Source organism: Hippopotamus amphibius, chromosome 7 (assembly GCF_030028045.1).
Source record: "Hippopotamus amphibius kiboko isolate mHipAmp2 chromosome 7, mHipAmp2.hap2, whole genome shotgun sequence".
NCBI lineage: Eukaryota > Metazoa > Chordata > Mammalia > Artiodactyla > Hippopotamidae > Hippopotamus > Hippopotamus amphibius.
The window spans coordinates 82,063,546-82,207,724 of record NC_080192.1 but is presented as its reverse complement, the minus strand read 5'-3'; the positions used below and the strand labels follow the sequence as shown (position 1 = coordinate 82,207,724).

Genomic DNA, 144,179 nt, shown 5'->3' with positions numbered 1-144,179 from the left:
TCTATCAATCTCAGCTGAACCCTTCACCTGCTCCCTTCTCTGTGCGGAAAAAGCGGATCTTCCCTACAACATAATTACAGGGAGAGATTTCATGCTTAACCAAAGGAACAGATGGTGCAAGGAATTTTTTTTTTAATGTGTGTTTTGAGGTTGAATCAGTTTAAAATTGTTCGGGCTTCTGGGCAACAACTTGTCTCAGATATTTTAATTTAGTGTTGTGGTCACAGTCCTGTTGTTAATACCCAAATCAACAGCACTTTTCTTACCAAGCACTCGAGCACATTAAAGATCAAAGTGAGAGGTAACAGGCAAACAGGGAATGTTCCGGGACCTTCTTTAGCCTGAAGTATCACTCACCGCCTCTCTGGCGGTTTTCGCTCCGAGGAGTGGAATCGTGATGGGGGTTAAAGCCGAGGAAGAAGCAAGTTGGGAACGGAATTATTTCAAGGTGCTTACTGTAGCTCCCATGCAATCGATCCCACCTTGGAGGTGGGCGGTCGTGCAGGTGCTGAAGATAAATAAGCACCTTGAACTGAGGTTTAATTTATGAGTTAAGGGGAGGCAACCAGCCTGTGCCCTAGTATGAGCAGGGGTCACTGACTGTGTTCTCAATGAGCTGTGTCTACACAAAGGATGGAAGGAGCTTTTGGCCATGAGCAGAGAGGAAACACTGCCATCCATACACTGAACTGAACACAGCATTGTCTAAAGCTTCTTTGGCCATCCCCACGGCCCTGCTCTGTGCAGAGACCCGGCCCTGCCCGCCATCCACGTGTGCCCCCTCACTGAAGGGAGGCCGAGAGGATGAAAGGCAAGCTCAGACGCAGCCACGACCAGCTCACCTTCACAAAAGCTGTGCCAGGACCCAAGGCCAGGTTTCTGGTGCTGACAAGCACGGAGTAAAGACAAGCAATCCCTCCACGGGAAACATCCAAGATGAGGTGCAGAGAACCTTTGGGTGAGAGCAAACCTTCCAGTATGTGAAAGATGGTGGATGATCCTCTGTGAGGGCGAGGGGAGGGTCTTTCTCTGTTCTGTAAATATGAGAGCTCTGCGGGGGCCCACCTGGTGGTACCCTGAGGAATTACCCTGGACTGGCTCAGCCACAGGATGCTGTGAGGCCCTGGGAGCTGCCCTGCCTGCCTGCCTCCCTTCCTCCTTCCCTCCTTCTTTCCTTTTCTCTCTCTCTCCCTCCCTCCCTCCCTCTCCTCCCATCCTTTTTTTCTCTCTCTGTGTCTGTCTCTTTTTCTTTTCCAGCTTTCAAAACCTTTTTATGATGATACATTTCAAACCTATACAAAAGTAGAAAAATTAGTATAGTAAAGCCCCATTTGGCCAAGGTTTTGAGATATGTTTTTCCCACTTCCTTCCACTGAAGTGGAAGCACCTACTGTCCTAGCTTTTGTTTCCAATAGAAAAAGGAGATTCTGCCTGGTTTTCTTGGATAGAGGAGAGCAGGCCAGGAGTGCCCTGATAGACAAGGAGAGAAATGCCAGCCCAGGAGAGGTTCCTAGGGCACAGGCTGGCGGGGAGGAGGTGCACAGAGGAGCAGGGATTCTAGAACCTTTCCAAGCTGCTCCAAGGATTTGACCATCCTAATAATGCTGGTCCTGCAGCCACAAATGAGTCCCTGATAGGACATCATCAACTGTTGCAAACTTGTAGTTACAGGTAGCAGATCTCCTCTTAGCTGGTAACATGCAGCTCTGAGTTGATGGGAAGGGACAAAAGTATGAAACGTGTTTCTTCCTTTTTCATGTTCAAGGTCAGACATGAAAAGACCATCCAGGCTGTAGCGGGATGGAGCGCGATAGAAGCAGGAGTGGGGAGGGAACGCAGCGTATGGGCAGAGGCCCCCGGACTGGGCGGAGGGCAGCTGGGAGGGCAGCAGGGCCGGGCAGAGGCAGAGTTGAGTCAGGGGAGGAAGCGTAGAAGGAAGACTTCCTGGCAACTGGGAGGTTAAGCACCAGCATGGGTTTCCAACAGAGTCTCATGGCTCCTTTCTCATTGCCCCTAAAACAGAATGGTCCAAAGGCAGGTCTGCATGGAGGCAGCAGGCTGTGTTATTACATGCCACATGTAATGTTATATGACAGCTTCTAAAAGCTGAGCGTTATGTTCTATTCGGCGGACAAAATGGAGGACTTAAGCCCAGGACACAGCCTCTCAGATGGCTCTGAGGGACTGCTCCGTAGAGACGAGCAAGGGAGCCAGGATGTATGGGAATTTTTGCAAGAAAGACCAGATGGTCAGAACCTCAAAAGATTACTGCTAATTGAAGAAAACCAGACATCTCAAGTTAAGTAATTTAGTACTTTTCAATGTATGGGAAGATACAAGAGTCTGGGCTTACTGAAATCATTCCTTTGCTGTGTACCTCAGCTGTCTGGGGCCAGTGTCCTGTGCTCTCTCATCCTGAGTCGCCTCAGGGTGCACCATCCGGGTGGCTGCAGTCTGATGACTGCTAGATGTGGGGGGGCATCCTGTTTCCATCCTGAGTTCCCCCAGGGCTGTCATGTGATGGCTTGATGGCTGCAACATCCTTTGTTTACTGATGTGGCAGGTGGCATTTGCAGTGCACACTTGTCTGAGGTGGGTCCAGTCCAGAAAGCCTGCACTGTTGGGTGTTCAGGGAACTGATGGACCCTCCCCACACGTCAGCAACAGCAGCTGCTCCCCCATCTTCGGACCCCACCTGCCATCTCCCCACAGCCCCTCTGTGCATCTCTGTGTCCTCCGAGCAAAGGCAGGCACTGGCCTTCCTGGGGCTGTACCCTGGACACCTGGAGAGTGTCCCTGGGGGGGGCCACCACCTACTTCAAAGCACTGGATTGGGGGGCAAGCACTGCTCAGGGAACTATTTTCCAGAAACACTAAAAATAAGTCAAGTACTCACCACACACAGGCACATCTACATTTTAATTCACAAACATAGAAATACATATATAATCTCCAATAGAATTTGCCACCTCTGCTGGTGGGAAACATGGTGGGCTCTTTCCCCGAAGTTGCGGTTATTCCTTCAGGTAACCGATAGGCATTTGTGATACTGGACTTTTAATTCTTACTCCAGAAAAACGCAGTGGTTCCAAAGGCCCAGCGTGAGAAATGAAGTCGGTTTGGGCAGATGGAGAAGTTTGCTGTGGAAACAGCTTGACTCTGTCCTTACCTGCAGCTGCGTCACCTGTCTTTTTGATACAAACTCTCAAACAGATGGCATATTCCAATTTCGATAACTTTATTGGCAATGAAAAAATATGCACGAGCTGCCGAAAGTAATTCATCAATAGCTGTGTGTAGAAACAGGTGTTGGGCTACGTGTCTCAACTTCTAAGAGAAGTTGAGCTGAGAGAGAACAGATTTTTTTAGTTCTCAACTCAGGCAAGAGTCTTGGGGGGCGGGGTGGATTTTTCAAATAGAACAGAATCTGGGAGGTTTTAATGAAGTACATCACTACTGACTATTCTTAGCCACGCCTGAAATGTATCAGCTCTGTCATAGCTCAGTGGTTCTCTGAACCTGTGTCAACATCACATAGGAACTTGTTAAAAACGCAGGTCATCAGGGCCACCCAGACCTACTGAGTCAAAACCCTGGGGTGGGGCCCAGCAGGCCCTGTTTTAATCATCACTCCAGGGGATTTGAAGTTCTCCGTTATGGGAGCTACAGACACAACCTATTCCGTGGAACCCTGCCATTGACTCGGTTTTACAGACAGTTCTTCACCTAGAAAGTTGTAGAAAGACACGCCTGCATTAGGACCCAGGAGGACTGGTTTAACCCTGGACTATGCCACTTCCATAAGATGTGAGTGGGCGTTCACGTCAGCCTTTTATATTTGCAACAAGTTAGTATTTCGGAGCAAGAGCAACAGAAAGGGAAGAAGGGAGGAAAGTGGCTCTGAGGCTCTGTAGGACCCGCACGGGCTGGAGCGTGGTGCGGCCACGGCAGCAGCGGACAGGCGCCAGGACCCCAGCTGCCCTCGGGCATGTATGATCTGCACAGGTGAGCTCTCAGAGGTGCTTCTGGAGTGATATGGGTGAGAACTCCTTGTCCTCCCAAAGTTAAACCCTACTGGCTGCAGAGAATGTAGGATCCAACGCTACAGGGTAGCATGGAGATTGGGCTGCTATCCGGTCTGCTCAATCTATAGTGCCACCCCCATGACACATACAGAGAACATCCGTGGAGTGACCAGGCTCGGGGCCTGAGAGGGTTAAAGCTTTGACACACCCACAGCCCATTCTGCGGAGCCAGCCTTCAGGATTCTGCGGGTAGACGGGGTTGGAGACAGACTGAATTTTTGCCCTGACCAAAGAAAGAGTACTAATACCTAGTATTTGGATAAGACTTTAAAATATACAAAATGTTCCCAGGATGCGCTGTTTCCTTCCCATAGCCACCCCATGATACGTTCATATTCCCATTTACAGATGAGGAAACAAGCAAGACGTGACGTGATCTGCTTGAGGTGATACAAGTGGACAGAGGCGCTCTGCTCACTTCTCACCTCCCCTTAGACCCTCATCCTTTCTCTGTCCTGGGGGCCTGGTCAGTGACACCCACTCAAGGTGCAGGTAGGTTTCGTCGTGTGGACACACTCCTTTCTACAGACTCAGACTGCCAGCTCAGATCCTCTGACTGCCCACACTTGACCTAGTTACAGGAAAGAAGATTTGGTCATGTAAATCCTGAAAAGGCCAAATAACCCACCCAACCTTCACCAAATGCCCGTTTTTTGCATGTTTATGTTACTCTTTCTCTAGAGGAGGCTGAAGGTCACAGAGGGACCTTAGTTTCCAAGTGAATCCTTGGAAATTGTATTTGTGCATTTCACTGTTAAAAGCCAACCTTTTCCCCTTTCTGATCTAGTTTGGAGGTGTTTCATCTAAGGTGGGTTTTTTTAAGTCCCTGAACCAGGTATGAAGATTTTGCTAGAGGCACAAAGCATGTGGTGCTTGTTTAAAAATAGATATAGTTTGATGTTTTAATGAAATCTGAGACACTTAGCACTGTTTCAAGATGCACACAAAAAAAGACCTGTCAATGTCATGTTTCTCCAGGTAGAACATGTGACATCCCAAGCAACCTGTGGGCACGCCCCCCCCCCGCCCCCGCCACCTCCCCGGGCTCACCACGCAACTGCAGCTCCTTTAAATTCGAGAAATACCCAATGCAGGCCCCTCTGACTTCTCAGCCTTGCAGCCTGGCTGCTTTGCAAAACATTTTTCCTTCTCCAAAATCACATCTGCAGGTGCCCGTCCCTCCACTTTAACTTGGCTTTCTCAGAAACTATTTTTAAACTCTTTTTTGGTACCTTTGCAATTTTTCTAAGAGTTTTTGAAAAAACCTTATTCTGAAAAAAAGAAAACCCTGACTCTAATAAAAAGATGCTTTTTCATTTGTAATAAAACAGACACAGCTGATGTATTCGATTAAAATGATTTTTGTTGATACTTTAACGTTTTTAACAGCTTTATTAAAACACAATTTACATATCACAAAACGTGCCCATTGTAAATTTACAATTCAATGATTTTTAGTCAATTTATAATGTTGGGCAACTGCCACCACAATCCACCTTTAGAACATTTCCATTGCCCCGAACAAGACCCCTTGTGTCTGATTGCAGGCAACTGATTGTATTTTTAATAGTAGGTTTTTTGGTTTGTTTTTTGCTTTTTAGGGTTTTTTTTGGCTGCGCTTCATGACTTGTGGGATCTTAGTTCCCCGATCAGGGATGGAACCCACACCCTTGGCAGTGAAAGTTCAGAGTCTTAACCACTGGACCACCAGGGAATTTCCGATTTCTAATAGTGTTTTTGATTTGTTTTCCAAGAGTCCCTAATACCACTCAAGATCTTGCCAGTTGTACGGAGGGCTGTTAACCTGGCAGCCCCGGCTGACATTCCCATCTGGGTCCCCAGTGTGAGGAGGGAAGTGGTATTAAAGGGACCATCTTTGCGATAACGATGAAACAGCACAGGAATCATTGCAGTCCTTCGGCCCTGGCCCATGTGGACATTCGTGACCCCGAGTGAACAAGTATCCGTTGTGCAGGGAGCAGGGCAAACTTAACTCCTTCACCCCTACCTCCATCAGACCACCACCCAACCAACACAGGGTCACGATGGGCCAGACAGGAGGCCGTGGGGCCGGGTCGGTCAGGAAATTCCAGATCCAAACCACTGTCCTGCCTCTGCTTCTCAGCCTTGGAACCTGAGGACCGTCTGCATTTCTTCAGCCTCTGCTGCTGCTGCTGCTTCTGTAGCAACCCCACAGGGAGGTGGTGAAGATTAAATATTTAGAACAGCACCTTGCCAGTCACAAGGCAAGTGGAGGGAGGGGCCTTCTTCAGGGCAGAGGGCAAGTTCAGCGGCATTGAGCCGCAGAGCTGCTCGGGAAACACCTGCCCGGACCTCCCAAGAGGCAGAGCCAATGTGGACACCCCCAGAGAGCACATGGCGGGCGAGGGGGTGGATGGGGAAATGGCCGTTAATGCTCAGTAGAGTTCTTGTTCTGCAGAACAGGGAGCCACAGTCCCAGAAGCCCCGTCAGACCCATGGTCATGACTGCTTCCAGAGTAACTATCATCCTTTGTGTTCAACACTATCCATGGTCCCTCCGAGCATCTGGAATGACTTGTTCAGACATGTTTAATATACAAAACATTACAAATTAATTGTCACATTAAAAGAACTGGCCTAGAAATTCCAGCTTCAGGAATTGGTTCTAGGGAAACAACAATTGATAGTCACAAAGATTTGGCCGCACAGATGCTAGGGCAGTGTTGTTTCTAACACGGAGGTTGAGTGTAAGTTCAGTGACAGGAAGGTGGTGAGGAGACGCAAGGTCTGCAGCTGCAGCTCTGGGTTCAATGTTGACTCTGCCCTTGGTGAGCCTCTTAGCCTCAGTTTCCTCCTCTGCAAACGGGCAAGTGAGATTTCCCTCCCTTACGTGCTCTGGCAGGAGCAGCACTGCACCTGGCACGCAGTGAGTCCTGGACACACAGGTTTTGCTTCGCCTATGATATCCTACAACAGAACTGTGTTCCACAGCAAAAATAACCCTGTAGACCCATCTTCACTGGCTCAGAAAGACGTTCACGAGATAGCAAGGGGAAAATGAAAGTTAAAGCATAGTTTGTAGAGTTTGATCCCTTGCTAATAAATGCACACATTAAAAATGAATGTGGGAAAGGACTTCCTAGGTGGTGCAGTGGTTAAGAATCTGCCTGCCATTGCAGGGGACACGGGTTCTATCCCTGGTCCAGGAAGATCCCACATGCTGCGGAGCAACTAAGCCCATGCACCACAACTACTGAACCTGTGTGCTGCAACTACTAAAGCCCACACGCCTAGAGCCTGTGCTCTGCAACAAGAGAAGCAACCACAATGAGTAGCCCCCACTCTCTGCAACTAGAGAAAGCCCGTGCGCAGCCACAAAGACCCAATGCAGCCAATAAATAAATAAATAAATAAATAAATTTATTTTAAAAAAAAATGAACGTGGGAAGTAAGTGCACGTTTGCATTGGTCTCTCTAGCGACTTCCCTGCTTCCACCCCCTGCTCCTGCCCCAGCACAGCAGCCTATACTCCAATATGAATTATATATATAAATATATATTTATAAATATACATATGTATAAATATAAATATGTATGTTTATATTATATATATAGTTGATATATATAATATGTATATTTATATATATATCAACAGTATCCTATAAAAATTTTTTAAAAAGTGAGTAGCATTTTATCTGTATGTTTCAGTTTTACACCATTTCTGTTTTGAACTCAAGATTCATGGATGTGATGGGTGGGGGTGGGAAACAGACAGTGAGACGAAACGGGGCTGGGGAACAGGCAGAACCTGCTATTTCCGGCCACTTCCTAGCCGCAGACAAATCCTTCGCTAAATCAAAGGGCTGGAATTTAACACAACCCCTTATCAAGAAAGGCAACTTACTAATTTAAACCCAGGGCCAGAATATTTCCATACCAGTTGCTCCAACTTCTAATAATTCCCAACATCTTTTTATTGTTCAGAATTTTAATAACATCAAACACGTCTTCCCCAGCATGAGGAACACATTTAGTTCAAAAACAGCCAAGATGGAAAACATTTGAAATGCATGGCCAAGCCAAGGACAACCAGGCCCGCAGGTCAGCGACGTCCACAGGGGCTTCCCCCACAATCCACCAGGAGAAGAGTTTCCTTTGCCGTAAGGGAGGCTCAGTTCAGGTTTCTTGAGATAACGGTAAACGATCCACTCAGACACACAGGCCTGTTCTGTGTTAACCTCGTCGGGTAATATCATCCAGAGGCCTGGAGTGTGTGGAAGATGATGACTTGATTCTTACTTGGTAACAAAGATGCTGCTCGGGCAGGAGCTGTGAGCGTCCCAGAGTCTGTCTTTGCTTTTCTCCCACACTCTCCCTAAGAGATCACTTCTCTTCCAGGATTCCACACACCCGCAAGACACTGCTCAGACCCAATTCCACAAGCCAAATCCAGATCCCTTTCTTGACTCCCAGGGTCCGTGGAACATCAGCTCTTGGCTATTTCTCACCCAGCCTACCCGAATCAGAACTCAGCATCTTCACCCCAAATGGGGTCATCCCAGCCCCCGACCAGCCCCCCCGGCCCTCCAGTTACCTAAACAGACTCCCCCCGCCCTCCCCCCCCCCCCCCCCCCGCCTCACTCCATGCCTTCAAACAATTATCTACTCTCTGTCTTAAGAACCTCAGAAATTCACCCCACTCCCTTCTGTCCACAATGCCACTGCTCAAGTTTGGGGGACCGCCATCTCTCAACAAGGTCACAGCCACAGGGTGCCCCTCCGCCCTCCCACCGCAGCCCTCCCTCTGCTGCCGCTGGAGTCTCTCGCCGCAAAGGAAACCAAACCAGGTCACTCCTGGCTTAAAGCCCATCAACGGATAAAGGCCAGTCTCCCTGCCCGGACTCACAAGGGTGTGTGGAGACTCATCCTGGGAAGGCTGTGAAAACAACTTGGGGTCATAAGCAGCACTGACAAAATGAGAATAAGATGGAAACAGAGCTCTTCATGCAGGGTAAGGGGAGTGTTGCTGGTGACTGTTGTGTCATACCTACATGTATGTCCTGAGCTCTGACATAAGACGCGTGTGTCACTGTGAGTTGTAGTGAAGACTAGTTTGAAAGTCGCTAGTGGACAAGACCTTTGGTGAGCTGGCCCTGGCCTGACTGTCCAGGCCCCTCCTTCCCCCTTGCAACGTTCTCTAGTCACCTTCAGGATCTCACACACCCAGCTGCCTGCTACCTCTGGCCCTTTGCACATGCTGTTCTCTTTCCCGGAAGTGCTTTGCTTGCCCCTGCCCTGGCTTTGCAGGTCTAGTTCTCACTCTTCAGATCTCAGCTGAAGTGTCCCTCCCTTGTGGAAGCCTTCCTTGACCCCTAGGCAGGGATAGGTCACCTGCCCCATGTCTCCATGTCGTCCTGGCCTTCCCCACTATAGCTCACATCATGGTGCAACGCAGTGTAGTGGTTTGTGTCTGCTTTCCCACTCTTGGCTCTGCTGGGGCAAGAATTACATCTGTCTTCTCCTCTTTTGTCCCTGGCATGTAGCAGAGTGTCCGACATGGAGCAGGTACTCAGTGACCACGTGTTGAATGAACAAACACTTGAGCCCATTCATTAATTCAAGGCTTATGCGTCAAGGGTTGCTTGAGCCCCTCTTCTGTGCAAGACCCTGTGGACATATGGAAACAAACAAAGGCAGCACGATTGTCTGGATTTCAGAGTTAACCTTTCCCTGAGCTCTGCAGTGGGACTGCAGCTCCCCAGGAAACAGGCAAGTTCAGGAGCATAGCAGCCTATGGGGTGATGCTACAGGGTTAAAGAAGAGTCTTTGGGACCCAAAATAAATCAAACAAAACCTCCTCCAGCTCACATTGATTCTCAGCACAAAAATCTTATATTGCATATAAAATTTTTATATGAAAATTATGTTTATATTTCATATAAAATTTCACATGAAATAGATATGAAGCCTGTGGTTTACTCAGAACTTTAATATTTGGGGCAACGACAAGGTGTCATTCCTTAGGCCTAAGCCAGACACAGGGACTTCATCAAGCCTCTAATGCGTCCCCTTGGGGGAGGGAGAATACATTATAAATATCAGTTATTCACATCCCATTCCTTCATTAATTCACATTTACTCCTTTTAATCCATCTGAAATAAATGAGGTTGGGCCGAAGGGGGAGGTATTCAGGGTTCTGGCTCCCGAGACCAGGGAGAAGGAAGAGGAGGGGGATGAGGGGGAGACCCAGGGCTTGGGGTCCGAGCCTTGCCCCACCCTGCCTGCCTGGGTCTCCCTGGTCAGGGCACTGAATCTTCCCGAATCACATTCACTTACCTACACTGAGGGGCAGTCACACCTGCATGGAGCTTGTTGGAAGGATGAACACAGACAGAATTTTGAGGCCAGCTCTGTAGGTAGGTTCTGGACACAGGAGCCGCAGCTAGGGGGCCGCTGGGGAGATGCCTTCAGGGTGATGAGGGACAGAAGCGGGGTCTGTAAAACAGGGGGTCCTCCAGCCCCCAGGAGCCTCCACCTGGCAGGGCCTGCGGTGGGGATGGGGAGCTGGGACCGGGCAGCCTCTCTAACCGGGACCTGACAAGGGGTCAGAGCATCAGCGGTGCCGCGGGAGTTAGAGCCCAGGATCAGGGAGTAAGGGCCCCTGTTCAAACCATGAAGCGAAGGATGCACTTTCTGCACCAGTTTTGTTTTCTTTTTCCTTTACGTATATTGTGAGCTTTTGTGTCCACAAACATCACCCCCCCCCCCGCCCCACCTCCCGGCAAGAGGTCTTTTCCTCTGCAACCCCGTCAGTGCGAGGAACTGATTAAAGGATGCGGTCCCGCTTATCTGATATGAATGAGCTGGGAGCACACCCCCCGCCTGGGCTTCCCCGCTTCCTGAGGAGCTGGAAGCAGGAAGGGGCACCAGCTGGACCTGGGGAATCCAATACACCTAGCCCTGTTCCGAGTCACTGTAACCGACACATTGGAGGAAAAAACTAATAGAAACCAAGCGAGGGGGGCCTTGCACCACCCAACATTTAATATGAAACATGCACAAAACAGCCGATGGGCATTGAAAGAAACGTGGTTTGCATTCCTCAGAGAAAGTCTGGAGGCCAGATTTTCAGGGGGTTTCTATAAGAAATTTGTGAAACTAAGGAAAATGAGGGGCCCCCTTCACTTTGGGGTGAAAGTGGTTCAGATTGTCCTGGGGGGAGGGCTTCGGGGGTGGGTCTTCCTTTCAATGCACCCGAGGTGGTGAATTTTGTGTCACCCGGACTAGGTTACAGCACTCACATTGTTCTAGATGTCTCTGTGAAGGAGTTTTTAAGATGAGATTAAAAATTTGTTTTGTTTTGTTGGGTTTTTTTTTAACCCCCTTTATTATTTATTATTTATTTATTTTTAAACTTTTTTTATACTGAATTATAGTTGATTAACAATGTCGTGTTAGTTTCAAGTTGGTGGGGATGTAAATTGGTGCAGCCACTGTGGAGATTAACATTTAAATCAGTAGACTTTGAGTAAAGTGGATGACTCTCCATCATGTGGGTGGGCCTCATCCAATCAGCTGGGGGCCTTAAGACGAAGGGCCTGAGGTCCTCAAGGAGGAGAGAGTTCTGCCTCAGACAGGCTTCAGACTTGAGCTCTTCCCTAGGGCTCCAACCATCACACCCGGTGTCAGCTCCACTGTCACAGGAGCCGAGTTCTTAAAATCAGTCAGTCTCTCTCTCTCTCTCTCTCCAAACACACATCCTATTGGTTCTGTTTCTCTAAAGAACCCTGATTAATACAGGGGTGAACATCCCCACCCCAACCCAGGTATGAATAAGGAAGTTAAGCTGGAAAGGAGCCAAGCAGGGAAGTGGTCTGATCATCGCAGACCTTCCAGAGGATTTGTTGATGAGGGTGGATGGAGTTAGGCTCCCATCTGAGTCATGAGAATAAGAGAATTGCTTTGTGTCCCCACCAAGCTCGGGAGAGGCAAGCTGGTGCTGAGCGGTTCGGGCTCACCCATCTATCTGTTCGCCCGTTCATTCACGTAAAAAATTCTGACTCCAAGGCCCCCTCCAGGCACTGAAGATGTGCCCTCCTAGCTCTTACAATCCAGGGGGAGGAACCAATCAACAGATAAATGATACAAAGAGAAACAGAGAAAAGGATGGGGTTTGACAGGCGGCTCGTCTTGAGGGTTTTTTCGTGGCAGATGCCGTGTGAGGACAGAGAAACGACCGCCTTCAAGGAGGGTACAGCCTCCTGTGGGAGGCCAGCTGGTTCATGGGCAGTTGAAACACCGGCTCTATTCAGGGTCCATGCATTCAGAGCTTCCATCCTGTGAGGCCACCAAGGGCTCCTGGGCACTCAGGCGTGGTTCCTGGAGGACGTGGCTTCACAGCTCACCAGGAGCTCTCCCCCTTCTCAGGTCCTGCCTTTTGGGAAGATTTGTGCACCTGTGAAAGTCTCACAGGTGGCTTTGTCGGGGGAGGGGTGGCGCTCCACCTTAGCTCAGGCACCCTCTCTGGGAGCTGCTTCCTGAAGCCTTTGCCACTGAGTGAACCCAGACCACAAGGCTGCTCCTGTCTTGGTTTGGATTCTCATAGGTTTGTGTTAGCTCTAGTCTGGGATGTAAGGGACATCTCCAACCTGTACAGCAAACCCAGGACGATTAAAGAGAAAAGGAAGAGCCTAAAACTGGGGTTCCAGCGGGGAGGGAAAGTCAGGCTGGATGTCCACCTGCAGAATCCATACAGTCAAACTGCTGTGGTCTCTGGTCTCTGCAGACTCCAGAAGTCACCAGAGGGAAGCGGCTGGGACTGGCTTTGCAGCACTGGGACTCCTGAGCTGAAAAGAAAGTGTTTTCTGTTGCCAGTGACTCACCGAAAATAAAGGCTGCTCACCACGAGCGGACAGCCCTTCTCTGCCGTTACCAACTGTTCCTGAAAGGTGAGGCTCTGTCCAGCATCCGTAACATTTGTCATTTGCGTGTCTCCTTCTGAGCCCTTTCATTTCACTCAAATGCCTGATGGAAATGTCCTCTTAATTGCTAGGGCTACAGCAGTAATAAGGCCCCTCTAGGTTTCACACAGAATGACTGTGGAGGAAGCCCAGCTGGAAACAAGCTGGGCACCGGTAACAACTGCAAAGGGAATTAATGACCGCGCTCCAGCAAGAACAGAGCCCGCGAGGGAGCGGGGGACGTCGGGAACACATGAGACTAAGGTTTTATCTTGTGGACTACACCTTATTTGAGAGAAGAGATCATGCCTGTCTGCTTCTTTCCTATACTCCTTCTACAGAGGTTAGTAGGGAGGTTTGTAGGTAAGTGAGCACAACTAATATTTATTAGATTAAAATACCTAATTTAATTTTCCACATCAGTGGCAGGAACCTTTTGCAGACAGCATTAGTAGAAATAATAATAATAACAATAAGAATAATGTAATAAAAGCAACAACAATAACTAAGACCCAAAGACCTAAACAGAAGATCTGAAACCACAAAACTCCTAAAACATAGGGGAAAAGGTTCATGACGTTGAATTAGGCAATGTTCTATTGGCTATGACACCGAAAGCACTGGCCACAAAAGCAAAAATGGATGGATAAGCCTACATCAAACTAAAAACTTCTGCACAGCAAAGAAAACAACCAGTGAAAAGGCAACCTGTGGAATGTGAGAAAATATCTGTAAATCATACATCTAATAAGCGGCTAATGTCCAAATATACAAGAACTTTTACAACTCAACAACAACAAAAAACAGATTGAAAATGCGCAAAGGACTTGAATAGACATTTCTCCAGAGAAGGTACTCAAATGGCCAGAAAGCATCTGAAAAGATGCACCTCATTGCTAAGCATCAGGGAAATGCAAAGCAAAACCACAATGAGATATCACCTCACACCCATTTGGATGGCTCCTATCCACAAAAGAGAACAGAAAATAATGTGTCAGTGAGGATGTGGAGAACGTGGAACACTTATGCACTGTTGGTGGGAATGCAAAATAGTCTCTATGGCAGTCGGTATGGAGGTCCCTCAAAAAAATTAAAAATACAGTTACCACATGCTCCAGCAATCCTATTTCTAGGTCTATATCCCCCAAATTTGAAAGCAGGATCTCGAAGAGCTATTTGCACACCCATGTTTATTGCAGTGTTATTCACAATTGTCAAGAGATAGAAGCAACCCAAATGACCATTAAGAGATGACTGGATACAGGAAACACGGTATATACAGACAAAGGAATATGATCAAGTCTTAAAGAGGAAGGAAATCCTGGCACCTGCTACAACATGGATGAACCTTGAGGGCATCATGCTAAGTGAAATAAGCCAGTCACACCAAGACAAAGACTGTATGATTCCACTTATGTGAAAGATCTGCAATAATCGAACTCAAGGAAACAGAAAGTAGAATGGTGGTTGCCAAGGCTGGGGGGAAGGGGGATGGGGAGGTGTTTGGTGGGTGCAGAGTCTCAGTTTTGCAAGGTGAGGATGGTTCTAGAGGTATTGTGCACAAAATGTGAATGTATGTAACCCTACCAGACTGTGCACTTAAAAATGCTTACAATGGTAAATTTTGTTTTATATATTTTTTTACCACCATTAAATTTTTTTTTTTTATTTTTAACTAAAAAACCCCCCTACTACCACTTACTGATCACTAGGTGCCAGGTGCTGGACTAAGCTCCCAGCATATATCCTCTCGTGTAATCACGACAAAGCATCCTGCTGAGGTGAGGGCTACCAGTTAACCCGTTTTGCAAAGGAAGTAACTAAAGCTGAGTGGGTAGGTATTATGCCCAAGGTCACAGGCTCAGAAGGCTGAGCGATTGGGGTCCAGTGAATAAGTGGCTGAGCCAGGATGAGGTCTCCCTCCAAGGCTATTCCCGTAACCTCTGGAGCCGCAGGACAATCTGGACTGGGGTGACATCCTCCCACCCCCGTGGGGGACTCGACCTCTGGCATAGCCGTGAGGTGAGGCGGGTGCTGGGAAGCAGGCAGGCTGCAGGGTCATAGCCTGGAAAGGTCTGTGGCCCGTGGGGAGTATACATCTCTACATCAACGCAAAGTGTTTGGGAGAAGGTAGTGGACACGGAGGGACCCAGTTTCCAACAAATCACAGGTAGTTTCTTACAGCTCCATCTTCCGAGCGGCCTGTATTTGGGTCACTAGGAAGGGGGAAAGGAGAGCACCATTCATGTGAGCAAACTAAGTCAGAGAGCCTGTGTTGGGGGCTGTGCTGGCTCTTTTAATCTTCAGGAAAGAGTTAGGAGACAGGGTTCTAACTGCCATCCAACCGATGAGGAAACTGAGGCTCTCGGTTCTTGGGGAAATTGCCAAGGTACCATGGCTGGTGAGTGAAGCACTGGGACCAGCTGGGGATGCTGGGCTCTCCTTGCAATTCATGACCCAACCTCCAGGGGCCACTGCCACCGTGTCCTGATACACTCAGATGCCCTCTATTCTAGAATCAGCTCCTCTCTTCTTGAGTCCTATCACTTCCTCCCTATCCCTGTGCATGGTGTCTTGCTTCCTACTTAATACTCAGCAGAAGCGATGAAACAGAATCTCCCCAGACTGGCCTGAGCCCACAGAGCTCACTGCATTGGGCACAGACACTGCCTCTCCCATGGCTGACCTGTCCTTGGTCCAGAGGCCAACCCTCCCTACAACAGGACACATCCAGCAAACCTCATTTCCCTGTCCTTCCTTCCTTCCTTCCTCCCTCCCTCCCTCCCTTCCTTTCTTCCTTCTCTCTCTCTCTTCCTTCCTTCCTTTCTTTTTTAAAATTTTTACAGGAGTATAGTTGACTTACAGTGTTGTATTAGTTTCAGGTGTACAGCAAAGTGAACCAGATAGGTGTATGTGTATATATATATATATATATATATATATATATATATATATCCATTCCTTTTTAAGATTCTTTTTGCATGTAGCCATTACAGATTATAGAGTAGAGTTCCCTGTGCTGTACAGTAGGTCATTGTTGGTTATCCATTACATATATAGTGGTATGTGTATGTCAGTCCCAATCTCTTAATTTATTGCTTCCTCCTGCATTTCTCCTTTGGTAACCATAAGTTTGATTTCGAGATCTGTGAGTCTGTTTCTGTTTTCTAAATAAGTTCATTTCAGCAAACCTCCTTTCTGCCTCTTGCATTGTCCATTTTCCTTCACTCCTGGGCCATCCCTACTCCAGCAAAACTGCTCTTTCTGTGGTCACTCAGTCACCTCCACCGAGAGGCGTTCCTGGCATATTTCACAACCAAGCGGATTGATTTCAACAGTCCCTGGTCTATACAACACAATTAAATTCAGTAATAATCATTGTTTTCTTGGTTCATTCTCTACCTTTAAGGCAACAATTTAAAAAAGAACAGGGACTTACCTGGTGGTGCAGTGGTTAAGAATCGGCCTGCTAATGAAGGGGACACGGGTTCGATCCCTGGTCCGGGAAGATCCCACATGCTGCAGAGCAACTAAGCCCATGAGCCACAACTACTGAGCCCTTGAGCTGCAACTACTGAAGCCTGTGAGCCTAGAGCCTGTGCTCCACAACAAGAGAAGCCAGTGCACCCTAAAGAAGAGTAGCCCCCGCTCGCCACAACTAGAGAAAGCCCGAGCGCAGCAACAAAGACCCAACACAGCCAATTAATAAATAAATTTAAAAAAATAATAAGAATAAAATAAAAATAAAATAAAAAAGAACAAATTTCCATTGCAAAGCTATTCAAATTTAGTATTTTCATGACTAAACTTTGCATGTATCGAACAGAAATATGACACCTTGCAGTTTGTACTCTACTGTAATGTTCTGAACTTTAAGCACAAATAAAAACCTCATTTGGTCACAAGGAATGACAGAATTGAAGTTACCAAGTTCTGTTTAGAAGAGTATACATTTCTAAGTTAACATGGGGTTGTTTTAACAACCTCCCTGCCCCACTGCGCCCACATCAAATCTCCTGTTTGAATTCAGGAACGTGTAGGACCACCATGCCTGGAGACAAGAAACTGAGCTCAAACAGTTCTGGACTGTTTCAGATGACTCAGAGTCCATATGTGAGGGGCTGACTCTATAACTGGTAGTTCTCTGGAGAATGCCATGTTTACTAAAAGAAAATAACATAAATGCGCTAATTTGAAGCTTTCACATGTTATTAAAACTCAACAGTTTAATTCGAAAAGGTACATGCACATCCATGTTCATAGAAGCATTATTTATAAGAGCCAAGATGTGAAAGCAACCCAAGTGTCCATCAATAGATGAATGGATAAAGAAGATGTGGTACATATATACAATGGAATATTACTCAGCCATAAAAAAGAATGAAATCTTGCCATTTGCAACACCATGGATGGACCTAGAAGGTATTATGCTAAGTGAAATAATCAGGCAGAGAAAGACAAATACTGTATGATTTCATTTATATGTGGAATTTTAAAAAATGAAGAAACAAAATAAAACAAACTCATAGATCTAGAGATCAGATTAGTGGTTACCAGTGGGGAAAGGGGTTGGGGGGGTGGGCAAAGTGGGTGAAAGAGGTCAACCATATGGTGAGGGACGGATGGATAGATGGTAACTAGACTTGAGGTGGTGACCATGGGGCAGTGTACACAGATATCAGATTATAAGGCTGGACTCCTGAAACTTACATGTATAAAACTCAACAGCATAACCTATATGGGAAAAGAATTTGAAAAAGAATGGATATATGTATATGTATAATTGAACCACTTTGCTGTACACCTGAAACTAACACAGCATTGTAAATCAACTATGCTCCAATAAAAATTAAAAATTAAGTAAAAAAAAAAACCTTAACAGCAACTGCAAGTCTTTAGAACTTAGACCAACAAAAGGCTGTCACTGACATTGTTCAGAATGACCACTGAATGGTGATGATAAAAAGTGGACTCATTTCATCAACTATTATTTTTTACAGAAAGCACCCCCTTTATTACCTGTCACTGGGAAGGATTCCCCCGGCCCCACCATCATAGCGTGGGACACACCAGGCACTTCTTGCTCCTCACTGACCCCAACACAGAGCTGACCCCAACACACTGTCCACCAACTCCCTCCTCCTGAAAAGCTGTCCTCCTGTGGCCTCTGGCCCACCTGTATCTCTCAGTCTCCCTGAGCCCTTTCCCAGCCTCTAAATATCAAAGTAACAAGCCCGTGGGCCTCTCGCCCACTAGGTGCTCTCAAGTCCCAGAGTTTTAAGGACATCTGTGTGCCGATAGCTCCTGAAGTTACATCTCCAGGTGAGACTTCTGCCCTGAACTCTGCTACTTAAATGTAAGAAATGTAAGAAACATGTCGCTGACACCTCTGTCTGGATGTCTCACTGGCCTCTCCCTCACCACATCCAAATCCTGCTCCTTTCCTAGTCCTCTCTCTCTCTCAGCAGATGGCGACTCTAGTTTCCAGTGGCTTAAACTGAAATCCTTGCAGTAATCCTTTCCTCTTTCCTTAACACCCTACATCTAACCATTAACAAATCCTATTCGCCTTCCCTTTAAAATATTTCCAGAACCCAATACCCACTTTTCATACCACCCCCAGCTCCAGCCCACATCACACCTTGCTTGGACCATTGCAGTAGCCTCTCACCCCCATCTCGGCCCCTCTAGTCTTTCCTCACATGTAGCCAGAATGGTCTTTTTAATATGTAAGAGAGATCATTTACTCCCTTGCTCAAAACTTTTTCCCCATTTCATTCAGAACAAATTCCAAAATCCTTACCAAGGTGTTTAATTTCCAACACGCTGTAGCACAACCTGACCCCACCCCCACTCCTATTTCCCCTTGTTTACTGCCATCCTCGGCCACATCCACTCTCTACAGCCACATGGCTTTTCTAATAGTTCTCAAACTCTCCCCCCTGCAGTCCTGCCTCAGAGCCTTTGAACCAGCTGTTCCCTCTGCTGGATGCTCCCGCCCTAGAGATCTGTGAGGCTCACTCCATCACTTCCTCCCCCTGCCTACCCATCACACAACTGGCATGGTCTTTCTCAACCAGCATCTTCCCCACTCCTCTCTAGCACTTTGCCCCTGACGCAGTGGGATGTCTTAGACCACTATTTATTTAAATGTCTGTTTCCACCCATTAGAGGGACTCTGTTTTGTCACTCTTTGTGCTGCTTCAGAAAAGCTCCCAGACCCGCCTGCTATTTTCCAAGCTCGGGGAGCCAACTGCAGAAAAATCACTCAGAAAAAGCAACAAAAATTCCCAAACGCAGGTGCTTGATTTTGCTTGTTTCCTCGTGGAAAGCGGCCCAGGAATGTGCCCGGTTTCTTGGCTGAAGACCTGTGACGAGGCTCAGGCCTGGGATGGCAAGTTTGCTCTCCTTCTGAGGTCTCCACAGATGCTGTGTTCAATCATGGCCCGGGGCGTGGTCTCCCGAGCCTCTGTGAGTCACCAGGCAGCCACTGTTGGCACGTGAGATGGCGTTGGTCATCCTTGCTTTAAAAATAGTGCAACCTATGCATTTGTTCCCATGCTGGATTCCAAAGCTCAAGCTGTAATTCACCGGAAGGGTCGAGAATCTGAGACGGATTGGGGTAAGGGGAGGTGTTGACTCCGGAGCCCCTTGTGGCCCCTACAGAGATGGGCAACAGTACCGGGGCTCTCTAGAGGCCCTCAGAGCAGCAGGGGCCCCTCACCACCCCCAAGTCTGCAGAACGATACTCTTCCCTGAAGTCAGAGTCTCTGCTGCTCTGACTGTCACCTCTTCTCGCATCTCTCAAAGGCTTCCCTGCCTGACCCACATTCATGCTCTTCTCTTTGACGCAAGGGCCCCTCCAGCAAATGCCCCACTGCCCACCGACTCCAAGAGCCAGAGAGCCTCAGGGTCAGGCTGGACACCACCCTCCCTGCCAGTTCTTCACCAGTGCCTGCTGATTTTCCCATCTCTTCCACCATCCTTTTCTCTCTAGACCATGACACCAGCATGAGTTACGGCCTGAATCAGCACATAAAGGACATGACAAGTCCTGCATGAAAGAAACCCTTGACTCGGTGAACCTAGCCTTGCTCAATCCTATGTGGTCTGGGAATACTTGGTCCCTCCACCACATCTCCCAAGACTGTGCACTGTGGGATACTCTTTGGGAGACACCCGTGACCTCTCCTGGTGGGGGCGACTAGCACATCCACTCTATCCTCATCAGGAGCTGCTTCCTGTGTTTGGCTGTAAGTGTGGCTTCCTTGTTCCCACAGCAGGCCCAGAGGTAGGGACCTTCTGTGATACAGAGAATTGCTTGGCAGGGGGTTAGAGAAGCTCCCTCTATTGAAACATCTCCAAGGAGATGCTTCAGGGGCACCATTAACTGTGTCACCGGCCTCACCAGATTCCTGTGTCCCCTCCCTCATGCGAGGAGCAAGTGCATTCAAGTCATTGCATGAGGAGTGTTCCTGGGCCACTTACATGACGGATGGAAGCAAACATCAAGTGTTTGGGAGATTTCTGTTGTTTTAACAGTTGTTCAGCGGTGGCACCAGGAAGTCCTCCAGGGGCCGCAGGGGCCAGCACCCAGAGCGCCATCTGCCAGAAAGGGGCGCCAGGCTTCCCAACACACCTGGTGGCCTGGTCACCCGATTCTTCTGACTGTATTGTTTTCTTCTTGCAGGGGCACGTTTATAAGGCCCAGGCCGATCCCCAGATCAGGGAGATGTCCCCCCCACTGTCCCCACATTCTTCCCCAGGCCACGTGAGGTCTGGTGCTCCAGTCTCTAAACAACACCCACTCATTTGGCCACCTTTAACCAGCATGCTCATGTAAGTTTCTATTTAATGATATATACATTTATTTATTCACCTGGCATTGAGTGTGGAGTGGTGAAGGCAGGAGATGGAGGTGAGTTGCAGACAGACAGACCCAGGCCCCAATTCTGCTCTGCCCTTAACTAACTAGCCAGACTTCAGCTCTTCAAACACAGGTTTCCTGACCTAAAATGGGCATAAGTACACAGTGGGTTTCTGGACAGAGGCTGTTGTCCACACTATTTTATGTTATCTGATGAGACAGCCAGTCAGGTGCCGCTGCAGGAGGAGACAGAAGAGGGTCTCGGAAACAAAGTTTATTCCACTCGCAGGAGGCCCGGCCGCCATGCAGGGCCTCGTGGGGAAGATGCCGGGGTCTGGGAGAATAGGACAGGGGTAGGGGAAGTTTTAAGCCACGGCCTTTATTGGGGTTTTCCAGGAAAGGTCAGGAAAGGGCAGGCGGGGCTGGGAGCATCAGAAGATTGGCTGGTTTGGATAATCTGCGTTAGCTTTGGTAGGGAGGGGTGGTCTCCAGTTCTCTGGCCGCCCCCACTGGGGATGATAGAGGCAGAGGTGTATTTCCTGCTGGGAGGCAGGAGCAGAGGGAGGAGTCTGGCTCTGGGTTGGTGAGTCTGGCTCTGGGTTGGTGAGTCTGGCTCTGGGTTGGTGAGTCTGGCTCTGGGTTGGTGAGTCTGAAGGTCAAGGGCATGTTGCTGGCTGGGCCTGGGAGGGACAGACAGTCTGCCACCCTCTGACCCTCACGCAGGGCGTGTTGGCTGCTTGGATGACGCAGGCACATGTGGGAGCGCACGTGTGTGTGGCACCGCCAGGCTCATAGCACTCCGCACATGGCTGCAGTTGCTGTCATCATTTTTATTATTCTTTCTCAAAGCTTTCCAAACCACATGACTAGCAGAAAAGAAATCCTTGCTACCCCGCACTGCTGCTAATTTCAGAGCAAGATGCTGAAGCTTGTGTGGCCGCCCTGAGGATTCAGCAGGCGTCCCCACGGGCTGCTTCCACCTTGGGGAGCCGGAGCTGAACCTCGGCCCCCTCACTCCCCACCTGGGTCCCAGCTCTGAGTCCATCCTCCCAGACCCTCCACCTAGAGGAACAAATTGTGATGATATCTGAACTTCCCTTCCTGTTTGCTTGTAAGCTAACTAGCCACCCGAAGGGCTGAGAATCTCTGTCAGATATTTTCCTCTTAATTGATGAGAAAGTGCTTAAAAATAGAACTGTCACCTGACACATCCTGGAACGAATTGTCTTACACACAGCAAGCAGCTTAAGGCGTACTCATGGTTCACATTTGCCCCGTGGACCCCAGTTCAGGGCAGGGGGCAGATAGCAGTGGTGGGGGGTGGGAACGCCCTTTTATGCTCCCCCCACCCACCCCATCTTCTGCTTGAAGTAAGATGAAGCCAGCAATCAGCCACCCACCAGACCTTATCAGTATGTCCACTGGCCCCAGACTTTTCAGCACCTGCCTGCAGGTTCCGCTGTCATCAAAACAAGGAGACATTCAAAATCCCAACCAAGGAGTTTTAACAGGGCATCACCCATTTGTTGTGAGTGGCTAAGTTTCCCTTTGGTGTGTTTTAGGAATTTAAGTTTCTTCCATGGACATATGTCACTTTATTTTAAAAAAATATTATAAAATATTTCAAACTACAGAAAATCACAGAGGTTTTTAACATGAACACTCATGTACTTTATCCACATCTTGTTTTCCATTTACAATCAGAAAAAATCCAGGAACCACTGCAACAACAAAATCCCTAAATTTATCCTCTTTCCTTCCAAATCAGTCCTCCCTGACTTTCAGTTTCGGACAATGGTGACCTAGTAATTCAGGTGACCTGGTAATCAGCACGAAAACCTCAGAAGTGCGATTGAAGGTTACCTGCTCTTTAACTTGCAAGTCCAACTGATGGCACCTCTGTACTTCTTGAAGAAACACCCAATTTTTTCCTTTCTGTTGCTACTTGAACAGCCTCAGTTACATTGATTCTCTTCCTTTTTCTGGTCCTTTTAGGTCGGCACTTAAAACTGTCATCCTACTGTCTCTGGCTTTGCTGTGACTGAGAAATCAGGCATCCGCCCAACTGCAACTCCTCTGGGTACAACCCAGTGTTTTCCTCCCTCTCCCTCTGGATGGATTTAAGATGTTATCCTCGCTCTTCTACAGATTCTCTGTTATGCTCAGATGTACGTGTCTTTTTAAATAGTTCAGCCTCCTAAAGCAGGAGCAGCTAGTTTCCCATCGTTTCTAAAAGTTCTCAGCCCTTCCATCATCGCATTTCCTTTTCCCTCCTCCTTCTTCCTTGGCCACCTTATTAGACACAGAGGCAGCCTCCCACTTTCTTATCTGTGTCTCCCAACCTCTGTTATTTTCCATCTCATCATCTCTCCGTTGTGCCTCCTGATGATTTCTTCAGGTTTTCTTCCAGTTTACAAAGTCTTTCTTTTGCTGAGTCTATCGTGCTCTTTAGTCTGTTCAGGAAGTGTTAATTATGACAGTTTTCATTTGCCTGTTCCTGGCACAGAGCTTTCCAAGCCTTTGTGATCTCATGGGAGTGTCTTTGTGATGCTAACGACGCAGCTCAGTGTGGGTCCCTCATTGGTCAGGATGGGGGATGGGGCTGGTCACAGAAAGGCCGATCATGCCACTGGGGTGGGGGTGGGGGGGTGGCTTTGGTCATCCCACCTCCAGGAAGGAAAGGAGCTGGAGACTGAGTTCCATCACATGGTCAGTGACTCAACCAATCGTGCCACCTGTGGATCCCTGATAAAAACTCTGGACACCGTGGTTTCCTGTTGGTGAACACAGGCCTCAGAACTCACCTCTCTGCTCCTTGTATTTGGCTGGTTCTCCTTACCTGTGTCCTTTATAATAAACTGTGATCATAAGTGCAGCACTCTCCTGAGTTCTGTGGGCTCTTCTAGAAAATTGCTAAACCTGAGGGGGTTATGGAAACCCTGGAATTTGTAGCTGGTCAGTCAGAGGTCCCAGTGGCCTGTGAAACAAGGGTGGCCTTGTCAAGGACCAGGTCTTGACTTGAGGGTCCTCTGCTAACTCCAGGTGGTCAGTGCCAGAAGGACACTCGGTATGTACAGCTGGGCTTGAAACAGAATAGAATCCCAGTCCTCCTACTTACTGTGTATGAGACTCTGGGCAGGTCACAGAGGCTCTTTGTACCTCAGTTTCCTTGTTTTAAAAATGAGGGGGATAGGATCAAGATGGCAGAGTAGGAGGAGGTGCACTCACTCCCTCTTGCATGAGCAGAATTACAACCAACTGCTGAACAATCATTGATAGAAAGACACTGGAACTCACCAAAAAAGACACCCCACATCCAGAGACAAAGGAGAAGCTGCAATGAGATGGTAGGAGGGGTGCAATCGCGTTAAAATCAAATTCCATAAATGCTGGATGGGTGACTCACAAACTGGAGAACAGTTATACTGCAAAAGTCATAAGTCCACCCACTAAAGTGAGGGTTCTGAGCCCCACGTCAGGCTTCCCAACCTGGGAGTCCAGCAATGGGAGGAGGAATCCCCAGAGAATCAGACTTTGAAAGCCAGTGGAATTTGATTGCAGGACTGCCACAGGACTGGGGGAAGGAGAGACTCCACTCTTGGAGGGCACACAAAAAATTGTGCTCACCAGGACCCAGGGGGAAGGAGCAGTGACCCCATAGGAGACTGAACCAGACCTACCTGCTGGTGTTGGAGGGTTGCCTGCAGAGGTGGGGGGCAGCTGTGGCTCACTGAGGAGACAGGGGCACTGGTGGCAGGGGTTCTGGGAAGTGCTCACTGGACTGAGCCCTCCCAGAGTCCACCATTAGCCCCACCAAAGAGCCTGTGGGCTCCAGTGCTAGGTGGCCTCAGGCCAAATGACCAACAGGGTGGGAACACTGAGCTCCATCCACCAAATCATTTTAAAGTCTTACTGAGCTCCACCCACCAGCCCTTCCCACCATCAGTCCCTCACATCAGGAAGCACCCAAGAGGATCCTAGATAGCTTCCTCCACAAGAGGACAGACAGCAGTATCAAGCAGTATCAGCAGTATTTCGTCTTGTGGAACTGAAAACCACAGCCACAGAAAGACAGAGAAAATGAAAAGGCAGAAGACTTTGTACCAGATGAAGGAACAGGATAAAACCCCAGAAAAACAACTAAATGAAGAGGAGATAGGCACTCTTCCAGAAAAAGAATTCAGAATAATGATGGTGAAGATGACCCAGGACTTTGAAAAAAGACTGGATGCAAAGATTGAAAAGTTTACCAAAGACCTAGAAGAATTAAAGAGCAAACAAACAGAGATATGCAACACAATAACTGAAATGAAAAATACACTAGAAGGAACCAACAGCAGATTAACTGAGGCAGAAGGGTGAAAAAGTGACCTGGAAGACAGAATGGTGATAATCACTAATGTGGAAAAGAATAAAGATAAAAGAATGAAAAGAACTGAAGACAGCCTAACAGACCTCTGGGACAATGTTAAATGCACCAACATTCGCATTATAGGGGTCCCAGAAGGAGAAGAGAGAGAGAAAGGACCTGAGAAAATACTGGAAGAGATTATAGTTGAAAACTTCCCTAACATGGGAAAGGAAATAGCTACCCAAGTCCAGGAAGCGCAGAGAATCCCAGGCAGGATAAACCCAAGGAGAAACATGCCAAGACATATAGTAGGCAAACTGACAAAAATTAAAGACAGAGAAAAGTTATTCAAAGCAACAAGGGAAAAATGACAAATAACATACAAGGGAACTCCCATGAGGTTAACAACTGATTTCTCAGCAGAAACTCTGCAAGCCAGAAGGGAGTGGCATGATATATTTAAAGAGATAAAAGGGAAGAACCTACAACCAAGAATACCCTACCCAGCAAGGATCTCATTCAGATTCGATGGAGAAATCAAAAGCTTTACAGACAAGCAACAGCTAAGGGAATTCAGCACCACCAAACCAGCGCTACAACAAATGCTAAAGGAACTTCTCTAAGTGGGAAACATAAGAGAAAAAAGGACCTGCAAAAACAAAAACAAAACAATTAAGAACATGGTAATAGGAACATATATATCAATAATTACCTTGAATGTAAATGGACTAATGCACCAACCAAAAGACACAGATTGGCTGAATAGACACAAAAACAAGACCCATATATATGCTGTCTACAAGAGACCCAATTCAGACCTAGGCACACATACAGACTGAAAGTGAGGGGATGGAAAAAGATATTCCATGCAAATGGAAATCAAAAGAAAGCTGGAGTAGCAATATTCATATCAGATACAATAGACATTAAAATAAAAAATGTTACAAGAGACAAGAAAGGACATTCCATAAAGATCAAGGGATCCATCCAAGAAGAGGAGATAACAATTATAAATATATATGCACCCAATATAGGAGGCCGTCAATGCATAAGGCAAATGCTAACAACTATGAAAGAGGAAATCGACAGGAACACAATCATAGTGGGGGACTTTAACACCCCACTTACACCAATGGACAGATCATCCACACAGAAAATTAATAAGGAAACACAAGCTTTAAATGACACAATAAATCAGCTTGATTTAATAGCTATCTATAGGACATTACATCCAAAACAGCAGATTACATGTTCTTCTCAAGTGCACATGGAACATTCTCCAGGATAGATCACATTTTGGGTCATAAATCAAGCGCTGGTAAATTCAAGAAAATTGAAATTGTATCAAGCATCTTTTCTGACCACAATGCTATGAGATTAGAAATCAATTACTGGAAAAAAACTGTAAAAAACACAAACACATAGAGGCTAAACAATACGCTACTAAATAACCAAGAGATCACTGAAGAAATCCAAGAGGAAATCAAAAAATACCTCGAGACAAATTACAATGAAAACACAATGATCCAAAACCTATGGGATGCAGCAAAGGCAGTTCTAAGACGGAAGTTTATAGCAATACAATCTTAACTCAAGAAACAAGAAACATCCCAAATAAACAATCTAACCTTATAGCTAAAGAAACTAGAGAAAGAAGAGCAAACAAAACCAAAAGTTAGTAGACAAACTGGGACATTCTTATAGACATAGATGGACCTAGAGACTGTCATACAGAGTGAAATGAGTCAGAAAGAGAAAAACAAATATCGTATATTAACACATATATGTGGACTATAGAAAAATGGCACAAATCAACCGGCTTGCAAGGCAGAAATAGAGACAGAGGTGTAGAGAACAAACATATGGACACCAAGTGGGGAAAGTGGGGAGGGTTGGGGGGGAATGAATTGGGAGATTGGGATACCAGATTGTACACTCGAATATATGCTGTTTATTGTCTGTTAATTGTATCTCAATAAAAGTTCTTAAAAAAAAATGAGGGACTTCCCTGGCAGTCCAGTGGTTCAGACTCCGCACTCCCAATGCAGGATACACAGGTTCAGTCCCTGGTTGGGGAACTAAGATCCTGCATGCCTTATAGTTTGGACCAAAAAAAAAAAAAAGATCACATCAGCAGCACCTGCCACATAAGATGTATGAACGATAAATGGGACACTCAGCATCTGGCTGGTCAGAACTCCCCTGAGAAGTGGGAATGTCCCAGTCCCTTCCTCAGATGTCATGTAACCAGAAAGCCTGCCACACTGCCTATAGCAGAGGTCACTCCTCTTTCTCTGCACTGTGGGTACCCCTATCCATTTCTCTGCTTCATTTCTGTTTGACCTGATACCTGTATTAGTCAGCTCTTCCAGTGACGATGCTCTGTAACAAATCACCCCCAAATGGTTGTATCCAGGAGCAAGCCTTTACACTCACGCTTATGGGTCCACAGGTTTCAGGACTGGTTGATCCAGGAGGGCTCAGCTGAGCAGCTCTGTTGCCACCTCTGATCTGCTGGGCATGTATCCACGCTGTGGGTTGGGGTCCAGTTGGCGCCACAAATGTCCCATTATTCTGGGACCAGAAACTACTTGGGGCATGTTCTCATGGCAATGGCAGAAGTACAAGAAGCCAGCCAACCCCCATGAGCACTTTCAAAGCCTCTCCTTACATCGCCCACCAATAGGTCCATGTGTGTCACCTGCCAAGCCCAGTGTCCAGAGGCCGGAATGGACTCTATTTTCCGGCAAGGAGCTGCACTGTCCATGGCAACGTGTGGTGCTTAATTCTAATTGGAGCAGGCTTTGGGCGATCTGGGAACGATGCTCCCATCTACCACTCCCTTTGGCGTATTGTAGTTTTACTGGTTTTTATCCAGAGTGCTTTTCCTGCCACACAATAGAAGCTCCATGAGAGCAGGGACGTTGGTTGTTCTGTACACAGTTCTCTCCTGGGCCCGTAAACAGTCACCCTTCAGCAGGTGTCTGTTGTCTACGTGTACGATCGAAGGAATGAATGAATGAACAGATGAGCAGGTGAGAACAGTGGCAGCAGTCACACCTCTCACCTTCTAGGGCACAGCTGGGGATGAGCGGAGAAATGGCCAAAAAGAGGTGAGTGGGCGGGGCTTCCTTAATGCGGAAGGGAAGGGCCGTGAAACACTGTCGGCCAGTTGCCTCCTTGTACCAGAAACTGGCCGTGGGATAGCAGAGTCATAGGTTCCTGGCCAGGCTGTGGTTCATCCATGCGGTCACTGTATGTTCGTCCCCAAAGCCAGATGCTAAGCAGGAGCTACACCACAGCTACCAAAAGCCAGTGATGAGACATCCCTTCAGTATCCCAGTTCCCTTGGTTTTTCAACCATTTGTTGTAAGAAAAAGCTCTAGTACTGAGTTAACCTCCCTAAATAACATTAACCAGCTGGCTGACCACAGAATTACCAACCTCATTCACTAAGTAGGATCCTACACCCAGAGTTGGAAATATTGAGTTTGGCCTACTTTTATGTATTTTTTTTTTTTTTTAACTTTCCTCAAGGAATGACACCATGAATGGAAAGAGCCCTAAAAATACAAATTCTCTGCAATTTAGCAAATGCAAGGACAATGAAAAGTCTAATAATAAACTTGAGACAGACTAAATACCACATAATTAACACACTTGAACCAAAGGCAGAAGAAAAACATGTAATTAAATCTGAATACTTTAGGAAAAAATAAAAATGGTCCAATAAGAGCTAAATCAACCAGAATGAGAAAGGTTATAAAAAGCAACCTCTGATTGACTTCCCCAATAAGGAGATGATTTGGGACCAAACAGCAATGGCTGGAAGAAGAGGAGGAAATTCACTACAGATACAGAAAAGTGAAGCTGGTAATTTTCAAGAGCAAATGGTGGCTTCTCCACAAGCACCCTGAAGGCTGAGTTCTCTTATGGTTGGTGAGAACAAAAAGCACAGATGCGTAAAACTCAGTTCACATGTAAGTATGAGTTATGTAAAGCCCTGTGGTTCCTGGAGCAGCCAAGAGCGTTTCTACTCCAGGGCCTTTGTACGGAGGTTCCCTGCCTGGAGAAGTTTCCAAATTATGCTACGACTCACTCCTCACCTCATCCCCAGTCGCTCTCTGTGCTTCTACTTGGCTTTATTTTTCTTCAAAATAAAGCATAACCTCCACTCAACACTATATTATACATCTGTATTTTTTTTTTTTTTTTTGGCCACACCACACAGTATGTGGGATCCTAGTTCCCCAACCAGAGATTGAACCCTGGTTCACCCCCTGCATTGGAAGCACAGAGTCTTAACCACTGGACCACCAGGGAAGTCCCTACATTTGTTTGTTCTTTGATCTGTCCTCTCTCTATATATATGCACCACGAGGGGGAGGGCTTGGTCTTTCATTACCCAGCATCCCGCCCCAAGCACCTGGCTGGAGGTATGTGACTAAGAAACCTTCACTGATGGACTAAACGAGCACAGCATCCCAGATGACCACACAGTAAATCTTCCCAAACGTGTGAATAAACCCATCTGTGGAATTTGTTGATGCGGCGAAAGGAAAACGCATCTGCACCCTCAACATCACTGTTATAAAAGCTGTCGTTGAGCAGTAACGGTAAGTGTAGCTGCCCTCAGCCTGCTCCCGGCACTGAATGGTTTTGGCATTGAATTTGTTTCCCACAAACACCTTTTGGGGAGGGACACGTCCCCGGGGGAAGAAGGGGGGGCCCCTGAAGCCTGAGATGCTCAGTGCACGGCCCCTGAGGAGCAGACCCAGGACTGCCTGGGCTGGCGGGGGAGCTGAGGGAACTGGCAGGCATCCCGGCTGCAGGAGGCTCTCCAGGAACCAGCAGAACTGGGATTGACAGGACAATTCCTAGCACTCTGACTTGTGTCCAGTTTCTGCGCAGAAAAAATGCAATTACTTGCTTCCTCCTCTCTCTGCTAAGACAACCCGTAGAGGGAGGATGGCTGGCTTTCCAGGGACCCTCCGGACCCTGGCAGTCACAGTGATTCCCAGCCCGGAGCACAGGAGAACCACCGGAGAGTTTAAATCATAAGATGCTCAGGCCCCACTCTCTGGCCTTCCCTCTGCACTGGCCTGGGGTTGGGCCCAGGCATCTGCATTTTTTTAAAAAGTGCAACAATTGTTTCCACTGTGCAGGGGTTGAGAGCCCCTGGGCCCCAGAAGAGGTGCAGGGGGTGGAGGATGGGGCATGGTGAGGGGGGTGAGGTGCCTCGCTTTCTAAATAAAGACAGGATGAGAATTAATATTTTTCTTTTTGCCTCGGGCTCTAATATGGTTCCACACTGCTAATGATCTGGTCTTTACTTAAATGTTTTGCTATTTTGCTCATTGTGGGTTTTTTGCGTTAATTTTTATTTTTAAAAAACTGCACTGAAATATTATTTATGTGGATTATGGCCTTTGGGGGTCACCTCCTTAAGTTTTGTGCCTGGGTGGGAGGGGGGTTGTGGCAGTGCCCTTGGGAGGGGGCAGAGACCTGGCAGAGGGGGCATTTCCTGGTGGGAACATCTCATCCTGTCACCAGAGCCTCCCTCGGGAAGACACCCAGACCTCAGCTAAAATACCATCTTTGTGAACATGGTACCTGCGCCCAGCCCAGACTTCCTCCTCGACAGCCCCACTTGGGTTATCTAAACACCTCAAACTTGTTCAAAATTGGCCTCTGGGTTCCAAATCCTTCTCTGGCCAAGAGCAAAACAACAGCAGCAGCAAACCCCGGTCCTCCTAGACTTGCCTTTCAGTGCTCTCGGGGCCCAGGACAGGTCACCCCAAAATGAGCCTCTGGGCTCATTTTAATTATTCTGAAATAAAGTTACTGAAGAAATGGTCACTGTGACCTTCCCGTCTGTTCCCCCGAAAGCAGGAACTAAATCCCCCATGTGGAGGGCCCTCCCTGTACAGGAGGAAGAGACATCCTTTTCACCAGAGATGGGGATTCAGGGCTGAGAAGCCTGGATAAACAAACCGTGTTCCTTCTCTACCAGTTTAGTACCCAAGCCCAAACTTAGCTTAAATTCCTTTCAGAGCACCCAAACCTAAATATCCTTGTTCTGTCAATTCTCCCAAATGTACTCTTTCATCGTCTAAAAAGTACAAAAGCCATCTGCTTTGGCCCCTTCTCAGGCCCATTTCTCTGAGACCTCCATGTACATGAAGTAAGTGTGTGTCTTTGTCTCCCGTTTATCTGTGTTGTGTCACTTTTATTACTAGTGCAGCCAGGAGAACTCCAGAGGGATCAAAGGGGGAAGTTCCCTTCCCCCACAGCACCGGCTCACACGTCAGATGCTCCGTCATCTGTCACCTCCACAGCCCCTCAGCACGTCCAGTCCACCAGCAGTTTGTCCACTCTGCCTCCACAACATGCCCAGAAGCATCTCCTGTCCGTCCTCACCTCCTCTCTCCTGTCATCTCCTGCCTGGACCCCTGTCAGCCTGTCTGCCCGCCACACTCCAAGCAATCGAAGTGATTGTTCTACTACCAGGACCCATCACTAAGCTCTGTTCACACCTCGCCATCCAAAATAGAGCAAACCCGGGGCTTTCTTGGTGGTCCAGTGGTTAAGACACTGCGCTTCCAATAAAAAGGGAACTAAGTTTCCACATACCTCAGTGGCATGGCCAAAAAAATAAATACGTAATTACATAAAAGAAGATTTAAAAAAAAAATAGAGCAAACCCCGTATCCTTTGCCTTGGTCCTTGAAGCCCCGCCTAACTGACTGTCAAGCTGCCCAACCCCGTCATCCACAGCTCTCCTCCCCACTTACTGTCTGCAGCTGCACTGGCTTCCTTCCTGGCCTCAGGGCCTTTGCACTTGCAGTGTCCTGGTCTAGACCGCTCTCACTCCTGGAATCTTCCATGGGGACCCCAGCATTTAGGTCTTTGTTGAAATGTCATCTCTTTAGAGGGGACGTCCCTGACCACTCCATTGGTCATTCTTTGTCTCTTCTCTGCTTTCCGTATCACACGTGTCTCTCTCCAAAATCATTTTAATGTACTAATATTCTGCTTGTCTATTGTTTTTCTTCGCCACTAGAATGTATACTTCACGAAAACCATGGCATCATCTGTGTGGTTTGTGCTGTGTCTCCGTGGCTACAACAAAGCTGGCCCATAATAGGTGTTCAATAAATGCATGTTGAATGAATAAATTATTAAATAAATGAATGGACAGGTGCATAACTGAATGTTTTTGTTTCCTTGTTTGTAACTGAATGTTAATACTAGAACTTTCTCTCGGAAATTCCTAGGACTTATATGCCAGCAGAATGACATGTATAACTCAAGGTAAAGAACCAAAGGCATACAGCTAAGGAATTCCAAGAACTATAATATATGGAGTTGCTGTTCTTCTTGGAAACCCTTCCAGCAACTTCAGTGGATTTGAAAGGCAGACGCCTGTGACATGGTCCATGAAAAGCAGAAAAACTGCCCTGCAAGGAGGCGGGGACGAATCCTTGGAACTTGCGAATATGTCACATGATGCAGCACAGAGAAGTGGACGGTGCGGTGCAGATGGGATTGAGGTTGTCAACAATGTGACCTGGAGCTGGGGAGGATCCCGCTGCCTGTGCGGATCCAGTGTGATCACAGAGCCGCCAGGTGGGAAGAATCAGTGTCCGAATGGGCAGTGTAGAAGGACTCACTTGGCTGATCCTGACCTTGCAGATGGAGGAAGAGTCCACGAGCCAAAGAAAGCAGAGGCTGGAAAAGGCAGGAGGTGGGTTCCCCAAGAGCCTCCCGCAGGAGCAGATCCCCGCCGACACTTGGCCGACCATAGCCCAGGGAGAGCCGTGTTGGACTCTGACCTCCAGGGCTGTGCGGAAGTAAACTTGTTTGTTTTAAGCCACCCCATTTGTGGTAATATCACTGCAGCCCCAGGAGATGAACACACAGTCTGTCGGTAGAAGGTGGTCAGGGTGGTGCCCTTAGCCTGCTCTCATGTCTATAAAGTCTAAACGGACATGTGGAATCTAGAAAAATGAACTTCTTTGCAAAGCAAAAATAGAGTCACAGATGTAGCAAACAAACTTCTGGTTACCAAGGGAGGAAGGGGGGGGTGGGATGAATTGGGAGATTGGGACTGACATATACACACTACTGATACTGTGTATGAAATAGACAACAAATGAGAACCTGCTGTACAGCACAGGGAACTCTACTCAGTGCTCTGTGGTGACCTACATGGGAAGCAAATCCAAAAAAGAGGGGATATGTGTGTGCATGTGACTGATTCACTTTGCTGTACAGCAGAAACTAACACAACATTGTAAAGTAACTATACTACAATAAAAATAAATTACAAAATAAATTAAAAAAAAAAAAAAAAGACTAAACGGCTGTGAGAAACCAGGACACACAGCCTGAAGACCAGGCCAGGACACGACAGTGTCATGAATGGGGCCGGTGCCAGGCTGGCCGGGGGAGGGGTGTGGCCGTTGCCTGAGAGCTGCTGCTAGACCCTTGGCTTTTAGCTGCGTCCTCGGGGGGAGTGCGCAACAATTGTCCGTGACCATTCATTCGTTCACTCACTCGTTCAGTACAGATACTTTTGGAGCATCAATTAGGTGTCAGGCACTTTGTTATCACTATGGTGACAACGATACAAAAGGTCAGGTTTAGGAATTGACTACATTTTCATGCAAAATTTGGCAATAGTAATAACAACAATATGCACCACTTACTAAGAAGTTTCTATGCGCCAGGTCCATGCTGGATACTTAAAGACCATTTTGTCTCATCTTGACAAGGTAGACAGCAGGTCCACCCCGCAGATTCTCAGAGAGGCGTGCTTAGGGACCTGTCAACGGCCACAGGGAACAGGATATAACTTAGATGCCTCTCTTGCCTGAAGCTTTCTGTTACATTATACTGACTCTCAAGATAGTAAATGTTTCCATTATTTTCCTTGTCGCATGCCCAAGGCTTTAACAGCATTATCTGTAATCTTCACAACAGCCCTATGGGGAAGGTACTGTCTCCATTTTACAGATGAGGAAACTGAGTCTCAGGGAAATTAGGCTTCTCGGTCCAAGTCACACAAGTCATACATGTCAGAGCCAAGGCTGCGCATCTCCACATCCTGTGTTTGGTCTACACAGCAGGCTGCCTTGGACAGATCCTGCTGCCCGAAGTCTACAATTTTTAAAAATAAATTTTTTCACTCCTCCAGCTTCTCTTGTCCGTTTATAGCTCTTCTCTCCAACAGAATCTCATGCACCACCGGCCTTTACTCTACCTGTCTCATCTTCACTCTTCCGCCCACTTGCCCAGGTTCTGTGTAGACACACTGGGCTGTGATGGGGGGGAACTGTTTCCACTGGAAAATCAAGAGGGCAACTGAGGCCTTTGGGAGAAGGCAGTGGAGACAGGCAGCAGCTTCCTGTCAGTAGCCGGGCCCTGGTTGGAGGGGCCCCAGCAGATGCCCTGTGTGGGGGCAGCTGGTCCCCAGAGGTTTCTATGGAGACCCCTCTGCTCTCTGTCTAGCTCACCAGACCCTTCGCATCACGATGGAGACCACTGTCCTGAGGACCCCAGGCTCACCCACCACAGGCCCCCAGAGAGCGCCGTTTGTGTTGGGCGGGGGGAAAATAGAGGCCAGCCCCACATTTTGTCCATGGAATTTCCCAGAAGTGGTTTGTAAAGCAGCCTATCCTAAAACTAGTTTTATTTTCTACAGGAATAAGGCTGTTGTTAAGGCTGTGATCCAGGCCAGGACTGTCTCTGTTAGCCTTGGAGGTGACCATGTCACTGACACGGCCAGGGAGCTGGAGCCCCCCGCCAAGCAACTCTCCTCTTTTCCCACCAGCAGAACTCGGATCTGGTCCAGACACACCTGGGCATTCCTGCGGGTGGGCGGGGCCTGGTTCAGGGACATGTGACCCACTCCTGACCAATGGGATGTGAGGGGAGTTGCTCTTGGGGAAGATGTGTGCTCCTGTCATCCGGAGCAGGGGGGCCAAGCCATTCTGTGCTGCTGAGGAGACACGAGACTAAAAAGCCAGACGGGCCCGTGGAGCAGAGGGATTTGAGGCCCAGGGGGCACTAACCAGCCACCCGTTCAGCCCCAGAGTGTCAGCCTTTTCTCCCTGAGTTACTCGACTCTCTCTATCGCTAAAGCCACCTTTGGCTCCGTTTCCTCCTCCTTGAAGCCAAGCACGTAGTAACGGACAGGCCCCCAACCAGGTGTAAGAGCAAAGGGAAAGATCTAGTTAGTGATGTCAGGGACCTCGCCACCTGAGGGGCCTCTGCTTTGTCCAGCCCGACACCCTCATTTAGCATGTGAGGACCTGAGATCAGGAAGCGCAACGTCCTGCCAGGGGCCCCTGGCTGATTGCAGAAGAGCCCCTTTGAAGTTTTGGGGTGCGGGAACCACCCACATCCAATCTTGCAGCCCATCCCGTCAGCTCTGTGCTTCAGCCAACCCCAGCACACCCCCAAGGACAGGAAGGCCTCTGGGGATGCGCCTGTGTGAACAGAGACCTCCTTCCGGCTCTAATAGACTAGTTCACTCTCAGTGGGGTGGTGGGGACTTCCTGAGTTACCGCCTATGCTTTGGAAGACACAGGGGCAAAGCTCAGGATGAAAGGGTCGCTTCTTTAGAGTAGAATTTCAGGACGTGGGTTTAAGCAGCGCCCTGTCAGGCCCTGCTGAGTCTGCCCTCCACCGGTCGAGCGGCAGCTTCTCAAGCGCATTCATTGTCTTCCCGGACTTAGAGAAGGCAGGACCACCTCGTGCTTTCCTGGCACAGGCTTGGCAGGTGTTACAATGCTTTGAGGAGACCGGGAGGCTCAGCTGCCCAGCTCTCTGCCTGCACTGGTCACTCAAAGCAGAGACGATGTTTCCATGTGCCAGGCACTGGGCAAGCGTTCCCATAGACCATCCCATTTACTCCTATAGTAATGCTGTGGAGTAGAAAGGGTTAATCTTCTTTTACAACTCAGTGGACGAGACTCAGACAGGAGAACCAGCTCCCCCAAAGCCACAGGCACTGGTTTAAGTGGCCCAGCATGAGATGGAATCCTGGTCCCTGGTCCACAGCATCTGCCAGAGTCTGAGTTCTCGGGACTGATCCAGGCAGCTGTTACTTACAGGATGTGAGATCTGAGGTCAAGGGGAAACTGGAAGGACAGGCTGAGGCCCATCGATGGCCTTCTATTTGTATGAGGTACAAAGTAATAATTCCACGTACGCCTACAAGTTTTAAAAATCTTAGGAGGCATGAGAGCTAACGCATGGGAGGAAAAGAACATACTTGATCTTCAGCTTCAAACAGAATGCTTCCTGGACAGAGTGCTCATCTTCTAGGGCTGCCCGGACACATTCTCACAAACTGATGTCTTAGAACAACAGGAGTTTAGTCTCTTGTGGTTCTGGAGGCCGTAAGTCCAAAATCAAGGAGGCGGCAGGGTTGGTTCCTTCTGGAAGCCCCGCGGGAGAATCTGTTCCATGCGTTTTCCAGCTCCTGTGCTTGTCAGCATCCTTGGCTTGTGGACACATCACTGCAGTCTCTGCCTCCACCATCTCATAGCCTTGTTTCTACACACAAATTTCTCCCCTCTATGAGGACATGTGTCATTGGTTTGGCCCCACCCTGATCCACTATGACATCATCTTAACTTGATCACATGCATAAGACCTCATTTCCAGATATAGGCACATCCACTGACACAAGGGTTAAGACTTCAGCATATCTTTTTGGAGGACATAGTTCAACCCCCTACAGATGGTATTATGGTAATACATATATATTTAGAGTCTATCATTTTATTTTATTTTATTTGAGTCTATCTTTTTAGATAAATGCTGGAGTATTTACAGAGGAAAGGATCTAATGGGACATATGGAATTTGCTTCAAAATAACTTGCAGGGGGGTGATTGGGTGGGGGTTTAGATGTAACAGTTGGCCACCAGTTGATCATGATTGAATCTGGGTGATGGGTACATGGGGTGTGTTATACGTATTCTTGTTGCCTGTTGCTGTGCAGAATACCACCCACAACTTAACAGGCTCAAAGCAACAACAGTCATTTTATTATTACCTCTCAAGGTGCTAAGTGCTGAGTGAGCTCAGCTGAGATGGTTTTCACTTTTGTCTCTCATGCAACTACAGTGGTCAGATGTTGTCTGGGTCCATGCTCAAGGTTCACATGCGCACGCCTGGTACCTGGGCTGGGCTGGGAAGATGCTAACACCTGGGTCTCCTGGGCTCCTCTGTCTTTGCTCTCTCTCTCTTTCTGTCTTGATTCTCCAGTAGGGAAATTAAAGGTAGCAAAACATGTTGCCCCAAATTATGTCGCTTTGGCATAGGACTATTTTGAGCTGAAGGCACTTGAAAAGATACAAGAAAAGCTCTCTGCCACCTCCTATTTGCCTAAAAGCAGGACATAATTTTTTAAGTGTGTCCCCTCTCCCCCCTCACCAGGAAGGATTAATCACCAGAGACAACTCTACACCCATTATCAGTGCAAAGATGGTACCCAGGGAATCTACACAACAAACGTTGCTAAAACGAGCCTCTCATCTACCACTGGTTTCCTCAGATATTTGTTTTCCCACAATTTGCTGCCCCGGAAGCTCACAGTCCTTTTCCTTTGTCTTGTCACTGTCTATAAAATTATTGTTCTTTGCTGAGACGCTCTATAAGCCCAAGTTCTAACCACCCCTTCGAGTTAGTCATCACTAAGTTCCCCCATGTGTATGTGAGATGCACACGTTAATAAGCTTCTGTTTGGTTTTCTCTTGTTAATCTGTCTTTTGTCAGTCGAATTTACAGGGTCCCAACCAATAAACCTAAAGTGGGTATTTCTCTATCTTACAGTGGCTCTTAAGGCTCATTATATGGTTGCCCAGGGCCCCTGAGGTGTGTCTTGAGAGAACTGCCTTCTCTAACCTAGCCTCAGAGTCGCACAGCTTTGTTTCCACCACATCCTTTGATGGAAGCAGCCATAGGGCTCACTCAGGTACAGGTGAGAGGGACCCAGGCACTCCCTCTTGACAAGAGGCAGGTTGAATGACTTGCAGGTATGTGTTTAAACAACCAAAACATGGTTCTCTCTACTTTTGTGTATGTTTAAACTATTTCCATAAAAACACACACAGACACAGAGATTTATAAAATGCTATTTGGGAAGTCCCTCCCCTTCTGTAAATGAATTTCAAATTAATGTAAAAGTTCTGTATGCAGTTTGGAGGCAAAAAGAAAAAAGATAAGAAGCTGAATAGAAAAGAATGTCTTTCCAGCATCATATATCATGCAGAAAATAAACATTAATATCAAGAATCTGGGGAAACTCAAATAGTGCTTTATTACACCTTGCAGCCTGTAATTTAATTCCCTTTGCATATCATCTTTCAGCTCTGGGGTCTGTAAATATTTGCCAACATATTTATATTTATGCAGTCGTCATAAGAAAGAATAAAAGTTTTGCTCTTTTTTTTCCAGCTTGGCAGAGGGAGGTGGCCTGGAACGCAGAAGATGCGGTGCAGGAGGGGAGTGGGGGCTCTGACCCCCGGGGAGCATCTCAGTGCTTGCGGGGGGTGGGGGGTGGGGGTTGGGGGGTGGGGCTGGCGATGGGAAGGACGTGGGTGGTGGTTATTGATGCAACCACCAAGCATTTGCTGTGTGTCTCTGGCCACACCATAGGGTCACCTCCTCTGCTCTCTTAAGGTTGAGTGTGGCCAGTGGCCCTCGTTGGCCAGTAACTGTGAGGGGTGCCCTCCGGCTGACGTTCAAGGGCAGGTGGGCCCCTGACTCCCTCTCCCCTTCTGGCCCTTGACGCTGGAGCCTCCCCTGCGAGAAGATGACAAAGAGGAGACCCCAGCCACCCTTGGAGACCATGGAGCAGGAAGAATAAACAGCTCTCTGCTGAGCCCTGGAGGTTTGGGCAAGTAAGTTGCCCTCATTGAGTCAGACACACATAAGAATGCTTCCAACAACCTACAGAAAACATTTATGTGGTGCCAGGTCAGCACCACGTCATCTGGGTGCTCAGTAAATCTCAGTCTCTGACCTGCTGGTTCCCTCCAAAGCCTCTGTTTCTCGTCATTAAATGAGGCTGTGAGGTTGGAGCAGACAGTTCCCGAGGGCCTTTCCTGCCTCCTCTGTGTTGGATTCGGGATCCTTTACCCAGTGACATTGCAGAGTCTGACCCTGGAGTGTCTGCGTGAGTCTTGACAGGGACGGATGATGGATAAAGGACACAGACCACCCAACCGTGCCACCTCCTCCTTGGAAGAAAGATTGCTTCCCTGCCCTGAGAATCATTTATGATGTTTCTAGGGCCCTTGAGGTCCCCAGCAATAAATCAGCGGTCAGAGTTGCTGGAGGTACCGTGAGACTCAGGGATGTACCCCGGGGAGGGGACCCCGGGGAGAGCCGCACCTCTCTCCCCAGATTCTGATCAGCCATTCCAGACACCGGCTGTTTACTTTTCACTTGCTTATGTGATTAGATCTGCTTGGCTGACAGCCTTTCAAGGCCCCGTTCTCAGGAAAACCGTTCTACCATTTAACAAGCCTGGGTAGACCGCGGCTGCGCGCACCACAGGGCGCAAGGTCAAGGCTGACCACTCCCACCCCGCCCCAGCCTCTCCATAGTGTTTTCTTCTCCATCAAGTGCTCTTTTGTGGCAACACAAATATTTGCACACTACTCCCCTCGCAAATTTTCCTTCCCCACCTGATTCCTTCAAACAACAAGTAATTACAGAGCAGCACCTCCAGTGTGCTGAGAGCTGGGATGGAGCTTGGAGCCTGCCTCATGGAGTCCAGTGGGAAACAGCCTTAATGGAACCATCAGGAAACTGCTGGAAAATGGCAAGGCTGGAAAGAGCTGCAGAAGCAACATCCACAGTGCAGGGACCACAGCTGCGCGGGATGGGGTCACGGGGCTCCCTCCCGCACATGCGTGCTCCCCAAGGGTCCTCAGGCCTCCACCTCTCCTCTGCCTGGTGGACACACCCCCACCGTGCCGCAAGGATTCCCCAGTCTTGACGTCCTGCCCCTTGTCTGAGCTTCCGGCTTGTATTTCTAACCACCATTTACACAACTTACTATTATCTCTTGTAATAATAAAATCAACTGACTACCAGCACTTACTACATGCATGATTGACAGGTATGTCTGCAATCCTTCTTAGGGGTCCTCTTATTGTTCCTATTTTATTTGGGGACAGTGGTGTGCGGAGGGGTCGTACACTTGCTCAAGGTCACACGGCTTAGAAGTGGCGGAACCTGGATTTGAATTCTGAGCTCTGACAGCAAGCCTGGGCCTTCACCACAGTCTGCTCCCTCCATTGCCACCTGGCTGACCCTTGGCATCTCGTATCAAAACATCTAAAACCAAGCTCCTCTTCCTCCTCTCCACCCACCCTGTGTGAGCTCCGTCCCTCTTCCTGATTGTCTTCCAGAAATGGCATCATCACTCTCTCAGGCACTTAGATTGTCACCTGGAGTCACCTCTGACTCCTCCCTCTGCCTCTTCCCTCCTATGTAATCAGTTGCTAAGTCCTGTGGCTGTTTCCTCTGCAAAGTCTTCTAGATCATTATAACAGCTACTGAATGATCAAGTTTCAGCCTTGCCTCGCTCCACCTGACCCCCCAAATAACATGTGATGTTTGTCCCCCTAAATCCTGGGTCTGTTTTGTTCCTCCCTTGGTCAAACAACTCATGGCTTCCTCATGAAACTCATGAATCCTAAGTCCCAAGACCTCTCTTCTGGGTTGCACATATGTCCCCTGAAATTCACCTAGGGTGTTAGCTGAGCACAAGGCAACATTTCCCATTTTCCCTGCAGCAAGTTATGGCCATATGACTAAGGTCTAGCCAAAGAGATGTTTAGCAAAAGGAATATAGGAAACTCATGGGCCATGACCTTGGAGGTAGGGAGCATGTTCTCCTTCCACTTCACTGGAGCCAGGTAGTCTTGGTGGTGCACCACCTTGGACCACCTGACAGACTACAGAACAAGGTAGAAAGAGCCTGTGTCCCAACACCATGGATCTTCCATATTAGTTCTAAACTGCTTATACTTCAACATCTTTGTAGAAGATAAATGTCTCTTTTGTTTAAGTCTATTTTGCGTGTGTGTTGTAGGCAATGAAATATCTTTCTAAGCTCTCAACTGGGACCCCTATAATGAAAAATAAATGAAGAAGAGAAGAGCATGCAAATTTATTTAATATAAATTTTACATGACACAGAAGCCTTCATAAGGAAATGCAGACCCAAAGAAATGTTAAACTGGAGTGTTTTTATGCTAGTTTTGATGAAGAGTGGAAGGTTGTGGAAACATATAATAGGACAGAGTATTGCAAACTTGAGGAAATATAGCAAGCTTTCTTCCTTCAGATTCATCTGCACCCCCTTTCTACTCCAAATAAGGCTGCTCCTTTCCTCTGCATATAGGGAGGGTACCTCGCACATGAGGGTTTTATGACCTGCTTCAGGGGAAGGCCAGAAAGTCCTTCTTATTAAAGATCTAACTCTAAGACCTGAAATGGTAACTCCTAGAAGAGAACATAGGCAGAACACTCTTTGACATAAATTGTAGCAATATTTTTGGATTTGTCTCCTAAGGCAAAAGAAATAAAAGCAAAAGTAAACAAACAGGACATAATTAAACTTGAAAACTTTTGCACAACAAAGGAAACCACTGGCAAAAAGACAACAAACCAAATGGGAGAAAATATATTTGCAAGTGATATGACCGACCGGGGTTAATATCCAAAATACATAAAGAACTTATACAACTCAATATCAAAAAACAACCCAATCAAAAAATGGGCAGAAGACCTGAATAGACATTCCAAAGATGGCCAACAGGCACATGAAAAGATGCTCAACATGCGAATTATTAGAGAAATGCAAAGCAAAACAATGAAGTACCACCTCACACCTGTCAGAATGGCCATCATCAAAAAGACCACAAATAACAAATGTTGGCGAGGATGTGGAGAAAAGGGAACCCTTGTGCACTGTTGGTGGGAATGTAAATTGATGCAGTCACCGTGGAAAACAATATGGAGGTTTCTCAAAAAACTAAAAATAGAACTACCATATGACCCAGCAGTTCTACCCCTGAGCATATATCCGGAAGAAAATGAAAACACCAATTAGAAAAGACACATGCACCCCAATGTTCACAGCAGCAGTATTTGCAATAGTCAAGAAATGGAAGCCACCCAAGTGCTCATCAACAGATGACTGTGTGTATACACACACACACACACTCTCTAGAATATTACTCAGCCATAAAAAATAATGACATTCTGCCATTTGCAGTAATGTGGGCATGGATGAACCTGGAGAATATTATCCTTAGGGAAGTAAGTCAGACAGAGAAAGACAAATACTGTATGATATCACTTATATGTGGAATCTAAAAAGTAATACAAATGAACATATATAGCAAAACAGAAACAGACACAGATATACAAAAACAAACTAGCAGTTACCATTGGGCAAGGGAAGCGGGGGCAGCAAGTTATGGGTATGGGATTAAGAGATACAAACTATAATGTATAGAATAGATAAGCAACAAGGATACATTGTACAGCACTGGGAATTATAGCCATTATCTTGTAATAACTTTAAATAGAGTATAATCTGTAAAAATACGGAAGCACTTTGCTACACACCTGAAGCTAATGTAATATTTCCTTCCTCTCGAAATATTCAGTATGTCAGGGTGCCATATTTTGGGGTAGCATGTCCTGAACCCCATCAGTGTGTATATGTGTGTGTGTTTCCTTTCAGGCTTTGTTTAAATAACCAAATCTGTATCCTAATAATGTACTGTTCCTTCCCCTCCCCAACCAAATCCCTCCCTCGGTAAACGACACCCTGTACCCCAAGCTGCTTAAACCAGAAACCTGGGAGCCACTAGCTGACCCTTTCTCTCCCGCACCCTCACTTCCAACTCCACGTCTCAGTAGTTCTCAGGCCTGCCCCTCTTTTCCCTCTTTCTGGTCGTGGCCCTAGAACAGCCTGCCTTCCCAGCTAGAGTACACGTGCCCTGTGGGGCGGGGGGCCAGGCCCTCTGCAGCCCACACCCCCCAGGGCTGCCACTGTTCTCGCCAAGTACCCCCGCCGTACCCCGCCTCTGCTCAAAACCCCTCAACAGCCAAACCCTGAGCCCAAGACAAATCACCTGTTCTCTTCAACAAGTAAGTGCCAGGGGCAGGGGCAGGGGGCAGCAACGGCAGCTGATTTAATAAGACTTACAGGACGTATCAACCAAGGGCCAAGTCTACATCTTGTCTGGACCCAAAACGCTGCTGTTGAAAGACATCTCTGAGCCGACTGGGGGAATGGGAAAACTGCCTGAATATTAGTTGATATTTGGAGATATTGCTAAGTTTTAAATTGTAGTAATGATATTATGATGAGTCTTTTCCTCTTAGAGGTACGAGCTGAACTGACATGATATGATGTATAGGGTTTGGTTTAAGATAATCCGGGGGGACTGATAAGAACCTACTCTATAGCACAGGGAACTCTACTCAATACTCTGTAATGGTCTATATGGGAAAAGAATCTAAAAAAGAGTGGACATAAGTATATGTATAACCGATTCACCTGGCTGTACACCTGAAACTAACGCAGCATTGTAAATCAACTATACTCCAATACACATTAAAAAAAAAGTAATCCAGGGGGTGCAGGAGGGGCACTGGAAAAATATAATGAAGACAAGATTGGCTCTACATTAATAATTGGGGGAACGTGGATGACAGGTGGGAGGAGGTGAATGACACTATTCTATTTTTGTGCGGGTTTTAATATTTCCACAGCCAAGAATTTAAAACAAACAACTAACAAGCATGCAGTGAGCCCTGGCTGAGCCCTACTGCCTTCATGGTCAAGCACTGCAGGCACTACAGGCGGCCTAGAGAACCCCTGACCTCTGTCCTCTGAACTCCTGTCCACCCTACCCCTCCGGGCCTCCAGCCTTCCCCAGGCCCCTGCTGCCCCCAGGCCTGCGTCTCCAGAGTCCTGAGCGGCGCACACACTCTCAGACCTGCTGGAAGGGCTCTCTCCCTGCCTGCTGTGCCCCAGCTTCCCCGTTGGATCTTCTCGGCTCTGTGTGCCTCTCCCTGACCCGCCCCCACCCCCTCCCCCCACAGGGTTTGGGGCTCCATCCTCCCCTGCCCAGGGTGCCCCGGCACGCCTCAGTGACAGCCCCTCCAAACAGTACTGAGTGCATTTGCTTCCTTCTGTCTCCCCCTCTAGAACGTGTGCTTCTGCGAGATGGCAGTTATGACCCCTGAATCTGTCCCCAGGGGATTAGCACTGCCTTGGTCCACGATGGGGGGGTGATTAATACAGGAACAGAATGAGTGCAGGAGAAAAAGGCTGAGACGAGGAAATGGTCTCTTCCACCATGGTTGAGATGCCAGCGTGCTGTCACTCCTCTGAAGAAACGTGGGACAACCAGGTGGAGGCCTCCCCGGTCGCAAGTGGTCACCTCTGGTCATTACAAAGAAGGGGAGGCGTTCCAGCAGAAAACAGGCCCCAGATGGAGTTGCTCATGCTACGTGCCCCGTCACCAGACTGAGACTTCATTACAGTTTCCGTTCTCCCAGAAAGGGGATCTTAACCCAGTCCATCAGGACCACATGACCAGCACTGGTCACCTGCCTGTAGGCCCCTGCCATCCTTCCCCTACAGAAAAGTGATCTTGCCATAACCAACCCGCTTTTTGCCATGTATAACCTCCTTGTTGCCTTCCCTTCTGTCTATAAATGTCTTTCATTTTGTCCAGCTCCTCAGAGCGCCTTTCTAATCTTTTGGATGGGGTGCTGCTTGATTCATGAATCTTTGAATCTTTAAAATTTGCTTAGTTGAATTTTATTTTTTAATACCGGGGACATTTGTTTTAAAAAAGACACTAATCTTGGCTGCCAAACTTCTTTAAAAGTGAGAAGAGACCATGAAAATATCTCTGCTGAGAATCTGCTTTTCCAAAATGAAGACTAGAAGTGTCTCCTCCTCCTGGAAGCCCCAGGTGTCTCTGGGCCTCATGGTAACAGGGGCAGCCTGTCCACCCTCCTTAACGTGGGCTCCTGGGCTGGTCAGCACTTCTGTTCTTGTTCGTGAGCAGAAGAAAGCTTCTGAGCAGCAAGGTGGGAGGCTTCCACCCTCTAGGAGGCTGAACTGTAACTATCTGTGGAGACAGATTTCTCCACAGGGAATAAAAATGGAGACATTTGTGATAAAAAAAAATAATAATAAAGCAGAGCCTTGTATCTCTTTGGTGAACAGGATTCCAGTTATCCTCACTTGCCTTTGGGCTCCACAGTGTAGTCTGTTTACAATTTTAATAAACCCTTTAACTCTGTAAAGTTCTTCCCAAATACACTGCCATTTCTCTCTACTTTTTCATGGGGTAGAAATAGCACCTCGAGGAAGACACGCCATTCACTTCCTGCCCCAATGCACGAAAGAGAAACCACCAAGCTACCAAATATCCCACGTTCTGCTCAGCCTCTTCTCTGAGTTGGGACTTGAGAAAGAGGAAAGTATACTGAATTATACGAGGCAAAAAATATGATTTACTGGACACAGGTCAGCAGTCAGTTGTTGAGAGCTCTCTTGGTAGCGAGCTCTCTTGCTGGGCGCCGGGGTGCAGCTGTGAATGTCACCCATGGAGCCCATCTTTGGACTGCACAGTAAAGCAGGGGGTTCAGACATCGACCACTGTGGCCACAACAGCTTGCCCAAACCAACCCAAATATCTGGGGGCAATTTGAAAACAACTCATGGAAGAAAACGCGAACTGCAAATCAGGTCAAGCTTCCAAGGGCAAGCCCGGTTTTTAAAACTTCACTATCATCAGCTTCTTTTTCAAGGCACACATGAATGTTTGATGAAAGAATAAATGGATAAAAGAAATGATATCTTAAGAAAAATCATTTTTTGGTCCTCAGGGCCTTGGTCATCTGGTCTACCACTAGACTATGATTTTTTAAATTAGTGACCACCCAACAAGTAACTCCACCCCCAAAGGCTATACCTACAACAAGTGCATATACAGTGGGAGGGGAGGGGAGGGGCTATTTATTGAGCATATGCTACATGCCTTACAAATGTTGTTTTGTTAATATTATGCCAGCTCTGCAAGGCATTTTTCATTATATCCCTCTTTTATGGAGGAAGAAGTAGACGCTAAAACTGGTTACATAATGTGTGCAAGATCATACAGAGAGAAGGCAGTCACTGTGCAGATGCAAATCTAGGTCTGTCTGAGTTCTGAATCCTGCTCTTTCTGGAATATCATGACTTTTCAAACTTAACCCAGACGAACAAGGAAGACTTCCTTGGAAGGGTGGTTTCGCTGCTAAAAATCAAATAACGATTTATAATAATAGCTTTTTTCCAATTTGCACCAAAAATTAATTGAATTTTCTTCATTTCATGTTTTTCTCCTATTATTTTTTTCCTTAAGGCTTTGGTGCCTGCTACCCCTTATCTGACAGTGACATCAGGAGTCCTAAAAGGGATGAAAAATTAGGGAAGGATCATTAACAAGGAGTCATGCTTCATTCAGGACATTTTCTTTTATTATGGAATAAATGCTCTCCATTTTGCTTTGAGATTGAATCTGTGTTCCAAGAGCCTTGGGAGCTCACGGGAGAGTTACACGCATGAGGCTCATTTAAAAAGGTGTTTGGACTGGATGTCCTGAGGAGGGCTGTCCATCTGAGGGAGAAGAGCAGGATGAACCCATCTCCACATTAGCAAGGACACACCAGGGGCGATGAAAGCAATTTCCTATTCAGAGGTAGCTGGTCCTGTTCCTTCCAGCAAGCAGCTTGTCTGTACTGGCTTCTATTAGGAACAGAAACAGTCTTTGGTCACTCAATAAATCACCGATTTCCCACAGAAGACATGTCCTTTTCATTAAAGATGGAGGGAAATTAGACCACTGCCTTAGAGCTATAGAACAGTATTGCTACGCTGCAAACAATTATATAAAAGCCAGGTCCCACTGAGAGGCAACCTCCCAGGACAATAAGGAAAGAAAGAAAGAGCTTTTGAAAGCAGTCAGGTCTGAGGCTCTACAGTCCTGCTGAGAGGCCAATTTCTTCCTTCCAGGAGCCATTTATTCAGTCACCCTTTTATTTACTTCTCCACCGTTTTTTCAGCCCCACTCTGTGCTGTGCAGTTCTTTGCAAAGCCCGAGGGTGCATACGAATGTCTGGCCATCCATCTGGCGGGAGACAAGATGGGTGGAGGCAATTCATACTACACTGTGCCCCATAGGCTCTGCTGGGTGGGGAAGGGTGCCGAGTGCAGGCCACAGAGGACTGTGGGTGTCACGGCCGAAGGATGGTGCATATCCACGTTGTGATGATGCCTCAAGGTATCTCCAGATTTGACAGAAACAGCGAGAGAAAGAAATAGGTTGGACTTCATCAAAATTAAAAACTTTTGTGCATCAAAAGGTACCAACCACAGAGTGAAACAGCCATCCATCGAAAATGTTTGCAAAGCACCCACCCAATAAGGAATTAATATCCAGAATAGATGAAGAACCCCTACAGCTAAGCAATAAAAACAAACACCCTGATTTGAACATGGGCAAAAGACTTGAAAAGACATTTCTCTGAAGAAGATATACCCATTTTTATAGTGTTTCGTTTTCCTTTTTTGTACTATTGTTTTCTAGTTTTGATATTAGAGTGATAATGACTTCATAAAAAGAATTGAGAAGTGTTCTCTCCTCTTCTATTTTCCAGAAGACACTGGGTAGAATTGATGTTAGCTTTTCTTTAAATGTTTGTTAAATTCTGTGGTGAAACTATCTGGCCTGGAGATTTTAAATTAGGAATTTAATTTCCTTAATAGTTATAGGATTGTTAAAATTATCTATTTCATATTGGGGCAGTTGTGGTAGTTTGCACCTTTTAAGGAATTGGTCCATTTCACCTAAGTTGTCAAATTTATGTGTATAGAGGTGTTCATACTATTATTACTTTTTTGATGTCTGCAGGATTTATAATGATATGCCATTTTATTTTTGGTATTAGAATTGGCATCTTCTCTCTTTTTTTCTTTCACAGTCTTGCTAGAGATTGTCAATTTCTTTATCTTTTTGAAGGGCCAGCTTTTTGTTTAATTGTTTAATTGATTTTCTTTCTTCAAATTCACAGCTTTCTCTCCCTCCCTCCCTCGCTCCCTCCCTCCCTCCCTTCCTTTCTCTTTCCTTTTGTCTCTTTCTTTGGTATTCACCTTAGATAATTTCTATCTCTTCCCCTTCAAGTTCACTGATTTTCTTCATTTCTCTCCTCCATTCTGCTGTTAACTTCTTCCACTGAGATTTTTGTTTTATCTATTGTGCTTTTCAATTCTAAAATTTCCATTTCATTCTTCTTTATATCTTCTATTTCTTCACTGAGGGTTTCTACGTTTTCGTTTGTGTAAAGTGTGTTCATAATTGCTCAGAGCATTTTTATGATGACTCTTTTCAAATCCTTGTTGAGTAATTCTAACATATGTATTATCTTGGTGTTGGCATCTGTTGCTTGATTTTTTTTCATTCAAGCTGAGATTTTCCTGATTCTTTGTATGATGAGTGATTTTAGATTGAAGCCCAGATGAGCTGGGTATTATGTTATGAGACTCTGGGATGCAAGAGGTGAAATAAATCCCAGGGAACTCACTGCTGTATTTTCCTTCAAGTCCTAAGGTCCCTGGTGAATCTGCCTCCTTTTCTCCACTTTTCAGAGTCTTCTTATGTTTATTTTATGCCTAATGCCCAGGGATTTTTAGTTCTACTTAGCAGGAAGGATAAGAACAATCACTTCTATATGATCTTTCTGGAAGCAGAAGCCCACATTTCTTTGAACCAAATCATCTTTCTTCTGTTTTAGGAGTCATGTCTCTCTCCTTCTTTCCCCTCTTCTTCCAATATCAGGACAATAGGTGAAGATACTACCTCCTTAATGATCCCTGAGTTAAGAGTGTGCCCTTTCCCACATTCCATGCCTTTGCCCTGTTCACACACTCATTATCTCTTGCCTGAGTTATTTAAATGGCTTCCTAATTAGTCCCCAAACTGACAGCCTCTCCCATTCTTCCAGTCTCCTCTGTTCTACAGATTGTGGGCAGGTTGATTTCCTGAGGGATAAATCTCTATCCTTCCTTTCTCCTCCTCCATAACTTGTGACAGCTCATCACTGGCTTCATAGTAAAACTCCTTAGCGTGGAATTCAAAGCCATCAATACAATGACTCCACTTCCCATCGACCACCTTTTCTTCCTCTGCTTTCACATGAAATCTGATGCTGCTGCTAAAATGTATCACTTCCATATCCCAGACAAGTGCTACGCAGTTGGTTCTGGGCCTTCACTCAGACTTCTCCTCCACTTGGAATGTCCTCCTCGTCCACTGTGCCAAAAAACCCTTCCTGGATCCCCCTAGGCAGAAGTGATGGCTTTTCTACCCCGACACTCAGAGGCTTTTGCTCACATCTCCCTTTGAACATATATTCAATCCACTTCATAGCTACAAGACAGAAAATATACTCCTTACAGGGTGTCTCCTCTTGTCTAAAACCAGGCCTTCTTGGTTCAGTGGTCCAGGGAGGAAATCGGGCCTATTAGCAGATAGAAGCCCAGAACTAGGTTCATCTGGAAGCAGGAGGTATGGCAGAGAAGCGTACGCTTACTTCTAGAAAATGTGCCAGTTTCAGGAGATTCTGTTCTGCCCTGGGCTCTTCTGAAGGTCCAGGAAGGACACTTTAGAGATGCATTCACCTCACTTGTCTTGAAGTCAGTTGTGGAGATCATCTAGGGCAAGGCTCCCCACCCTTCACCGGATATACCTGTTCTATCTGTGATGTGGACAGTCCATCCTTTGGGATGAGGCTGCTTTCTCTGTAAGGGGGGTTGCTGGCAGCGTGAGGAGTGAGAGAGGGGAGACGTTGTTGGGGTTTAAGTCTTAACTCTGCCACTTGTGAGCTGTGTAAAGTCTGGACAAATTATTTACTTCTTTTTGTACCTTAGATTCCTCATCAGCAAAATGGGAATAATTAAAGAAACTACAGAGAATCACATTCAAATGCTTAGAATAGCTCACAGCACTCCACAAAGGTCAGCAATTACCATTTTCAATATTTTCCACCAAAGTGCCCTGAACACTCGAAGAATATGACTGAGGATCTGGGGGGAGACCCCAAATTAGCCTCTATTTGCTTGACATTTCTTTCAAGCATTCTATTTCATGTTAAATATTTATGCAAGTTTTGCATTCTACTCCATTATAAGGTTGAGTTTGTTTTAATATCTGGCTAATATTTCTCCTGCAAATGTATTTAAGAAAAATGTATGCTCTAGAAAGATGCCTTTGTGTTGTCCCCTCCGCACGGGCTGGAGCCTCCCAGTGTGAGAGGCACAGCCAGGGAGCCTTCAGCCAAAGACACAAAGGGCCAGTGCCCAGGCCAGCACTGGAAGGTGTCTCCCTGGTGAGTGCTGTGCCGGCGATGCAGCCCCCCCACCCCATTCACTGCTCCTCCTGAAACTGCGCGTCACAACCTCAGTCCATCTTTTCTCTTTCCAGAGAGCAGGCATCCTCGTGGACGCATGGGATGTGGGCATGGAAATAAAAATCTTGGCTTGGATTTCCTGAGCTATGATCATCTATAAAATAGGGCAAAAGAGAGCTATAATCTAATGTACTATATTACTGTAATTAGAGCTTCACGCATGGAGCTCTTGCCCGCCCTCCCTCCAAAATAATGAAACAGTTTAGCATAAATAGTAGCGACTTTATTCTCCATCATGGGGTGTTCAGTGATTGGGTAATTATGGTAACAGCATCCAGTTAATGGGTATCAAGTTCAGAATGTAAGAGAAAAAAAGATGGAAATAGGCAGATGAAGGAAGAGAACCACAGAATCAGAGCATTGCAGGGTTCGGAAGCATCCTGGCAACTGTGTACCTTGCCTCCTGTTCACAAGTTCACAAACAAGGAAACGGGGGCTCAGGGTGGTGAGGGTGAGGTGGGAGTAAACGACCTGCAAATGTCAGATGCTCAGACCGAGGTGGAGTCAGAACCAAAACCCAGGTCCCTTTCTCCTGTTCAAATTCTTTTCCACCCCCATGTCTCTGGGAAACAGCATAACGGAGAATATTCTAGAAAGCTTTCCACAGGGTGACTAGTCCTTGTTAACGAAACCTGCAGAGATAGAAAACAATGTTCTTTCATTGCCCGTGGCTGAAAGTCATGGCCGTTGAATGTCAACAGCCATTAGCAGTAAGGGTGTGAAACATATTTTGTCCATTTTGTTCCTCTGACGTTAGCAGACAGGAGAAATGAGCAAGTGTGCACATTAAGATGTTGTTCAGCTTACGATCGAGGAGGCTAATTGTTTATTTTCAGTTAGATTTTATTTCTGTTTTTACATTGAAAGCATCAGATAAAAAATAAACTTTCTCATAGGAATATTTACATGTCTTAGTCCTGCACTGCTTTTAAGACTCGGGCAGTCAATGCTTTTTGTAACAAAGGCACAGGTTTCCTAAGGAAACAAGCTGAGTCATCATGGACAACCAGGGGACAGAGGCCAGCCTGCAGACGTGTAACATGTTCACACGGGCACAACTGTGCACCATCTCCCACTAGTGTGTAGAGCACCAACAGTCACAGTGAGAGCCACCCACACGCCCTCTGTGTACTCGCCTCCTTCCTGTAGAAAAGGAGAGGCTAGGAAGGAGAGTAGGAAAGATGCCACTGGCGGCCAGAGGGAGCCCGTCCCCCCCACCAGGCCCTGCCACCTCGGTCCTCTGCGTCTCAATCCTAGGAAAGCTACCCGAGGGGCAGGGGCCAGGGGTCCTCCTCCTTCCACTCTGTCCAGTGACCACCCAACAAAAACACGCACCTGCCTCTGGTGGGAGCTAAGCCCGGCCTGGATGGGGTGGATGGGGAGTCCTATTCCACCTGTGACGGGAACAGGGGTCACTCAGGCAAGAGCCACTGTCACAGGTGGTTATGGGGCCCCTCGGCAGGAGGCAGCCTTGCAGCTGGAAACACTCTTTTCGGAAGTTCAGTTCAGGCCAGCACATCCAAGATAGATGTGGATGCCACTAGAGCACATTTCTCACCATTTCTTTCTCGCTCCCATTCAAACGTCCCCCACCACAAAATGCAGCCGGGGCTCAGACTGCGCCAAGACTCACTGAACAGAGACATGCACAGTCACACTGCAAGATGGGCTGAGGAGGTGTGGAAACACAGCTGCGGCCAGTGATGTGGCATGGGACGACCCCTTCCCACAGACACCTCGGCCATCAGTGGGCATGCAGCCTGGCCTGGGATGCGGGCACTGTCTGTGGCCCCACCGATGTGACACCCATGGCCCACTTTCCCACCACAAAGTGCTTCCTCAGCCAGAGTTCTATGTGAACATCCCCAGGGGTCAGCTGCCCAGGGAGTAGTAGGGTGGAGACCAGCGTCTCCACTGACAATGAGGAAAGCAAAGCCAGGGCAGCTGGCACCAACAAGAGAAGGGCAAAGACTAGATGAATGTGCACTGAATTTACCCCAGGACCACTCTGCCCCAGACCCTGGCAGTGACCTACTGCCTTGGTTTCCTCATCTGTAAAATGGGGCTGATAATGTGGGGCCTTCTGCAGAGGGTGTTGCAAGGATTAAATGAAATAACGCAGCAGATGGGTTTCCTGTGGTGCCTGAGCCCAGGCAGCCTTCAGTTTAAGCGTTAGTTGACCCTCCAATGTCCTTACAAGTGTCTCCATCTACAGGTAAGGAGATTGGGGCATAGAAAGGAAAATGACTCACCAGTGTCATACGTGGTCTTGTTGAGGTCTCAAATGCAGACCTGTGTGACTGCAAAACCTGCCCTCTTTCCACTCAAGAACATGGTGATTTCAGAACTCAGGTGGCCTGTTTCCAAGTTCTGGCACTTTCCTTGACCTGTTCACCCTGATTTGACACAGCTTCCTACAGAAAGTGTTGTGACCTGGCTTGACCACCACATACAAGCCTTCTGCTTCAGAAAATACACAATTTGCTGTCATCCAAACAAAAATCCAAGCACCATGTTTCATGAAGACTTTGAAGATGTCAGCAAAGACGCTCTCATCAGAGCCCTCAGAGCTGCCAAGAGGCTCTGTAGCAGAGTTTAGTGTTCGAGGCCAATAATGAACATGAAAGCCAATAGGATGTTCTCATCACTATTCCTACAACTTCAAAAATCCCTTTTCTTTATGACATAATTTCCATCTCAGTTCTTTTTTTTTTTTTTGTAAAAGATTAAGTGGATACAACAACAAAAAAGATCATCAGAAAAAACCTTTCTTATTTCTATGGTTTCTTGTATGCAGTAGGCATTTCATAGATGCTTGTAAAATTATGAATAAATTGATTATAAATGAATGCATCTATTTTCTTCTTGTGAATTGGCTCAGAAAGCCAGTTGTACAGGGACTAGCTAAAAACTGTACCCTGAGAGGTCTCAAGTATCCTTTGCTTTGCTAAAAAGCCCACTGTCTACATTTTAGATGCCCCCTGAGGCACAGATGTCTCCTACGGGTGCAGCCAGAAGCTCACACCTGCTCAGTAAGCAGTCAACTTGAGCTTGGACATGAGAGCATAGGAGGCGCCCACACTTACGCGTGGACCCACAGCCCAGATGGGGAGCACACCTTCCTTTGGGCATCACGTTTACTCTGTGCCATTTGCTGGGGGCTGGGCAGTTCTGATCCCATTTCCACCCACTTGATGATTCTTCAAAAGAAGCATTATGTAGACAAGATCAGCAGGCCAACATCTCTGAGATACGACACGGGCTTTGCTGGGAGCTCCGTTAGGAAACACTCCTAGGTCACAGGGAGCTGGACTGGTCAGAACACCTGAGCCAGAATCTCAGCTCTGTGGTCTCACCAAGGAACCAAGGAATATTCCTCTCCCCTCCCCACCTGTAATGGGTCCCTGGCGACACCCATTAAACAGAATGGTGAGTGCAGAAAACGCTTGGACTCAGTGAAGAGACAAGCTGGCCTGACTTGAAGGATCACGACCGTAAACAGAGGGGCAGTAGGAGAACTCGCTGTGGCCACTGCAGGGCCCTTGGCTCATGACATGTTCTCAGCAGCCAGTAACTTCAGGTGATCGTATGCACCCTACTCTCAGGTTAAACTACAGGTGCACCCAAATCGGCCATTCACACACCTGCTGCCTTTGCAATTTTTGCTACAGATAATGGAACCTCACCAGTGTTAGAATTTGTCTATATTTCCCATTACATCAAATTTCTGTACATTTTCATCTTATAATCAATAAATCCCAAGTTTAACATGCTGGTACCACGTGCTTCTATATTGTGGACCGTGGGCCATGAACCAGTGTATTAAGCCAAAGATTGTTCTATTGCCTGATCCTGACAGGAATAAAAGGGAGCCTGTGGAAACTTGTGTGGGCTGGATGTCCTCAAGGCTGTGCAAAATGCAGTCCTAACATATTTAAAATCAGTCTCCAACTATAATCCATTATCTGTCTACATGTAGTAGGAATTATTTACAATTTACGCTTTACAACATGAAGAACACATTCATGGTCATATACAGTCTGGTTCTGTGGGGCAGCAGGCCGGGTGGCTGACAGCCCCTTGCACACAAAGGGCTCAGAGATGTTAGAGGAGGTCACAGTAGAAACAAACCCTCTACGTCTTCAGTTCATTTCCTTGTACCCTCCACAGGGGGAACAATATTTCTTTTAAAAGATTGCTTTTTGCTTCTTAGGCAGATCAACTCTCTCCTGCCATCTTTTTATCCATCCACTTTTCTGCCTTCCCATCCACTTACCCAACCAGCTACCCATTTATCCACTCCTCTATCTATCCATCCTATCTGCCCTTCCAAACATGGACCCACGTCCATCCATTGATCCATCCAACCACTTATCCACTCCCCCACCCATCCATCTATCCATCCATCTAACCATCCATCCATCCATCCATCCACTCAACGTTTGAGGACCTTCTTTGTGCTTATCACTCTAGAGAGCACGGGAACTACCTACCAGTTTTTATTCTTATAAAATTTTTCATTTTGAACAGAGATGCCAATAACGGTAATACAGGCACACCTCGTTTTACTGCACTTCCCTTCATTGTGCTGGGCAGATACTGTGTCTTTTACAAATTGAAGGTTTGTGACAGCTCTGCATTGAACATGTCTACTGGTACCATTTTCCCAATAGCATTTGCTCACTTCATGTCTCTGTGTCCCATTTTGGTAATCCTTACAATATTTCAAGCTTTTTCATTTTCGTTATTATTATATTTGTTACAGTGATCTGTGATCAGTAATCTTTGATGTTACTAATGTAATTATTTTGGGGTTCCACAAACATTGTTGTCTTATTTCAAGAAATTGCCACAGCCACGCCGGCCTTCAGCAACCACCACCCTGATCAGTCAGCAGCCTGCAAATCAAGGCAAGACCCTCCGCCAGCAAAAAGAATATGACTCGCTGAAGGCTCAGGTAATGGTTAGCACTTTTTAGCAATAAAGCATTTTTCTAATTAAGGTATACACATTGTCTTTTTAGACACAATGCTAATGCACACTGAATAGACTACAGTATAGCGTAAATGTACTTCTATATGCACTGGAAAACCAAAAAATTCATGTGACTCGCTTTACTGTGCTATTCGTTGTACTGTGGTGGGTCTGGACCTGAACCCACAGCATCTTGGAGGTGTGCCTGTATCTGCACCAGTCTCTTCTCATTTGAAAATAGACCACAGATTTTCTCTGATGACAGCAAAACACAGTGATGTGCTCTAATTCTTCCTGCCAAGTGAAATAAAATACTTGGGAGTCTAACAACAAAAGAGCCAGGAAAAGACCTAGTTACTAAGAGCCCTCTTCCTCATAAGTGCATGAGAAGTACAATAATTAGGGTGATGTTGTTGGACCACTTTAGATGAAAAGGGTGCACATCCAATTACTTCACATGATAACAAGTTCAAATAATTAAAAATGCATCCCTGATAGAGTCTTGGAACTTTTTGGAAGAGCTAATTGAAGCATCTAGGTGTTTTCTCAGGCTGCTGTTCAGAGTCAAGATTCACTTATCTTCACGATTGCACTCTGTTTTGCTATTTTAATTCCTCCATTTCAGAGTTGAGGGCAGTGAACCAATTATCAATGATGTAGGTGGCCCGACAGATAAATGGAAGTGTTTCAAAGTAGATAAAAACAAAACTCCCACAATCATACAGAAAGGAGTGAAATAAAACATGAATCCATTATCAACTGATGAAAGGAAAAAACTCAAACATGAAAAAGAAAATAAAACATTTGAAATTTCCAAATAAAAAAATAAAACTCTAACACTCCTGTTAAAAACTTTTAAAATTTGCCTAAACAGGCTGTAACTTCAACGAAATTATTTTCACCAGGTCTCCCAGGCACCAACGACTGACTTTCTTACCAATTAATGCAGTAGAGCAGTGGTTCTCAAACTTCAGGGAGCATCTATATCACCTGGAAGGCTGGTTAACACACAGGGTGCTGGTTTCCACTCAGAGTTTCAGATTCGGATTCAGTTTAACGTTCCAGAGGTCTGGAGTGGAGCGCCAGAATTTGCATTTCTAAATCCCCTGCTGCTGAGAAGCATGGGAAGAGACCATCTCTAGTCCTCATCTTACATAATTTCTCAGCTGTAGGTGGCACTGGGGACCACTTCCCAGACCCCTGAACACCACACGTCTGTTGTTTTCTCTGCCATCTCTCCTTGTCTCCTATTTAGTCTCCCTTGAGATTTAACCGAGACTTCTGCTCTGTCACCGAAATCTTACCCAGAAAATTCATTCACTCTGAAGTGTTCATCGTGGGCCTGCACCCGATAGCCACCAGGCTGCAGCTCCGGCCAGTTATACGTGAGCTTCACAAGGTCATGGTTCGAGTCTCATTCACAAATGCATCCCAGGTGACCAGAGCGTGCCTGGCACACAGCATGTGCTCCGTAAGTATCTGTTACAACTTCCTGGCAGATATTTCTACCTAACTGCTCCACAAGCTAACTGACAACCGAGATCAAATGTATTGTGAAAGATACATATCAAAAGAGGACGCTATATAAACTAGATTCTCCACCCCCATCCCACCCCCGCCCGTCGCCAATATTTACAGTGGTACCTCACCCACCCATTTTGTAAGATCTCAGAAAGCAAAGGGTCATCCTTGAATCCTCGCCTGTCAAACACCAAGTTGTGTTGGTGTTACCTTCTAAATCTCTTTCAAGTCCTTCTTTTTCTTCTCATGGCCACTGCCTGGCTAGGCCACCTCAGTCTTTCACCTGGATGCCATGGCAGCACCCGCCTCAACCCCTTCCCTCCTGTAATCTCTCCCCACCACACGGCAGCCAGCTAATAAATCAGGTCTCATCCTCCCTCATCCAGGGAACCTCCTGCCTGCAGGGCAGGGCCCCAGTCCCACTGTGGCCTCAGAGTCTCCCGATGGGCACCTCCTGCCTCCCTGGCTGTCCTTCACCCTTTTTCCCCGGCCTGTGCTCCAATCAGCCTCAACTTATTTTTGCTCCTCGAACCTCCATGTGCTCTTCTTTCTGAGCCACCACTCGTGACATTCCTTCCACTTGGAAGAGACTTTCCTTTTCCTCTGACTACGTTTTACTGACTGTTTTTGTGCTCATTTTCCAGTTTCCAACTTAAAAATTCACATCCTCCAAGAAGCCTTCCCTTTCCCCCTCAAAAAAATCAAACAAAACACCCCCCAAAACTGGGATACGGCCTGCCTTGCATTCCAATAACTCCTATATCTGCACACACAGTGTTACGCCTGCTTATCCAGTTACCTGCGGTACCTGCATCTCCAGGGAAAGGCTCCTGTCTATGCAGTGCTGGGCCCAGGGCCTGGACTCAGTTGTATTTGCTAAAGGAATAGGCCAATCAGATTTAATGGGGGGAAATTTAAAGAACTGATTTTAAAAGACATTATTTTTCTGTGTTGAGAACAGCCAAAGGAGCAGTTATATCAGGGAAGGGACACTTTAGACTATGGAGGTTACCTGTATCTTGCTCTGGTGGAGGTTACATGGGGGTGGACATAGGTAAAGATCTATCAAGCTATACACTGAAGATCCGCGAGTTTTAAGTGTGTAAATCATACATCAGTAAAGAGAAGTTATTTTAAACTTACAGCATAACTCATATGGGGATATAAATATTCCTATGGGTTAAACAACTCATGCAGGATATAACAATAGAATTTACTAACAACCAAAGGAATAATGGTTCCTTAAGAAGCTAATTATTCCCCAAAGATCCAGAACTAAAAACATGGTGAAGTAATTCCTTAAGTCTTTGTTCTGGAAATGAGATTGTTTTCCAGTGACTATGCCTTACTTAAAGTTGAGGCCCTGGGACTTCCCTGGTGGTGCAGTGGTTAAGAATCCACCTGCCAATGCAGAGGACACGGGTTCCATCCTTGGTCCAGAAGATCCCACATTCTGAGGAGCAACTAAGCCCCTGTGCCACAACTACTGAGCCTGCGCTCTAGAGCCCACGAGCCACAACTACTGAGCCTGTGTGCTGCAACTACTGAAGCCTGCACCTGTGCTCTGCAACAAGCCACCACACTGAGAGGCCCATGCACCACAACGAAGAACAGCCCCCACCTGCCACAAATTTCAAAGTCATTCTCTACAGAAGTACATATACTATTTAAAAACCTCATTTCCAAATTGAGTTAATGAAGTATAGTTACATTTCTTTTCTTTTTTTTTTTTTTGACCTTGCCACGTGGCACGTGGGATCTCAGTTCCCCGACCAGGGATTGAACTCATGGCCCCTGCAGTGAAAGTGCAGAGTCTTAACCACTGGACCACCAGGGAATTCCCTAGTTATATTTCAAAGTATAAAGAATCTTAAACTATGGAAATGACAACAGCTGCTCAGTGGGGCCCACAGTGTGCTGGATATTATCACTTCCTTCTTGAATTATAGGAACAGGACACAGCATGAACTACCACTGCCCTATTAGAAATGAGCCCTGCTATCCTGACTTGTGAGCAAGAAAATTTTCCAAGCATATCAAGAAATGTAGAATTGCCTGGTTGTCTATCTTGGACTAGAACGCCGATGTCCAAGGTTTGCTTCTAACCAATAGAAAATGGAAGGGACTTAGGTGCCTGTTTTCTGGAAGTTACTCTTCATAAGGAGACAGTCCCTGTGCTTCTCACGCTGGGCTCCCTGACAGTCCCAATGGCTCTGGAGATGTGTGTTTGTTCCAACTGCTCTGCAGTCCCTTGGGCCAGGTAAAGGCCAGTTTTGAAAAAGCAATTAAAACTTTCTTCAGGTAGGGTGAAAAACACCCAAGGGACACGACAGCCATCCAAAGTAATGAGATCTAGAGCCACTAACCACTGACAGGGCACTTTCTATACTTCAGATGGGACTCACTGACTTCAGCCCATTTGGGTGATTTTTCTACAAAGGACTTCTTTCGCGCCTATTCCTGGTATTATTTCAGTGAAAGTTTCATTTTCCTTCTGTCTCCATTTACTACTGGTATTTCCACACTCAAAAGTCAAAGGAGAGAAAAAATTTAAATTCCTGATTTTCTAAGTTACTGAGGATATTACTTTATCATCAGCATCATTACCAAGTGAGGGGAATTTTTCCTTAAATTTATCAAACCTTTCCAGTACCCGAATTAGACACACTGAAAGCATCCCAGCCTGACTGCCCCTTCACCTCATGCGAAAACGGAGATAGCTAAAGGACAGATGACTGAACGTCCCCCCCCCAGATGTGCTTATCCTTAATTTGAGGTATTCTGACGCTTTTTCAAAGTATTACCCGTGAAAAGGAAATAATCTGATAAAGTTGGCGTCACAAAGGGGAGGGGAGGGGAGGGGGATGTGGGATGGGCGACGGTCAGCGATGAAGATGGAGATGGTGATGGATATGGTGGGGGTGTTGGTGGTGACGCCGGCACGGTACTCTCCCGTTTCTTCATCACCGCCTGTCCTCTCTGCCTCCTGCGTCCCCGAGTGGCCTCTGCCCGGAGAAACATAAGCCGACAGGATTTGCACCCAAGTCGCACGTCCGCGGGCGCAAGACTGCGGTGCTCAGCGAAGCAGCACCGCGTCCCCGAGCGCGGCGGCTCCGCGGGCCCCGAGCCCCCTCCGCCTCCCCCGCGCCCCCTCCGGGCCCCGCGCCCTTCTCGGCACGCTCTCGGCGGCCCCTCGGCGCGCCGGCACCGCCTCGCGGGGCGCGCACAGCCCGAGTCCCGGACCACCGGGTCGGTCTGCATCGCCCGCAGGGAGCACCCGCAACCCCGGTCCACTCCCCGCCGAGCCCCCCGGCCCGGCCACCGGTCACTTACGCCTGCGCTGGGCCCACCCGGCGGCCCCGAGACAAAAGCTGCGCGGCCGCTGCGCCGCCGGCTGCTCTTGGAGCCGCGGCTGCCGGGGACCGGGAGGAGGATGGGGCGGAGGAGACGGGGGAGGAGCGGCGGAGGGGACCGCGGAGGAGGGGCCGCCGCGCTGCCGGCCACCCAGCTGGGGCCGCCCAGACCCAAGCCCTCCTCCCCGGCCCGCCGCCCTTCCCGGTTCTTGGCAGAAAACCTCACCCCAGGGACCTGGGTACCGCCCCTCGAGGGGCGGAGTGAGAGGAAGAGGATGGAGGGAGACGGAGTGTGTGTGCGTGTGTGCGTGTGTGTGTGTGCGTGTGTGTGTGTTCCTACTTCCTAATCACGATCCTCTCCATCCACCCCCGCGTCCCCAGCAAGCTTCGGAAAATGCCAGACTCTGCCTCATGTGGGCAGCCCTGGAGGCGCTCCCACCCACCTCCTTCCAGAGCGAGCGCCCCTCCCCAGGGCGGATGTCAGGCCATTTCATGGACAGCAAAACCGAGGCTTGGGAGGTTAAGTGCCCGAAGACGCGGGGCCAGGAGGGGCTCGCCGCAGCGAGAAGGCCCGGGGCGCCAGCCCTTTAAGAGCAGGACCCACCTCTACCGGTTTTCCTCCCCAAAGCCAGGCACCTGGCGGGCTGGCAAGATTGCAGGGTGGCAACTGCGCACTCCCTCTCTGGGAGAAGTAACACTTCCGTTTGGCTCAGTGATTTGCATCTCCTTATGAAGAGTAGCTTTGATTTATTTTTATTTTTAAAACTTTTTTTTATTATGGCATTTAAAAAGTCAGAAGTAGAGCGAATAGTATTGTGAACACACAGGTGCTCGGCTTCAGCCGAAAAGACTCTCAAAATTTTCTGTTTTTTCCTTTCATCTGCTCCCCACTCCCCCATCCCCATCCCTGAGGCTAACTAAAGGCTTAAAATCAAAACAAAACAAAACAACAAAACCAACCAACCAAACAAAACCCCCAAAACATGAGGGGCATCCCTGGCGGTCCAGTGGTTAAGACTCCATGCTGGTTGCATCCCTGGTCAGGGAACTAAGATCCCACAAGCAGCACAGCCCAAAACACACACACACAAAAACAAAGAACAACAAAAAATAAAATGATCACAATATCATTATCCCATGTTATAAAATTAAGAATAATTCCTTAATATCACCTGACTATGATTTGTTAGCAGCTGACGGTTTTCATCTGCCTGGTCTGTGTGGCCTGGTCTGTGTTTAGTGCTTTACCTGTGCCACTCAGCCTTGGCCGGCCCTGAGTTCCGCTAAAGCTAGTGGTAGACGGGAAGTGAGCTGCTAGTCGCTGTCCTGCAGTCACTGATGGAGCAGGTATTAGAGAGCACTGACCCCCTTCAAGGCCCAGACACTCCTTACTGGGCCCAAACCCCTTGACAACTTTGATTGAAGGCCATCCCTTCAGAAAAATGCACACAGAACTTTGATTTAAATTTCAGGAGTTAAAATCCAATTCTCACAGTCTGTCTGAACCCAGGTACAGGTTACAAAGGACAGAGCTGGGCTGAGGGGGCCCTTGCAGCCACTTGGAGCCCAGTAGCTGAGACCCTGAGGATTCTGGGAGAGCTGGGTTCCCCTCTTGTTTGCCAGGAGTTCCGAGGCCTAAGCACAGCAAGAGAGTCAAGCTGGAGTGTGGAGCCTTTATACCCTGGGAGAAGCCTCTGTATGTAAGTCCTGTGCCATTGAAATGGATTCTCAGCTGTACCTCAGAAAAGCATCTTTCCAGGATGAAGAGCCCCGAGCAGTGCCAAGGGCATCTGGACACTCAGCTTACCTAAACTCCCCCACGGTGGAGCCAGGTGTACCCCTTGGCCCCTGGCTCAGGGAGCACTGTTGAGAGGTAGCAAACAGCCAAGGTGCAGGCTCTGACTCAGACTTTGAACCCTGGCTTTGAACCCTGTGTGTCTTGCTAGCCTTGTGACCTTGGGCCACTTACTTGAAATCTCCGTGCCTGTTTCCTTATCAGGAAAATACAGGGTTGTCATTTGAGGCTGTCTAGGTGAGCTGCCAGGGCGCATTTATGCATGGACAGTGCCCGGCACAGGAAGCATGGGAAAGCCCGGAGCATCCTCGCTGCTTGTACTCTCTGAGTTGGTTAAACCCAGAAGGACCGCGGCTCCAAAGGATTCACAGCCTTACTTGAAGCCGAGGGAAAGGGCTCATGCCTGCTTTCTGCTGCAGTAGCAGCAGCATAGACATATACATATGACAAAGCTACCATTCTCTCTTTGACAGAGGCCCAGGGGTGCGGGGGTGGGAGGAATGGTGCGGATGCTTGCCCGAGGGCCGCAATAGAGTTCTAAGTACTGTGCCTGTCCGTATGGACACAGCTCCAGGAAATGATCTTTGAGATGCTGAAAGGACACATTCATTCTCTATCACCCACCCCAGTCAAACTGGCTTCAATTAATGGACGAGATGGTCCCTTTCTGTCTCCCCAAGCCTCACTTCCTCTCTGAAGTGGCTCTGACAGCCTCAGGCTGAGGGCAGTGGGCGGTGTCCCCAGTCTGAGTTCCTGGGCACAGGCCTGCTTTAGTGCCTAGGGCTGTGCGTCACCAGGCGTGATGTGTTGGCCCCTCTAGACTGTAAATGCGCGGAGAGCTAGGGTTATAACCAAGGGTCTCAGTATCCCCCAAACATCTGTCCATTGCCCACCTAGCATTGGTGCAAGGGGTATGCACAGAGATGTCAAGTAAGTGGCCCAAAGTCACTAGGCTAGCAAGACACATAGGGTTCAAAGCCAGGCAGTCTGAGTCGAAGACTGCACCCTGGCTGTCTCTGCTACCTGTCAACAATGTTCCCTAAGCTGGGTACCGAGGGGGAAGGGACTCTCTGATTATGACCCCCTGGTTCTGCCTCTTCACCTCTTGGTTGCTGTGTACCCACATTCCTGAAGATGCTCTGTATCCACATCCCTGAAGATGCTCTGTATCCGCATCCCTGAAGAGGGAAGCATGGTTACTTCCCCCACGTGGCGCTGAGCCCCCGGGACCTTCTTCTGAAGAGCACCCACCTCTCTCTTTGCCCCCTACTTCCCCTTTCTCTTTCTCCCTCTTCCGTTCCCTCACTTATGACTCTGTTTTTGTTTCCTATCCCACAATATGGATTATACTGATTTTTGAAACTGTTTGATGGACTTTGCTTGTATCAATGAGGGATGATGTAGGTGAATAAAATCAAGACTAAAGCTTTTGTAGAGTGAGATGGACAAATGAAAAACAGTGTGCACTTCTACTCAGGAGAGAATGGCCCAATTGTAGATCTTCAAACAGAAGGTAGACTATTTGAGGGATACTCAGGCCTTACGGGGCTCCTTGGGAAAACATTTACCAAAGGGCCCCGAGGTTAAGCGAAAACATAATAGAGAGCATTGCAGGCATCTGCTTGTTCTTTGGGGACAGTCAGACACTCGGGGCCAGCTCTAAGAAAGAACTATTAAAATGACAAAGACCGTTAGTCATGGTAAAGAAATAGGGTTTGGTTTAGCTAAATGCAAGACCATATGAATGTGAAAGGACAGCTCTTGGTGATGAATGGATTTTGCAGCCCTAACGATCAACTTACAGAAGATTAATAGAAGGAGAGCTGTATCTTATCTGGGCATCCAGCTGTTGAGAAATGCTGAACTTATTGACACTGAAGATAAGCTTAGGTAAAAGACATTCAGTCCAAACAGAAAATACTTGAAAATGAGCCTAATGCTAGCAACGAAATGAAGGCAGTAAATATATCTGTGGTTCCAGCCCATTGACTGTTATAGAGACTGCAGATCATCGTAATGAATGGCAGATTATTAACCACCAAGTGCTCCGTGCATCACAAGGATGTGAGCTGCTCATTCTCCCACGTCAAAGGAAATCAGCTGTCCCGACAAGGAAGGCAGCTTTCACACCCTAGTTGGAAACTAAGAAAATTGAGAAGATCCTACGGGGTGAGGTGTGGTCTACGTGGCCTCCTGTTGAATCTGGATGGGCTTGGGGCTGCTTCAGCCAGTAGAGAATGGAGAAAGGGTCTGTCTGTGGTCTTCTGGGACCAGATCATCAGAGGCACGTAGCTTCCATCTGTGTCGTTTGGAATGAAGGCTCACCCTCCAGTGCGCTCTCTTGGGATAAGCTCACTCAGAATGCAGCTGCCAGGCTGGAAGAGGTCCAAGCCACACGGAGAGGTCACCGAGAGGTGCCCAGGTCAGTGGTCCCAGTCTTTGAGCCCCCCAGCCCAGGTGCCAGACAAATAAACGTTTGCAGTTTCTAGAACGGGAGGCACAAGGGGGAGAAGGAAGCTGGGGAGGACCATGGTGTTTGCTGGTTTACCATCAGGATGAGGGTCCTAACATGGTTAGACCTGGGGGGGCGGGGAAAGAAGGGGTTGACCCTGAGCCACTCCCCACAGCCGGATTGTCTGCACGGGTGTCTGTTTTACCCGATAAGCCCACTCTGGTGGACAGACTGGTTATAAATATAATAATTGTGATGGAAAACAGTATGGAGGTTCCTCAGAAAACTAAACATAACATTACCATACAATCCAGCAATCCCACTCCTGGGAATATACACAGACAAAACTATAATTCAAAAAGATACACGCACCCCTGTGTTCATAGCAGCACTATTCACAATAGGCAAGACATGGAAACAATCTAAATGTCCATCGACAGAGGAGTGGATAAAGAAGATATGGAGCACATATACAACGGAATACTACTCAGCCATTAAAAAAAATGAAATAATTGCATTTGTAGCAACATGGATGCAACTAGAGATTATCATACTAAGTGAAGTAAGTCAGAAAGAGAAAGACAAATACCATATGATATCACTTACATGTGGAACCTAAAATATGGCACAAATGAACCTATCTATGAAACAGAAACAGACTCACAGACGTGGAGAACAGGCTTGCCGTTGCCAAGGGGGAGGGGGGTGTGAGGGAGGGATACACTGGGAGATTGGGGTTAGTAGATGCAAACTATTACATTTAGAATGGATAAACAACACGGTCCTACTATAGAGCACAAGGAATTATACTCAATATTCGGTGATAAAGCATAATGGAAAAGAATATATAAAAAGAATGTATATGTGCATATGACTGAGTCACTTTGCTGTAGAGCAGAGACTGGCACAACATCGTAAATCAACTATACTTATATATATATAAGCATAACTTATACATAATATAATAACTGTGGAGGACAGACTCCAGGGTGGCCCCCATGATGCCCGCCCCCTGGGGTAGAATCTGCTCCCAAGTGTGGGTGGGACAGGAAGGAAAAACCAGACTATGTTCTTTGGACTCCCGCAAAGCAATCATCTCGGAGGTGAAGCCCGCGCCCCAGATCTCAGCAGCAAGTACTGTGCTTGCTCTAAGAGGAAGAGCAGTACTGGGGGTGCAGAGCACCCAGGATGCCCAGGAAGCGCTGGCTTCCCTTGCTTCCAGGAAGAGGGTGAGAAGAAGGTGGGCTTAGAGGGTCTGTCTATCCTCTGTCTGGAGTCCTGCTTCCTGTCAATGAGCTCGGCAGTGTGGTCGGGACCTAGGGGAGCAGCTCACACTTTTCCGGTTAGATGCTCATCCTGAGACTCATTTATTTTGTCTGAATTGAATCCCCAGAATATTAAACATACGCACAATCAAATGTAAGTACAAGCCCACATTTGAAAGTCAAATATAAAGAGTTTCTGAATTTATATCATTTTGCATTATTCAGGCTTCTGCTTTCATCCATGGGAATGAATAAATAAGAGTTGTCTGAGACCAAAATATTGTTCTGGGCAAATCGGAATAAATGTGTTAAAATGAAGGAAAAAAAACACCAAACCTCCGAAGATGAAAAGGTTTTCACCCAAGATTGAGTTGGGAGAGATGGAATCTGCCTGTGACTTTCCATTTTGATCATCCAGCCTTTTGTTATCAATGTAACGATGGGGGCAGCACAGAACAACACAGAGAGGGGACCGAGGCCAAAACAGCCGCCGCCAACGAGCCCCGAGCCCTGGACCTGACCCTCGGAAAACACTAGCTTCTAATCAGTTCTCCCAAGGTCCTAATCAAATCCCTTTTTAAGAAAATCAAATTTTGTTTGATGACAATATTTTCAGAGGAAGCCTGAGAAAGCCACCCACTTAAGACCCTAAGTTAGCTGGATGTTAATTCAAATGAAGGAGATTCTGTAATTCGCGTCCTCTTTCCATTTTGAGAAAAGAGTAGACATTTTCTAGCTTGAGGAATTTCAAATCCTTCTAAGTTGAGGGGAGAGAAGTTATTAGAAAGCTGTTTCTCTTCTGAGAATCTTGGCTTATCTAAGAAGCCCTATCTGCATTTTCAAAAATGGTTTTCTCGATAACATTTATGTAAGAATTAGTTCTATTTTAAATTACATAGGCGTGTCACCTTGTCAAATACAATAGGCTCTTTGATTAGCGAAATGGAATCAGTGGATTGAAATAGCATTTATACGTGGGCAACTTGGATTTTTGCTGCTTCTCTGAACACGGAAGGGGCACTTCTTATCATAAGATACAACATCCACATAGACATGTGCGGTTGAATGGATAATTCTGAGGGAACACTGGGTGTAATCACTACCAAGACCAAGAAAGAGAATTTTATCAGCACCCAAAGCCCATACTGGGCTGGCTCCCCCACCCACCCTGACTTCACCAATAGTCCTTCGCTTGCTTTTCTTTATGTGTGTACCTCCTGCTTAAGGGTCCCCAGATACAGACAACCTTCCCCCTCTCTCTCCTTATGGCCCCTAGATTTTTATTTATTCCTTATTTTATAGTCATTGTTCTTTTGGATGCTTAGATTGTCCCGACTAGACCAGAGGGAGCCCATCAACATGGCTTCTGTGTCCTTGGGATCCTCACCCCACTTTAGTCTTTAAAACTCAACTTCACTGCAATACTATTTACAGAAAATAAAATGCACCCCTGGTAACTGTGGAGGGCAGGAAGTTTCACAAAGGTGCATACCTGTGTGACCACCACCACTCTCACCCCGAATGAATCTCTGTCTTCCCGCAAAGGTTTCTCCTGCTCTTTCAGTCAGCTCTCCTCCCCAGCATCCCCATCCATCGGTTCAGCTTTCTTGAATTTCATATAAATGGAGTCAGACAGCGTATGTTCTTTCATGTCTGCTAGTTTTTCACTTAGTATAATGTGTCTGGGGTTTATCCATGTTGCTGGGTGTGTCTGTGGTTGAGCCTCTGTTATTTCTGGGTAGCATGGCCCTGCAGGCTAGACCACAACTTGTATATCTGTTCACATGCTGATGGGCATTTGGGGTTCTTCCCAGTACGGGGCTCGTGAGAGTAGAGTTCCTACACAATTTGCCCACATACACGTCTTTGTGTGGACATAGTTTTCATTTCTCTTGGGTAAAAACCCAGGCTGGGACCACTCGGCCATATTGTGAGTGGATGGATGACTGTATAAGACACTGGTGCAAAGACACCCAAGGTTGCCTCGTACATTCCCTGCCTGGGACAAAGCAGACACTTCTCCAACAAGCCCTGGTTCCTTTTTAGTACAAAACAGTATTTAGAAATCAGGGTTGGGTGTGGCCATGCTCACGCCTGTGAGCGGGGGCCATGTTGGCAAGCACTGCTTCCGGTGGGTCATTTTCTGAAAAGCTGAATCCCTGTCCCAGGACTGCAGGTCACCTGGCATCCTGGCCTCTGTGCAATACATACCAGTGTCACCCCTCAATCACCGAGAAAAACACACACAGACTCAAAGGCCCCACATATTTTCCATCCTGGAAAGAGCCACTAGTTTACACAACTTTCCACCATCAAATGCACCTATGACCTGCCATCTACGCCATCGTGCTCTTGGTTCCCTCCTGTTTCAATGGTAGGAGGGAACTTTCTCCTGTTGGGTTATTTCTTCCTCTGTCCTGGCTTCCCTGGCATCCAGGGCTTCTCTCCCCCACTTTCACCTCCTTCCCTAACATCTTCACTCCCCCCCCACCTTCACTTCCCCCCATCTTCACTGTCTCCCCCCATGTTTGCTCCCCCATCTTCTCTTCCCCGCTTCTTCACTTCCCCCCAGTTTTGCTCCCTCCCCCATCTTCACTTCCTCCCCATCTTCGCTTCCTCTCCATCTTCGCTTGCTCCCCCATCTTCACTTCCCCCCAACATCACTTTCCCCCATCTTTGTATCCCCCCCATCTTCGCTCCCATCTCTGCTTCCCCCACAACTTCACTCCCTTCCTCATTCCATTAGAATTTAAACACACTCAAGCCTCCTTATCTCAGAACAAAACCAAACCTCCAGGACCCATGCCCTCCTTCAGCTATACCCTCCTCTTGTTCTCACTGCCTGGCCCCCACCCACATCCTCACCCATTGCACTGTGGGTTCTCTTCCCACCACCCCACTGCACCTGCTTTACCAAGGTCACCAATGACCTCCTTTGCGCCACATCCAGAGGACACCTTCAGCCTTCACCTGAGCCCTCTGCACATGGTTGGTTCTCCTCTCCCCTGCCAGTGGTAAGACTGGTTTTCTTCAGGTATCCTGGCTCTGGCAGGAAATGCACAGAAGGGGTCCGGGTGTGAGAAATGGTCCCGGGTGACTGCCTGGGAGGGCTCAGCATGCATATGGAAGTGTTAGCTTCAGGTTTGTTAAAATTGTAATGGAACAGGCCTGACCTGTGACACAATAGGCTCCTCTAGTACATAAACTACCTCCACTGCCATCCCAGCATCTCACAGGAAACTCTGTGTTGATAAAGAGGAGAAAACAGAAGGAAAATATACACTATTTGATTCATCTAACCTCACATTCCTCCTCAGAAACAAACACTGCTGTGGATATATTATCAAAAGGTGAAACTATTTTTGACAAGGTACCAAAGCAATTCAACAGAGGAAGATAGTCTTTTCAACAAATGGTGCTGGAGCAACTGGATACCCCCAGGCAAAACCTCCAATACTCGCGAACCAACACCACACCTTATTCAACGAAAATTATTTCAAAATGAATCACAGACTTAAAAACAACATAAATATAAAAAATGTAAAACTATAAAACATTTAGGGAGAAAAGAAAGTCTTTGGGATCTAGGGCTTGGAGAAGAGTTCTTAGACTTGACTCTAAAAGCAGGGTCCATAAAAGGAAAACAACCTCCTTGAAATGAAAAACCTTTGCTTAGTGAAAGATCCTTTTAAGAGGATGAAAAGACAAGAGGCCAAGTGTGAGAAAATGTTAACAAACCACATATCTGATAAAGGGCTTGCAAGTTGTATGTATAAAGAACTCTTAACACTCAACAGTGAAAAGCAAACAATCCAGTTGGAAAATGGGCAAAGACGTGAATGGAGAGAGGACTTGTCTTCACAGAAGAGGGTACAGATGGCAAATAAGCACATGGAAAGATGGTCACCATTGTTTGCTAACAGGTAAGTGCAAATTAAATCCACACTGAGGCACTTCCCTGGTGGTCCAGCAATAATGAATCCGCCTTGCAATGTAGGGGACGCGGGTTCCACCTGTGGTCAGGCAACTAACATTCCACATGCCACGGGGCAATGAAGCCCACGCGCCACAACTACTGAGCTTGCACGCCTTAATGACAGGGCCTGCGTGCTGCAAACTACAGAGCCCACACTCTCTGGAACCCGCATGCCACAATAACAGAGCCCACGTGCCCTGGACCCTGTGCACCACAACTAGAGAAGAGAAAACCCCTATGCCATAACGAGAGAGGAGCCTGTGAGCCACAAGGAAAGATCCTGCCTGCCTCAGCAAAGATCCCAATGCAGCCAAAAAAAAGGGAAAAAAAAAAAAAAAAGAAAAAGAAAGAAAGAAAAGAAAGAAAAGTTAAAAAAATAATAATAAAATAAATCCACACTGAGATAACATTACACACGCATCAGAATGGGCAAAATGAAAAATGGTGACGTATCAGATGCTGTCAAGGATGCAGAGACGCATGGCTGGAGGGAATGTAAAGTGGTTCTGCCACCCTGGCAAACAGTTCAGCAGTTTCTTATAAAATCAAAGAGGCAAAGAGCACGTGACCTGCACGCTTGGGCCTCTGCCTAGAGAAATGAAGACTTGGGTTCACACAAAAACATGTACACAGATGCTCATAGCAGTTTTATGATCTCAAACTGGAGTAAATATATTTTAAGTCAGAGAACAATTAAGAATTAGCCATATTTATCGGTGTGTGCAAAAACATCCCCCCCACCACCGCCACCGCCCGCCACTGAACAAAGTAAAGTCAGTAGCTTAAAAATGCCTTTTACGAAATTCTTTCCTGTTTCGCAGTTGATGCAAATCAGTGGATAATCAGGAGTTCTTGTATGTTAAAAGAGGAAGTTTTCCATTTAAATTATTAATATTCCAAGACTTTCTAACCCCTGAAATGACTTTTGAGACATAGAAGTAGAGAGAAATCCCTCCGCTTTAAATGCGGAGGCGCTGCCAGACCCGCCAAGAGCCGCTTGCTTCCTCCTTGACAGCATCCTCCTGGCTCTTATCATATAGATGAATCGTCAGAAATTACCGCTCCGCTTTACTTCTTGCCTTTCTCATTAGAAAAACCCATAAACTTTACATTTTACTTATGCTAATGTTTCTAAACAAACTTTGCTATCTTATTTGCATAACAGCAATATATTGTTTGAAATCTTACATTTGTCTTAGTTAATTTCAAGCTCAGAGACACATGAAGAGCTAACACCTCCTGTAACCCCAAACTCCTCCACTGCATGAAGCCTGGACCTCTCTACCCCACACTTTCATCACCACTGCTCACAATGCCAATGATGGTAGGAGAAGGGTCTCCAAGGGCCACCCTGCGCATTACTTCTTCCAGAATTAGAGCTATTTCTCCCTCAATTTAGTGCTGAATTGAAGACATATCACTTACTGTATGTCAGGTATCCTTCTAAGCATTTACACGTTGATTAATGTATTCCTTATAACCACCCTATGAAGCAAGTAGTATGGTTATCTCATTTTACAGATAAGGAACATGAGGTCCTGGGAGGCAAATAACCTGCTCAGATCACACAAATAGGTGGCAGAGGCAGGACGCAGACTAAGCAGTTCAGACCTGGACCCTTAGCCAGGCTGCCTCCCAGAAAGAATGGATGGATGGAGGGAGGGAGGGAGGGATGGGTGCATGGATGGAGGGATGGATGTAGGAATGGATGGAGGGATGGATGGAGGGAAGGAGGAATGGATGAATGCAAGGATGGAGGGAGGGAGGGATGGATATACAAATGATTGAATGAACAAATAAGGCCATAAGATACAAATGGGATCTGCCTGGACTTGGGGGCTCCATGGTTCTCAGGGCCTCTCTGGCCTCTGCATGGCAGCATCTGGCCTCAATCCCAACTCAGGTCCTGCTTTTTCATGAACACCATTGTTGCCAAAGTGTAATATCAGAAGCGCAGAGATGGGAGGCAGGAAACCTGTGTTCTAATTTTGGCTGCACCACAACTTGTTGTGTGTTCTCAGGTTCATTGAGGACCTGTTTCCCCATGAGAGAGTTCAACTAGAGTAATTCCTAATATTCGACAAGTCTGTGTGGTGATTTGTCCAAGTGAAAGTCGACGGCAAGACCAGAAGTACAGGAGGTGGGCGTGAGTGAAGATGCCGGGGCTCCCAGCAGAGGCTGGGCATGCTGTGAGCTCATGGCCCAAGCTCAGGCAGAGGGAGGTGACGAGGCCAGAGCAGAGGAGCTGGAACGGGGACTCAAGAGCTGGAGAGCACACTGTGATGCTACAACCCTGCAGGCAACGGGGAGACACTGACAGCTTTTACGGATTTATTTTTACTATGGTACAAATTACATACAATTTCATCCTTTTGACCATTTTTACGTATACAGCTGAGTGGCACGGAGGACATGAATGTTGTTGTGCAACCATCCCCACCATCATCTCCAGAACTTCCTCATCTTCCCAAACTGAAACTCGGTCCGTTAAGGACTCCCTCCCCACCCGCTCCCCAGTCCCTGGCGCCCACCATCTACTTTTCGTCTCTATGGATCTGATGATGCCAGGGACTCATAGTGGAACCACAGAGCATTTGTCTTTCTGTGACAGGCATATTTTACCGAGCGTAACGTCCATCAGGCTCACATGCTGTAGCAGGTGTCAGAATTTCCTTTCTTTTTAAGGCTGGATAGTACTCCATTGTACGTATGGATGGCATTTTGTTTATCCATTCGTCTGTTGATGGACACGGGTTGTGACCACCTTCTGGCTACTGTGAATAGCGCTGCTGTGAACGTGGGTGTACTGAATCTGAACTGAAGGGTTCTGGGTAGGATACTGGTTGGACCAGAGTTTTCCTTTGGAAAGATCTCCCTGGTGGTGCATCATGACGATGATGACAGCAAGTGACATTTAACGGGCGCCTTCTATGCACCAGGAACTGTCCCAGGTACTGGATGTGCATTCACTCACTAACCCTCATCCCATCCTCACACCTACTCCTGCGAGGAAGGTGCTGTGTCTACCGAACATGTGGGCAAATGGAGAGAAGTTGAAAAATCTGCCCAAAGTTGGGCAGATAGCAGGAGAGAGTCTGTAACTGAACCCAGAAAGCCCGCCCACTCACACCGACCACAGCACTGCTCAGGATGTGTGGGGAGGGGCGGGCTGCAGGACGGGGCCATTTGCAGGGAGTTTGGAATTATCCAGGTGGGAGCTGACAAGGGCTGTGAACTCAGGCAGCAGAGACGGCTGGTCATGAGGGCAGAGGTCTGAGAGCCTCAGGGGTGGGATGGACAAACTCCCCATGAGTGAGTGACCATGGATGTGAGGAAGGGGAAGGGGGCTGAAGTAGTGGACAGCTTTTGAACTTGATCGCATACTGGAGAGAGGTGCCATCACTAAGAGAACATGGGTAAACCCGCAGGGAGGATGTGGGCGGGGGGACAATGATTCTATCCAGTACCTGCTGAACCTGAGATTTTTTTTTTTTTTTTAAGATTTTTTGATGTGGACCATTTTTTTTAAAATGGTGTCCTTTACTGAATTTGTTACAATATTGCTTCTGTTTTATGTTTTGGTTTTTTGGCTGCAAGGCATGTGCAACCTTAGCTCCCCAACCAGGGATTGAACCCTCACCCCCTGCACTGGAAGGTGAAGTCTTAACCACTGGACCACCAAGGACGTCCCTGAACCTGAGATGTTACAGGACGTTCAGAGAGAGGTAGTTAGGTTAGAGTCAAACTCAAAGGAAAGACCTTGTTGGAGGCACAGACTGGGCAGCTGTTAGCATGGGGAGGGTTAGAATCTTGGAAGCAGCGGGGCTTGTTCAGGGGTCATGTGTAGAATGAAAAAGAGAGACTGAAACCCAGGGACTGGGGACCCACAAAGCCAGGTAGAGGGCACAGTGGGGTTTGTGAATTTTAGAACCAACACTACAGCATGGAGAGAGAGGGTGAGGCCCCATTGCGTTGCCCCACGAGCCATATGGCCCTATTCCGGGGATGCCAATGGTTAGGAGCTGGGATGACAAGGAAGAGACAGCAGACACTTACAGAGAAGCATCAGAAGAGTAGGAGGACGTGGAATCCAAGGTGAGAGAAAGTTTCCAGAAGGATGGGGTGCAGTGCCTCACAGAGACCAAATAAAAGAGGCCTGAAAGATAACCTGACCTCTGCAGGTAACATTACTGGCAACCCTGGAAGGACCTAATCGGCCGATAGGACCGCCTGGGGCCTGACAGGGTGGGGGTGGGGGTGGGCTGCTGGGGACAGGGGTGCACATCCCCACCAAGAAAAGGAAGTGTGCAGTCATCCCAGGCCTGGGAGGATGGGGTGGCCAGACAAGACTCACCCCCGGCAGAGGGACACGTGAGAACAGAGTGGAACAGTAGGAATGGCTGGGTGTCCACCAGCAGAGACCCTGGGAAAGCCAGAGCCTTTGAAAAGGGAAGTGCTCAGTGCGGATCTTGGCCTTGGGGCTGGCACACAGACCCCCTGAAACCGCAGAGGCTCTGGGGAGTCACTGGCAACCGTTATGAAGTCACAATCTGTGCCACTGAATCGATAAAGTTCGTTCTGAGAATTGACCCTAAGGACAAATGAAAGGATGAGCAGACATGCACGTGTGCTCGTGGCACATTATTTACAGTTTTATTTTTTACAAGCACATGTGGCTAACAGTATGGAAACGAGTTAAGTAAATTAGGAAACATATGCTCGATGGATGGAATATTCCGAGGTCATTAAAATGATAATTATGGAGCTCAAAGTGGTTATGACAGTAAATGCAGATCAGGTTGAAAACTGCATGCAGGCTCTAATTACAACGATGTAAAATATGCTTTCATGTAAAAATACATATAACAGAATTCCTATAAATGCTGCTAGCTGTTGGTTGTGGATGAGGCTAAGATTACCGGTGGGTTTCTTTCTTTCAGCATTTGGTCAAACTCACTTTGAATCTGAATGCCACAGCACTGGTTAGAACAACAGAGAAGCAGTCTTGTATCTTATCAGTGATCAGCCTATTGAAAAGAGAACATATATTGTATGCTAACTCACATATACGGAATCTAAAAATGGTACTGATGAACTCAGTGACAAGAACAAGGATGCAGATACAGAGAATGGACTGGAGAACTCGAGGTATGGGAGGGGGCGGGGGGTGAAGGGGAAACTGAGACGAAGCGAGAGAGTAGCACAGACATATATATACTACCAGCTGTAAAATAGTCAGTGGGAAGTTGTTGTATAACAAAGGGTGTCCTTAGAGGACTGGGGCGGGGAGGGTGGGGGGGACTCGAGGTGGGGGGAGTCAAGGAAGGGAGGGAATACGGGGATATGTGTATAAAAACAGATGATTGAACCTGGTGTACCCCCCAAAAAAAATAATAAAAAAAAAAAAAAGAAAAGAGAACATAGCTGACTATTTCCCCTCTACCCTCTGACAGTATGGAGGTCTAAGAAGACGAAGTTTAATGATATGGATGGAGAACCCTCGCACTCAACGTGGAGGCTGGGTGTTTACGGGCAGGGCTGTCCTGTCCCCTGCTACAGCCTGGGTCACCCCGCAGGCCACAGCGTACCTGGATGCTGTGGAGAGAAAACAAGCTGGCTAAACTCATTAGGCAGGGAAGGGGAGAGTGGGCCGTCCTGGCCAAACCTGTGGCCAGCATATGGCTCATACATCTCTCGTGCCATGGGGCAGGTCCCTGGGGGCCACCCACACGCTCTCATCCACTCCCACCCCTCGCACCCGGGTCTCAAGACGGACCACCATCCTGAATGCACTGGTTTTGTGTCTCAGTCTCTTAATATCTGTCTTCCACTACTTTGAGTTAAATTCTCTCTACTTTTCTCCTTTTTTGTAAACCAGCATTTAGAAAGTTTATTAAATGTAAATGTACGTTTTGAAATAGCAACTCGACCTCAAAAGGGAGGCAGTCGATCCTGAGGACGGCGGCTGGAGGAGCGGCAGCTGGAGGAGGAAGCAGGGGAGTCCGGCCTGCCGTTTGCAGGAACCTTCCTTCGCTGGAGTCCTACGTCTGCGGCGTCTGGTCTTTTCCAGCAATCCAACCTCTCATAAGGGGACTCGATTTAGCCTCGTCACAGGAAAAATAATTTTTTTGTAACTATGTACGGCGACAGCTGCGAACTAAGCTTATTATGGTGATCATTCTGCAATATACAGGCAAACCTCGGAGATATTGTGGGTTCGGTTCCAGACTACTGCAGTGCAGCGAATATCGTGACAAAGCCAGTCACACAAAATTCTTGATTTTCCAGTGCATATAAAAGCTATGTTTATGCTATATGTGAGTATATTAAGTGTAGCATTATGTCTAAACAATGTACATACCTTAACTTAAAAATACTTTATTGCTAAAAAGTGCTAACCATCACCCCAGCCTTTACTGAGCCTGATCTTTCTGCTGGTGGAGGATCCTGTTGGTGGGTGCTGACTGATCAGGGTGGTGCTGCTGAAGGCTGGGGGTGGCACCAGTGAACTCTGCCACATCAACTTACTCTTCCTTTCATGAATGATTTCTCTGTAGCCTTCAATGCTGTTTGATTGCGTTTTCCCCACAGTAGAGCTTCTTTCAACATGGGAGTCAATCCTCTCAAACCCTGCTGCCGCATCATCCACTAAGTTTAAGGAATATTCTAAATCCTTTGTTGTCATTTCAGCAATCTTTTTTTTCCCCTTTTTAAGACCTTATTTATTATTTATTTATTTATTTATTGGCTGTGTTGGGTCTTCATTGCTGCGCACAGGCTTTCTCTAGTTGTGGTGAGCGGGGGCTACTCTTCATTGCAGTGCACGGGCTTCTCAGTGCGGTGGCTTTTCTTGTTGCGGAGCATAGGCTTTAGGCACGTGGGCTCAGCAGTTGTGGCATGTGGGCTCATAGAGCGGAAGCTCAGTAGTTGTGGCACATGCGCTTAGCTGCTCTGCAGCATGTGGGATCTTCCCGGACCGGGGATCAAACCCCTGTCCCCTGCATTGGCAGGCGGATTCTTAACCACTGCACCACTAGGGAAGTCAACGATCTTCACAGCATCTCCATCAGGAGTAATTCCAACTCAGGAAACCACTTTCTTCACTCACCCGTAAGAAGCAAATCCTCCTCCTTTAAGTTTTCTCATGAGATGGCAGCAATTCAGCCACATCTTCAGGCTCCACTTCCAATTCTAGTTCTCTTTCTGTTTCCACCACATCTGGAGTTACTTCCTCCACTGAGGTCTTGAACCCCTCAAAGTCTTCCAGGAAGGTTGGAATCAACTTCTTCCAAACTCCTGTTAATGTTGATATTTTGACCTCTTCCCATGAATTAGGAATGTTCTTAATGGCATCTAGAGTGATGAATCCTTTCCAAAAGGTTTTCAATTGACTTTGCCCAGATCCATCAGAAGAATTACTATCTGTGGCAGCTACAGCCTTACCAAATGTGTTTCTTAAGTACTAAGACGCGAAAGTTGAAACTACTCCTTGAGTAACGTCATGGGCTGCACAGTGGATGTTGTGTGAGCAGGCATGAAAACAACATTAATTTAATTGTCTGTCTCCATCAGAGCTCTGGGGTGACCAGGTGCACCGTCAACGAGCAGTAATATTTTGAAAGGAATCTTCTTTTTCTGAGCAGAAGTTCTTAACAGTGAGCTTAAAATATCCAGCAATGCATGTTGTAAGCGGATGTGTGGTTCTACAGACTTTCTTGTTCCACTTACTGAGCACAGGCGGAGTAGACTTACCATCATTCTTATGGGCCCTACGATTTTCAGATGCTAGGTGAGCACTGGCTTCAATTTAAGGTCACCAGCTGCAACAGCTCCTAGCAAGAGAGTCTGCCTGTCCTTTGAAGCTTTGAATTCAGGCACCAACTTCTCTTCTTTAGCTGTGGAAGTCCTAAATGGCATCTTTTCCCAGTACAAGGCTGTTTCATCTACACTTAAAATCTTTTGTTTACTGTAGCCACCTTTATTAACTACTTAGCTAGATCTTCCAGAAAACTTGCTGCAGCTTCTACATCAGCACTTGCACTTTTTTTTTTTTTTAATCTCTTGGCCTCACCCCGCAGCATGTGGGATCTTATTTCTCTCACCAGGGATTGAACCCATACCCCCTACATTGGGAGCATGGAATCTTAACCACTGGACTGCCAGGGAAGTCCCCACCTTGTACTTTTATGTTATGGAGGTGGCTTCTTTCCTTAAACTTCAGGAACCAACACTGACAGCTTCAAATTTCTCCTCTGCAGCTTCCTCACCTCTGTCAGCCTTCACAGAATTAGAGTTAGGGGCTTGCTCTGGATAAGGCTTTGGTTTAAGGGACTGTTGTGACTGTCAGAATCTATCTGGACACTAAAACTTTCTCCACATCAGCAATAGGGCTGTTTTACTTCCTTATTGTCTGTGTGTGTTCACTGGGGCAGTAGTTTTAATTTCCTTCAAGAACTTTCCCTTTGCATCCACAACTTGGCTGTTTGGCACAAGAACCCTAGCATTCAGCCCACCTTGGCTTCCGTTCTGACATGCCTTCTTCATTAAGCTTAATCATTTCTAGTTTTGATTTAAAGTGAGAGATGCATGACTCCTCCTTTTACTTGAACTCTAGAAGCCATTGTATGGTTATTAATTGGCCTAACTTCACGACTACTGTGTGTCAGGGAATAGGGAGCCCTGAGGAGAGGGAGAGAGGGGGAGGAACAGCTGGTCGGTGGAGCAGTCAGAACACACACACATGGATCAAGTCCCCATCTTATATGGGTGTGACTCGTGGGCCCCCCAAACAATTACAATATAGTAACGTCAAAGAGCACTGGTCACAGATCACCCTAACAAATATAATAATAATGAAAAAGACTGAAATATTGCACGAATTACCGAAAGGTGACACAGAAACACAGAGAGGAAATGCTCTGGGAAAATGGCACCGACAGCCTTGCTCAACGCAGGGTTGCCATAAATCTTCAATTTATAAAAAATGCGACATCTGCACATGACTGTGTGCACACAGTGACTCGTGCTGCACACCTGAAACTAACACAATAAAAATGGGATCAATTTAATGAGTGAGATCATTATCAATTCAAATGTAAGCATATGACAAATAAATCAGAATTTATAGATTCATCTGCAATGGATGGATTTAAAAATATAGTTAATATGCTTAACGCTTTCAAGGGGCATCACCTGGATGAAATCGGGGAAGAGAGCTGGAATCCCACCCCCCTCGCCGCGTCTGCACTGAGTAGCTTATTCGGTTGTAAACTGCTCCACCTTGTGGTGAAACAAGGGTACTAATTGCTAGACATCTGGACACTCCACGGAGAAAATCCCTATTTTCTGTCATAAAAGTTATGAATGACCTTTAAATAGTTCAAACCATACATAAAAAAAGAAGTAAAAAATTATCAATAATTTCACTGCCTAAAGATATCTAGACACAAATAGATTTTATAAGTCAAAAACAGGTACATAATACATGAATATTCTTTGATAGAAGAGAAATAGTCATCACTTGCCCTTTTCACTTCAAATGAATGAACGTCTCAACACAATTCAGGAATGAGAGCTACTCAGTATCTGATCACGTTAGCAGGTTGGAATAAAAACTCGGAATCCTTTCACCCAGCAATTAGGGTAAACGCCACCTCCGTGGGCCTCAGCGTCCCTGTCTGTTAAACGGGGGGCGGGTGTCGGAGGTCTGCACCGCACTGGGATCCTGAGTCCGGCCTCTGACCCCTGGTGCCTGTGGTCTCTCACTGTCCAGCATGCATGTGTGGCCTCCCTGGGGAAGCCTCTGGTTGGCGACAGCTGGATGGAACGAGCCCCAAGTTCCGCTTTACTCGAGCCGTGCGATGATGCTGTTCCTTCTTAGCGGGAGCGGGACTTCCCGCGTGTGGTCCCTGGACCAGCCGCTGCCTCACTGCCTGAAACTAGCTGGAAATGCCTGCTCTCGGCCTCCTGCAGAAACTCGGCGGGTGCGGGTGGGGAGGGGGAACGAATGTGTCTTAAGCCCACCAGGCAACTCTGGTGCACATCTGAGAACCACGGTCTTGAACACTGATGAAACATCCCATTCTTTCGTATCTGCTTGCCTCTCACCTCCTCATTATTAACCTGCAAAATGTCCCCTCCACACGGGAGTGGGCCAGTACAGTTCAACTGATCGCAACGACCTGGCAGTTACCAGTCATCTTGCTACAGTAACAGGATGGGATAACATACACTTTACATAAATCATGAGTGACTTCACATTGGACTTAGTTTTCAAAACCCAGGGTCAGAGCCCTCTCTCCAGCCCTGCTGCTCGCACTCTGGCCCCAGCCACTAGCTATGTCGCCTGACCTGGCGCACAGCCTCCTGCCCGAACTCCCTGCTCCACCCCAAGCCCCGAGTCCCCCCTAAACACGTGGACAGGTGGATGCGCAGGCGATCGGTTGCACGGACGGGGTGCGCCGGCCTCTGCTCTGAACACGCAGTGACTCCTGTCTGCCGCCAAGGGAACCATGGCCTTAAAGCCCTCCAAGGCCCCACAGGTCACCCCAACCTTCTCTGACCTGTCTCCCACTCCCCCGTCTCTCTGGTCCTGCCACACCTGTCAGCTCCTGGGCTTTTGCATTAGAGTAGCCCATTGCCTGGGCCCGCCCATCCCAGGTGTCTGATACCTGCTCCTTGCTGTCTTCACGGCTCCCTTAAACAGAGCCCCCGTGCCTCAGCCTCGCTGTGCGAGTCCCAACCCCTCTTCCCTGCTTCAGGGAGCCCTCTGCCACGCACAAGGCCAGCCACACGGCATTTTATTGTCCCCCCATGCCCCTCTGGGTGGCATGTGAGCTTCTGTTTCTGCTCTGGAAACCTCCTCAGCACAGTATCTGTTGGGTACATGGAAGAGCATAGGGAGCCCCGGCTGAGAGGGACCCCATGCCTTCGCTCTGGAAGGTGTCAGCTCGCTTTGCACCTGGGAGCTAGGCTGGGGGCGGGAAGTGCTACTGAGGCCCTTCACAGGGCATCACCTGGAATCCAGCCCAGCTCCAGGTAGCCACGCCCAGCCCACCCATCCAGGAGAGGGCCTCCTAGAGTAACTGTGGGGAAAGAAACTTTCATTTTTTGGTTTTAACTTACACATCACAGAATCTGTTTCTGAAAACCCGTCACTGGCAGAGCCAGTGGACAGTGTGAAACTGCCCACACGAGCCTTCCCTCGGGCACCGACCACAGAAACGTCCAGAAGGCCGTCCCCTGAGCTGCACTGGGGATTCAGTGCACAGACCTCTTCCAGAAGCCCTGCCTCCCGTGACACGGGAGTTCCTGCACCGGAGCTCCTGCACCAGCCTCATCTCCGACAACATATGCTCACACCTGTATCTGTTTTCTGTGGCTGCTGTAACCAACCACCACAGCATAATGGCTGGAAAACAGCATAGATTTGCTGCCTTACAGTTCTGTGGCTTAGAGGTCAGCCCCGAGGGTTTACCTCACTGGGTGAAAACCAGGGTGCAGGCAGGCAGCGTCCCCTTCGGGCGGCCCGCAGCACCTTAACATTCAGGCTAGGAGTCACTCACCTGATTAGATTAAAAGTATAGAGTATGATAAACTATTCAATTAAAACTTTTTAATTTTTCTAATTTAAAGGAAATAGATATCCTAATCCACAAGCAAATTATTGTTACTCTATTTACTGAGCTCAGAATTAAGAAAATTGTTTTAGAATATTCTGAAAGAGTTGGTACTATGATGAAATGAGTAGTATCAGCCATGCACCAGGTGTGTGAGAAGTACAATACTCACCCATTCCCTCCGAGCCACTCTTGTCTGCCACCCCTCAAACCGCCCTGTGTCATGCACTCTGCCCAGCAGAACATCTCAACTCCTATGGCATGACCCACCAGTGGGTTCCACTCTGTGGGGACAGCTAAGTTCCTAACATGAAGATCCGCTTTGGAGTTTGGTTGGCTTACTGTAGGTTTCCAAATTCTCCCTGCAAACCCTCTGAGATCCAAAAAGATTTCTCCCAACACACTGGCAGGGTGGGGTGGGGGTGGGCTCCTCCAATGGGCAGAGTGTGGACACAAGGACAAGACGACAAGACGGCAGTGGTGAGCTGGCCCCCCCCTCAGATCCCAACGCGAGGGTGGGGGTGCCGGAAGTAGAGGGAGGGCAGGCGGGTGGTCGGCAGGGGAGACCTCAGAGGGCGATGCCTTGCAGGCAGTTAGAAACACCCATCCCATCCCGCACGATGATACTGGAGCTCACACGTATAAAGACCAAAATAAGTCCACTATGTTCTTTAAACAAGTGATTTAAAGGTAGGAGCAAGAAACCCAGAAATTAGATAAGTTGGCCATACAGTTTTGAATTCGTCCCATCATCATCATGAACTGAATGGGCATTCTCAATGGGGTGCTGTGGAGAATTCCAGGCCAGGGATGGACTTTCAGGGTACAGGGAACCATGAACCCCTCAGCATGACTGGATGGTACTCTTCTGTATGACATCTTTCCAGGGTGAGGGGCCTTTGCTTTCATCTGATTCCATTGCTCCAACATGGATTAGAATTTTTACAGTTTTAATTCACATCATCTTGAAAGAAAACCAGTGCTGACCACATGCACAAGGACCTCTGGTTTGAAGTTATTCCTGTGCAGAGATGTCTCTAGAGAAAGCCTCCTGCACCCATGTCAGGCTACAGCTGGCTGACTGACGCCCTTGTCACCACCTGTGGGCAGCCAGGTCAGGAGGGCCCCTAGAAGAGGGAATACCAGCCAGGCCGGTGGAGGCCAGCCCATCTTAGGGATGCAGGGATGCCCCAGGCACAGCTCAGATGGTGGCACAGCTCAGACGGTAACGCAGCTCAGACGGTAACGCAGCTCAGACGGTAACGCAGTTGGTACTGCCTTCCTGTCTCCTTTGCTCGGGAAGATAAGGTCCCAGGGGATCTGCAGCGGGGTAGCTGCCAAGAGTAACTGGGGCACAATCTCTGAACGTGCCTGCCGGGCAGGGCCCACTTCCTCCTCTAGGCAGTTTTGACTATTCTGGTCAAATTGCTGGTAATGGCCATTCACCAGGACCTGCTGCCTCAGAAGCTGCCAGGTGTCTCACCCCAGTTCTGAGCGGTCTGCGGAGCCCCGGAAAACAGGGATTCTGCCCCCATCTTTCAGACCAGAGGGCCGAGCTGGGTGGTGGTGGAGGGCAGTGGTCTCCTGAGCACGTCACCCCAGGCCTCGCAGAGGCGCCTAGCCGACCTGCCAGGTGCGGCCCTGTCCTCAGCTCCGTCATTATCGCTGTCAGTGCTTCTCAGCAGGACCTAATTGCCTTCTAATTGTTTTCTCTGTGTTTGTTGTGTTTCTCTAATTAGAGACGCAAACTCTAAGCTCTGAGGACAAAAACTCCGTTGACTGTTTTTCTGTAATCCCCTTCCCGCGCGGCCCAGGAGCCTCCAGTAAGGACGCCATGGGCTGAAGAATCCAGACGCGCACGCAGGGCAGACGGGCAGGCAGAGGCCACCCCCGGGTTACCTGAACGTTTGTGCAGGTGAGGGCTCGGTAGTGACGTCCTTCCCCAAGGTGGCGTGTCGGTCCCTACGTCTCCCGTGAGCAGGGTGCTGGGGGGTCAGGGGAGATGCACGCAGACCCGCACTGCATGCCGAGCTCAGGCTGAGGCTGTGCGCACGGGAGGGCAGGAAGGGGTGCTGGGGACAGCGGCTGGGCTGCTCGCGGGCACCGGGCAGTTGAGGGGCAACCAGGCTGGGGCTGGCCACCTGGGGGGCTGTGGGGGTGGGGACACAGGCAGGACTGCGCCTGTGGAGGGGGGTGGAGGCCAACGTTCCTTAATGGCGAGGGACCCCCGACAGCTGCGGCCAGGACCCCTTTGTACAGCCCTGCAGCAACCCAGGCCGGACTCTGGGGTACAGGTCCCACCTTCGGAGACAGGACCTGCTGTCTGCTAGGACTGCCCCTGCTCCCGCTGCAGCACAGCTTCTGTGGGAGCCGTGCTCGGTCCGAGGTGGCCCCAGCTCCCTAGTCTGTCGGAAGAACCCCAAGGAGCGAGGGAGATGCTGGATTGGGAGCTGAGCACCCCTGGAGACCTGGGACTCGGCCCCCTTCCTGCAGGGGGTCCACCTAGCAGGTCAGACACCCCGACAGCCTCCCAAGTCCCCCTTTTCAGTGTAAAGACAGCCCAAGTTTGGGGCTTTTGCAACCTGCAACCAAGAGGTCCTCGTACAACCACCGACTGACGTGCAGACTCCGCTCCCTTCACTTTATCTACTCATCACCTCCATGAAACATGCCTCCTCTCCACCATCCCTCCCTCATTGCAAGGCAATACTCTGAAATTATGGAAGAAATATTCAATGTAATGGTGGGGACCCCGAGAGGGAACAGTGATGATGGTGTCCTCGGCGGAGAGGTTTACAGGGAGGGAGATGCAATCAGGAGAGTTCTGGGAATCTTTCATTCTCAACTCAGAGAGAAAGACCCCACACTGTGAGGCTGGCTCCCCTGGGGAGGTTTCAGTCTTTTTTAGGAGAAGTATAATCAAGTCTTGGGAAAATGAAAAAGGAATAAATTTGGAGTTCTCGTGAACAGTTTTCATAGAAGATCCAAAAGTGGTCCTAACTTTTGTTAAAGCTAAAGTAGCTGTGATTTAATGAAAAGTTAGCAGGAATTTACCACTTTAATATAGGGGTATCCTCCCATCATTTAAAGAAAATTTCCTAGAAGGAACTTGTCTGGTTGGTATTTATAGCTTGGTAAATAAATGTTTGATGAATTAAAACTGAATAAGAAAAACTTCTAACAGCAAGGTTAGACTGTGACCCTCTGTTCTGGTACTACAGGAACAGTGGCTGAAAGGCTGAGGCCCTGTGTAAATGTAGGTTTTGTCAGGATCAGGTATGAGGAGGCAACAGACCAGGAATGACTGGACAGGAACGTGGCAGGCAGGTGGTTTACTGTCTCCAGGGACCGGTTAACCCTGGGAGGGGCCTTCTTCCAGGCAGCAAGGCCCCAAGATGTTTGGAAGCACATGGTTAAAGCAGGCCTTCACTCCATAAATCATGGCCTTTAAGTGTCCTCTGATTCTGAAGAAATACTTAATTCTACCTATGGTTCCTTTTTTAAAATATGTAAGTTTTATTATTTAGTTTAAAAAGCTAACGGCCTGTGTTGAACAAAGTAATACAGTGATATGACTGAATTCTTCTTTTAAAATATTTTTTTCCACATTCTGCATTTCTATGTAATTTATATCTTCTAACAAATGACAAAAAAATTCTTTGACAAGATTTTGCTCAGTATTGAAGCTCAGTAGTTTTTATAGCTTAGGGCTCAAAGATTACTTTGAATTTTTAGTAATCAGTTTATTGTGTTTTAACCAAAGGCTTAGATTAAGAAGAAAAATTTCTGTAGCCCAAAGCTGGTCACCAAAGAAGGTAGCAGTATTTTTGTGAGATGATGGTGATGATTTTCATGGCTCCTTGACTGTTAACTTGGGGGAATGGGTCACAGCCTTCCTGGTACAGGCGCTTGACGTTCATCTGAGCAAACACAATCTGCTGACCCTCCCTTGTAGACACTGAGAGCTCCTCGCTGGTTGCCACCTCCCGTGACGTGAGGGCTGAGCAACCATGTCTGTGGGGCTGCTGAGTGGAGTGTAGCCTGGACATCTTAACAGACGTGGAAGCCTTGTGTTTACAGCGCCCAGCGACTCCATCTATAGCGTCATGTTTGTTTTTCCTAAGGAGTCAAGGCAGTGAACTGTCATTCATTTTCAAGGAGACTGCCTGTTTACCCCACAATCCCCTCTCCTTCCCCTGTCCAAGACCCCTGTGCACTTGTGTTTAACCAAGTGACAGAGGTTAAGGAAAGATTTCTCGACGAGAATCACAACCAACACTGACAGAGCGCCTGCTCTGGGTTCCGTGGCTCTGGTGGACTTTACTGAATCCTCTAACCCTGGGACAGGGGCTATTGTGCTCCCTGACTCACCAGCGACCGCCCAGGTGTGAGGTCAGCTGCCCGAGGTCACACCTGAGCCCCAGAGACTGTTCTCAAGCTCTCACATCCTGACTCATGGTGGTCTTTCATTCACTTTTATCATGAGATGGTTCATAATAAAAATCACATGCGCCACATTTTGAAGGTATAGTAAAGTAAGTGGACACTCACGTACCCACCTCCCAGCCAGATAAAGATCATGACCAATACCCTTGACCCCGGCTCCACTGGGTCAGGCCCTCACCATGGCGCCTGCTTCACCCGCTAGATCCAGGGCTGTACAGAAAGGCCAGACTTATTGTCCTTAAAAAAAAAACCCCAAATGCTCCTCATGCCCATGGTTCTCAGTATCATAGGGAGGGACCCGGCTGAGCATCTTGGGAGAGCAAAGGAACTACGCAGCGCAAAAAAAGTGGTGCATACTTAGAACTCTGGAACTATTTTAAGATTTCAAAGACACGCTAAAGCCAGATCCTCAGAACTAATTCATCCTGTAACTTCAAGTCTGTACCCAACCTGGAGGGTATTATGCTAATGAAATAAGACAGACAAAGACAAACATTGCGTGGTATCACTTATACATAGAACAGGAGAAGGAGAAGGAGAAGAAGAGCCAAACTCAGAAGCAGGAGTGGAACGTGGCTGCCAGGGGCTGGGGCGGGGACTGGCCTGTTGTCTTCACCAGCGACTGGGCTGAGCTCCTGACAAAGACGCTCCACTGGCTTTATTCTTCTCAACAAGCACTCTCATCCCTCAGTTTTGAAAAATATGTTGTGACAACAGAGTCAGAAGGAGTGAATCCGAGTCCGTCCTGTCATTAAGTTAGCAGTGTGGCTCTGGTGGGTCAGAACTGTAGGGCTGGACCTTCCCGTCTACAAAAGGAGGTCTCTTGACTAGATTCTGCTGAGTGCACCTTTCTGGTCGAATATGCCAAGATTCTGAGTTACGCTTCTAAAACTCTCTTCTGAAAAAGTTTTAAAAGTAAAGCAACAGAAAGACCAAAGCTTGGACTAACCCCACCCACCCCCCGCCAGAAAAGAAAAGTAAAGCAGCAGAACAAAGCTAAACATTTTTAAATAATTATTTTTAGAAGGTAACCTTTACAACACTGCATTTTAAAATAAATCATCTCACAACTCAAACATCTGATGGTGCTGCTCCACTGCGGCAGTAACTGTCCCCTGCGTGTCCCCCGCGTGTCAGGTGCACAGCGTCCCTCTCCTTTCCCACCAAAACCACTCAGCGCTTCTTCCAGGTGAACTTTCTGCGGGCTCCCTCTTGGCCTGGCTTCTTCCGCTCTCTGACACGGGGGTCAACAGTAAGCAGTCCAGCTGTAGCATAAAAAGAGATGCCTTTATGAACCATGGAAGATGAAGGAAAGCAGATGAACCGCGTGAACTGACAGCTTCTGCTGTCAGAGGAAGCGCCCAGGCCCACAACCCATTCCCAGCTGTGGACACATCTCACAACAGCAGGTTGCTGTCACTCTTCTAGGTTATTTTCCCAATTTCTGAGACACACACCGGTACATTATTTGCATCTGCTTTTCTTATCCTATGAGAGCTATGAATCCATTTTGGTTTTTAAGCTTGTTCAGCTTAGACAAAGCTGCTCTGGTGTGGCAGTCACCATTCACTGCACGAGAACGTGCCCAGCACACTTACAATTACAGGTGTGAGATGAGAGGTAGAAAAGAAAAATTGCCTGGGTGGAGAGGTATGTGGAAGTATACAGACACCACACAGTATTCACAGTGCCTGTGAATATACGGACACATCATATATGACTCATCAAACATATAAGAAAAAGAAATGTATAAGAAAAGACACATATTCTTCTAATTTGTGTCATAATATTCCTTGGTACTTTGTTGCAGAATCTAAAAAAAAAGTTTTAGGGTTGTGTTCTCAGCACAGGGTTCGTTCTAGCAGAGTGGACTGGCAGCTTCTGGTCTCCCAGTCATCAGGAGTAACTAGGAGGTCTGGGCAGTGAACGAGCCACTCCAGCACACAGCCCCGCTGGACGCGCCCAGCAGTCGTCCAGCCGAGGGATGCTGCTAATGACCACAGATGTGAACACCAGCGACGAGAAAACACTCTGTGTTTATAAAGGTGTAAACAGACCGGAGCCTCCCACTGTCTTTTTCACTCTTCCAACACTAGCACTTCTCTTCATTGTATGCGAGGCTTATGTATTTTATTAGGGTACTTTTAACGGCCACACGGCGAAGGCAAAATTCAAATGTTTATCATATACCCATACCTCTTACAATGACTTGTACTTAAGGGGTATGAAACGAAAGAATAACATTTTGTACAGAATGCAAACAAGACCTGTCTAAATTCTATTTTAAATAAGTAATAATGTTTATTACTTTTCAATATGCACAGAAACTCAAACTAGCAGAATTTTAAGTGAGGTCCTATCAAATGATTTTAATGACTAGATGTGAATCCTACAAAATAGTGAAATGTTTTTAAGCAAATAGATTTTTTAGAGGCTTAAAAAGTTAACTCGCCTAAGCCATGGGGGCCCCTATCTGCAGTGAGAGATCAGAACCCCAGTGGCGCAGTGGGAGGGCAGGGGGCAGAGGCCACATCACTTGCCCAGGGAGGCTCCTGGGCCCAGAGGCGCTGGGGGCCTTGCTGAAGCCATGCCGCCGGTGGGCAGTGCCCATGGCGCTTTCCTCCTTCACAGACGGTGGGGAGACAGTCCTCGGCTAGAACTGCCCTGACCGACTGCAAATGCAAACACAGGGCCCTAACAAACATGTTAATTGCAAATTCCTTCTCACCCTGCGCAGAGACTCCTGAATTCACGCCTAGGTGACAGAATCATGCAGAGCGAGTAAAGGGGAAAAAATTCGAATTAATATCACAATGAAAATGAATTTCCGGTAACTTTGGAAAGAAACACCTTAGGTGTTTCATTATTAAATCAAATAAATTACAAATTTCTATGATAAAATAAAAACCACCACTCTGTTAAAAACAAAATGGATAAAGACTTAAGGAAGATCTGGGGGCCACCATGCGCCCATCCCCACCTGCACGCATACCTTGTCGCATCCACTCGACCTCATCCTCGGTGACAAAGCTGCACAAGGCTCTGGCCATCGCCAAGCGGAGGGCCCCAGCCTGCGCCGACCGCCCGCCCCCCGACACCGTGCAGGTCACGTCGTGTTTTCCAAGCCGGTCAAGGAAGTGAAAAGGGAACATCAGCTGTTCTCTACGGCACAGCAGGAGAGGTGGAGTTAAGTTTACTGCAAAGATACATGACTTTACAGGCTGTCTACATTCTGGATGTTTAAAAAACCACACTATACACAGAAACATTGGCGTTTCTGATCTTCACATGTTCTGTGAAAGCAGGGTCAAGCCTCTTTTCCTGGGGTACAACAGCATACCCCACCTCACTGCTTGCTGACCCATTTATTTCGTAAGAACCCTGCGAGGCTTGAAAATAACCTAGTAAAGAAGTCTGAAAGCTGGACGAACTCCTTTAATCCCCTGAATTCGACCTCTCTGGATTCAATGATCAGATATAATATTAACAGGCCTTTCCAAGCAACTATCAAATGACATTTGGGTTCACTAAGTAAAGTGCACTATCACGTATCCAAATGAGGTTTATGCTCATCCTGACGCCATGAGTTTTGAAGTTACTGAAACCACACTCAACATTTTTTCACGGAGACACGCACTCTGACTGCAGGTCCCTCAGATGCAGGGCCCTGCCAGGTGACACCGTGCACAGTCAGGCCCGCTTCCCTCTGTGGCCAGTGAGCGCCCATGCGGTGCTGGCAGGGCCAGACAGAGACTGGAGCAGACAGACTGCCCTGGACCTTCTTCTTGCTCACAAACAAGGGTTTGCTTTTCCCTTGATATCTCTTCTGAACTTTTACTTAGAAAAGTTGATGAATATAGTATATTGCATTTGCTCGTTTTGTCTGACACTGTAGCTTTCTGGACCCCAAGTAAAGCTTACTGTCACACAGTGACGCTGAGAGGTGGACGTACAGCGTTACCCCTGGACTACACACTAGCAGAGCAAGCCCAGGCTGACGAGGATAGACACATCAAGACCCCGAAGGGCGGAGTTAACCAGAATTTGTAACAATATGGTTTCAACAGGGATATTGTTCCAATAGGAATGAAACAAGTCCTATAACAGAAAACAGCCATGAAATGACATATATTGTTTTTTTGAACAAACGTTCCAAAGCAAGCAAATAAAAAATAGGAATGTTACAAAAATAGTATTACAGTTTACCTTTGAACAACCGGTTTGAACTGTGCAGGCCCACTTATGTGTGGATTTTTTTCAATAGTAAATACCACAGACCTAACCATCCACAGTGGTCGGATCCCCGGATGCAGAACCTCAGATACAGAGGAACATATAAACGAAGGGCCAACTGTAAGGTTCCACTCGGATTTTCCACTGTGCCGGGCTCAGCACCCCAACCTCCACATTGTTGAAGGGTCAACGGTATTGTAAGTACTGGCCATATTATAAGAGCTAAAGAACATTTGGAGACCGAAAATCAAACCCCACCATTTCCAGCAAGGACACCGAAGTCAGGGTGGAACCATGGGACTGCCATCTGCACATCACAGGCCTGGATTGCCTGACATGGCCGCGCAGGTGAGTGACAAGAGTGATGATGTTACTAAGAGAAGCCCTGCTTACCTGCTTTTTTGGGAGCTTAAACATTTATCTGTTTTAATTCCTAGAACTTTAAGATTCCCTAACAAATGCTTATACAGATAAAGAAACAGACTAAAATTCAGAAAAAAAATTCAGGCTCTATGAGAGCACTTGAGTCGGGGGGTCAAGGTGAGAAAGAACCCCGAGGAAGAAGAGGGTGCACAGTCGGGAAGCTGGGGCACACGGAGCACAAGGCTATGTCTATAAAGAGAAAAAACAACACCCAAAGGAAAACAGTTGAAAACGATTATTACAAGGCTATCAGTTTTAATTAATCTGGACCGCAAACTAGTACATGCAAAAAGAGCTACACACATGAAAATATTTCACAAATCGTCTTCTCTCCTCTCAGGGATCTCAGATGAAATCCTGAGCTAAGAGAATCAATTTTATTTTGCTCTGTTACATAATCAAAGTTATTTTGAAAAAAAATAAACAATTTCCTTGTTTCTATCTTTTCTGAATGCCACTCCTGCAGCACAATTCTATAGCACATAACCAAGTATATATACAAAATCACATACTCTAATTTTTCTAAAATTGCTTAAAATGCTAACCTGTTTCCTCTACTACACGGTTAGTGCTGTGTGAGGAATGTATTTCTTTTGTACAGGTGACCAATTAAGAGTTGCTTTATTGGCTGAGTGACAGAGCAAAGGCCTTTCCAAATCAGAACGGCTACTGCTCTCTGTGCCCACAGCACCAGGCATGTCGTGCTAAATGTCTGCTATCTCAGCCAGTGAACGAACACAAGATTTCTGATGAAGCGAGGAAGCAACACAGTTGACATTCCGAATGCCCTGTTTGTTATGTTTGTGAAAAAACGGCGCAAAGAAAGGACCTGGAAAGAAAAGTCAGTGGTTCAAACTGACCTTCAGAGCAGCATCTCAGAGATTATTAAGTTCAACTTCTTCCTACCATTTGGGGAGGAGACCTTTAAGCATCTTGGCTGAGGTCACACAGCTGGGAAACAAAGCTAGAATCAAGATCACCCGACCCTGGTGCAGCCGTCTTCCTACTATTGGTCAGTGGTCACCTCCCTGCTGATCTGCAAGCTCCTGAGCTGCTCCTGCAGGAGGAAAGGCCAGTCCCTGGGGAACATGGCTGCCCCCAAATCCCTACAACTACTGAAAGATGATGGGATGGTTTGTGTGAGCATTCCACCAAGATTAGCCTTAGGCTTCCCAATCAGATAGGATGGTTCTTGACAACAGAAACCATATCTCACACAGCTCTGGTATCTTCACAGTGCCCAGAACAAGACTGGGCACACAGACAATCCTTAGCAAATGCCTGCGGAAGCACACTGAAGAACCGGTTCTAAGGATACAATTTAATTGCGAGATAAAGCCAAAACTGAGACTTGCTATTAAATCATCAGGAGTTATATCTGAAAACAAATTAAGAGACAGGTTATCGACCAAATGCCATTCCTCACAGCAGTCGTGACGCTGCAGTTATGGATCTTTCTTTTGGTAAGAGAAATAAGAGGTTCCTCCATCCGCTTCCCTGAGAGGATGATGGCAGCTTCCCTGAGAGGATGATGGCAGGTTTAGTTTAATTCCTACTAAACAGAGTTAGAGTGGGCAACTTCTTGACACAGAGGCACACACACAAATAAAATAAACACACATTTTCTGAAGTAATTATTCCACCCAGAAGCTGACACTACATCGGCAGGGTCCTCTATCCTTACATAAGCATTGGGATCAGAAGAGCTTTAACCATTCTGACCCTAAACACCATGACAGGAAACACAAGAAGAGTTAGGAAGAGAGGAAAGAACCATGCAGAACTGCTGTGACCTGTGGATAATGACAGGAACTACTGGAAAAATAATAACCATCTCAAGAAGAGGCTTATATAGTGACTCATGAAGAGACCTCAGAAGAGCACATTTAGCGAATATGAGCTGTAATATCTATTTGTGATTAATGTCTGTTTCTCCACGGGATACAAAGTTCAAAGAACAAAATGGCCATATTTAGCCGTGGGAACTAAGCAAAGCCTGATGAGCTCTTATTAATAAATGTCAGGTTTCTTTGCTTGCTCAATATATAAACAATTTCCTCTGAATAGGAAAAAATCCAAAGTGATGAAGTGGACTTGTTCTAACACTTATGATGGGAAGCGCCAGCCAAGGATGGTTTTCGTTGTTGCTTTGTGGATGCCCACCCCAAACCCAGGAAAGAGAGGCTGGGATAGTCTGCATTTCAGAACCTAAGACCTGTGTGAGACACTCAACTTCCAGTAGGATCTGATGAAAAGAGGAGGAAGACTCAATTAATGAGCAATTCTAGAGGTGCTTTTTAAAAATCTGGAAAACAGCATAAAAAACAGTCACAGCTTCCCTCTAGCTAGTCTGATATATTCTATTAGTAAAGAGAAATAATCATGCAAATATGAGAAAATCATAAGCCTTAGCTGATCATGATGTATTATAAAACGCAATTTCTTTAAAAACAGAAAACCAAAACCAAAACAAAGACCTCACCTGTCCTGTATCACTGAGAAGTAGAGCAGGTAGTCGACCCCATTTACTTCTATCCTCCCACTTCCATGGCCATAAACAACTGCTTCCGCCTTTGCAGTCTTTCTATTACCTTTAAAAATATTACAACATCTATTAGTGAACCTCTTGAGGACCAATGCTTTGACAGAGGCAAACTACATTAAATTTTTTCCGTGAGAGTAACAATATGTAACATTCTATATAGGAAAGTTCTATAATTATTACAAGTCAAACAAAAATAAAACAGGCAAACTACAATGTAATTGATGTAATAAAGCTTATTATGTGGTGATGTTGTTCTTTAATCCCATTTTAGAAACACTATAATGATTTTAGTTTCAACAAAGTAATTCATATTTATTTAAAAAATCAATTTACATAAGTGTTCTTTTAAAATTAATAAGAATATATCTTAATCGTATAATTTTTAAAATATATGAATAGTATAATAAAGTGTAACTGGTAGAAATAAATGGAATCCTTAGGAAAGGTCACACTTCTTTGAAAACATTAACTGAAAATGACAAAGGAATGATATTAAATTTTTAAGAGTTGCAGATATATCATTTAATAATTCAATTCTTTAAAGTTACAACATGTCAAATGTCTGTACATCTACAAGGAAGATGGGAGTTGAGGACCTAAAGTTTTCACGTTTCATGGTTTTAGCATCTGACGTGCAGATTCACCGAACATTTTCATTTTATGTAAGAAATCTTTATTTAAATATTTTGTGGTTTCCACTAGTTGAACATGTGAAAATAAAAAGTATTAATGTGATTCTGTAGGTATGTGTCCACATTTTTTTATCAGGACATTATAAGGTTCAGTTTTTAAAAACATCAACAGAACCTTAAAATTCGGAAATCCAATGTAGCAGCAGCAAAAATAAACAAAATGAACACCAAATAGCAAGAGCAAATAAACATCCCGGCAGTTCCCAATCCCGGGGGGGCGGTTTGTTCTCTCTCCACGGGTGTGTTACCTTGGCCTGTGCTGAAGGCCATCCCCTGCTCATCATACTGTAAAGGCTCAATCAGCTGTTTTTTCGACTGGATGGTTACACTCCTGCGGAACTTGCTCACAAATTCTTCTTTAGCCGCACCACACGGCAACGCAGATAACTTTTCCAGGAGCCGAATGAATTGTGCGTACTGAAAACAATAAAAATTCATTAGGAGATGCAAGTGTAATTGCATTTGCTAAATTTTTTCTATTTTTATATACTTGATCTTTCCAATGTTGCTTTCTTGATGAATTTTGACAGGATGACACTTCCACACCTTCATGCTGCTTTTAAAACAGCGTGCATATGCAGCGCTTTCCCTGTGTACTTTTAGTGCTCAATCTTTTCTTTCGAGAAACAAAGAGATTTATCATTCAAAGAAAAATCCATTTCTCTGTAGCAGGATTACATGAAAGTGAGACTTAAATTCATTTTCAAAAAAAACTTAGATGATCTTCAAGTGTAATTTCTACTCTTTTATTAGCACTGTATCAAGAGGAGCTTCATAAATAATTTCCAGCAAGTTTCATATAGTAAAATGGGAAGAGTATGATTTTGAGAAAATGTACCTCTTAAATTATATTTCATAATACATTTGGCAAATATATCTTTAGCTGTTCAAGCTGTGTTACTTTAATGTTTATGATTTCCTTTAAAACCGAACAATCAAGCTATTTAAAAATTCAAGAGACACTTGACTTAAAGGGCAACCTCTTGAAATAAATTATCCTTGCTACTTGGTGCATTTTTTTTAATAGTTCTTGAACATGTGATTAGAAAGTAAACAACTTGGTATTAACCCCTTAAAATTAGAAGCCAGAGTAATCACTCTAAAGTGTTTATGCAGAAGGAAACAACTGATACTTGAGATCCTTAGTTAGCATGGAGTGTGAAACCCAGTTTTTAATAACCTCATTTATGTTTCTGCCAACCCTAAAAATCACACTCATCTGTTACCACTACCTTTATAGTGAAAATCTGCCATTAATAATTTGAAATATATAAAAATCTCTCAAGTAAGATTAAAAGGGCTGCTTCATTTACTGCTTCCTGTGATGTTACCATAGGAGAGAAGGTAATTGTCTAAGGAATGGTGAAATACTTAGCCACCTATGGTACCTGGCCTAGTAAAGCTCCACCCCCTTCATTCACAGGCCTCTGTCCTTCCTCAGCTGTCCTCAGTTCCCCTGCATGTGCTGTGACACTCTCGAACCCACAAGGAGGCAACCACAGGTGTGACACAGACTTGCTCTTGAACTGGGATCCCAGTTCAAGACATCACTGACCAGCCCTGCCTCCCTCATCTTGATACCAGCTACCAGCTTCAGGATTTCTTCCAACATCCAGCTGCTACACACACACACACACACACACACACACACACACACACACACACGATCCTATATATTTTGTTGTTTTGTCTTCATAGCTGCACACCTATAACAAAGTCCTTGGGATGTTTTAAAAATGAAAACCAACAAACAAACCTGTGTTTTATAAAAATCAAGCAGCCAGAAAACAGGGAACACTGAAATGATGTGTTCCATGAAGAAGCAAAAAGAGGTTTTTCAGTTGGATCCAAGTGTAGTGATACTGACTTGGCAGTTAGGATATCAGAAATTAATTCCAGGTCTACCACTCACCAAATGCCTGACACCTTAGTTAAGCAAACTGCAACTTTTTCAGAACATAAATTTCTTCACTATGTTACATGAGGAAAAGAGCAATTTAAGTATATGACTTAAAATCTACACGGTGGTGAGGTATTAACAACGTTAGCCACTGCCATGGAAGAAAAAATCTTTCCTGGAACAATTTGTGAAATTTATCTATACTCCAATCTTCCAGAGATAATTTAAATTTAGAACATCAACATATTTAAAACATCAAAGTTCCTCTGATAATATTGACACATAGCAGAATGTTTAGCAAAATAAGAATCAGACTAAGACCTAAAGCAGGGGTCACCATCTTTATAGCTTGTAACATTCACTTGGGGAGCCTGCTAGAAATGTAGATCCCTAGGTGACACCCATGGAAATTCTGAGTGAGGTCTGAACCTTGGGAAACTGCGTTTTGTAATCAGCATTCCAGGTGATTCTGATACAGGTGGTTTTGCGGATTCCAAGATGAAATGCACTGGCCGTATGGATACCGGCATTTGGTAAGCCAGGAAGGTAACCATGTGCTTCACGTCTTTCCCACTTAACCTGTAACAGCTCCTTACACTTACCATCAGCTTGTAAAATCAGCACCCGCTTTACTAGAGGAGGTGAAAATTGACGCCTGCCAGACTCCCCCGAATGACGGGCAGAGGACGCAAGTGCACTTGCAGAGGAGGGTCTGCAGACCAGGCATGCCACCTTCCTGACCCTCCCAGGGCAGAAATCAGCTCCACATGTTTTAAAATGGAAAACCATCTTAGGAACACCTGCCTCTGAGGAACATTACTATCAGGATCCTAAATCCAGCAATTGTCTACAATCTTACGGCACAGGTCCCCTTAAATTAAAAAGATTAATTACTCACATCTTGATCTGACAGTTTTTCCACTAACATTTCTTCCAGTTCCTCCTTAATCAGCCATCTGCTGCCAATCGGGTCTCTGTTAAAATATCACATTATATTCTCTTTTAAATTAACCATGCAATGAGATATATCACAAAAGATTCCACAACGAGTTGCGACTCTTGACTGGGAAACACATTTTTTTTATTATATAGCTGTAAAATTTCATCCAAGTAAATGATCTTTCAGACATATTATTTCATTTCCTCAGCCTACTTTAGAAAAGCTACCCAGTCTAGCAAATGTTCCATGTGCAGAGTGAGACATGGCACTGTGGAACCCATCTGATATTCAAGTCACCACATTTCTCAAAAATTAAAATTGTGTCTGCTTTTAATAATTTACTTTAGAGGATATGTTACAGACACAGTTAACCTGTCAGTGGACTAAAATAGCAATGAAATCCAAATAAGAGCCTAGGGGTAGTACTTACAACCTAAACTAGATATGTTCAAAAACTTGTGTCTTCTCCATAAGAAGTGTGTAAATAACCGGCTCCAAATTTAAAACTGGTTGGTTAGGTTGATGGACCTAATCTATCGCTGTTTGCTAAATGGAAGCACAAACCTTCAAATACTATGTATATATATAGTATGTGCATATATGTATGGGCACACAAATGTACAGTTATAGACACAAAAATTCTAAAGAAATAATATTCAAATACAGTAATTAAGTGCCACTTAATACATATAACTGGAATGAAGTAATATAAAAATAATAACCTTAATATTTACATCCTCCCAAACAACAAAAATCACCTATTATTTGGAATTTTAATGATTAATGCTAAAATTAAAACACCAATGATAATTGGTATGTTTTCAGCTAATTTTTTCATGTATTTTAATGCAGAAAAGAACTTACTTGGTTTTAGTTTTTTCTGAAAACAGACCTTTGGCTTGCAACTGGTCTTGATGTTTTTCTACATCTAGCAGCTTTCCATACGTTTCCTAAGGCAAATAAAACACATGCTAAACCAAGAGACGGTGCATTATTACTGCCACTTTATATCTCCCCTTGAGTACCCCTCATCTCAAAAGCACCCCTCCTCAAGTCACAGCTGCACAGCAAGTATGACTGAAAATGCTTTTTAACAATACTATTTCTCTTTCAAACTAAAGAATGGTGGAGTAATTTCAATGAGAATTTAGTATCATACCTAGTAACACACTTAACTTCAACTGATTTTTTAAATAACTCTATAAAAGGTTTACAACTCAGTGAGGTTAGTAAAAGCAAAGTTTTCCTTAAGCGTTCCAAAAACACAACCAAAAATTTTGCTTAAAAAAAAAATCAAAGAACTTCCCTGATGGTGCAGTGGTTAAGAATCCGCCTGCCAATGCAGGGGACACGGGTTCGAGCCCTCGTCCGGGAAGATACCACATGCCACACAGCAACTAAGCCCGCGCGCCACAACTACTGAGCCTGTGCTCTAGAGCCTGCAAGCCACAACTATTGAGCCCGTGTGCCACAACTACTGAAGCCCGTGCGCCGAAAGCCCATGTGCCTACAGCCTGTGCTCCACAACAAGAGAAGTCACGGCAATGAGAAGCCCATGCACCACAACTAAGAGTAGCCCCCACTCGCCACAACTAGAGAAAGCCCACACGCAGCAACAAAGACCCAACACAGCCAATAAGTAAATAAATAAAGTAAATAAATTTAAAAAATCATAATTTATATAGCAATATGCCTTTATACTTAGAGAATTACCATAAAAATTATATTTACAGCTGAGCTTTCCTAATATTTAACATTTATATAATACTTAAGTCTTCACCATGTAGTTCATATCTTAAACAGTTTTATATTAACATTTATTTTCCATTATTTGATTTCTTTCTATTAAATCACTTTCTAACAAAGTCTGTGAATGTATGTCATCTGTAAATTATAACACAAGTAGGAGAAAATTTACCATTTTGTTAGAACATGTAAAAGAACAACAATCTGGCAATAAAGGTTATCAATGAAATATATTTTCCAGGAAATGGGTTTACAACAAGCAGAATAATGCAACTGTCTCATAATTTTTTGACTGAGCAAACTCAAGGACTCACATCCAATCTGTGTGTATTCGTTTATAATTTACACATAACCTACCATGCTTATACCTAAGGAACAGACATTTTCAAAGGATGAGCTAGAGATGATATAAACATTTTTTTAAAATTTTAATTAATTAATTAATTTATTGGTTGTTTTGGGTCTTTGCTGCTGCACATGGTCTTTCTCTAGTTGCGACGAGCGGGGGCTACTCTTCATTGTGGTGCGTGGGCTCCTCATTGCTGTGGCTTCACGTGTTGCAGCGCATGGGCTCTAGGCGAGCGGGCTTCAGTAGTAGCAGCACATGGGCTCAACAGTTGTGGTGCACAGGCTTAGCTGCTCCGTGGCATGTGGAATCTTCCTGGAGCAGGGCTCGAACCTGGGTTCCCTGCATTGGCAGGCGGATTCTTAACCACTGCGCCACCTAGGAAGTCCAAGCATCATTTTTTTCTTGCTTAATCATAACACTGTCCAATATCATCAGCTCATCTCAGAAGACACAACTAGATGTCTATCCGTATTTCAAACGGTCTTAATAATTTCCAGTTTTGGGGATGACCTTTTGTGGGTGCTGATTACAGCACCATATTATATCAAAACATTGCTGATAAAGAGTCTGCTCTGGGGAGGGCAGGGGAGGGAAGGAGAAAGGAAAAAAGGATGTAAATACTGAGCCTCTGAGTTTCATAAATATAGGTGAGAAAAGCTGAAATTATGCTCCAAGGGCCAGGACTTCCTGGTGAGATAAGGATGAAGTTCATTTCCTGTAGCTGGGAAACTTGTGTTTTGTTTTGTTTTCGGTAAGGGTAGTAGAATTGATCATTTAGGAAAGAAGAAGGAAAGCAGCAGCACTTAGAAATAGTAAAACTGGGCTGAGCATCTCCTACAGAGGAAAACAACCACTAACAACAGTTCAGTGATTCTAAAGCTAAGTTCCCAGCAGCAGCAGCCGCAGCAGCATCTAAGCCAAGCACTGGGTCAGGAATGTAAATTCTCAGGTCCTCTTGAGGGGGGCCCAGTGATCTGTTTGAACGATGCGATGCCCCCAAGTAACGCACACTGAAGTCTGGATCTAAACACTGGAACTACGCGGACAAATGAGGTTAATTCAATTCTAGTGTCCAGATTAAGAATAACTATCTCTACAACTATACTCAAAGTACAAATCCATCACCTGTAACAGCAGAAGGATGTATCTGATGATTCAAAACAAACTGTCCACTCTAAAGAAAGCAACAGCTAATGGGAGCCATGCACACATGGCTGCGCAACTTAAAATAAAATCTTACGATTTGTCTCCTGAGAATTGGTCTCCCGAGAATTGGTAAGCTGCATTTCACTGTGGTTAGGGTACTTGCAATTCATAAGTAAAGGCTAAGATAGTGAGCTGTAACCCCAACTGAATAGTGTATCAGAAAAATTTCTATGTACCTATTTCTAGAAAGCAATTCCCAAGTGCTCTGAACAGGTAACACAGAGGACAAAAAAAAAAAAAAACCCACAAAATGAGTCCTCCCCCACTTGTATGAAGAGGACAGATGTGTGCACACAGCATCTCACTGTGTACCAGCACCGCCCCTTGGTGGGCCAGACCCCCCAGCCTGCTCCAGCTGGGGACTATGGTAATAGGATGACATCAGTCTCCACGCTGGGTCGCTCCAGAGCCTTGAGATTCTGAGAGTCCTAAGTCAGAGATGGTGTGTCTTTCAAATCTACCTAAAAAATATGCATCCAAGAGAATACCAGCAATAATAATACGCTACTCTACCTGCCTTGTAAGGGTATATTTAATTTTCTGGAATTACCAAGGTAATTAAAACAAAAATAATTGACTTGCTTCATAGGTAAGTTTCAAGTGAAAGTTTGGGCTGCTAAATTTGTCATCATTTTCCAGTGACATTTGAGTAATTTTTACTTTAAGTTCATATTTTTCTTGAAACTTCCCTTCACTCTGCTACTACCTTCCAGTGTTATATTTAGCTCCATAATAGTATATAAGTAGTGTAAGTAAAACCACCAGAAAAAATGTGGAATATGAGAAAACCAGCCATGTAGAGTACACATCAAATGTCGAATATGTTCCTCCATGGCAATGCTTTGACTGACAGTTGTAACCCATCAAGTTACATAAGGCTCTGTAAGCCCCTCACACACTTCCCTAAATAGGAAAATACATGTAAAGCACTTAGCACGCTGCCTGGTCTACAGTAATGGCCAGGAAACGATACAGGGGTGAGGTACGGCATTCAGGAGTCAAACAACTGAAGCCATTTTACTGGTGCCCCATTTCTATTTTTCTTTCTTTTCTAGATAATAAAACCACTCTTGAGATTCTACCTTGGTTAGTCAGAGACAACAGTCCTCTGGAAAGCACATTCTATAGCTTCAACTCCCTGAAGACAGGTATACTAATTTACATCAAAAAATCCTTGAGGGTATAAAATATGCCAGGAACTGTCAACATCACAGATTATCAGTGCTAGCTTCTGGTATATTGTTAAATTTCCACTTAATTTTTAAGGGACGCTAGAGAATTAGCATGACCCCACCTACACTAAGTTTATATACTGTATTTAATAGTATAATTTTCAAATATGACAGGAATAACCCAGATGTGAAATGCTGAATCATTAATCACAGCTATGATTAATATTTCATAAAATCAAAGCAAGTCTATCCACCCCTCATGTCATCAGATTTCCATAATGTATGAGTCGAATTTAGAAGGTGCCTAATTTGAAAATACCAGATGCTCAGGGTGCAGAAAAGAAATGCTTAAACTAAACTCTTCCAAGAGCATAAGCAATATGATTTTTAGTCTAAAAATCTGATTTTAGTCTTCCAAAATTTGTTTTGGTTATATTAATCATGTAGAAACTCCAATTTTAGGAAGGGTAAACAACATTTCTTAGGAGGGTGGTATAGAAAAAATCAACTGTATTTTGATATACAAAATATACAATAACAGTATTATCTTAGGTGCTGGTTCAACATAGAAAAGTAAGTGACTTAAAATATGTGTCTGTTGAAAAAAAAATCACAGAAAATAAATTTCCTAAAGAACAATCTTCTCAATTTTTTGGTTAATGGCATATACAAAACCAACTGGAATAAATATACATAACTCATTTGTCATGGTTTTTATCATGCTATATATCTAAAGCTCCTATAGTAAACCCTTGGCTATCACTTTGTAAATACAATATGTTATACAGGTTATACTTCATGTAATGCTATTCAACATAAAAAAAGGAAATAACCTCACATATAGGTCATATAGACAAGCACTCTGGGAAAGTACACACCCAGGAGTAATTACATAAAAGAGCTTGTGACTCAGATACCATATATCGGTATTTTTACTACTTAAAGTTCCTTCAAATATTATAAAAACAATGTTACCATTATAAAAGAAGTAATGTGATTAAAATCAACAGAGGCAGTAAGTTGAATCAGTTTTAAAAAATTAATTTTCCTAATTGTTACACTTAGAACATACAAGATACGCAATGGTAAATATTCATATATGAGGACAATGTATATTAAAGACACTTCTAGAACAGCAGTTGCTGCTGCTGAATTAGTTACTGAATTAACTCCTGCTGTCAAGAAAGGACTTAAAACAGCATACAGACACACATCAGCACTGGTCTGTAGCTTTCTAAAAAGCAGCACTTTATATGGTCATAAAGTAGTTATTTCGCAATACCTCACTGTGGGAAGGGTCACTACTTTAATTCCATTTTTAAAGAGCGCTGCTTCAAAAGGTTTCAGTATTCTCCACCAGGTGACAAGAAGGACGTTAAGCTAAGAACCCTGTGACACTAAGCCCCCATGACTCTCGCTTATTACTCTGGAACCTCCACGTAGTGAAGCCTCACACCCCTCCCCAACGCTGCTGTGTGAACACAGGTTACTTAAGTCATTTAAAATAAACGGGAATTTCTGAATAAGCCAGGCAAATGAATCCTGTTTATACACACATTATTAGGATTAGAATTATTTTTTTTTCATATTTTAAACTTTTTCTCCCTAATTTAGCAGAATAGTTTCAGTATATAATGACCTACTTATTTCTCATTTTATACTCTTTTGAGTAAAAATTTCATCTGTAGCCATACAGTTCCTTCAATTTATAGAAATACTCTGAAAATACTCTAATGTTTACTATAAAATAGTCATAAAATATACATGAGGTTTCTGTAAGATGCTAAATTCCCGGTGCAGTTTTTAGAGATGCAGAAGCTTATCTTAAAGATTGGGGTAGGGGGAGCTGATGTAAAATTTCAATACATGCTTCATGTATTTGACAACTTACAGCGTTTTCAATGTTTTAGATGGCCTTTCCCAAGCTCCGGTTTCATGTGATGTTAAAAGGTGTTCTGGGTAGAAAGGGTTCCGTGATCCAAAATGTTTGAGCAGCAGTGTTTCTTTATTGAAGGTGTCACCCAGCTCTTATCACGCTGTGTCTCCTTATTAGAGTTTCCCAGGACTGTATACAATACAGTGTTCCCAAATGAGCTGAATTTCAGAGACCCTTCCCTGAAGCTTTTATAACCCACCGGGTCATCAGAAAGCACTTTGGGAAAGGCCACAGTATAGCCATGCCCTGTCTTAACGAATCATATTTTACAAAAGGATTCCCACTTCAGAGTCAAAGAATCACCTCCCACAAAGAGTTTTAAACAATTTTCAACTCACTTTTAGTGAGTGAGTTTCAAGATATTCAGAAACAAATGTATTGATAGGATGAGTGAACGGGAACTGGCATTTGTCTTACGATGAAAGGACCTGCACAACGTCCACCAGCACTGCCCAGGTTGTGCCTGCCCTGTTCATGAATGCAGCCCCTCTGCCTGCCCCGCCCACCCCGCAGCCTGGCAGCTCCAGCTGTGGCAGGCAGGGGCGCTGCAGGCAGCTGGGACCACAGGCACAGCTGATGGTCTGTCCCTTAGCCCCGCAGGGAGGTTTCCTCTCCCCCCGTCCCAGGACTCAGACTTCCCTGGTACAGCACCCGCTCCGCTGCAGACACACATCCTCTAAATGGTCTTCCTTTCCTTTGCATTTGTGCTCAGTTGTTTCAGGAAACTCCCTTTACTCTCTCTCTCTTTATTCTGCTCCTGAAACCCTACGCTGAAACTCTAAATCATGTCTGAGAAGTACACAAGTTCCAGTGGTTATGTGGCTATTAAGGAGATGGAAAGTCAGCCATTTGGGGTAAGAAAGATGGTTATATAAACAGGGCCATCCAGCACGGAGCCCCCCGAGTCCTCAACGATCCTCGGAGAAACTCCGTAATGGCTCTTATTTCTTCTTACTTAAACCTTTCACTGTTTATGAATTTACTTGTTAGTACTCTTTCACACTTCATTCATTACATATGTACATCCTATTCACTATTTTGTAAAATAAATGGTTTTCATTGACTTTCCCAGGAATCTGAAGGCAGGTGTATGGTTGTGCCCACCAGAAGGTAGGAGTTCCAGCCAACCTGCCAATGAACCCTTAGAATGTAACACAGTCATAAAGTCTGAGACCCCCTGGATCAGCAAATTCTCCTTCACCTTGTACTTTCCTATCAGCTTCATTTCTGGGCAGGAACAATGAACTGCCTCTTTCTTCTCATCCTCCTTTTCCCTCAAAAATCTCCCCACTTCTCCACAAAAAAGCTGGATGGACTAACTAAGGACCAACTGGAAACAGTGCCCACTAAAGCACCACACATCATCCCTAGCTGAAGGCTGCATCAGGCCCACCTTTTATTTGCTGCTATAACGTAAAATACAACTTTAACATGCAAGCAGTGACTACATATTAAAAGGCAGCTTTGACGTTACTACAGAAGATAAAATGGTTAATGGACATGACAAAGACCTCTTGGTAGAACCGCACACATGCTTGAGAGCTGTGCTTTTCTGCCAAAGAGGCTGGCCGATGACAGCCACGGCTCACATGATCACAGCTGGTCCAGGATATGGGAAAAACAGTGTGGCTTAGTGTCTTTCACCCTGTCACATGGGAAGAAATTACATCGACAAAAAGAAATGGTAACAATGATGATTCACTTCCTGCCCACCTGCCACAGTCTTTGAGGGGCCAATTCTCTTACTGCGGTGGGATGGCACCGGGGGGGGGGGGGGGGGAGGGGGGGTGTCACCCTCCCACAGTATGGAACGGACCCCTCCCCCCACCAAGAGGGGGCAGAACAAAGGAAGGAGCCAACATGTGGTGCGGTTTCAGGTTCTGTTGTCTTATTTTACATGCGATATCTGATTCACTACAAAACCACTCTTGTGAGCTGAATGGTGACTATTGAGTCACATACTATAATTTCAGAGTAACAAACAGCACCTAGCATGATGCTGGCCTGCATCAGCCAGGCAGTGACCACAGCTGTGATTAATAACATCTGCTGTACGGGAGCCTCAAGTGATTGGTATATATTTAGGAAAACATTTATCCTTTTTTCCATACATACAATTACTTTAAAATTCCATAAGATGCATTTTTGAAAACACAAGGTTTTAGTAATTATTTTAATTAATATGCTTAAGTTAAACCAAAATATCTGTAATTCACATCTTTAAAACTGTTCTGATGAATGATAAAACAAATACCAAACCCACAGTGTTTGGGGGTCAAAATATGCAACAAATTGACAGACCCAAATCACTGAATTTAACTAAAACATAGAAGCCTAAAGAACTCTCCTAAATACAACGCAACTATATGATGCAAAAAGGACTGTTCATAAACTGGATGTAATTTGACATTTTCGTCGAAAGTGGGATAGTATTTTATCCACTGAGAGGCCAACCAGTTTCTGGAGCAACTCCTTTTAAAACACATAAACTAAAAATAAAGTTAGGCCTCTCATATAAAGTGTAATTTCTTCATTATGATGGAATGCAACAAAATATCTTGCCCTTGGGTTGCTCGGTTTCAGCCAAAACAAATGCAAATGGCTTGTCAGATGACAGCTGTTTGATAAGGCTCCTCTACAAGACCCGCATGCTTTACTTTTTTCCGTGAAACTTGGGATGAAAGGCAGAAGGCAGGAAGAGAATTAATGTAGCATACAGTCTAAAGGCAATGCTACAACCGTGATTAAGTAGAAAAGTTAAAAGGCACAGATTTTCCACAGCTTCGCTGCGTGCAACCCATCCGTGTAACAAGTTGACAGGCCTAGCGCACCAGCTCCATCATCCCCTCCGACAGCTAAAACGCAGCGCTGCATCCCTTTTCAGGGGAAATTTGCGTCTGCACCATGAAGCGTTGTACATTATTTCTTAGCACTGCAGGGGGCTCGAGTCCATATGGAACCTTCACAAATATTACCACAGATCAAACCAGCGGCGTCGGGAGGCAGATTTGACATACCTATTTAAATGAGCAGCAGGGGTCCCCGGGCAGCCGTGGGCTGTGCACAGAGCCCGGGCGGGCGGGCGGAGAGCCGGAGCCCAGCTCCATTACTCAGCAAAGACACTCTCTGCATCCACCATCCATTTCACTTCTGCCAGGGCAAGAAGCTCATTTGCCCAAGGTCAAGAAAAAGTGAAAAGAAGGTTCTTTTTTTTCCCCAAGAAATAAATGTACCTGACAAGTGGGGATTTTGTCCTTTGGGTGTGCGGAGCACAAACACACACCAGCCAGCCTGACAGAGCAGAGTACGTGTGTGCATGTGAACCAAGCCACCCGAGAGCTGGCTGTGGATGGGGAGGCCCAGGGACTATTTCTGTAACTTGTAAAAATCACATATGAATAAAACAAAACTTGACACCATATTCTAAAAATAAAGTGGGTTCTGTTGCTTAAAACTGGGTATTAGCATCCAGCCTTTGTCACAGTAACTGGAGGGAACTCCCCAATTGCGCACCATCAACCACTTACGGCTCTGAAAGAAAATAAGACCTGTTCTCAGTACACGCAAACGCAGTTGGAAGGCAACATGTAGTAAAATCACTTCCTAGGTCTTTTGAGCCCCAATTCTAGACTCATACACTGCACTGGCCTATGAAAAGCAAAAATCGTATATGAATAACTAAAAAGTAGAGAGGATCTGCCTTTCCTCCAAGGTCAGTGCCCCATCAGCCTGACGGCCCCTTTCCTGACCCAGGTCCTGCCTTGCCGCACACCCACGCACTGACACTGAGTTGAGCATCGCTCTTGCAATATGACCTCAGTTTGGAAGTAAAAGCATTTTAAGGACAAACCATTCTGACACAAATTCTCTAATGTTTACCTTTAGCAAAAATGAATTAATAAAATATAAAGCCTCTCAACATACTGTCTTGCCTCTAGAAGTCTTATTTTTTGTCCATTATGAAATACACTAGGTAAATTCTGAAGCTGAGAGAAATCTCTGGTACCGTTAGTTACTAAGCTTACAGTTCATATTATTTACCATAAATGTAATATACTTACATGCATTAATGAATAATATGACTGTTTGCCAGTATAAAAGAGAAAATGAAATGGGCGGCCATCTTCTCCCCACTGGATTGCTAGTAAAAACCAAATGAAAACAAATAAAAACAAAAATAAAAACATACACAGAGACCAAACAGCTTGTAATTGCAATTTATAATTCTGCAATAAGACACATTTTTAATTCTAACTTTTAAAATAACAAGAAAGCATTAATATTCAGAATTTAGCTTGGCAGGTTTAACATGTAAACATTTAGGCTATTTAATATTTCATATCCGTTAATACAAAGCAACGTTTATATCTGATAAAATATCCCTGAATATTTCACCATGAGAATTTCTATAATTTGTTTTAAATAAACACACAAAATACCAAAGTAATCTTGCTAGAACAAAAAAGTTTATGTTTGGCTTTAAATACAATACACTCCCATATTCTTAAAATGGAAAACTGATAAAGCCAATTATGTAATACAGTTAGGAAATTAGAGACAGGCATAATATAACAAAGAAAAAAACAAATGGATTTTTCCGTGCCACATTATTTGTTTCAACTCTGTGCTGACATACCTCCGAGAGTTTAAAACGTCTGAAACAGAAGGGGCCCCACAAAGATGTTATGTGTAATTCCTTTTGAAATACAGATGGCCGTTCACATCTAATAAACACCAAACAAACTGAGAAGTGGAGCTGCTGCAGTAAATAAAGCAAACACTAGCACCATGTCCTCTTCCCATATTTGTACTGAGCTGTGTCTCTGTTAGCAATCTGCAAGAACTCCAAACACGAACGTTACACTCCTCTATTACATGTGATGTAAACTCTCTTCTCCCAGTCTGTCACTTGCCTTTTAATTCTGTTGTGGTGTCTCTCATAATTAAGAAGTTTAAAGTGTATGTGTACACTAGACGCAGTCACTTTTCCTCTATGGCAGTGCTTCTCAGCTGTTTTTTCATTATCATTCCTACTAAGGAACCTTTTTAGACACTTTCTCCTTAATTGCTTGCCTCCCCATGAAATCTTAATACCGCAGATACGCTGCGTATCTGCTGATATATACTGTGGCCCTTTGGAGGGCCACAAACATTGTAATAGCTAAGATTTTTTCACCTCCTCTGAGCCAATTTACACCCCCTTGGGGGCAACATCACCCCCATTGAGAAAACCTGGTTTAAGACGGGGCTTTCTAAAAACTATTTCCCTATATTTTCTTCCGGAATTTTTGTATATTTTTGTGATCAGAAATTTAATCAATCTGGAATTTATCTCTGTGAGGCGGAAATCCGAGTATGCATTATTTTGCCCAACAAAGAGAAATTATTTCATTAGTTTTTTGAATGATACACTCTTCTTTTAAAATATCACCGTACAATATGTAGGGTATCTTCCTCTTCTGGGGTAACTGGATTACACACAGAACACTTTAAGTGAATACACTTAAAATGAAGGTCAAAATTTCATAATAAATGGTGAAAAATGTACAGATAAGGAGCTTGGCTTGAAAAATAAAAACAGACTCTTATTTGTCAATGGCTTAATGATGAATTAAATGTTTCTCCAACACCACTTTCAAGGACTTCATGAAATCTTGTATATTTTCCAGTATTTATAACTTTACTATGCAGTGTTCACTATATTGTGAAAGTAGAAGCGTTCAAGAAAGACAAATATCATGGTTGTAGAGAAGATTCTACTGAAAAGCTTGGAGGGATTTTTGACTTGGGTCTCGTTCCGTGTGTGAGTATAATATGTGTGTGCACATAATTTCATAATGTGTATTTGTGTGTGTGTGTGTATATGTGTGTATATATAATTTCATTCAATCTAAGACGTCACAGATTTTAAGATGCTCCATCATGTATCATACAAGAGAAAGAAAAAAGCTAATCATATGCACTATAGTTTACATTAATTATAAAATGAATCCTGTTTGGTAAAAATGTTAAAATTTGAAAAACTGTTTTAGAATTCTCAAAGTATGGCATAAACAAACATATGCTGATTGTGAATAATCTGGTCCACTAGTCTGTCTGTTTGTACCATTACCACCATTGAATTAAAATCAGTTTTTTGCTGCATTTTGGTACTTGGTCAGGTAACTTCCTTCATTACTCTTCTTTTAAAACTTTCTTGGGCTTCTTAGGTGGCACAGTGGTTAAGAATCCGCCTGCCAATGCAGGGGACACGGGTTCGATTCCTGCTCCGGGAAGATCCCACATGCCGTGGAGTAACTAAGCCTGTGCGCCACAACTATTGAGCCTGTGCTTTAGAGCCCATGAGCTACAACTACTGAGCCCACGTGCTGCAACTACTGAAGCCCACGTGCCTAGAGCCTGTGCTCTGCAACAAGAGAAGCCACGGCAATGAGGAGGCTGCGCACCACAAAGAAGAGTGGTCCCCACTCACCACAACTAAAAAGAAAACCCCTGCACAGCAAAAAAACACCCAGCACAGCCAATAAAATAAATAAATAAATTTATTAAAAAAAAAATTTCTTGATGCTTCTTGTACATTTACTCTTCCAAAATAAACTCTGCAAGTTTTTTCCAAAAGTCCTACGAGGACTTTGGAATTAAATTTATTAATAATTTTTAAAGTAGCAACTCTGCAGTATTATCTTTCCTTACACGAATGCAAAATCTTTTTTCCAGCTATTCAGATTAACACTTATGATGATGATTAAGTTTTACAGTTTTCTATATAAATCCCTTACATACTTTTGGAGTTTTATTTGTGTTTTAGTTTCTGCTGCTCTTGATATTGTCCCCTTAGTTATCTGTTTTCTATAAAATCAACTTTATATAATACACTCCACATCCTCACCAGCATTTGCTGCTGTCAGTGTTCTGGATTTTGGCCATTGTAACAGGGTGTGTAGTGGTATCTCATTGTTGCTTTAACTTGTATTTCCATGGAGCATCTTTTCAAATGCTTATTTTCCATCTGCATATGTTCTCTGGTAATGTGTCTGTTAAGGTCTTTGGCTTATTTTTAAATCAAATGGTTGTTCTCTTGTTCAGTTTTAAGAGTTTTTTGTATATTTCGGGTAACAGTCCTTTACCAGACATGTCTTTCCCAAATATTTTTCTACCATCCTGTGGCTTGTCTTTTCATTCCCTTGACCACGCCTTTCACAGAGCAGAAAACTTAAATTTTAATGAAATCCAACTTATCAACGCTTTCATGGATCATGCCTCTTGGTGTTGTATTGAAAAAGCTATGGCCAAACCCAAGTTTTCTAGGTTATTAATTATTGATTCAGTTTCTTTTATAGGTAGAGGCCTATTCACATCGTCTACTTCTTGTGTAAATTCTTGCAGACCATCTTTCAATGAATTGGTCCATTTCATCTAGGTTATCAAATTTGTGGGCACAGAGTTGTTCATACAATAATATTCCTTGATTATCCTTTTAGTGCCCATGGGATCTGGATCACTGTTCCCCTTTCATTTCTGATATTAGTAATTGTGGCCTCTCTCCTTTTTTCAGTTAGCCTAGTTAGAGGATTATCAATTTTACTGTCTTCTCAAAGAATCAGCTTTTGGTTTTGTTGATTTTTTTCCCTAAATTTCCTTTTTTTAAGTTTCATTGATTTCTGCTCTTTTATTGTTTCTTCTGCTTACTCTGGGTTTAATTTGCTCTTCTTTTTCTACTTCCTAAGATGGAACCTTAGATGATTGATTTTAGATTTTTCTTCTTTTCTAATATATGCATTTAATGCTATAAATTTGCCTCTAAGCACTGCTTTTGCCTACTCTTCTTATAAAGATTAAATATTAGAATTCCCTCACCAGAGGCAAGGTTAGCATTTATTGTTCTGGACTTTTTCAGTGCATTTACATATGTATAGCTATTGAAATACAGAGGCTTGTTCACATGTTTTTTAAAAATACAAATGGCATTAAGCTGTATTTACACTACACACTTGTTTTAGACTGAAGGTTTGTGTCCTCCACTCCCACCCCCCTCCAATTCATATGATGGAACCTAATTCCCAATGCATTGGTATTTATATGTGGGGCCTTTGGGAGGTGATGAAATCATGAGGGTATAGCTCTCATGAAGAGGATTAGTGGCCCCATAAAAAGAACCCCAGAGAGCTCCCTCATCCCTCCTCCCGCATGAGGACACAACACACGCTATTTGCAATATCCAATCTGATGAGTGATAATGATCTCTTATCCTTATTTGACAGACATTATTTCTGATCTGATATTTTCCTATGTTTACTGGCTACTTTTATTTTCTTGATTTATGAATTACCTTTTTTGCCTTTTGCCCTTTTCCCTATGAGGTTGTTTTCCTTGTTAATTATAAGAGTAATTTATCCTAGATATTAGACCTCTGTCATACTTCAAATTTTCTCCAGTCCACTGCTTATTTTTTAAAATTGCCATATCTTTTTTTCAGGGAGAAGTTTTAGGTTTTGAAATAGTTTATTGATCTTTGTCTTCTCTGTGACTTAAAGGCGTAATATTAGCTGTTATTTAAGAAAATTGATAGTTGTATGATTACCTTTCAACCTGCCACTTTGATTCTATTCTAGAGTTTCAATCTCTTAATTCCAAAATCATAATGTACTTTTAAGTCTTGACCCAACTCTGTCATCGTCTGGATACAATCTACTTTTTTATATTCCATTAAGTGGATCAAGAAATACGAGATTTCTGTTGACAGAAATGCAGAAGCATGTTTCCACCAATATTTTTTTAAGGTTGCCACAAATTTAAAACAGAAAATGAGAATTCAAATGTTCCACTGATGAAAATTCATCCTCACCAAAACCAATGGCAGAACAGAAGGAAACGGAAATGCAACACTCCAAACTGAATTAAATATCCTCAAACAACTATTTGGAGTTTTTGGAGAGCACTTGGAGTCAAAAGTTCAAAACTGAGAACCTAATGGACAAAAAACTCAAAGAAATGAAACAACTTGATTAAATTTGGGGGAGAAATAGAAAAAGTTAAAAGAATCAGAAATGTAGACAAACTTACAAGTAACCCAAAAAACAACAGACTAAAAACATAATAAAAGACATTTTAAAAAAAGGGAAACAACCAAAAAAAAAAAGAAAATGAGATAAAGAAGCTAAGAGTCAGAGCGATGGTGACTGATTTAGAAGACAATCAAGGAAGGAAAAACATTTATATAGTTGGAGTCCCAAAGAACAAAAACCAAAGTGGAACAGAACTAATATTTATAACTGTTAAAAAAAAAACTATTTCTGGATGTAAGGACTTGACCCTACCCACTGAAAGAGCTCATTGCCACCACTGTAATATAACTCTCAACAATCAACTCAATGCCATATTTTCATAAAGCTACTAGACAGCTTTAGATATAGAATCCAGCAGGAAAGATAACTAGACTAGTATGAAACTTCTCAAAAACTACAGACAAGGCAAAGCAACAATGAAGCAACATTTTCAAGGAACTCAAAAGAAAGCATGAACCAAAGATTTTCCCCTCCAGCCAAGCTGTCCTTCAACTATCAAGGCTATAAAAAACCCAATTTTAAAAACATAAGAACCCAGGGAATTTATATGTATGAGCCCTTTTTGAAGAATCTACTAGAAAATGGACTCTATTCAACCAAGAGATGACCAGGGAAACCTTAGCAAAAGGAGTTATGGACAGCATTTAATAAGCTATTGTAGATCTAAGACCAGAACAAAGAGGAGTAATAAAATGTTAAAAACAAAACCAAACCAAACCACACATATGTATACATGTATGTAGGTATATATTTGTATAGTTGGAATTCAATGTTTTTAAAATGGTTCTTATCCATAAAGGCAGAGAAAGATCACAATTTGTTTGTTACTGAGACCACCATCATGTTATGTAGGTCATCAGTACACTCCATGCCATACTGGTTTGTGGACTTGGCCACCATGTTGTTATCAGCTGGTGGTAGGCTCATAGAATCTCTGCATGACTATCATTTCAGCTTCGTCTATGCTCTGGCATGTTTTTATAGAGGAGTATCATTTTTAAAAATTTCAGAATAATTCATAGTTTGAATGTTTCCAGTATTCAGATAGCTAAATAATGATATTCTACTTTAATTCTTACATAGTTTGTAGTTTACAGTTTTGCATTTTTTAAGTGGGCATATTAAGTGATTTATTTCTAATTTCTTTGCCTTTTTTAATCATACTGGTTAAGACTCTCAAAACAATAATGAATACCACAGGCAAGTGTAAGCATACTTGTCTTATTCCTGAGCTTCGTGTAAAGGGATCCAATGATATGTTTTTTAATCTGATATGTTTGTTTCTCATGATAGTCTTTCTCAAACCAAGAAAATTTCTATTTCTATTTTAAGAGTTTTTACCAAAAAAAATAAATGCTGAATTTTGTTAAATGACTTTTTATTCATCTTTGGAAATATTTTTTCCTTCAATCAGTTAACACAGGATTACATTAAAAAATTCCTAATGTTAAACCATCCTTATATTCCTGGTGGGGGTGGGAGAATCCTAGTCTCTTAATACAATGCTGTATTTGGTTTGCTATCATTTAATTTAGTAAGAATAGTATAGGTTTCTTTTTTATGTGACTTGTATCCAGATTTGATCATCGTGTGAGCTTTTAAGGTGAATTTAGAAGCTTATGCTACCTTTTTTTCTTCTCTGCAGCAACTTACACAGTATAAAAGTTACAAACTTTTTCAAGGTATGACAAACCTCACCCACAAAACTTTCTGGGCCATGTGCCACGTTGGTTAGGTCTCTGAGTACCACTGACTTCTCCAGCTTTTAGTCTAACCAGCATTGCCTAATTAAGGAAATTTTGGTTATTCTGTTTCTCTTTAAAGTGTGTGAGTGGAGTCTGAGCAACACTCTGGATTGACAGCTCCCTGGGCCCACCTATGGCCTCTGCCTCAGCCACTTCCCAGCTGTGTGCCCTAGATAAGTGCACCTCACACATCTGAAAAATGGGGAAACAACAGTATCTACTTACTAAAACTGTTGTGAAAATTATGAGTCAATGCATGCAAACCACTGAGAACTGGGCCTGGCCTGCTCCAAGTTTCAATAAATACAAGTTACTGTATTATTTAGGATATTTTCCAAATTAATTAGAATCAAATTACCCATAACAATCTTACACTTTTAAATATCCTCTGAATATTATATAAAATTATTAATGCTGGCCATCTTATGTTTTCTTTTTCCATTGACCAGCCTTGCTAGAATTTGATCAATGTCACCGGCTTTTTCAAAGAGTTAGTCGGTTTTATTTGCCCTACCCCTTCTTTTAAAAATCTTTACTTCGTTTATCCATTTCATTCTTTTTCTGCCTTCTTGAACTCAACACTGAACAGTTCATTTATTTCTAGTCTTTCTTAATGTCTAATAAATATATGTTTGCCTCTGCATAAAACACTGTCTGTATGCCATAGCGTTTAATATGAACTGTCATATACTTCTAAATAGTCTATAATCTCAATTTTGATTTCTCTTTAACCCCAAAGTTTTACGGTTCTATCCATTTTAATTCAAAAAATCTAATATGTATAATTTCTATTTTTATAATTTGTTAGGTTTTCTCTACAACCTATTGCATCATACTTCTATTAATATTCCATTGGTATCTGCAGAGAAAATGTATTCTTTGTACTTGTATCTGTAACTATAAAATCATGCTGTGTTATTCAAATTCTTTACAACCTTAGTTAACAGCTTTTGCTTTAAACCTTTCAATGCTAAATGCTTGGTGCAAAAAGGTTCATGGCTGTCAAATCCACTTAATGGATATTAGGTTTTATCAATATAAATTAACATTCTTGTCTCACTGACCCATTCCCCAACCTCCCTGAATTCCATTTTGTCTGGTATTAGGTGCTACTCCTTACTTCTGTCATCAACCAGGTAAATATCTTTGTTTTCCCCAATATTTTTATCACTTGTTTTAAACAACAGAGCAGGATTTTTATGTTAACTCAATCTGGAAGCTTCCATCTTTTAATAAGGAAGTGGTAGCACATTACAAGTGCCATAATCTATTCAAATCTAAAATTCACTTATATTTTTTAACATAAAAATTCAATTTGTCCTATTTACGAAATGCAGCAAAATTGGTAGGTAGACGGCAAAAAGTACTTTGCTGATTCTAAAGGTATACTGTTTAAACACAATTAAATATACTTAACTGAAATGTAAGAAAACCTACCAACACTAACATATTTCCAAAATAACACTGGCATTTTGTAAGGACACAGGGACATTTCAGTTGTTACATTCTAGCTGATAGTAGTAATAACTTCCTAATACTAAGAAGCTAGTATGATCTGAAAGAAAGAACCATTCTCAGAGAGGCAGACATACAAGAAGAGCTGCAACTAGCAGAGATACACAGAACAGAGAGGAAGAGGCATACATGAGGAGCCTGAGAGGTTGAAAAATGGAAAAAACACTAAAAAAAAACGGGGTAAAAAGCACTATCACTACGAACATTTACAGAAAAGCCACTAAGTGTAAGTTACTGTGCCTTGTGCATACAGTTTTATTTTTAGAAAACTGAGCTACATCTTTAAATTTGATGTGCACTTTTAACATAGCCTTCATTTATTATTTTCCCAGAAGCTATTAATTAAATCGATGTCATAGTCTATTATCAACCACATCTAAGAATTCAGAAAATATAAATGACAGAATATATTTATTAAAAGATTCAAAATACTTATAACAAGATTCAAAATAAAAGTTATCATGTAAAGAGTGAAGAAGGGAAGAATGACAGAATGCCTAGCTTTGAACAAAGAAAGATAAGACTTAGCAAAAACATCAATGCAAAACAAATACATTTTTAATAAAAACATCTGCTCTCTCACCAATCTATTTTTCAGCTCTGAAACACCCTGACTAATGCTGCCTGCAAGCTGAGCATCTATGGCCAGCAGGCTACTCTCCAATATATCCACATATTTTCGCTGCTGAGTTATACACTTACTAAGAGTCAATTGTGTTTATTCCCAAACCTGTTTATTACAGTTGTACTTATTTGTATAATTAGATGAATTAAGTATTCCATAAACAGATGAAACATGGGTGAAAACAGAAAAGATAGTTGCTGCTTCTGTCAAAACTAAGGTGAATGCTTTAGAAAGATTCAGAGGCAAGTTACTAAAAAAAAAAGTTTGCTCAACTTCAGTGTGGTTGGGGGAAAATCTGTAGAAATATAAAAATACTCTGCACTCAGATTTCTCAGGAAGTTTATGTTCTTTGCTCCACTGTAAGGAAATCATAACTAAAAACCTCTGATGATGCATCAGTGGTGTAGGCATGTAGAAGAAACAAGGAGGAATAGGTACATCCTCAAAGAAAACCCTGGAGGATTACAGCAAAAGACTGATGAATACAATTTATATTTTGAGTGTTTTAAAGAAATGATTTCTAGCTTTAACACATTTTAAAGTAACTGACAACTCCCCCCCCACCCCCCAAGCTTATCCAAGAAGCTTCTAATGTAAATTAGAAAATAGCAAATATGTTATTTCCTGGTGACCTTAAAGCTTGTCCTACGTTTTCAAGATTTTAGTTTACATATTTAAAAGACAAAGAGAAAATCTTAAAAGAAATCAGAGAAAACAGGAGGCCAGATAAGAATGATGGCTAACTGCTCATCAGAAACAATGCAACACAAGAGACAATGGAATCACATCAATAAAGTTATAAAAGTCCGGGGCGGGGGGGATCTATAGTCAGTGAAAATATGCTCACAAGAAAAATTTTAAATTTTCATTATTAAAAAGAGTTGAATTTGTCTCCAGCAGATATGTACCCAGCGCTTCTTTAAAAAGGCATATTAGAATGCAAATAAACTGACATTAGTACAAGCATAAACTCTAACCTGATCTAATTTTAATATTATTTAATTAAAAAGAAACAGTTTGTAAACTCCAGTCATTCATTATTAGTTATAAAGTATTCCTGACCTACTTCACAACTACCATGACATGGGAGTGCATCTCCATATGCCTGAGTGACTGCCGATTCATAATACAGCAGAAGGAAAGAAAGAACTATCTATTTTATTCTTGAACAAACTTACCTCTTTGTTTTGGAAAAATCTCTTCAGGATGCTGTAAAATAAATTAAAAATGCATTAGGTAATTGCTGTAACATATAAACCTAAGTGAAATTTGTAAAAATGTTAACAAAGATAACTACCTTCATTATTGGCCGGGCTCGCTTCTCAAACAAACCACTGGGAAAAAGGTAAACAATCGCTCTCTGAAAATACACACAAAGGTTAATTAACAACTGTTATAAAAACCAGTTTATGTTATGACTAATAGTAAGTGCTTACCACATGCCAGATAACAAACCAAGAGTTTCACACACATTATCTCACTTCATAATCTTTTTTCTTTTAATTAATTAATTAATTTATTGGCTGTGTTGGGTCTTTGTTGCTGCACATGGGCTTTTTCTAGTTGCGGCTAGTGGGGGCTACTCTTCATTGTAGTGTGTGGGCTCCTCATTGTGGTGGCTTCTCTTGCTGCGGAGCATAGGCTCTAGGCACATGGGCTTCAGCAGTTGTGGCATATGGGCTCAATAGTTGTGGCTCACGGGCTCTAGAACACAGGCTCAATAGTTGTGGCACACGGGCTTAGTTGCTCCACAGCATGTGGTATCTTCCTGAGGCAGGGATTGAACCTAGGGATAATAAAATCACCACATATACATTCCCCAAAAGAAAAAAATTTGTAACTGTTAAACTAGTTATTAACAGTTTTCAAGTGTCTACCTCAAACATCAGTATGCTACCAAAAATAACCCTTCTCTCTCTATTTTAAAGGAAACAGGAGGAGTCCCTGCATGAGTGCTTGTAGAGGGCTCCCTGGAGCATCCTCCCAGCCCCCAGGTGGTGGGCAGATGTCCACACAGAAGGCTGAAAAGGGCAGGACCTACATTCCATCCACGGTGACACCGGGATATTTGCATAAGCTCTTTGAATGTTTCTTAGAACCTGGGAGAGGTTTTTAAACTACATTTTTCCAAATATGTTCTCTTCAATGCCTGTTTCGAAATGGTGATGCTTTTGGTGTTCTGAATGTGAGGCTCCCCTGTAGGCAACTTCCCCTATACAGCAGATCACTTATCATTCTTGGCCCTTTCCCAAAGTCTATGCCAGGAATATCCCCAATGCTTGTGACAAATATCACCCCTACGCGTTTCCAAAGGTCCTTCACCTCTTGGGAGCAGTACTGCCCCCAACCTGCATAAGCCCCTACACAGTATTTTCCTACACTCACCCCTCCCCCAACTAAAAGGAAAAACACAAAGACTATGCATTTTCATCTCTGTTGAACAGTGTCAGGTGAAAAGCCTGTGGCCTTTGACCCTAGTCCCTTTCTGAACTCTAAATGGGCTGGCGGCAGCTCCTAAAGGCCCAGTACTGCTCCTTTAGGGCCTGTTCTCTCCACACAGTAAGTGTGCTGGACCAGGTTCTGCCCCTGGAATTAGGGGCCTATAATTTGGGGGTATAAATTCAATTATATTAGGGAGACCAATTGTAACTCTGGGTCTAGGGTCATTCATTTAGCCTTTTGGCAATAAAATTGACACTAAAAAACAAAACAACAACAAAAACTTGGATCAAACATCAGAGTGCTAATTTTATGAACTTTTTTTCTTTTTCAAAAACCAGGGACTCCTCTCCCTTCCTTCTCTCAAGAAGAAAAGGTGAAAAAAACAGAACAAATAAATGCTTAAAATCTTGTACCATGGGAAAAAAAAAAAAAAAAAAAAGAAGAAGAAAAGGTGGGGACTTCCTAGGTGGCACAGTGGTTGAGAATCTGCCTGCCAATGCAGGGAACACAGGTTCGATCCCTGCTCCAGGCAGATCGCACATGCCACGGAGCAACTAGGCCTGTGTGCCACAACTATTAAGCCCCTGTGCTGCAACTACTGAAGCAGTAGCCCCCGCTCTCTGCAACTGGAGAAAGCCCGTGTGCAGCAACAAAGACACAATGCAGCCAATAAATAAATTAATTAATTAAAAAAAAAAGAAAAGGTGGACATTTTATTCAATAAGTTATATTGAGACAACAGATTGCCATTTGGAAAAAGATAAAACTGGATCCAAACCTCACACCATACACCAGAGTAAGCTCCAAATGAGTCAAGAGAGCCAAACTTGGAAAATGAAATCAAACAAGTACCAGAAGACAACACATATGGATTTCTTTATAACCTAGACATAGCAAAGTCTTCCTTAACTATGATCCAAAATTCAGAAGGGAAAAAAACTGACCAATTAAACTACAGACAGAAAAGAAAAATATGGCTCAAATATATTCAGAATAAAAAACGTGCAGTTAAAACTACTGAGATAACACTTTCATATAACAGGACTAACAAAAATTCAAAAGCTTCACAGCACACTGTTGATGAGGTTACAGAGACACCCTGATGCCTTGCTGGTGGGAGTGCACAACCTCCAGGGTTGGGAGTCTGCTAATATGTAACAAAATTCCATATACATTTCCCCCAGCAATCCACTTGTACAAATTTACCCTGGAAATACACCCCCACAAATATAAAACAACATAGCATAGGCTATTAATTGATTTATAAGAACAAAATACTAGAAACAACCAAATCCTCACACACAAGTGGTTAGTTGATAAATGAAGGTAACTTTATGCAATCTAGCACTCTATAGCCATTAAAAAAAGACTGAGAAAAGCAAGATGCAAAAGAAATATACTTAGAATGCAGCCACTGGTGTAAGAAAGTAAGAAAATACATATTGGAATAGAAAAAAATATACATAATTTCTTTTTGCAAACATAAACAGTCTTTTTTAAAGCAATTTTCTGATATGTTATTCAGAAATATCTGTATTAGGATAATAAAAAAATTTAGAATTTAAATATTATGCTAAATGAAATTAAGTCAACCAGAAAACCACCAGTGGAAGGAAATACGTGACTCTGCTAGTGTTGACCTCCCCGTCAACTGTTAGGTCATGGGATTCCCGGGTGTGTGTGTGGCACTTACGAGGGGCCAGAGAACGAGTACCAGCAGGAATTGGCCTATACCCGCAAGCATTTTAAAATTGGAGGAAAACTGGCATTTCACACCTGAATTGTGGTTTGGCCCACTTGGACCAAGTTTATCAACCATTAACAGAAATGTCACAATTATCTGAAATAAGTACTTTTTCACTTCTGAATAATCTACATGAAAAACTATTATTTAAACTAAACACCCAACCTTTCACAAAAACCAAAACCAAAAACATGTATATCAGTTGGGATTCAATTAATGATTCTTTAAGAAGCTTGAAAACAGTATTACTAGTCTAACATTTTTATTTGTTTCAGGTTTCAAGAGACCTTTTCTCAGTCTAGGAACCAGACTTTGGATGTGGCCTGTAGGTAAACACACTGGTATTCAAACATCATCAACATCCATGAACATGTACCTGAAACAGGCACAAAATCATTGCCTGACTCTGATTTAAGGTTGCTGCTGCCTTAATCTCTCAGTTTTACATTCACTCAGAAGAAAATCTGAGTCACAGGAATAGAAAACAAAGGGCATTTTCCTACAATACGTTCTAGCTTAATATTTTCTATATTAAGTTCTGGAATTTGTAGAATTCAACTTGGCAAAGTTCTCAGGTATAATGTCACATTTGAAAAAACTGTTATACATATGGCTTAGGTTCAATGGCTGGCTTGTCACAAAAACAAAAAAAAAACACATAACATAAAAAAAAACCTTGCTTCTCCCAGGGGGAAAAAAAGTGGAGTATACATTTAAGGACAAGTATAGAACCCTTTAGAAATTTATTAGACTACGTCATGGTTTACCTGAATCCCAAATAAAAAAAGTCCTGCTAAAAAAAAGAATGTAAACTTAAAAAAAAATTAATCCAAGTCAGTCACAGAGTAAAGTAATTCTCATTTGTAAACATGTTGTTTACATCTTTGGATTTTCACTAGAATACTGGTAATTCAAGTGTTCCCTCAAATGCAGGCAAAGTATTTAACTATGTTCTTAGGCTTATGTCAAAGTATAAAAGGATTGCAGACTCAATCCAGAAGGAAGCACTGGGTCAGGAATGCAATCTCTATTAATTAGGTATCCCAGCTGGGCAGTGGGTTTGCAGCTGTTAACTTGATCAATGACTTACCTAAATGTCATCTCTACTGATTCGCTTATAAATTACCAGCAAGTGAGACTAATGTACAGGTGCTAATTTATTTAAACTGTTCTCTACAGTTCTACACAGCTTTATAAACTGCATCTGGCACCTAATGTTAGCTGTCAGTTGTACTTAGACATGCCTGTCCTAACGACTCTGTTCATTAGAAGTGAGCACAAATTATGAAATATTGTGAAAAATGATACATCAAATGGAATGGGCACAGCAAATCAATTAGAGAAACTTCACACAGCATATTCACACTTAGGAGAATAAAACACTCAGGTTTCAGAAGGAGGTCTATAATACCAATTAAAAAGTAATTGGTAGACTTCAGCAGTATTATATATCAATTTGCTGGCTTTTTTCCTGAAATTCTAGAGTAATGCAGAACTTAACTTTTAATTCCCAAATAAAGACATTAGTAAATGCAAGTGCAATTCTGTATCCATAATATTTAATATAATTGAAATGTCTCCAACTTAAAATTTATAAGCTTAATTCAAAAAGGAAAATGAAAATATCAGTGGTCCTCAACTTTTTTGTGTGTTTACAGCATGATTTTGAGAAAAAGAATTTTGATGGTACATGTGAAAGGATGAAAAGACTCAGCAACAGCACACAGATTTGTCTACTCAAGCCCAGCGGTGTGTGACAATGTTTGCAGAATTCCGGGGCCCTGACCACTGGCTGGCCTTGCGCTTTGGGGCAAGATTTGAGGAAAACATTTCTGCCCCACCCCTGTTATACACGATGGGGCTATTTCTTAGTTTCCATACACAGACTCTTCTTTTGATCCAACTATATCTGCTTTACATTGAATTACAAACCCTACTCAACTCAGAGTTCATCTGACAGACTCCTCCACACAGTAACACACACTATCACAGACAAGAATACTTTTCACACACTGATCGACATCTGGGAGTCACCTGGGAAAGATTCATGGCACAAGAGCTAGGACCACGGCATTAAGATCTATTTTCAAAATATTTAGCATGTATTTGAGTCCTTTCAGCAAGATACCATATACACATACACTACGCTGCTTGTTGGAGGGACCTGTTTTTCCTCCTATCAGATATTCTGAGTGTTACCACCAGTATCAGTGATTCAGGGTGAAAGAGCAGCAGGCGGTTCCTTTCTTTTCAATATAACTTAGGAAATAAGCCAAAAATTAAACTATTTTGAAATGGAGAAAATCTATACCTGATTTCTTTTTAATATGCTATTTCACCAACTAAAAAGGGTATTTTTTCATATAAATTTAATACCATGATTGAGCATTAAATATTTTGCAAAAAAAAATATTTCTAGCAGATACACAATGCTGTAGCTTTGATAATTAAAAAACAACTTCTAAATAATGTAACTTTAAATATCAACAGTGACAAGCAGTATTATTTTTATTTGTAAACTTTACCTGTCATATTTCTTTTCATTTCACTAATCCACACCAGTACTCTTTTTTTAAAGGCTTATCAAATTAAGGGAGCACTAGCATATAAGATTAGCTAGGTGTAATCTGCACACATAAATTGTATATGCTTCACTCAGTGAGTCCAGAGGCTGGATTTTTATTCAAGCTCAACCTTCTGGAATAAAGCTGTAAACCTTGAAATCAATGCAAAAGGCCCATGAAGAGCTGAAGTAGCTGACATAAACTCATGTTTTTACTTAGTAGGAAGGGAATATGGGTCCTCATGCCGAGTCCAGTGGCTCTTGGTTTTAATTCACATGCCTAACAATGCCAGAAGGCCAGGAGGCAAAGGCGAGCAGCTAGAAGCAGAAGCAAAGACAGATACCTTGATAGGAAAGGAGACAGGGCAGAGCCAGGCCACTCAGTACAGGGACAAACACACATACGGGGATACCACAGTTTAATAACCTAACTCTAAAAAGGAAAATCCTGAGGCTCTCAAAAGTTAAATTATTCATACTCACTATATTCTACTAAGTAAGGCTGGGGAGACCGCAATTTATTTTAGAAAATGTTACCAAAAAATTTAATCTTTGAAAGTGTGGAAAAAACAGACTTTGGCTACAAAAACACCTTGTACGGTTTTTATTTCCTCAACAATAAATACCTACCCTACAAAGTTTTTATGAAGATTAAATGTGCGAATGTATATCAAGCTCCCAGACAGCATCTTGCACATATACTGGAGGTTGTCAGTAAGTGGTGGTACTTTTCAAATAACAATTAAAGCTTCTCTCATCTAGAAAATTCCCTTTTGTAGAATATCTAATTTCCTGATCATATTATTAAGAGAAAAATTACAATACCTAGTTCTAATTTATATATTAAAAGCCAACATATTATAAAAGGCATTTATGATATCTAAATACATAACAGCAACCACAGTGTTCTTCTGAAGACTATCTGGAGGCTTAAAATATTTTCCTGATTTTGAATATCAAGTTATTTAACTTTTTATCTTTAGAAATAACCATTCTGGGGCTTCCTAGGTAGAACAGTGGTGAAGAATTCGCCTGCCAATGCAGGGGACACGGGTTCAATCCCTGCTCCAGGAAGACCCCACATGCCACGGAGCAACTAAGCCCATGCGCCACAGCTATTGAGCCTGCGCTTTAGAGCCCATGATCCACAACTATTGAGCCCATGTGCCACAACTACTGAAGCCCACGCACCTAAAGCCCGTGCTCCACAACAAGAGAAGTCACCTCAATGAGGAGCCTGTGCACCACAATGAAGAGTAGCCCCCGCTCGCCGCAACCAGAGAAGACCTGTGTGCAGCAACTAAGACCCAACACAGCCAGTAAATTAATTAATTAATTAATTAAAAAAAAAAAAAAAAAAGAAGCATTTTGCCAGTATGGAAATGTTAAGTAGGACTTATCAGCTATACTGTCTCTCTTTCAGGTTATATACACAGTGAAGCCGCTTACAAAAATAATAGTTTCAAAAACGAAAACAGGAATTATAAAATGATAAATTCCCATATAATTTCAATGTTTTGGTAACAGTTGGTTGTCATCGTCCTCTTTTGCTTTTACATCTACTCAGATGCCAAAGAAGGTCCCCTAAATTTAATAAAATGCCAGAAGATTTCATTGACAAAAAGTGTGAGACTTAGTGAAGCAGATCAACCACTTGCAGGAAAGTCAAGCACAGCGGAATCACGTCACCCGTGTCAAGGAAAAGGGCTCACACTTCCACATGGGCTTTCAGACGTGAGCAAGGTGAGAAAACACACCACCCTACAGTACAGCACAACCACTGGCTGAAGTGGCTCCTGAGCAGTTACTGTTCTCAACAGGACTGCAGATCCTCCTCCCTGACATTCTGTCTCACAGAAGACGTGTGTGACCAAGGCAATCAGAAAACTAGTGACTGATTCAAGTCACAGTAGATTTTATTTATTACAATTAACAGTAATGAGAACAATAACATAATGCATTAATCTCATACTCCTTAGTTACATTCTGAGGTAGTCACGCATGTACTATTATTTTCGAGATGAGGAAACCTAATGACCGTGCTGTGACTTGTTAAACATTACAACACGAGTTAGTAACACTACAAGGACTCTCCTAATCCCAGCTTCGGCATCTTTCTACCACATCGCTTCAACAACAACAAATTTATCTTTTAAAAAAAGATTAATTTAACCACAAAATTCTACATGTTCTGCATTAATATTCCTCACAAGAAATCCAGCTTCATTTAAAAAGATTCTACATAGTATAAAGAAGTCATTGGGTGTTTTTTCATATCAATTCATGATTTCATTACTTTATTGGCTAAATCTAAGGAAGATTTTTATTATGTTCTATTAGCACAATGATACAAAATAACATTAATTTACTTTCACTATACACACACACAGTTTTAAAAGTATAGAAAAGCCATCATCTCTCACATTTACAGTGTGATGTTAAACACATCTTCTCTGGAAAACAACTCAATATTTTAAGGAGCACAACTAATAATACTGTTTCTACCTAACTGAATGACAGAATCTTCTAGATTTCTCTAAATAATGTAAAAAGGATACTCTAGATGAAGACACCAATGTGTCTGTTTTAAACCCCTTGACGAAAAAGCTTTAAACATATTTTAATATATGAAAAAAATTGTTTCAAATCTTCAATATTTTTGCCTAAATGCATTTCACAGATGATTTCAGTGATCATATTTTAGCAACTGGTTAAGTAGTAAGGAAAAACCAGTTTCTAAAATTCATAAAATAAATGGTTTAATCTGAATACAAAAGCACTTAATTTACCCACATGAAAATTATACAGCAAGCCTAGACTTTTTTGTTTTTGTTTTTTTTTTTTTTTTTTTGGCACACGGGCTTAGTTGCTCCGTGGCATGTGGGATCTTCCTGGAGCAGGGATCGAACCTGTGTCCCCTGCATTGGCAGGCAGATTCTTAACCACTGCGCCACCTAGGAAGCCCAAGCCTAGACTTTTAACTAGGTAACTGAATTAAATTATAGGTCATGTCTACTCCGTAAAAATTAAATCCTCATGAAAATAATTTTAACATCTCAAACTAGCATTCTGATTAAACATCCAAGCAATGAACTCACCACTCTAAACAACATAATTCATTTGTAATACTTATGTTGTGAAAATGTTCATCCCTTCAGACAGAATTACACAACTACTGAATGATTCTGTTTCTCTCAGTGAGCTAAATATGTTCCATGTACACCTAAAAGGCAGTGAAGAGATGCCTTAGTGGTAAAGTCATTTAGGTAGTGGGATCCTCTTGCTGAGAACAGTTACTCAGGGACACACAGGTCACAAGGAGAGAAGGGAGGACCATTTTTAAAAGCAAACAGTAATTATAAAAAATCAAAAACAGAAATACACACACAAATCCCTGGCCCAGATGCCTTCACTGATAAATTCAACCAAACATTTAAAAGAAGAATTAATAGGGCTTCCCTCGTGGTGCAGAGGTTAAGAATCTGCCTGCCAATGCAGGGGACACAGGTTCGAGCCCTGGTCTGGGAAGATCCCACATGCTGCGGAGCAACTAGGCGTGTGTGCCACAGCTACTGAGCCTGCGCTCTAGAGCCCATGTGCTACTACTGAGCCCATGTGATGCAACTACTGAAGCCCACATGCCTAGAGCCCGTGCTCTGCAACAAGAGAAGTCACCGCAATGAGAAGCCCATGCAATGAGAAGCCCACGCACTGCAATGAAGACCCAACGAAGCCAATTAATTAATTAATTAAAAAATAAAAGTCACACCACGAAACTGACCATTCACTTAAAAAAAAAAAAACCAATTCTTCACAAACTATTCCAAAAATAAAAGAGAACTTCCCAACTCATTCTGAGACCAGTATTACCCTGATATCAAAATCACAGATAGACATTACAAGTAAAGAAAAATACAGATAAGTATCAATTAGATGCAAACATGCAAACATTCTCAGCAAAATGCTCGCAAACCAATTCCAGAAACACATAAAAAAGATGACCCACCGAGACAAAGTGGGATTTACTCCAGGAACACAAGGTTGGTTTAACATCAAAATCAATTAATGCAAAAAATAATAAATAACCCATATCCTTTAAAATACAGTTAAAAATCTCTGACTCTTGTGAGTCTTACCTGACATCTAATACTTTGTTTAAAAGGGTTTGCTGTTAAGAAGTAATATTTCATTGAATAATGTTAAAAAAACAAACAAAAATCTGCATTTCCTTCCATGATTCCCAGAACAAATCTACAGGTAAAACAAGATTGTCCTTTATGATTGACTTTGTGATCTGTCATGTCATAAACTTTTTTGGGGTCTGTGTTTGTCTCTCTAGTCCTAAGGACAACATGGAGATAGTCATTACTATTTTAATTTAATAAATAAAACTTAAAAAAAATCAAGTAATGTGATATACCACACCAATTAAAGATATGCTCATCTCAATAAAAGCTAAAAAAAAAAAAAAAAAAGTTTGACAATATCCAACACCCCTTTATGATAATAACATTCAGCAAACTAGGTATGGAATAGAATCTCCAGCACCTGATAGAGAATATCTATAAAAACCCATAGCTAACATCATTCTCGATGGTGAAAGACTGAATGCTTTTTCCTAAGATCAGGAACAAGGTGAGAATGTCCACTCTCACCATTTCTACTCAGCATTGCTAGAGGTTCTAGCCAGGGTGATTAGGCAAGAAAAAGAAATAAAAGGCATTCAGACTGGAAAGAAAGAAGTAAAACTATTTCCATTTGACAGTGACATTTTGTATATAGAAAATCCTAAGAAATCCACCAAAAAACTACAAAACAATTCTATTTACAATATTTTAGAACAACTTTAAAAAGCAATTAATGCTCAGAAATAAACTTAAAAGAAATGCCAAACAAACTCTGAAAACTGGAAAACATCACTGTAAGAAATTAAATAAACAAAAAGACATCCCATGATCACAGATCAGAAGACTTAATATTAAGATGGCAATACTCCCAAAATTGATTTAGAGACTCAACACAATCCCTATCAAAATCCTAGCTGACTCTCTGAAGAAACTAACAAGCTTCTTCGAAAATTCATATGGAAATTCAAGGGGCAGAGAATAGACAAAATGACCTTGAAAAAGGACAAAGTATGAGTGCCAGGTAGAACAGGACCAGAGTTCTAATCCTCCTCTCAAATCACTTAGAACATGCCCTCAATTTGAAAATTCAAATATATAGTTAGGATGAATAAAAACTCTGGGCTTGGGATTACTTATGGGATTTTTTCGTATAAACTTACCATTTGTTTTATCATTTTGTCAGAAAGCTGAGTTTAAGACTACACAACAGGATAAATGTTTCTAAATTGTGTATAAACATTCATAGTGACTCCTGTGACCTGGAATCAAGGAAAAGTACCCATTTCTGGTTAAAATCTAAAACTCACTATACTTTATGATGCTTCAAATATAGAGTAGCATCTCTCTCTGAAACCACAGTTCCAACTTGCAAAGTAGTATAGTGGCATTTTTCCTTATTCTGACAGTCTGAGGAGAATTTACAGAGCTCAGGCTGAAGAAAAGTACTTTCAGTATTTAAAACTCTACAGCAATTACTTTTCCAAAGAGTGAATGTACTTACATCAATATCCTCTTGGGTAAAAGTTTCTGGATCTTCTCCCATCATGTTGGCTAAGTGTCTCTTTCCTATGTTGAATTCTTCAATCTGCTTTTTAATAAAATCCACTGTGTAAGTTTCACGTCTTAAGGCTGCAACATTTTTCCTTGTTACAGCTGTGGTGTGTCTTAGCCTTAATATCTAGCAGAAAATACAAATGGAAAGAAAAGATTTTAAATTAAACAATGATCTTACAGGCCACTGTCTCTAAATAAAACAAGACATTTAAACAATTGTCTTTATTATTGTACTCGATTGGCAGGAGTCTGGAGACAAGGTAAAAGTCTTGTTCAGACAACTGTTCCCTGTTGAAAGCTTGCTTTTAAAAGCCTATGCTTACAAAGTAGTTAAAACTACTAGCATTTCAACACATTAAAAATAATAATAATAAAAATAATTGCGGGTGATATGCTAACTCCGTATCTGCTACAAACATCCATATCTGATACCGACTGTATTCGAACACCACTCTCTTAAAAAGAGGAAAGTGTACATGTAGACAGAAACTAGTAAGCAAAAGACACGGACCTAGTGACTTGCATCTAATGAACAAAATACCACGAACGTGGTAGAACATCACTTCTGAGATTAGGTTACAAAAACACTCTCTTTCCCCTTTTTTATCCTCTCTTGATCAACCTGTGGGAAGCAAGACATGGTGAGCTGCCCTCCAGAGCTCCACAGGGCAAGAACTGAGGGTTGCCCTGACCAATAGCCAGCCCAATAGCTGGCAAGGATGTGAATGTGTGGGCAGTGAACTTCCACCCCCGGTCAGAGATGACTGTAGCCACAGCCAAAACCTGGGCCGCTGCCTTACGGGAGACCCTGAACAGAAGGCCCAGCGTAAACTGTGCCTGGAATCCTGACCCAGAAACTGTGAGAGAAATACCTGTTGTTGCAGGCTGCTAAGTCTGGGTGTAATCTGTTACACAGCACAAAATATCTCACCATTTAGCACCCCAATTACAACAATAGAGCAGAGGACAAGAAAGTTCACTTATCCTGTTTTATAAGGAAAGAGAGGTGGGAATGATGGGCATACCTATTACCAAGCTTTCCTTAAACAAGAACTTTTTACAGGGCATGAGGAAAATGCAAATTTTAATGTCCCAGTATTTTCCATAATTAAAGCAACGAAGGACACACTAAATCTATCCTTAAAAGGACAAGATGAGACCTCAAAGGGTGTTATGCCACCAAAGGGGTTTTCTTTTCTATTGCTAATAAACTGGAATTTTTAAAAATTCAAAAATTATCTGGGGGAAAACACAACTAACTTACAGAGCTGTATAAAGTATCTGATATAAATGCCAATTTTTAAATTTGCTTTTCAAAGAGTTTTTTTAGCAATTGCCAGTATTGTTAAGACCCTACTGTAAACCAACTGGATGCTGTGATAAATACAGAACACTATAACCTCCAGTAGCCCACAAGTTGAGAGATGAAAAGAACAGATCCTTAAGACAGAGGCAACATTTTCACAATAAAAGCAAAATATACAAGGGCTATGCCATCAAATGTCATCCATCATTCTTCTCTGACAGACGGTGCAATTCAACAAAGGCATATTGGCTCAGTAAAAATTGAATGTTTAAGCACTAAGAAAGTGCTTAGTATAAAATAGAGGGCATGCTGACGTTTGTAGTAATAGTTTTCAAAATAGAAACTGGTCTACTGTTTTTTCTTATTATGAAAGTCATAAATATTACAGAAAGCTAAATTGGCATTCTTACATAAAATTATATTGATAGGCATTAAGAATTCATAGGTAACCTTTGTATTCCACCATGACTGTCAACCACTTATAATAAAGCCAAAACTACTTTCATTTGTGACAGGTTAAAAAAAAAATTCAAGTATCTTCGCATAGCAAAACACTTTCTAATCCTGTCTCACCAATTCTTTTTTTTTTTTTTTTGGCTGCGTTAGGTGTTTGTTGCTGCACACGGGCTTTCTCTAGTTGCAGCAAGCAGGGGCTACTCTTTCATTGTGGTGTGTGGTGGCTTCTCTTGTTGCAGAGCAAGGGCTCTAGATATGTGGGCTTCAGCAGTTGTGGCTTGAGGGCTCTAGAGCGCAGGCTCAGTAGTCGTGGCACAGGGGCTTTAGTTGCTCCTCGGCATGTGGGATCTTCCTGGACCAGGGATGTAACCTGTGTCCCCTGCATTGGCAGGTGGATTCTTAACCACTGCTCTACCAGGGAAGTCCCGCTCACCAATTATTATACCAATTATAACTGCTATAACCAATTATTTGTTGTTGCCAGAATTCACTGACTGTATGTCTCTGTCCCTTGTGTACCTATTACATCTTCCTAGAACAGAATATCTCTCTTCTCTCATATAACTCCTCACTGACTCTCCCATCACTTCCTCTGAAAAGCTGCCTACCACTCTACCCACTGCAACTCATTTGTATCAGGCACTGCACTTCTGTGCTCTTCTGTATTTATCTCTGTAAATCTCTCAGTACACTGTGTGTAGACCCTTGATATTCATGGGTTTAAAACCAGAAAAATTTGGCCATTCACGAGTAATAGTCCCTCCTCCACTCCAAATTTGGGATACTCAAATATCTGCACTTGAACTGAGGCATTAGTATGAAATATGTATGCCCCAACTCTGGTATGCAGGGGAAAACCTGCTTGCAGGGCTTCCCAACTGAGTACCCAGGAGCCAAAGCTAAGTAGATCTTGTCTCTTTTTCCTTTTGCATCAGTGTCTCTCAAACATTTTTGACTGTAACCCACAGTAATAGCTTCTGCTTACATCACTACCTAGGACACACTTAACAAAACGCAAAAATACCCTGTATAAATGCACTTTGACTATTATAACTATCCTATTCTCTCCAGTCCCTTCTTTAACCTCTTAAAGAGATTTCACAACTAATGGGTTATGACCCAAACTAAACAAAACAAAAAACAGGTGTAGCATTTCAGCAACTAATGAAGTGATTAAGAACTCTGCTGTTTTAGGAAACATGGCTCCTAAGAGAAATACACAGATTAATACTGGCGATGGAAGTGAAGAAACATTAATATTTAAGACAGACAAGCTCTGTGCCAGGAAAAAAGCTTTATAAATGTCTTTAGCCATAGAGAAGGAACCATTAAGGGTCTGTAAGTGGGGTCAGTTAAGTCTTTCAGTTGTATCTGAGCTGTACTGCACGTGCTAACATGTGTACTGTGGTGGTATGCAGGAATCTGGGAATGCAGCAATCTCAGGACCATCCCTTGAGAGCGCTAAGGGTCGATACCATCTAGTAATTGTTTGACTTCAATGATTTGTTTACTTTCCAGTGCCTGGCTGAAGTGAAGTGCTCAGTAAACATTTGCCATACGGATGAAAAAGAAAAAAGCTTTATTTCGAGTGGTCAGGGAGATGAATTAAAGTAACAAGGAGAAATCATTTTTCACCCACTTTACCAAAAAAATAATACCACCTCATGCAGGTGGAAAGAAGGGCACACTCACAGATCTACCATGGACTGTGAATTGCTACAGCCTCTCTGGAGAACTATGTGGAAATACCTATTAAATGTCTACTGAGAAGTACACACCCTTTGCAGCAATCACCTCACAACTGGGACTCTCTCTTACAGAAATAAAAGCATCAGGTAGAAGATATGTGATGCAGTAAGAATTACACCAGAATGTTTACTGAACACTTTATTAGTGGGAAGAAAAAGGAAACAAAACAAATACCCATCAAGTGTTAAATTAACTTTGATACATTCATACCACAGAACATTAGGCAGCAGTTAGACACATAATAGGTGAGGTGGAGAGACCTCACCATACACGTAAGTTAAACAAGCAAAATGTAGAGCAGAATCCATTTTTTGAAAGTATGCATATGCTCGTATGTCTGTATATGATTAAAAGAACATAAAGACAAGAAGGATACACACATTCAGGTTTGGGAGTTACAGGGAGGGAGAAAAAGTTAACAACTCTCTGCCACCTCCCCCACACTAAGTGTCAACAATAAAAACACTGTGTATGCTACAGTCCTTTTCATAGAAAATTACCTGTATACAGAAAGGATATGCTCAAAAAAAATGCACGAATAAAAACTTCCAGCCTATTTTCCAGTTAAAAAACAATAAAAACAAATGTTTGATGGATAAATGAATGGATGGATTGGTTGATCTGAGTTAAAACATAAAAGAAGAATTTTTTAAAAGTATTCCTTCTTCCAATGTAGTTTTTGATGATAGTACTTGACTTCTTTACAATATCTGGTAGTGTTAATCACTTTCCCTCCTTGAAGCATTCTCCTGTTTTCTGACTCCACACTGCCTGGTCCCCACCCCCTATTTCTTTGGCAGGTCATTCTCAATCTCTTGGGGGCTCCTCTTTCTCTACTGTTTGTCCTTCAGGGTCCGGTTCCTCTGCTTATTCCTCATTCAATAAATAGACCTCCCCTAAATGATCTGATTCATTTCCCAAACCTCAATTACCATCAAGGTAACAGGGGACTTGTAAGTCAGCTTTCTTCTTGAACTACAGACTTACCTCTCTATGGGTCTACTGGAAATCGCCACTTGGACATCCCAAATATAACTATATAATAAACACAATTATATCCAAAACTGAGCTCGCTTTCTTCCCTCTCAAATCTTGTTCCTCCTACTCAGATGCCATGTCAGTAAATGGCATCGTCACGCAATCAGCTGTTAAGCTAGAATCCTGGCTTTCCACTGCCCTCAGGATTAAATTCAATTTACAAGTTCTGGTATCCATCTCTCCAGAGACAAAGTACCGGGAAAATTTAGAAAACGGAAACTGCAGAGATGCAAGACACTTTAAAAACGTCATTCTCTCGCCTCTCCACTGTGCAACTTTCTGCATGAGGTCTTCGGGCCACTACATGAGTCCAGTTCTCATCCTCCTCCTCCCTCTGGACCACGGGCTCGTGGGCAGCGCGCGACCCATCACCCACCCAGGCGGCAGGTCAAGCGAGGGGTCGCTCTAGTTCCGTCTCAGATAACGTCCCCTCCACTGCACCCCGCGAAAAACAGCAACAACTTCTAGGGTGGGCACTGCAAAGCAATTCCCCTCCTTTTTTTTTTTTTTTTTCCCTCAGACCTCTGCTGAGCACCTAAGACCCCAGGGGCCCGTCTGAGGGCGCGGAGACGCCAGCGGACGGTGGCGGCGGCGGCTCCACATCCGCGCACTATGGGGACCAGCACTCCCACCTCTCCCAGGCCTTACCTGGCATCCGGTACTCTTCTGCAGCTCAGCAGCCGCGGCTTTCCAAAGGCCCTGTCCCCGGGCAAAGCTAACCCTACCCCCAAGAAAAAGCCGGTAGGAAGCAGCTGCGCCACAAGACACACAGGGGGCCGCCATGTTAGCTGCAGGAGGCGCGGACAGGAGGGCGAAGGGGCAGGGCCTGCGGCGTGCGCAGGCGCCGACGGGCTCCGGGTCCTCGAGGTTGCCGGGAAGAGGCGGTGGAGCAGGGGGCGTGTCCCGCGGCCGGAGCATCCTCTTCGCTGCTTGTAGTCAAGCCGCTTGCAGAGTCTCCTTGGAACGGCTTCTACTTGGCTGTCTCGCCGCCCCTTCGGCCCCAGATCCCCTCTGCCCTAGCGCCGGGTGTCTTCGTGCCCGTCATCACCCAGCTCCTCTCCCAGCTCAGTAGGACCGAGCTCCATGTCTCTGCTCCCAGCAGATCCCTTCCTGGCGTGGGTTTTCCCTCCTCCTACCTTCCCAGTGTCCAGCGTCTCCACCCTCCTCCGGAAACTGGTTGTTTCCTAAGTGTAAGATGCGCAGGCTAACCCTTGAACCGGTGAGGACAGACGCTTGTCTTTGCTTGTCCCTCCGTTGTGTTAGTGCTAACCCTCCCTGGAAGCCCAATCAGAACTAAATAAACGGGTACGAATATAGATGAGTGAGGCTTGTTTGCTCCTGACAGTAACTCCCAGGGCGCTTTCCACGAAATACGTATTAAGGGATGTAATAAGCCGCTCCGAAAGGGTTTCCAAACACTTAGATTTGAAGGATCCCCCGTAAAATTAATACACATATACACACACGCATACGGAAAACCTGAGGTCAAGTTGTCAAGCAAATAAATGTCATCTACTATCACCATTATTTCGTAAAACATAGAACATTTTAATATTAAGGAGGTAGAAATGACATAAGCTCGGAATGAAGTGTGGCCCTTCAAATGGAATGCATTTAGGTATATGAAAAGTTCACTCCCTCCCTCTTTTTGTTGCTACCTTTTAGGCCAGTGAAACTTTCATCAGAAGTTGGCAGAGGCCCATGAACTAGCATTTGGGAACCAAGACTTTACAGCTCATTAAAACAGACGTCCTTCAACAGCAGTTCCTGCACACTTAAAAAAAATTTTTTTTTAAACTTATTTGTGGAAATTCACCAAGACAAATAAGTATGTAGAAGCAGAATTTATATCATTTTTTAAAAACTGACATGGAGCATTTAAAAACTACTTAAGTACTGAAATTAAGGTTAGGAATTGTGGGAGATTTTTCTCTTATTTTTTTCTCTAAAATTCATGTTATGATCCTTTACTAGATTACAGTAAAGCAAGTGTAACACATCTCCCACCTCTAGGGGCAACACTTGGACTGCTGCATTTAATTGCCTGTGTAGCCTTTGAGTTTGGTAAGAAATACATAACTGTAGGTTGACATTGGGTGTGTAATTTGGAGACAGAAGGAAAGACTGAAATCAGGAATGTACTGATAATGTACCAATAAACATTTAACATATGAAAAAAATGTAATTTTACCAAACAGCTACAGCTTAGATTCATTTAGTTTTCCTCTCGTTTACTGAGCACCTGTTATGGAGACATCAGGCATCCTCGTGTCATATCAGGATCATAAAATCCCAACAGTCCAACATGCTGGAGTCACGTAAATATGAGGATTTGGTTCTAAAATCAGCTTCTAAGGCAAGTATCAGGAGAGTTGAATCATTGGGCTAACACCACCAAGTGTTACTGAGATGTGAGAAGGCAGGATCTGTTAGATGCTGCTGGTGAGAGTGTAAATTAATATAGTTTTCCTGAAATCAAAGAATCAATGATCTAAATTTAAGATGAGCACACCCTACAATGTCTCAATTACATTCCTAGGTATATACCCTGCAGAAATTCTTGTACAGTGTATCAGTATACTGTTGGGGAAGCTAGTAAAGTAGTCTTGTTCAGGCTTCAGAGGTGGCACTAGATCTCTCTCTGAAGAGACAATGACATTAAAGCTGGCCAAGTGCCAAACTGCTGAGCTACACCCAGTCCAGCAGGGGTGGGTGGCGCCAGCACACCTTGTAAACCACTAGGTAAGATAGGGAGTAAGTCATGGAACTTCTTGCACCTTGAGAGCCTGGCCAGTCCCCCAGGGATCAAGAACATTCTAAGACTTAGGAGTTAAGACCAAGGCATTTATGAAAATAACCAGGGCTGCAAACTTGCACATAGGCTGATTGTTATCAGCCTACAGCCTGGTGCTAAAAGCTGGGCTCCTTTGAGTGGCAAACTGAAGTAGACACCCATGGAGTGGACACACTGCCTGGGACCTTCCCAACTGGGCCTCCTGACTGCTGTTCCAGGGACTTCCCAGCGCTGCTTGGATGTGGATGTAGGTGTGTCCCCAATTCAGTGATGTGTAAACCTCTACCTTTTACTATTCTTTTGTAATTAGTATACTTGTAATTAGTAATCTTTTGTTAATGCAATAAATTCTCTAAATTCTTGCTTAAACCAAGTGCACAGTGCTTATTTTGCCAGCAAACCCTACAACACTTGAAACCCAAAGTAAGGCTTTTGGCAAAACAGATACATGTATAAAAGTGTGCATAAAATCAAATTTTTTTGTAACAACACAAAAAACCTACACACATCTTTAAAGGATTCCTAGAAAGTGTCCCTGGAACTGCAAAGCTTTGTAGATCAACGTGGAAAACTTTAATCTAGAAAAAACACAAGAGCTTGATGGGGCCACAGACAACTGAGATCTTCAGAGAACTTTGAATCAAAGATGACCAAAGAATGAAATAATGCTATTTGCAGCAACATGGATGGAACTAGAGGTTAGCATACTAAGTAAAGTAAGTCAGAAAGAGAAAAACAAATACCACATGATATCACATTTGTGGGATCAAAAATATAGCACAAATGAACTTATCTACAAAACAGAAACGGACTCACAGACACAGAGAACAGACTTGTGGTTGCCAAGAATGGGTGGGGGAAGGATGCAGTGGGAGTTTGGGATTAGCAGATGCAAACTATTATAGATATTATAATATCTGTATTATCTATAATATCTATAAATATTATTATATTATAGAATGGATAACAAGTTCCTACTGGATAGCACAGGCGGAAAAAAAAGATGACCGAACACTGTATGCATCAGGGAAAGTGTATAAAATGTGGATCAAGATATCAGTGTTGTCCTCTGAGCCTGCCGCAGACTCACTTTTGACACATGGTGGTCATTTAGCTTATGGAAAGCCTGCATTTCTCATCAGCGTAAGAGGGGTGATCCTCAAAAGTATGGTCCCCAGAGCAGGAACGTCAGCATTACTTACAAAAAAAAGGAAATTTAGACAAGGAGACAGGCATGTACAGAGGGAAAACAATACTGTACAAAGACACGGGGAGAAGATGGCCACCTACAAGCCGTGGAGCACCTGAGGTCACTGGAGGCAAGGAAGGAGGATCTGGAACAAATTCTGCCTCACAAGTCTTAGAAGAAACTAACCTTGCTGACCTTGATCTTGGACATCCTGCCTCCAGACTGTGATATATACACTCTCCCTCCTGCAGAGCTGCACTGACTTGTCCAGAACAAGTGATCTGCCCTTCCTCTGAGTGAAGGACAGGATGTGAAGAAAGCCAGCATCACTTGTACTCAAACCATTACCACGGAAGATTTCTTACCTTGACTTTAGTTTACTATACTTCAATTTAAAAAATTATGTGCATTGTAAAGCAATTATACTCCAATAAAGAGCTTAAAAAAACACCTAAAATTATGTGAATAAATATTTTGATTCCTAAAGATCTTTAAAAAATCCAGTAACTTCCTTTTTTATTGAGGTTTCTCAAATGAATGCTTTACCCCCCAGAAAACTGTAGTGGGGGAGGTGCCAGCTTCCCCTTCAGAGTTCCCTCCCACTTCACTGTCCAACTCCCCTCCCCCACCCCCCCATGACACACCTCTCTAGGCTGGAGCTGGGAACTCTCCCTACTGCCTTCCTGCCTTTGCACCCCTGCCCTTGTCCCTCCCCCCGACCTTGCCTGCAATGCCCTTCCTCCCAGCAGTCCTGGGGATACACCATGGATTTGTTTTAAAACATCCACAGTGTTTTGGGGTTTTTTTATACATCTTTATTGGAGTATGATTGCTTTACAATATTGTGTTAGTTTCTGCTATACAACAAAGTGAATCAGCTGTATTTGTACAGATATCCCCATATCCCCTCCCTCCTGCGACTCCCTCCAACCCTCCCCATCCCACCTCTTTAGGTCATTACAAAGCACCAAACTGACCTCCCTGTGCTATGCAGCAGCTTCCCACTAGCTATCTATTTTACATTTGGTAGTGTACATATGTCAGTGCTATTCTCTCACTTTGTCCCAGTTTCCCCTCCCCACCATGTCCTAAAGTTTGTTCTCTATGTCTGTGTCTTTATCCCTGCCCTGTCACTAGGTTCATCAGTATCATTTTTGTAGATTCCATATATATATGTGTGTTAGCATAAAGTATTTGTTTTTCTCTTGCTAACTTACTTCACTCTGTATGACAGACTCTAGGTCCACCCACCTCACTACAAATAATTCAATTTCTTTCCTTTTTATGGTTGAGTAATATTCTACGGTATACGTGTGCCACATCTTCTTTATCCATTCATCTGTCGATGGACATTTAGGTTGCTTCCATGTCCTGGCTATTATAAATAATGCTGCAATGAACATTGGGGTACATGTATCTTTCTGAATTATGGTTTTCTTAGGTTATATGCCCAGTAGTGGGATTGCTGGGTCATATGGTAGTTCTATTTTTAGTTTTTGAAGGAATATCCATACCGTTCTCCATAGTGGCTGTATCAAGTTACATTCCCACCAACAGTGCAGGAGGGCTCCCTTTTCTCCACACCCTCTCCAGCATTTATTGTTCCTAGATTTTTTGACGATGGCCCTTCTGACAAGTGTTTTAATAGTCCTCCCCTCAAGAGATGGAGAGCTGCCTTTGAGTGAGAGCTGGACTTAATGATCTGCCTGCAAAGGACAGGATAAAATGGAAGGCTGGTGGACGCTTGAATTCTAGTCACTGTGGCTTCCTGCTTGCTCTCTCTCTCGCGAAGTGCCCACTGTAGGGGAACTCTGATTCCTGGACCACAGAAATTATGAGATAACAAATACACGTTGTCTTAAGCCACAAAAACGTGGGGCAATTTATTCTACAGCAACAAATGGCTAAATTACCTGGGAATTTCTTCAGAATGCACATTCTTGGGGCCCAGTCCGGACTTATTATTATCTGGGGGATGAAGTCCAGCCTTCCAAATAATTCAGGATTCTTGTTTTGTTTTACTTTTTGAATTTACGATTTGTTATTTAGTAGGAGGTCAGATTCCATGGCATTTAACCTGGTGGCAGTGCCCTTTTCCATTTTGATCATCTGGCTACCTACCCTGTGAGTGTGTGTTTAAAAGATACATAACATAAAATTTACCATTTTAGGACTTCCCTGGTAGTACAGTGGTTAAGAATCCACCTGCCAATGCAGGGGACATGGGTTCAGTCCCTGGTCCGGGAAGATCCCACATGCGCAGGGCAACTAATTCCCTGTGCCACAACTATTGAGCCCCTGTGCCACAACTACTGAAGCCTGAGTGCCTAGAGCTCATACTCTGCAGCCAGAGAAGCCACCGAAATTAGAAGCTCGAGCACCAAATGAAGCGTAGCCCCCACTCACCACAACTAAAGCCTGTGTGCGGCAACGAAGACCCAACGCAGCCAAAAATAAGTAAAAGAAAGAAATAAATTTTAAAAATTAAAAAATTTTTTACCATTTTAACCTTTTCTAAATGTACAGTTCAATGGCATTAAGTTGATTTACACTGTTGTGTAACTATCACTACCATCCATCTCCAGAACTTTTTCCATCGTCTCAAACTGACACTCTGAACCCATTAAACAATTCCTGTTCTCCCTCTCCTCCTGCCCCTGGTAACCACCGTTCTACTTCCTGCCTCCATGAATTAGACTATCATATTTACCTCATCTAAGTGGAATCATACATTTTCCCTTTAGAGAGTGGCTTATTTTACTTAGCATGTTTTCAAGTTTCATCCATGTTGTAGCAGGCATCAGAATCTCATTCCTTCGTAAAGCTGTGTAATATTCTGTTGTATGCCTGGACCACATTTTGTTTATCCATCTGTCAAGGGACACTTGAGTTGTTTTCACCTTTGGGCTTGTGAATAATGGGGCTGTGAGCATGAGTGTACAGTATCTGTTCAAGCCACCGCTTTCAATTCTTTGGCGTAAATACCTAGAACTGACATTGCAGGATTCTTGTTTTTAATGTGACCAGATTTTGAACTTAACACAGGCGGGTGCCCACAAAAGATAACATGATAATTTAAATCTACAGCTTAAAAAGGCTCTAATTATATAGACCACTCCCAGCTAAACAAACAGGATACATGGGGTATGAAAATGAGTAATGTAAAAATTTCACTGGAGTTTAAAAATATTTCTGAGGTAATTTTAGTACATAATTGCTATATATCAATCTCCTATAACAGTTTAAAAACTGAATCTGTCTCAGCCCATAAGTAAATCTATTCTCCCAAGATGCATCTATTTTTCCATATGGATTGAATTTTAGTAAAGAAGTAGAACAAATATCTTCTTTGGTTTTTTTACCCCACTGTGTTCAATGTGAACCCCATGCATCTACATATGCTCTTTACCTACGAGCTGTCAATTATGTCTGCTATAAAAGAGACAGCACTTAGGGAGCTGTCAGTCAATGCTGTTAGGATGCTTCAAGAATCACTCCTCCAGCCTTCATTATCAAAAATAAAACAGATTTACATGGAACATAAAGGTGGATTGATCACACGATTTGCTGTGCATCGAAAATGACTTCAAACATACACAAGTTCACGGAGCAGTGTGTTTGGGCCAGAGTCTCCTTGACCATGTTTGCAATTACTTTGCATAGATTAAGTCATTTTTAAAGTGCATTTAGACAGTGAAAGTAGTTATCCCGGTAGGGTGGTAGGATTATAAGTGGTTCCCCTACTTGAAATAACAGTGTTTGGAAAATATTCTATGACATTGCAGGTGTTTCTCTCACCCGTGCCTGAGGCATGAATTTGGGCTCAGTCCAGGCCTCGCCTTTGATGGGTGCTGAACGAAGGTATAGAAGATCTATAAAAAAGGAACTAAATGGACAAGATTATAGTCTGGATATAGTCAAGGGTCTAGCACTTTCAGAATGAAATAGTATTGGAATTAATAAAATCACTAAGGCACGATTAAAATAAACAGGCTTAATAATCAAATTCCAGAAAAATAGAACTAAAGTGAACTTCTTGAGGCATAAAAGAGACTGTTTTAGGACCAGTAGAGGAAGTGCCACTTTACACAGCAGGGAGGCAACTTAAGAAGTGCATTGCTCCTCAGAGGTTGATGCAGCCTGAAAATGTAAATAAGTAGAAGATTGTGATCCAGACCTGAAAAGTGAGAGTGTTCTCCTTCAAAAACATACCGAAGTGTAATTTTCAATTCTTACTCTTTTGCAAAAGTAAAGCTAAGAACAAATCTCTAGAGTCTGTCAGAAAAAGTGGGTGGATTTAGACAGACCGTGGGGTAGGATTTTAAGAGATATAAAAGAGAATTGTGTAAATTATACATGTAGGTACACGTGAACACACACATGCACACGTAAGACATTACAAAATGTAAAGAGAATTATATAACATAGCATGAGTCGGGCTCTGTTCTGAGTTTTTTCTCATTTAATCATAACACCCCTATGAGGGAGATGCTATTATTATCCTCTTGTGAGATGTGAGGAAGCTGCAGTGTAGACGTGTTCCAATCTGGTCCCACAACAAGGAAGGGAGGGAGCTGGGCAATGGGCACTGAAGCTCGTGATTCTCTGTATCAGCCTGTCCTGGGCAGGACTGGTGTCTTTACCAAGGGTGTCTTGAGAGCTTCATTCTCACCTTTTCCATTGCACCTGCTCCTTGGTACCATTCTCTTCTGGGACCCAGTCCACTTGTCCCTCTGCTTTAGCACCAACCCACTTTGTCTGCTGCTCTCACGGTCCTCACCCATCCCACCATCTATATAAGGACATGACGTTACATCTGCTGTGTGTGTGTGTGTGTGTGTAATTTAAATGTGGGTGCTCTAGGTTGATCACACACCCTCCTTCATGTCCCCACCACTCTCAATGGCCTGCTTCAAGCCGTTCCCATGTTCATGTTACAACCTTGCCTTCCACGGAGCGCGCTGTGAGCACTACACATTCGCCCTGATAAATGCTCCCCCATACAAACATGAATCCACAGACTGTTCAGATTTTGTCCACTCAAAGTTAGCTAGGAAAGTTCGGGCTCCAGGACCCAAAGGATTTTTCCAGAAAGGCCAAACCTTCAGGGAACTGAATACTTTATAATTTGGAGACATTAGATAAATCTACCCAGCGTCTCTGCTGACTCTGCTACCCAACTGGAAAGTGGAGTTTTGGTACTTTAGGAATTAAAGTAAGAAATTAATCTATACAAAGTCTATTTTATCTTTCTCACCCATTATTTATTGATATGTACTTTTCAAGGCTCTGTGATAGAGCTATCTGGGTGTTAAGACTGGTATACCTGTCTTTCAGGAGCTTATAAATGTATAGGGAGAAAAAGATATTTACACAAATCTGATCATTCTAGAGAGAATGTGATGTAGTCATGAAAGAATCACAAAGTAATTTGAGAGTTTGAGAAGGAAAACATTACTTCTTGCCAAATGGATCAAGATGGTTTTATTTCCTAAATGTTTTATAGAGCTGCAAATCAAAATAAGGAAACCATCAAGCTCATTTCTTTACCGCTATGCAGAACCACTTCTAAACACTCTCTGAAAGCAATTAAACTACACCATTTTATAAATTGTACAAAGTGGAATTTTCTATCTCAATTTATCAGATAGGGGATTAAAAATTATTTTTCAATATTCTTAAATGGCTCTCAAGCATTTTCACGCCACCTTTCTTACTTCCACTGAAGAGACATTCCTGGCCCATTTTCCAAGTGTTTTCTAAAATCAAGTATCATATCTTAAATCTGAAATTGTGTCCAATTTCACTGAGCAGATCACAGCCTAGTGTGTGATTAAACTATCACATCTCTTTATGAATAAAGTTTGCTGTGATTAGACTGTAAACACCTGCATGTTGTTATTTTAACTTTAGACTCAAAAGAACATTTTATCCTGGGAGATGCAGATTCCTGAAATAAGCATGTCAATTTTCAAACGAAGCTATTAGAGTTACATTCTTAATAACCTTGAAGCTTAGAAATATCTCTGCTTATACAGTAGATCCATGATTTCCTGTCATTTTATTTATATGTCCAGCAGTCTTTAGCTATAGGTCACTGACCTCAGGGTACACACTTGTCAAATATTCATGTTCTTTATGACTTCATATCTAATCAGAGCAATGTGTTTCCTTATGTAGTCAGATTTCAAGAGTTCAATGTAAGAATTCAACCACTCATGTAATTTATAACAGGGGAGATAAAATTGACAGTATGAGTCTGCATGACTTTCAGATTTTATTTGTTATATATCAGGATCCTCTTCTGGGAACCCAAGGATGTCACAGCTTCTCAGTGGCCCTACAGAGTAATTAACCGTATGAGGATGTTAGTTAAGGAAGGAAAGAGAAAATAATAGAATGAAACATTAACTGGAAAAAAACAAACTTGTTCAGCAATGCTTGAGGAAGCCTCAGAGTCACCAAAGAGGATTTTCTATTTTTAATCTTTCTTTGAAAGTTAAAAGATTATTCTGGTTTTTTTTTTTTTTTTTTTTTTGGTTTGTTTTAGGCTGCATTGGGTCTTCATTGTTGCACGCAGGCTTTCTCTAGGTGTGGCGAGGGTTACCCTTGTTGCGATTCATGGGCTTCCCAGTGCAGTGGCTTTTCTTATTGCAGAGCATGGGCTCTAGGCACGTAGACTTCAGTAGTTGCAGCACATGGGCTCAGTAGTCATGACACACAGACTTAGTTGCTCTGTGACATGTGGGATCTTCCTGCACCAGGGATCAAACCTGTGTCCTCTGCACTGGCAGGTGGATTCTTAACCACTGCGCCATCAGGGAAGTCCCTCTGTGTGCTCTTCAACACTGCCCAGAGTTATCATGCCATGACTACTAATATTTCCATTTATTAGGGAACAG

General features: G+C 44.1%; 2 protein-coding genes across 3 annotated transcripts; one reads left to right on the top strand and one right to left on the bottom strand.

The window, feature by feature from the left end:
• The first annotated feature begins 60,206 nt into the window (after nt 1-60,206).
• LOC130857647 (sterile alpha motif domain-containing protein 1-like) lies at nt 60,207-60,936 on the top strand. The gene is made up of 2 exons (XM_057743373.1): nt 60,207-60,262; nt 60,318-60,936. The coding sequence occupies exons 1-2, from the start codon at nt 60,207-60,209 to the stop codon at nt 60,934-60,936; spliced, it is 675 nt and encodes a 224-aa protein (XP_057599356.1).
• A 24,367-nt stretch (nt 60,937-85,303) lies between these two features.
• Nucleotides 85,304-134,115, bottom strand: MRPS9 (mitochondrial ribosomal protein S9). Of its 2 annotated transcripts, XR_009054780.1 has the most exons (12): nt 133,943-134,115; nt 128,693-128,869; nt 117,613-117,675; nt 117,494-117,524; nt 107,427-107,506; nt 97,821-97,906; nt 96,915-96,990; nt 94,365-94,533; nt 93,362-93,470; nt 89,216-89,385; nt 87,292-87,488; nt 85,304-85,896 (listed from the first exon to the last, which is right to left on the bottom strand). XR_009054780.1 is itself a non-coding variant. In XM_057742631.1 (11 exons), exons 1-11 carry the CDS (start codon nt 134,075-134,077, stop codon nt 87,397-87,399), a joined length of 1,188 nt encoding a protein of 395 aa, XP_057598614.1. In that variant the 5' UTR covers nt 134,078-134,115; the 3' UTR covers nt 86,715-87,396. The 2 variants fall into 2 exon arrangements, 1 of the variants encoding a protein (XP_057598614.1); XM_057742631.1 differs by lacking the exon at nt 85,304-85,896 and having other exon boundaries at nt 86,715-87,488.
• Between the last annotated feature and the right edge of the window lie 10,064 nt (nt 134,116-144,179).

What these genes read in the sequence shown, in the direction of transcription:
- LOC130857647 (XM_057743373.1), top strand. Translation starts at nt 60,207, where the DNA reads ATGAAGATGGAGATGGTGATGGATATGGTGGGGGTGTTGGTGGTGACG. An exon ending in TTGGTGGTGACGCCGGCACG is followed by an intron (nt 60,263 to 60,317) that starts GTACTCTCCCGT and finishes TGCGTCCCCGAG; the next exon opens with TGGCCTCTGCCCGGAGAAAC.
- MRPS9 (XM_057742631.1), bottom strand. Translation starts at nt 134,077, where the DNA reads ATGGCGGCCCCCTGTGTGTCTTGTGGCGCAGCTGCTTCCTACCGGCTT. An exon ending in TTACCCAAGAGGATATTGAT is followed by an intron (nt 117,676 to 128,692) that starts GTAAGTACATTC and finishes GTGTATTTTCAG; the next exon opens with AGAGCGATTGTTTACCTTTT. An exon ending in TCAGAAAAAACTAAAACCAA is followed by an intron (nt 96,991 to 97,820) that starts GTAAGTTCTTTT and finishes ATATTTTAACAG; the next exon opens with AGACCCGATTGGCAGCAGAT.